At 36.7% G+C, this 129,155-nt stretch overlaps 7 protein-coding genes, 1 long non-coding RNA gene and 1 pseudogene across 14 annotated transcripts; 4 read left to right on the forward strand and 5 right to left on the reverse strand.

Moving 5' to 3' along the window:
• The first annotated feature begins 1,208 nt into the window (after positions 1 to 1,208).
• Positions 1,209 to 1,854, forward strand: LOC126611888 (N-acylphosphatidylethanolamine synthase-like; annotated as a pseudogene).
• A 16,436-nt stretch (positions 1,855 to 18,290) lies between these two features.
• Positions 18,291 to 23,281, reverse strand: LOC126610800 (AUGMIN subunit 4-like). 2 transcript variants are annotated; one of them, XM_050278935.1, is made up of 13 exons: positions 22,941 to 23,083; positions 22,728 to 22,775; positions 22,504 to 22,614; positions 21,694 to 22,041; positions 21,373 to 21,472; positions 20,953 to 20,998; positions 20,460 to 20,553; positions 20,268 to 20,339; positions 20,054 to 20,112; positions 19,750 to 19,818; positions 19,618 to 19,669; positions 18,680 to 18,757; positions 18,291 to 18,607 (listed from the first exon to the last, which is right to left on the reverse strand). In XM_050278935.1, exons 1-13 carry the CDS (start codon positions 23,076 to 23,078, stop codon positions 18,530 to 18,532), a joined length of 1,293 nt encoding a protein of 430 aa, XP_050134892.1. In that variant the 5' UTR covers positions 23,079 to 23,083; the 3' UTR covers positions 18,291 to 18,529. The 2 variants fall into 2 exon arrangements, with proteins under 2 accessions (XP_050134892.1, XP_050134893.1); XM_050278936.1 differs by lacking the exons at positions 18,291 to 18,607; positions 18,680 to 18,757; positions 19,618 to 19,669; positions 19,750 to 19,818 and adding an exon at positions 19,825 to 19,969 and having other exon boundaries at positions 22,941 to 23,281.
• A 1,305-nt stretch (positions 23,282 to 24,586) lies between these two features.
• Positions 24,587 to 30,727, reverse strand: LOC126610799 (probable CoA ligase CCL8). Its single transcript, XM_050278934.1, has 17 exons — positions 30,470 to 30,727; positions 29,423 to 29,589; positions 29,140 to 29,328; positions 28,482 to 28,671; positions 28,296 to 28,384; positions 28,083 to 28,154; positions 27,837 to 27,887; positions 27,586 to 27,693; positions 27,176 to 27,274; positions 26,792 to 26,884; positions 26,583 to 26,660; positions 26,131 to 26,235; positions 25,816 to 25,906; positions 25,612 to 25,685; positions 25,284 to 25,463; positions 24,898 to 24,951; positions 24,587 to 24,808 (listed from the first exon to the last, which is right to left on the reverse strand). The coding sequence occupies exons 1-17, from the start codon at positions 30,612 to 30,614 to the stop codon at positions 24,758 to 24,760; spliced, it is 1,836 nt and encodes a 611-aa protein (XP_050134891.1). The 5' UTR covers positions 30,615 to 30,727; the 3' UTR covers positions 24,587 to 24,757.
• Positions 30,728 to 36,496: 5,769 nt separating this feature from the next.
• LOC126610011 (uncharacterized) lies at positions 36,497 to 40,587 on the reverse strand. 3 transcript variants are annotated; one of them, XR_007618340.1, is made up of 6 exons: positions 40,388 to 40,587; positions 40,117 to 40,243; positions 39,879 to 39,908; positions 37,880 to 38,065; positions 37,162 to 37,388; positions 36,497 to 37,088 (listed from the first exon to the last, which is right to left on the reverse strand). It is a non-coding gene; the product is annotated as an uncharacterized LOC126610011 (long non-coding RNA). The 3 variants fall into 3 exon arrangements; XR_007618341.1 differs by having other exon boundaries at positions 40,357 to 40,587; XR_007618339.1 differs by having other exon boundaries at positions 40,117 to 40,587.
• A 9,436-nt stretch (positions 40,588 to 50,023) lies between these two features.
• LOC126610948 (golgin candidate 5-like) lies at positions 50,024 to 59,729 on the forward strand. The gene is made up of 20 exons (XM_050279119.1): positions 50,024 to 50,203; positions 50,365 to 50,519; positions 50,945 to 51,927; positions 52,829 to 52,900; positions 53,602 to 53,676; positions 53,841 to 53,955; positions 55,046 to 55,107; positions 55,196 to 55,243; positions 55,552 to 55,836; positions 55,921 to 55,980; positions 56,091 to 56,174; positions 56,315 to 56,380; positions 56,459 to 56,557; positions 56,641 to 56,859; positions 57,453 to 57,567; positions 57,647 to 57,867; positions 58,114 to 58,173; positions 58,253 to 58,366; positions 59,204 to 59,278; positions 59,381 to 59,729. Exons 2-20 carry the CDS (start codon positions 50,366 to 50,368, stop codon positions 59,411 to 59,413), a joined length of 2,940 nt encoding a protein of 979 aa, XP_050135076.1. The 5' UTR covers positions 50,024 to 50,203; position 50,365; the 3' UTR covers positions 59,414 to 59,729.
• Positions 59,730 to 60,969: 1,240 nt separating this feature from the next.
• On the forward strand, positions 60,970 to 69,013 carry LOC126612448 (probable plastidic glucose transporter 3). Of its 3 annotated transcripts, none has more exons than XM_050280855.1 (15): positions 60,970 to 62,021; positions 62,600 to 62,744; positions 62,935 to 63,040; positions 63,144 to 63,211; positions 63,297 to 63,429; positions 64,040 to 64,139; positions 64,246 to 64,358; positions 64,501 to 64,594; positions 65,248 to 65,401; positions 65,494 to 65,637; positions 65,757 to 65,830; positions 66,003 to 66,091; positions 66,589 to 66,703; positions 67,580 to 67,764; positions 68,763 to 69,013. In XM_050280855.1, exons 2-14 carry the CDS (start codon positions 62,654 to 62,656, stop codon positions 67,760 to 67,762), a joined length of 1,464 nt encoding a protein of 487 aa, XP_050136812.1. In that variant the 5' UTR covers positions 60,970 to 62,021; positions 62,600 to 62,653; the 3' UTR covers positions 67,763 to 67,764; positions 68,763 to 69,013. The 3 variants fall into 3 exon arrangements, with proteins under 3 accessions (XP_050136812.1, XP_050136814.1, XP_050136813.1); XM_050280857.1 differs by having other exon boundaries at positions 62,938 to 63,040; XM_050280856.1 differs by lacking the exon at positions 60,970 to 62,021 and adding an exon at positions 62,082 to 62,495.
• A 2,277-nt stretch (positions 69,014 to 71,290) lies between these two features.
• On the forward strand, positions 71,291 to 74,111 carry LOC126609788 (cytochrome c-type biogenesis CcmH-like mitochondrial protein). 2 transcript variants are annotated; one of them, XM_050277717.1, is made up of 4 exons: positions 71,291 to 71,428; positions 71,732 to 71,905; positions 73,414 to 73,545; positions 73,639 to 74,111. In XM_050277717.1, exons 2-4 carry the CDS (start codon positions 71,762 to 71,764, stop codon positions 73,837 to 73,839), a joined length of 477 nt encoding a protein of 158 aa, XP_050133674.1. In that variant the 5' UTR covers positions 71,291 to 71,428; positions 71,732 to 71,761; the 3' UTR covers positions 73,840 to 74,111. The 2 variants fall into 2 exon arrangements, with proteins under 2 accessions (XP_050133674.1, XP_050133675.1); XM_050277718.1 differs by lacking the exon at positions 71,291 to 71,428 and adding an exon at positions 71,443 to 71,508.
• A 649-nt stretch (positions 74,112 to 74,760) lies between these two features.
• LOC126609964 (sulfite exporter TauE/SafE family protein 3-like) lies at positions 74,761 to 77,850 on the reverse strand. The gene is made up of 11 exons (XM_050277890.1): positions 77,473 to 77,850; positions 77,001 to 77,160; positions 76,671 to 76,871; positions 76,535 to 76,599; positions 76,408 to 76,444; positions 76,233 to 76,309; positions 76,079 to 76,165; positions 75,909 to 75,959; positions 75,472 to 75,787; positions 75,230 to 75,370; positions 74,761 to 75,113 (listed from the first exon to the last, which is right to left on the reverse strand). The coding sequence occupies exons 1-11, from the start codon at positions 77,653 to 77,655 to the stop codon at positions 75,028 to 75,030; spliced, it is 1,404 nt and encodes a 467-aa protein (XP_050133847.1). The 5' UTR covers positions 77,656 to 77,850; the 3' UTR covers positions 74,761 to 75,027.
• Positions 77,851 to 101,301: 23,451 nt separating this feature from the next.
• Positions 101,302 to 102,412, reverse strand: LOC126611889 (60S ribosomal protein L13-1-like). The gene is made up of 2 exons (XM_050280207.1): positions 102,336 to 102,412; positions 101,302 to 101,599 (listed from the first exon to the last, which is right to left on the reverse strand). The coding sequence occupies exons 1-2, from the start codon at positions 102,410 to 102,412 to the stop codon at positions 101,302 to 101,304; spliced, it is 375 nt and encodes a 124-aa protein (XP_050136164.1).
• Between the last annotated feature and the right edge of the window lie 26,743 nt (positions 102,413 to 129,155).

The following is a 129,155-nucleotide window of genomic DNA, read 5'->3' on the forward strand; positions in this document are numbered from 1 at the left end:
TTCTTTCTATCTTTACATATATATCTTCATCAAGGTCAAGAGTAACTCTTGACCTTGATGAAGATATAGATGTAAACACGTTGCAGGAATTGACAAGGGCATTTTAATAGAAGAAATTGAATTGAAGAGGAGTAACAACATAGATGTAATGTTCAAATTCACCCTTCTGTAGATTTCCTCATCAAGGTCAAGAGTATCTTCATCTATATCTTCACCAATGACAAAGAGCCAACATTTGCAACATTATGTATATGAAAATAGAAGGAATTGAATTGAAGATGAGTAATAACATCTAACAACATCTGAGTAACAACATATATTATTATTGATTGAAGAAGAGTTACTTCAACATACATAACGTTGTAGATGTTGGCTCTTTGTCATTGGCAGAGGGCGATTACGTGTTTGCATTGTCATATTCTTATTATGAGTAGTAAGCCTAATGGCGCGTTTACGTAACCGTCAGATTTACAGTCTTGATGTACCATATATTGGGGTGAACCACGATACATCTTGTGTTATTTACTTTCCTGCAGATTCACGGCCGGATTTACGTTGTTCCAAGACCCCTTCAGTTTTGTGCATCAACATTTGGCGCCGTCTGTGGGAATCGATACGAAAAGTTGTATCGGCTCTCTTTCATTTTTTCACCTCCACTGTGAATCTGCAAAATCCAAGAAACCAAACACCTACGGAGTGACTGAAAACTCTATCTCTCTCTCTCGTCTTCATCACTACACATTCCAATTTATGTGCTAATTTGCAGGTTGAGAAAAGGTTCTAAGAAATTGAACCTATCATTGGTATCATCCTCTCAATTCTGACCTTCCTCTTGTATGCCCCGACAAACCACGACTTCGCGTCTCTCTACCATGGATGCTCATCTTGCTGCCATTGAAGCTTCCTTGGAAGCTATTCCTCAGCTCGTCCAATCTTCCATTGTTGCGGCTAATGCTTCCATGGCTACAGCGATAGACACTAAGTTGGCTATTTGTTTCGAATAGCTTCGCGGGGAGCAATCGTACACGGGTGGTGGTGGTGGTAATTCTTCAAATCCGATAGCTCTAACGGTCAACCCGGATCAGCCACCAGCACCTACCGCACCTCTACTCTTCAAGTTTTCAACGTCATCCGGCAACCGTCCAGTTCGCCGCCGACTTGGTTCTCCTTCTCGTCGTCCGATCCTTGAACCAGTGCTGAATCAAATCATGGGTTGAAGAATCATGGAATGGGTTGCCCAGTCCGATCACATGGGTAACATTCTGAAGAAGATAACGATCACGACGGTGGGGGGTCTGGCAAAAGTCGTCGTCTCCCTCCTCAACTCCACCACCGTCCATAATTCTGACACCCTTCTCCGTCTAGTCCGGTCTCGACCTAATGGGGTCCCACTCGTCACTGTCAGCAACCACATGTCCACCATGGATAACCCATTTTTGTGAGGTTTCAAGGGGTTCCCCAGCACTAATGCGAATTTGGCGAGGTGGGTATTGGCCACTAGGGACATCTACTTCAAAAATTCAGTGTTTTCTTACTTCTTCAGACTTGGGAAGTGCATTCCAATTACGTGGGGTGGCGGCATTTATCAAGAGCACATGAACGAAGCTCTTGAGATATTAAGTGAAGGTTCATGGTTGCATAAATCTCCTGAAGGAAAACTATACCAAGAAGATGCACCTATCAGACGATTGAAGTGGAGGGGCTGCTAGTCTCATTGCTCGTGCTCCTGTAACCCCTATAGTTTTGCCGATTGTTCATATTAGGTTTGAACAGCTACTGCTGTTACCAAAAGCTCAAACTTTACACACACACAATTCTTTCTATGTGAAGTTTGTGCTGGAGATGCAGACATGAGGAAAGGAGAAGAACATAAACTTCTGAGAAAGATAAAAATTTCATCATGAGGGAGTGCATGTTATCTTCCCACTTTTCTGAAAAAGCTACAGGAAAATGAGCAATTAATGCACAGCAGCCCAACCTCTTTGTTGATTAAGGGAGCCAACTTGGCATGATGACAGAGCAGAAGATGCCATCAACTTTTGAAAAAGAAAACTTTCATCATGCATGTTCCCATTTTTCTAAAGAAGCCACTAGAATACGCACATGGAAAAAGCTCTACAACAACCCAGTACGCAATAATTGCAGTACGCACCAACAATCTGCAACTGTCAAAACCTTTATTTTTTAATGATGTAATTTATTTTTCTTATCTTTCGGAAACAGCTGTATAACCCCTTCAGAGGGTAATAAAAAAAATGGCAAGCCCAAAATAATGGGCTGGAATGTTATGTGGATGGCCAAGGCCTATATGCCCAAAAGAGCCAAGCCCTATGCTTCAAATTTATTCGGCACCCTGCCGCTATTATCACCAACCAGGTGTTCAAAAGTACGTCCAGTACTCCAAAATTATTCAGCAGCTTGCCACTTACTTACTTAGTGCTTGCGCTAAGGGCTAGGGTTGCTTTCTCTGTTGGTTGAATTGGCCACTAGGTGGAATCAGACCTTCAGCTCTCGATTGTTGCTGGATTACCTATGTCGCTTGCGTTAAGCTTTCTTCGCTTTCAGTTCTCGGAGATGCACAGGTCGTGGATTCCAAAGCCTAACAAGTCAGGCCCTATAACACCATGCAAGAAAGACTTCATTGTCATGGAAGCCATTTCCTTACTCCTCAATATCAAAAGTACACCCAGTACTGCAAAATTATTCAGCAACCTGCCGCTATTATCACCAACCAGGTGATCAAAAGTACATCCAGTACTCAAAAATTATTCGGCAGCCTGCCGCTATTATACCAACCAGGTGATCAAAAGTACGTCCAGTACTACAAAAATTATTCAGCAACCTGTCGCTATTATCACCAACCAGGTGATCAAAAGTATGTCCAGTACTCCAAAATTATACATGAGCATCACTCATGTCAATCATACATAAACGTTCATGAGCATCACTCATGTCAATCATACATAAACATTCATGAGCATCATTCATGTCAACATTCATGAGCATCACTCATGTCAACATTCATGAGCATCACTCATGTCAACATCCATAAGCATCACTCATGTTAATCAACATAAACATTCATGAACATTACTCATGTCAATCAGCTTCGAAAGCTTCATTTACAGAGTTCCAGCTTCAAAAGCTTCATTTATAAAAGCTCCAGCTTTAAAGCTTCACCTACAAAGCTTCAGTGCATGGTATACAAATACTGCCTCCGAACAACCACCACTTCGGCCCATACATGGATTCAATTTGAAGTCTCCAGTCAACAGACTCTATTGACTGAAGATTTAGGGGACTACATTATGTACCATATATTGGGCCTCATGAAAAATACTTGGGGGACTTAGCCTATCATTTATGTACTGAGGAGCGAACCCTTATTCTATAAAAGGGACTCCCTCACTTTCATTAGAGAGCACCCATTATTCATGTACTGAGGAGCGAGCCCTTATTTTATAAAAGGGACTCCCTCACCTTCATTAGAGAGCATCGCCGCCAGCTGAGCAACCGCCTCGCCACGAGCATCACTCCTAACCCATTATTCATGTACTGAGAAGCGAGCCCTTATTTTATAAAAGAGACTCTCTCACCTTCATTAGAAAGCATCATCGCCAGCTGAGCAACCGTCTCGCCGCGAGCATCACTCCTAACTCATCACTTATGTATTGAGAAGCAAGCCCTTATTCTATAAAAGGGACTCTCTCACCTTCAACGCCACAAGCCGAGCCAACCAAGGTAACATAAGCCACAAGCCAATCAGTCTCACAACATGTGCTACTTCTAGTTGAGCATCATTTCAGATTGAGCACCGCCTCATATCGAGTATCCATCCTAGACGACATCTAGTTACTTCGGCCCACACATGGACTGAGTTTCAAGTCTCTAGCCAAAAGACTATCTTGACTGATGACTTGGGGGACTACTGTTTGTACCATACTTAGGGCCTCCGTATTTAGACCTCGTATAAATACTCGGAGGACTCAAATGTAATTATGTAATAAATGAATGGGCAAATATGTAATAAGTGAGAAGCCCTTATTCTATAAAAGGGACTCTTTACCCTCACAATGAGAAGGCCTGACATCACCCTCACAAAGGTCATCCTCACATACAGAGGCTTTCTTCCTCACAATCCTCTTAGAGAAATACAATATCAGTGTGGACGTAGCCCAAACATTGGGGTGAACCACGATACATCTTGTGTTATTTACTTTCTTGCAGATTCACGGTCGGATTTACATTGTTCCAAGACCCCTCCGGTTTTGTGCATTAACAGAAGGAATTGAATTGAAGAAGAGTTGGAATGAGGAGAAGTCAGAATCAGATTCTTATTAAAGATGTTTACTTAAATGTTCTGGAATCGGAATAGAAATGACACTAATTTCATAAAGCTGTTTACTAATTCAACAGAATCAGAACATAAACCAGTATAATTACTAAAATGCCCTTGTCCCAAATCAAATATTTTATATACTTCTTTTAATAAAATTTGATATAATATATAACAGTAAGAAAAAAATTAAATTGCTTTTTTATTTCATAGATACACTAAAATGCTTTTGTATATTTTATTTTTTTTTAATTTAAGAATTTACTTTAATATTTAAATTTTCTCGCTCAAATTTTGGTTTCTTCTCTTCGACATATGCATGGAGTTGTGCATAATGTGAATGAGCGAGGAGTTATGCATAATGTGAATGAGGGCATAATAGGAAGAAAAATGCATTCCTAATTCCCTCACCCTCCTGGAATTCAAATACCTCATCTATCTAGGGAATCTCACTCCTCCAATTTCAGGAATTGCATTCCTTGTTTCTGGTGAAGTCCACCACACTATTGATTCCCCAGTATTTAGTAAATACCGAAGTAATTTGTAACCGGTATTCAATTCCCTTTTTTTATTCCCATTACCCTTACGTAAATGCACCCTAAGATTGCATGATTCATTAAATTGATAAAGGTTGGGCAGCATGCTAATCCTCCATCATCATTGCCCCATACCTACATCATGCATACATTACAGTGAAACAAAGAACAGTAAATAAGAATTTCCAAGCTCATTATAGTCAACTACAACTTCAGTTACTGGTTTTGTTACAAGAAATCATTCATTCAACATTATTGTTGTAATTGTAGATGGAACTCACAATTGGGAAGAAAATGTGTGCACAATTTGTGAAATTAAAGAATTACTAATTTGTTAATGAAATCGGCACAGCAGAAAGGATCATGGCTTGCTCTATTAATTTCACAAATTTGTCACATATTTGATTAATGACCAATCGACTTGCATTACTAACAAGATTGATGGGTCAATGAAATATATCAACACCATCACTGGGCCCACCTATTCTACTTTATACGTCTCATCTACACTAAGGGGGGTGTATTCAATTGAGAATTTGAGAGACTTTAATGGATTTTTATGGAGTTTAATTGATTCATAGAGATTCCATATAAAATTTTGATTCAATTCTCTCGAAATCTCATGGGGACATGTGAGATTTGTGGATGTTTAAAATACACTACGAAATCTCTCCAATTCCCTCTAATTCCTCAACTTTCTCAAATTCTTTAAAATCGATTTCTAATTGAATACACCTGTAATGTTATAAACTTCTTTAAAATCCTAATTGAATACACCCAGATTTCTGAGGATTTTAATAAACTATCTTAAAATTCTAATTAAATACACTTTGAATTTTAGAGAATCATTTAAAATCCTAATTGAATACCCCTAGATTCATTAAAAGAATTAAAATCCCTCAAAATCTCAATTAAATACACCCCCTAAATCTTGTTAGTAATGCTAAGGCCTCTGTACATAGCAAGTTTCTTCAACAAAATATAATGAGATGCAAACCTAATTTTCACAACTTTCAATAACTCCAACTTGAAATGACTCCTGACCACCGTCAAAGCCTAAAAATAGTTTAAATAGAATTTGACAATTGACTTTCCTTTTTTGTAAGTGCACCTAAACCAATCAAATTTTCTGCTAGATCTTTAAAGATGAGATTTAATGTATGCACAACACAAGGAGACCAAAATATATGTTTGTGTACCTTTCGAATTTCTTGTGCCGCAACACAATTCTTTGCATTATCATGACAACTTGAAGGACATTGATTCCCCCCTAATTGTTCAATTGCTTTAAGCAAATTATCAACAATCTATTTACCATTTTTTGTTACTCCAAAAAAAGCATCCACATACAAGAACATACATCTTCGACTATTTGCTGCAACAACATTAATGAATGGATTATGCTTCATGTTTGACCATCCATCTGACAGGATGGATCCCTCATGTGCGAGTCATGTCTCTCTAACAAGTTTCAACTCACTTTCAATACTAGTTTTGCATGCATCAAGTAGAGTAGTTCTAGCTCTTTCATATCTAGAAGCCTTACGTCTATTGTTTATGGCAATGACCATCTCATGGAATTGTAGATTCCTCAATACATTAAACGGTATGCCATTAGCGTAAAACGCTCTAATAACCTTCATATCAATTGTTTCTCTACCCATAGTTTGCATCGCTTCTTGAATCAGTTTTGTTGTTTCACCTTTTTCTCCTCTCGTGGTTTGTTTCTAAAGTTTTAAGGTAATTCAAAAATTTTCTCAACTACACCAAAACGAGCAATATCTGCACTTTTTCTAACTGACGGATCTAAAGTCAAAATATCAAAATTAAAAAGTAAATAACAATAAATAAATAATAATTTTTGAAATACAATATTAGTACCTATATATGTGGAGCCAAAAATAATCCAAAAAAATCATGGAGGTGACACGTGGACTTTTTGGTGAAAAAGACATGATTACCCTCGAGACACACCGGGATTACCGCGTGCATGCAACGGACAATAACGGCTCAATCAATAGAGTCAAGGGTGATCAATATGGTATTTATTCAAATCCTTCTCATCACTCCTCTTCAATCCCTTATTGATTTTATTCAAAAGGTAACTCCCAACACTTCCTATTTAATTTAGGAATAATTGTCATGTTAATTGCAAGATATTATTTCACATAATATCTTGCAATTATTCTCCAAATACCACCATATATGGCCGGCCATTCTCCACCCTAAGGGCCGGCCACCCTCCTATAAATACTCCTCTTATCCCACTAAAATGCAAAGTCATTTTGCTACCGACAAACTCCTACATACATTCTTTTCAAAATTATAACTTTGGCATCAAAGATTCTTCAGCCAAAGCCCCACCATTCATCATGCGCGAGTGAGGCTTTTGGCCTTAATCAAAAGTGTTATTATTATGCAGGTGCATTTTTGTCAAATGAAGAGATGGCGGAAATTTGCATCCATAAATTGGTGTTTTCGTTAAGAGTTTGATTCACTTGCTCAAAGAAGACTCACATTCAAAGTTTCTCATTTATCATTCATACGTAAATTTTTCATACATTCTTATTCCTAGATTTTTTTTTTTTAATTCTTTGAATAGACGTAGAAGAAAAATAAAATGGCGGGAAGTTTAGAAACCATGACAAACGAAACTTTCTATGTTCAAGGATCCAGATCAAATGATGGAGATTGCGATCTAGCCCTACCACGACGATCCATAAAGCTCAACGTGACGACAAAAGGAGTAACTTTGCCACCACGGAGTACCACCACCCCGGAAGCCACGACAACCACCGTGGCAGTGATGAGTGGGACACTTCCATGGCAGCAAGGCCACGAAGCAACAGTAACTGCCACCTTGCATTAACGAGCCCAAGGTCGTGCCATAAGGCAGCCAACCCAGCCCGAGGTAGCTTAAATCCAGCAAGCCCACGACACTGCCATAGCAATTGAGGCCCAAAGCATAGCCCAAGCAGCTACGGCTACGACAAATGGAGTAGCCTAACACTAGCAAACCCAATACTAAGCAAGCTAGACCGCACCTCGCCCACACGCCCCTTACATGGCTTGGTTCACTTCCGCGTCCTAACCTACTCTCGCGGTCCACGTAATGATCTCGACTAGTCTAAGGTCAGTTCAACCATCCCAACTACAAATTTTTGGACTGATGATTAAACTAGGAGTATTTTCACCCTGATTTTTTGCAGATTTGACATATCCAACTCAAATCGCACCTGGAGTCTATTGCACTTCCACTACTCAAGAAGACACATATCGTCTAAACTCTTCCATCCCAAATGGTGAACAATACTTGTCTCGACAAGTCATAGAGTTAACAAATGCCTTCATGTAATAGACGACCTTGGTGAATCATCTCTTGCAGCGTGCCCAAGGTAAGGTGTCCCGAAGTAGGACAAAGGCAAGCGACGAACCTCTCCAGCAGCGTCCTAGTAAGCAACCATTTGACCAACCACAAACCGAGCGTTCTGGTAGTGTACACTCCCGACTATGCCATGAGATAATATATACTCTCGTCTTAGCACGTGGATGAGCATGCACTCTCAATTAGACCCACGGACGAGCTTACATTCACGGTTAAGGCCATATTCCGATAATCAACATAAGCAACCTTCCATGTGAAGTTTTCATTTGTGGCTAGGCCCACAAGAAGCATCATCCACCTCAAATCGGAGTAGGCAGAACGACAGACGGAGAGAAGCAATCACTCAATCCAGCTCAAGTTCAACCAGAAGCCTGCAAGTAACCTGTTCGCCTGCTAGGAACGAACCATATGCACCGCAACCGCGGCATAGATGAGCCGATCACATGGAAGAGCAGCCTAGACCAACAAGTCACGACTGGGGGCAACCAGAAGCTCTACTACCCTACTAGAGGTAAATTAAAAAAGAAGTTGAGACGTTTCTGACCAAACGATTGTGCGATTTCCAGTGAAATGAAGCTATTGACGAGGTGCTCCGACAGAACTATCCCACATACACTGGCGGATACAAAAATGCTTCAACTCAACTTAATGGCGCACCAGGAGCACACAGGTACCAGAAAAACACACCAACCCAACCACCTAGAACTAGGGGTAGGTCTTGTTTTCATCACTTTAGATAATTCATTACTAGGGTAGTACATCACCAGTAGCCAAGCATTGTGCACCCAATGGTCTAATTCCACATGATGCGCATAACTTGGCCCAAACCGACTCATCTTCGCACTCATGGTTGTCCATACCTGCTCATTGGTTCCAAGCTGCCCTCGATCTATCACCATGGCTCCCAGTCGTGTCTATCTTGCACCACGACTCCCAGCTGCGTCAATTTGCACCACGGCTCCCAACCGTGGCAATCTTGTCATACTGCTTCTATCTGCACCTATTAAGCCCACAACACTTCAAACTTTAAAGCATCTAACAACAGAGTATAATACGAGGCTTTACTAGCAGCCTCTGAATAACACACGATGAAACATCTAAGAATGGCGTAATACTTGGATAAGGTCTAGAATGAGCTCACTGCGTTTCCCACTTACACCCTTACGCGGGTTCCACAAACAGTTTGAAGACTCAAACGGATCGCCGAACAAAACCTCATAGGTTAAAGATTATTTCAATTGTCTAGTAGTCTAACTTTCCTCAATTGCACTCACACAAAAACTTCCATACTCTCTAATGCGAGAGAGTAAACCAACCCCCCGACACTAATCTGGGTAAGCTCTCTAATGTGAAAGGGTAAACTAATTGCTTCCCAATGTGAGAGAGTAAACCAATCCCCCAACACCTATCTAGGTAAGCTCTCTAGTGTGAGAGGGTAAACTAATTGCTCTAAAATGCAAGAAGATAAACTAATTCCCCAACACACATCTGGGTAAGCTCTCCAGTACGAGAGAGTAAACTAATTTCTCTCCAATGCGATAGGGTAAACCAATCATCCCGGCACCCATCTGGGTAAGCTCTCCAGTGTGAGAAGGTAAACTAATTGCTTCCCAATATGAGAGAGTAAACCAATCCCCCAACACCTATCTAGGTAAGCTCTCTAGTGTGAGAGGGTAAACTAATTGCTCTAAAATGCAAGAAGATAAACTAATTCCTTAACACACATCTGGGTAAGCTCTCCAGTGCGAAAGGGTAAACCAATCCCCCGATACCCATCTGGGTAAGCTCTCCAGTGCGAAAGGATAAACTAATTCCCCGACACCCATCTGTGTATGCTCTCCAGTGCGAGAGGGTAAACTAATTGCTCTCCAATGCGAGAGGGTAAACCAATCCCCCAACACCTATATGGGTAAGCCCTCTAGTTTGAGAGGGTAAACCAATCCCCTAACACCCATTTGGGTAAGCTTTCCAGTGCGAAAGGATAAACCAATTCCCCGATACCCATTTAGGTCTGCTTTCTAGTGTGAGAGGATAAACAATTCCCCAACACCCATCTGGGTAAGCTCTCTAGTGCGATAGGATAAACCAATTCCCCGACACCCATCTAGGTCTACTCTTCAACAGAATAGGGCAAACTGCCCATGAATTTCCACACAACTACTCATTTTGATATGATTAGTTAATGATTTTCATATTCCACGGATCTTTATCATGTTGTGATGCACACCACAAGGCTCAAACAACAAATGGTCAAGGGGCAGCAGCCGATGACGAACTCAACAGGTCGATGCCCCAAGAAGCCAAAACTCATTATCATAGTGACTCCATGGGATCGTCAGCCTTTTTCGAAGCAGTGTGTCCAACCAACGGTTCTATGACTAAAAGTTTTGCAAGACACTTTAAGCAAGCAAAGTTTCAAGGCAAACAAAGATGGAGTGAAGCGAAGAAAGCAGTTTATTCAATTTCTAGCAAATTGATAAACTTATACGAAGGTCGCTAAAATCCGACACAAGCTAAATAGAGCAAACTACTCATTTAGAAGCTCGGATGACCTTGGGCTCTCCAACAGTCATCATGCGAAGAAGAATGTTACGGGAGAATGAACAAATATCCTCTAGCTTTCTCTCTTTCTTGTAGGGATAAATAATTACCTTCCAAAGTTGATTTAATCCCTTACTTAAGGTAGGCTTAAATAGGCTTTGGTGACGATTTATTTCCCTTTCCTAGAAGAATCTAATTCTAAGCCCAAGTGGGAATCTGCATCAAAGTTGGAGATCTCTACACCTATTGCCATTTCCTACAAGCAACACAGCAGGTGTGAGCGCATTTGGGGAGCCAAAAATTATCCAAAAATCATGGAGGTGACACGTGGACTTTTGGGTGAAAAAAGACAAGATTACCCTCAAGGCGCACCGGGATTCCCACACGCATGCAACAGACAATAACGGCTCAATCAAGGAAGAGTCAAATGTGGTCAATATGGTATTTATTCAAATCTCCCTTATTGATTTTATTCAAAATTAACTTCCAAAACTTCCTATTTAATTTAGGAATAATTGCCATGATAATTGCAAGATATTATTTCACATAATATCTTGCAATTATTCTCCAAATACCACCATTTATGGCCAGCCATTCTCCACCCTAAGGGTCAGCCACCCTCCTATAAATACCCATTTTATCCCACTAAAATGCGAAGCCTTTTTGCTACCCACAAACTCCTAAATACATTCTTTTCATAATTCTAACTTCGGCATCAGAATTCTTCAGCCAAAGCCCCCCCCCCCCCAATTCATCATGGGCGCGTGAGGCTTGGCCTTAATCGAAGGTGTTATTATTTTGCAAATGCATTTTCGGCAAAGAAAGAGATGACAGAAATTTGCATCCACAATATGTGCTAGATAGATTGATTTGGTTATGGAGTGTATTACCTCTGCTATTTTTTCTTAATCCTAGCTGAAAGCAAGGATAATATTTTTTTATGGATGGTGTAAAGAAAGGAAAGATTTATGAGTATGATGTATTGCCAGTTATACTTATTTTTTCTTACAAATTAATGCGTCTCATTGTCTGCCATGTTCCAATTTTGGTATGTAGTACAATATGTTGAATGATCTTTCTTTTGGGTTTACAAAGACGGGATATAATTTCTACATATTAGAATGCTTTGCAGTCTGATTCATTCGTCAGAGTTGGACAAGTTCTACATATTAGTCTGCTTTGCAAGAGGATATTACCCCTAAAAGTTATATGAAACCTATTTCATCTGTAATACTTGTTATAAATTTTTATTGCTTTGGAAATGGATTTTTGAACGATAACCATGACTAACGTGGAAACCCTAAATTCTCTGAACCAGTCAATATTTTGGACATGGAAAACATTGGAGTTGCAACACCAACCTCACGAGAATGCCATGAATAATTTGATGCTTGATCCTCTGGTAACCAGATAGGTTTGTTTCTACTTTATTGTCGCAATGATATGGTCATGTTACTCATGTATGTGTATACCTGATGTAAGAGTTGTTTTACTTTCTTTTATTTGACCACATATACGTACTGTGATATAGTATATCAACTCATATTTAGTCTGTAAAACATTTCATGTAAATATATATACAAATAAAATTTTCTTTTTCATGTTATTGATTCTCACTATATGATTTAGTAACTTTGTGCTTTGCGTGTTTGTCGGCTCCATGGCTAGTCGACCAACAACATTTTTATTCTTGCTAGCAAAAGGAAGAATTGTAAAAGCAGCTTAATCCGTCTTGCTGGTTGATTTTCATGTGAACCAAACGAGCTCGAAAGGTGGGAAAGGTTATGGGGACAGTTTAAGAATTGCATTTAGTAGTTTGTAAATGTATTGGTTACTAATGTGGCCTAAATCTCTTGGTACTTGATAATCCCTTATCCAAACATAACAAAAGTAAAGTATTCTTAATTGAAGTCCAATTACATAATATCCCAGATAAACTTACATCATTTAACATGTGCCAGTTAGTGCTTAAGACCTGGATCCTAGTTTATTGTGATCTCAACCACACTTAAGTCTTTAAGATAACCTTTAAATACCAAATTTGCACGTCATAATCCTCGGCTAAAAATATCAGTCTTTCATGTTTTGTGATTAGTGGTGGTGGGCACTGGCAGTTGGTTGTTAACCAAAAACTGAACATGCACAATTGGTATGAAATGATTATTTTGATAATCAACAAGAACAACAACAAAGTCTTATATCATGAAGTGAGGCTGGCTATAAGAATCCTAGAACGCCACTACGCTCGGTTTTATGCCATGTCTTCCGTTAGATTCAAGTAGTCCAAGTCTTTTCTTAGTGTCTATTTTCAAGATTTCCTAGGTCTTTCTCTACCCCTTTGGTCCTAAGTCTATGTCTTGTAATCACATCTTCTAACCAGAGCATCAGTAGGTCTTCGTTTCACATGTCCAAACCACCTTAACCGAGTTATCTTCAATTTCGGCTACTCGTAATTTACCTCTGATATCCTCGTTCCTAATCTTGTCATTTCTCGTATGCCCACACATCCAACAAAGCATTCTCATCTCTGCTACACTCATTAGGTGTACGTGTTGATGCTTCACTGCCCAACACTTCATGCCATAAAGCATTGTTGGCCTTATTGTCGTCCTATAAAATTTTCCCTTGAGCTTCAGTGGTGTACAATGGTCGCATAACACACCCAGTGCACTCTTCCACTTCATCCATCCAACTGATATTGTATGATTAAAACCTCCATTCAATTCTCGTTCTATTGCAAGATAGATCCAAGATAGCTAAAACGTCCGTTCTTTGGTACTTTTTTATCTCCAATCCTCACCCCTTAAATCATTTGAACCTATATTCCCACTGAACTTGCACTCCATATACTCTGTCTTTGACCTACTTATGCGAAGACCTTTAAATTCCAATACTTCCAACCAAAGGTTAAGCTTCACATTTACTCTTTCTTGAGTTTAATCTATCAACACTATATCGTCTACAAAAAGTATACGTCAAGGAATATCATCTTGGATATGTCTCATTAACTCATTCATTACCAATGAAAAAAAGTAAGGACTTAGAGATGAGCCTTGATATAACCCTACAATTGTGGGAAGACTTTCGGTTTGTCATTCATGAGTTTTTATGGCAGTTTTTCCTCTATCGTACATATCCTTTATAGCTTGGATATATGCTACTCGTAGTCCTTTCTTCTCTAAAATCCTCCAAAGAATATCTCTTGGGACCCTAGTATACGCTTTTTCCAAATCTATAAAGACCATGTGCAAATCCTTTTTCATATCTCTATATCTTTCCATCGATCTTCATAAGAGATAGATTGCCTCCATGGTTGAGCGCCTTGGTATAAACCCGAATTGATCATCTAAGACCCATGTCTCTTGCCTTAGTCTATGCTCAATTACTATCTCCCAGAGCTTCATTGTATGACTAGCTTAGTACCCCTATAGTTCATGCAATTTTGTACGTCGCCCTTAGTCTTGTAGACAGGCGCCAAAGTGCTTTTTCGCCACTCATTTGGCATTTTCTTCATTTTCAAAATCTTATTGAAAAGGTTTATGAGCCATGCTATACCCGTCTCTCCCAAGACATTTCACACTTAGATCGGTATATCATCTGGGCCCAATGTCTTTCTATTCTTCGTCTTTTTCAAAACTACAACCACACTTAACTTGTTGATTCGGCAGTAGAATGAGTAGTTTCTCACTCTTCTAAGTTACTCAACTCCCAAAGAAGTACTCATTTCATATTCTTCATTGAACATATTATGAAAATACCCTTTCCATTTATCTTTAACTGCGTTCTCTGTAGCTAGAACATTTCCATTCTCATCCTTAATGCACCTTACTTTGTTGAAGTCTCTTGTCTTCCTTTCCCTAGCTCTAACTAGTTTATAGATATCCAACTCTCCTTCTTTGGTATCCAATCGCTTATCCATATCGTCAAATGATGCTAGCTTTGTTTCTTTCACAGCTTTCTTTGCCTCCTTCTTCGCTATTTTATACTTTTCACAGTTTTTGTCGGTTCTATCCATGTATAAGGCTTTACAACATTCCTTCTTAGCCTTAACTTTTGCATGTACCTCCTCATTCCACCACCAAGATTTCTTTTGATGTAGAGCGAACCCCTTGGACTCTCTTAATACCCCTTTTGCCATTTTTCGGATACAACTAGCCATGGAATCCCACATTTAGCTAGCGTATGTATCCCAAACGCATTGGGTGGGTACTTTCTCTTTGATATCTCTTTTTAGATTCCACCGTTTAGTCCTTGGACACTTCAAGGTCTAGTTCTTTCTTCTATTTCTTTTTATATGTACATCATCACCAACAAGGGATGTTGGTTTGCCAAGCTCTCTCCCAGTATAATTTTGCAATCATTACAAGTTATACGATCACCCTTCCTCATTAAAAGGAAATCTATTTGTGTTTTTGGTGACTTGCTCTTGTAGGTGATCACATGCTCTTCTCTCTTCTTAAAGAAAGTGTTGGCTAAAAAGAGATCGTATGTCATTGCAAAATCCTAGATGACTTCCCCATCGTTATTTCTCTCACAAAAACCATGGCCACCATGAAAACCTCCATAGTTGCCTGTCTCCTTACCCCAAATGTCCATTTAAATCTCCTCCTATGAATAACTTCTCCTTGCCCACATGTCCATTTAAATGATTATTTCGAAAAAGGCTTATTAATCGAAATGCCCCCTGAAACTGCCATTTAGTCTCAGGTTACCTCCTGAAATTGGTTTTACCTCACTTTACCTCTTGAATAACATTTTTAACTCTTTTTCAGTCTCACTTCACCTCATTCCGTTAAAGAACCCTTAAATTCAATGGTATGGTAGACATTTACTTTTTATAAATCTATTTACCTCTAGCCTACACACTAAACCAATTTCAGTTCCATTTTTTGACAACTCTAATTCAAATCCATGAGTTTGGGGCCAGTGTAAAATAAATTATTCAATCAATAGAAAAATCTTATATCAACCAAAATAAGGGTTGCATTTTCTTAAAGTCATTTTCACTTGAAAGACATCCATGTATTGGCTCGAAACTTTGCACTTGAAAATTACTCCTTAAAATAGAAAGAAAACATGATCAACCTATTTCATTATATCTTTCTCATCGAAATTGGTCTAACCAAAAGTTTCACCCATAAAGAAATGATCTCAAATCAATTGCACAAAATATAATCTCACAAAAACCATTAAACTATCTAGCCTAAAATACTTCCCAAACCAAAAAAATAATCGATTGAACTCAGGAGGCAAATATAAAGAGATGTGTACTTAATAAGCTTTTACTTAACTAAACCCTAAAATCTAAAATATCAACAATACTCTTGATTTTAAGGATTCTTTAATGGAATGGGGTGAAATGAGACCAAAAATAGTTGAAAACGTCAGTTTCAGAGGGTAAAGTTAGACAAAACCAATTTTAAGGGGTAAACTGAGATCAAATGACCGTTTTAGGGGACATTTCAATTACTAATCCTTTTGATAAACGATGTTGACACATACCTTTTAGGCCTTTCAAACTTATATACAAAATAAAATATTGGGAAATACCCCAAAATGGGACAATTTCTTAATCTCGAGACAAAAATAGGACAAACGGGCCATGCACACCATGCACAAAACCGAAATTACTAAAACACCAACATATAAATACTAAAAATCAAAAGTCCATTGCATCAATTTTCTCATTTGGAAGAGAGGGATGTCAAGAGAGCTCTATGAGCTCTGGGTTTCTATGTTGAGCTCTGATTTCTAAGAAAGGGAAGTCCAAAGAGAGGTGAGAAGAGTGAGTTGGGTTTTAGGTTGACCTCATACCTCTAATTTTCAACAAATGGATGCGAGAGAAAGTGAGAAGAGTGAGCTGGGTTTTGTACCATATTTTCTCTTTTGGCCAGAAAGTTCCATTCTTTCCCACGATTGAAGCTTCGGCAGGCATAGTAAGGTAGGGTGTTTAGTTCCAAGTTCCTTCATCAATGATCTACGAAATAAATGGGTTGTTTGTAAGATGAGTTAATACTTAGAAGTTAAATTAGGGTTTGTGTTTCATGTTAGGGCCCATGGGTTGTGGAATAAATTTCATGTTTTGACGTGCTAAAAAACTAGGATGGAACAATTTCTGGTTCAAGTGTTAAATTGCAAAAATTTGTGAAATTTTTTCTGCAATGTGCATATGGTGTGTATGGCTACATCTTAATATGAGAAGCAGAAATGTTCACTAGTTATGATGCACGTATGTTGTGCCTCAAAATTTAGCGAGTATGACCACAACCTAGTTGGCCTCGGCAAAAAAAAAAAAAAATTTGAAAAAAGCTTAGAGGACGTTGAGGATCATGCATGTCCATGAAATAACGACAATGAGTATCATGTTTTTCATGTGCACAGTTAAGCAATGATTGATACACGTAGCAATTATGTTTTAATTGTATCCACTATACCAATAGGTTGCCATTAAAGTTTCTTATTAATGCGAAAAGCAACTCGTTGCTCGATCTCTAGTTATGTGCATATCAAGTGCATGTATTGTACATATGATGTGCATGTGGTGTGTATATAGCGTATATAGATAGGTGATGACGTCATTTTTCTGATTTCGAAGAGAGAGCTATGATCTCTAAGTTTTTAGGTTGGCTCAAATCTATGAGCATATCATGTGCATGTCATGTACGTAACAAATCATGAAAAATTCATCCAACAAAACACCAGCATTTAATGACTGGGCTTTGTTCCCATCCTTGATGCCAGTCCAGTTGTGGTGGTCTCGAGCCTCGATTGTTTGCTGTGTTGCCAGAAAATGTTCAAAAAAACTCACGACCTGCTTGAGTTTCGATCGCAACGATCGGGGATGAGATTCGTGACAAGGCTAGGTGTTTTTGACTCTTGAGGACAAGATGAAATTGGTGGTGGCTTCAATTTGGAAGGTGCTGGTCAGGACGACTGTGCACTATGTGTGCACAGTGAGAAGGGGAGAGAGAGTGCATGAGGGAGAAAGTGAGAGAAGAGAGGAGGGAGAGAGAGTAGAGAGAAATCAGAAAATTAGAGGAAATAACCCATTTATATACGAAGACAATTAAGTCACTTCAAGGTGTAGAAAAAATCATATTTATGTTCGATTATTGTGCATGGCGTGTGCATGTCGTGGGGAATTGTCTTATTTCTGTCCCAAGATTAAGAAATTGTCTTATTTTTGGGTATTAGGTTTTGGATCATGCTAACCCTACCGTGAATATAATGTTTGACATTATATAGTTTACCAAACAATGTTTGACATTAATTATGGAATATTTCACCAGCACGAACACGAGGTTATTTGTTCGGCTCCAAGCTTTATGTTTGTGTGAATTAAGAGAGACTTGCATGTAACGAAGTTTATGTTTATTTGTGTTCGTATGTCTTCACATTTGATACATCACGATTAAGAGAGTCGGGGACATGATATTTTAATTTGTACTCGCTTAGACAGTAGTGAAAATTGGCTTGTATGTAAACGTGATCATATCCGCAAAATCATATTGTATAGAACACATAGGTGGGGAGATGTTTACAATTCTTTTAATGCGCAGAGTTATACACACTACTCAAATGTCTTTGACCAATCTTGCTTATAACTACAATCACAAGCTAAACAATCAGCATGCCGGTGATGATTCTGATGAATCAGTTGGACGCATGGGCCCATTACAAGAAAATAGGAAACTCAGAAGACACACCAACCAGGACCAACGTGCGGTGATTCTATGCATTTGCGTGATCTGGGAGTCGTTTCAAGTCCATTTCAACTTGGTGGATTGTCCACTGCATATTTTCCAATTTCTGCAAGGGGATGTTCATATCAGCGTTGCACACGGGAAACAGGTAATGTACAACTGTACGCATTGTTGTTACCTTTATAATATCGTGGTACTGCCTTGCAATTGTATCAAAGTGAGGATCAACACCCTGATACTCCCGAAGACGTGTAACCTGGTTAAAAGAAAGATGAATCATATATTAATAAAGAAAGCCAGCAGGGGAGATGCAGGAAAAAAGTAACAAAATGATGAGGTTAAGTTGTATACATGTCAGAACACTTGGCTCGGCATATCTTAACTATATATTAGCAACTTAAGCATTTTCTATAGACGTCGTGAGCATCCCCATGTTCACAATATCTACAATGTCAAGAGCATCTCCCACCATGCTCTATATTTTCAAGGCAAATTTTAGCTAAGAAAACTAGAAAGTTATATAAGATGCTACCTAGAAAATTTCTACTCCTACCATGCTAGCTAATTTAGGGAGTCATAATGTCTGAACCAATAGATTTTGGAGCTCCTACAGGTTTTTCTATACTAGGAGCGTGATCGGGAGTGTGATTGGAGATTAATTTTTCCTTTTTCTCCTAAATTTTAGCTATGAGCTCATTTAGGGAGCCCATAGGAGTTGCTCTAAATAACCAGTAACAAGTGATATAGAAATAACGGCAGATTGAAAACTTTCTTATCGCATCAAATTCGTCAAGAAAACCCAAAAGCCTAACACTACAAAAATTTCAAGCAATTTATAGCCTGATAGATTTTGGATGTGGATTTAAAACAACGATGACTTACAGACAAGCAGGCACAATAGACATGAAACACTGCAGTAATCAAGCCAAAAGTAAAACGTTCGGGAAAATACAATATTACAATAAGCAGCCTACAGTGCTGCTAGAAGGCTTGATTGATAGTCAAAATCATTATAAATGTCTGTGCTGGGGCACATACATATAAAAGCAACTCATGAAAGCATGAGCGCAAAACCACATAGTAAATAAGAGAGGGAGATGAAGTAGAATATCATACCGCTTTATTATATGCAATAGAAGCTTCCTCTGTAGCTTCAAGGAGATACTTCCTAGAAATGAGAAATAAAATTATTAAAATAACCTCGAACCACTAAGCCACACATACTTTCAAATAATCATCGATAGGTACCTTATTTTATGTAGGGCCGGTATTGATTCCTTAGTATAAGTTTCCAGAAGGAGAACATGCTCTAGGACCCTGAAATAAAATGAAGCACTCCAGCAAATTATAGTCATGACATACAATTGATTTATTCATTTATTTGATCCAATAAACGGAAAACATAAATACAGCCAGTGGTGACTGATGAATGTTGTCTGTTTGCACGAGAAGCGTCACAAAGAGCATTCTTCATAAACATATAGAAAACGACCATTAAGCAACATTAATGACAGAAATACACAATTACAGTGCGAAAAACCACGTAACGAACCTCAATTTTGCACTCATGGTCTCACACCTTTTGCACAGCCATGTTTTTTGCAGTCCGTCCTATCAATCATTAATTGTAATAAAGGTTCAAGAATGCTCAACAACGTGGAATACAGAATCATAAGGAAAGGACACTTGGAAAAAAAAAAATGCTCAAGGCATATTGTTAAGTGTAATTAAAAACACATTAACCATCACAATTATTGGAATCTTACATATTTATGTTGATGTTGCAACTTCAAATCTCTGACCAGCTTGATAAGCACTCCCAGTATCTGCTCCAGGACCTAGGTTTTGCAGAAACACAACTTTATAAATAAATGAAAAAACTATACTGTCACAAAACAAAATGCTCTGGTATGAAACTTCAAGAACATGAAACAATGTTTTTTCATTTATATTCATACATTATAATATTCAGCAAATTTTCTATCTGCGGAATATAGATCTTCCCGCAGAGCTGTTTCTTCCCTTTCCATCTCCTCAATTATCAACTTTACCCTGATAAAGTCATTAGAAAAGAGGAACAAATTATGGGTCACACTAATAGCAGAATATTAGAACAGTGGTTCTAGAAATTTATAGATTCACCACAATCTTTGGTTTATCACTGCACTGCACTTAAGCAAAGAGCAGGAAATATGGAAGGTGATACTGATGCTGAGAATGAACTATAAATACTTTAGTAAAAGGAAAAGGCGATAATCATGTTGAGCCACTGAGTAGTTAAGCATTTTCTTTAAAATTTAAATGCAACTACTCCAGTCTTCTACTAGCTTATGTAACAGACTATTGTAAACGTCTAATAGATTTCCAAGCATGGCTAAAAAGCATCTTTCTCCATGTGAAAAGGAATTCTCATACAACCAAAACTATATCAAGAGAGAGAGTAACTCAAACCTTTCTGGAAGCCGAGAACTTGAATTTTGATGCCCAGATGACGAGTCTGCAGCAACAAAGCAGTGGCATTAATAATGCCTTTAACCATTAGCATTATGCATGGGTAAGCAAATAATAATATCACAATTAACTTTAGATATTAGTAAACTCAACCACCCCATGCCCCCTCCCGGAAAGAGAATATCATCAGACCAATTTTTGCATTTGACGCTTTAGAGCAGTCAATCTGGATATTCTCTCTCCAGAATATATAAGAAACAAAATTGAACTGCCTCTGATCAACACTTTGACACAAATGACAGTTGTTGACTTCCACAAAAGTTGATTATGGCCTCAGAGTAGATCAATGATACATTATAAGTTTGCAACGGCTATGGATTTCAGTTCATACATGAGAGAGAGAGAGAGAGAGATAGATACCAATGTCATCCATTATAAAGGCATCAGCTAGCTTATCACATTTAGCTTTTAAACGAGCTTCAATCTCTTGGGAAAGACACAACTGGTATTCTGTCATATCCTGCAGTTGAAACATTGTAGATGTATCTCAATTTCCAATAAATAAGGGACAGCTTCACTAAGACAAGGTTAGATCTTTTTGCTATGGAAGTACAAACAAGTAAAAGTAACAGATTCTATAAAGAAAAGATATGTTTGGATGGAGAAAATAAAACATAAGTAAATAAAATGGAAAATAAAAAAGAAAGTGAATCATTGCTGGAACCATAATGAGGTTTGTACCATTGACAACGGTGTTTGTAGGAGCTGTGTTTGCCATAAATATGCAGGTGTTATTCCAAGAAAGCAATTGGGAATACCACCAACCCCAGATTCCACAGTTTCAGTTGCACTAAGAGAAATATTGTTGTTTGCGCCACTAGCAGTGCTAGTCACAGCATTATAATTTGTTGAGTTGGAGCTTGAGCTGACCGTAACACTGGTACTGGTACTTTCTAGAGAACTGCGTGACATGGTACTACACTTTTCAATTTCTTCCTCGTGAATTTCACCATCTTTGGAGATAAGAGGAAGCCTCAGTCTTTGAGCTGCTTCTGAAACGATCATACGATGCTCTAATGTCTCATACAACTGATATAGACAGGTTCACCCGTTTTAGACAATTTAATAACTCAATTATAGAATAGAATACTGAGGTTGCATTTGAGCAATTAACAAAGATTGAGTTCGCTTTATGTCATTGAATGTTAATCAAATATACAAATCCATTACTTTCGATATCTTTAGAGTAATGGTTAAATAAAAGTTAATATTTTTGCACGAACATCCATATCACTATTGTAAAATCATATGGGGGCTGTGGTCTTTTGCATGGAAGCTCAATGGTATCCTTCTATAGATTCTATTTGATGCAGAAACTATAGAAAGAAGATAATTACCTAAAATGAGATTCCTATTTAACATTCAAAATACTATAAATTTGTTCGGAATTAGGATCAGAAGGTAAAATCATGACTTGACTACACTTGATGTAAAATGCATCTCAAAATCAAAAACAACAAAGCAGGATCAATGGGCGAGTCGAATTGAAACCTGAGGAGGGTTCTTCAAGCCCAATTGCAGATCCCGAATGCCTCCAAGGTTAGCCACAGAAACCGCTTGTTGATACTCCTCCACCATTGCAATTGCCTCACTATACAATGCCTACATCAAAATCCAAACCCACCATACAGACACACACACACACATTACAAAATCACTGCCAGATAAAGAACAACCAGTGCAATCAACACAAACCCAAAAAATTAAAAAAGTACCATGGCTTCCAAGTATCGCAATCTTTCCCGGGACATTTCCTCCCTTGCCTGCAGAAACAGTCCACATTTTAAAAAAATCAAATCAATTGTAAATTGTGTAAAGGGTTTGCAGTCACACAACCTGCTTGTTATGGTTTGCAGCCACATTTTCTAACCAACCAAACAAGGCAGGAAAATGTGTGCATATATAAGAGAGAGGGAGAGAGAGAGTACGAGTTGGAGGTCGAAGTAGGCAGATTTGGAGACGAGAGAACCATCGGGAGCCAAGCAGTGGCGCTCCAGCTGATCAATAACTTGGGTCAAATCCGATGGCAGGTTTTGCCCTTGTTGTTGTTGCAGTCCCTTCGCCATTTTCCTAAGCTTCTACTATTCGCCCCCACTCGATCCCCAAAACGTCGTCGTCGTCTTCTTCTTCTTCCTTGTTGAGGATTCCACTCAAGAGTCAGTCTCGCAGTAGTTTAAAATCTCAGGCCGGCCGACCTTTCTTCAACCGCCAGCAAAAGTTAATTTACCAAAAACACCCTCGCCTTCGACTCCTAACCGATGTCGTTTCTCTTCATAAATTTGACACAAAGAGGCTTAATTGTAACGCGCTTAGTTTTTGTCCTTTAACCGGCTCTAGTTCTCAATTATGTTGTGCATCCTGTTTATTAGACCCTGCGGTTTCTGACACGATACGGTAATAAGACATGAAAAAGACATGAAAATAACGGATTTTTGATCAATACGATAACTAATCGAGTCATTATCGGATGACCCGTTAATAACAAGTTCTTAACAGGTATACATGCGGGTAATACATGGATAACCCGTTAAGAAAAAAATTATTTTGATAATTTTAAAATTTAATTACTAAAAGATTTATTATAAAATACAATAGCCATATTAATATATACAATATATTCTATATTAAATATATAGTTTTGTATTATTATTCTATATAAGTTTTTTTTTTAAATAATCATTATTTATTTTTATTATGAGAGTTCATTATTATCATTACTAAGATAAATTTACTTAACATGTTTCCCATGGTGATTGAGGAAAATTGAAGGGTTTGATTGGAAGAAAATGTGCAAGGTTCCAATGTTCTAATGTTCCAATGTCTTTAATTTTGCAAATATTTTGAACATTTGATATTTTGTAATGTTCTAATGTTTGTTTTATTATGCTTTTATTTTGGGTATGTAAATATATACTTAAAAGAAAAATGCGTTTTTATGTTTTGGATGTGACAATATGATATGTATATACTTATTTAGTATTATGTTTTTCATTTGATTATTTATTGGTTTAAAATATATTTTCCTTAACAGGTAACGGGTCGGGTCATATTACCTGTTAATATTATCAGGTCGATTTCGGGTCAGATCATTTTATCCAATTATTTTAACAGGTGTTACACGACACGACCTGTTAAGATATCGAGTATGACACGAAAACTACACGAACACGAAAAACACGACACGAATGCCAGGTCTAGTCTTTATGGTTAATTTCGTCAGCTTTTTCAAATTATATTATATAGGGGTGTGATATCTACACACCATATTTTACTTCTCACACATTCTTGATAATTTCTGTCCGTTGATCTTCTTCTATTCATCTGATCTGAAGGCCGAAAATTAAAAAGATATATGAAAAGTAAAATAGAATGTGTAGATATCACACCCCATTATATATTGTCTTTATGATTAGTTTTGTTAATTTCGTCAACTTTTTAGTTATTTAAAGTTAAAGTACAGATTTTACCAAAAAATAAACGGAGAACAAAAATAGGTGCTGTTTTCTTGGGTGGTGGCGCCTCATTTTATTTTTTTAAAAATAATTTTCCTGCCCAATTTTCCGGGTTCTATAAATTTGAATGAACAAACGAATTTCAATTGTAATGGGTTTTTTCAAGGATGACATACCGTCTTTACGTTTTACTGAATCACTCGTACATTTTCATCCTTTGTTCTTTATTCAGATATATACACAAGAAGGGAATGAACAGACAGATATTCTTCCTTTCCTTTTCCGGTTTCCTATCAAGTCGATTGGTCAGGAGCCAGAGTTTTCTTCAACTCTTTCTTGTTCACCTGCGATCGGATCCTTACAAGTCCATGAGTAAATAAATACGAAAGTGCAATGCTTTTATAGAAAATATGGAAATGAAAAAGTAAATTACCTTTCCCATAGCATTCCGAGGTAGTGAATCCCACAGAATCAGTCGCGTTGGTATCTGGAAACATGTAACGTAGTTATTTGTAGTGCGAATATGGTTTCATTACTTGCAATATGTGTTTTTAAAGGATACGTTATATACTTTTTCATCAAGAATTTGACCACCTTCCATCCCCTCCCACAATCACAAAAAGGAATAAAGGTGGAGTATATATAGCTACAATGGCAAACACCGATACCAGCAAGCTATGGATGAACACGGGGAAACTTGACCTAGCAACTTCAAAAGGCATAGTAGAATTGCCGAAGGCTTCTATCGACAAAACTAGAGTGGTCTTACAGCTCTAATTGGACGAAGAAAAACAAAATGTGAATGATGATGAATAATACCTTGTATGGTGCAAGTTTGTCTTTGGCCCAAGAGGATAGTTCCTCCAAGCTTATAGCAGGTTTCAGTTCTTCCTTCTGCTTCCTCTTTGTTTCCGCCCCTGGCACAATTATTGCACAAACAACTTCTCCATAGTCTCTGTCTGGTAAACCCAACACACAACACTCCTCCACAGCTGGGTGCTACACAAAAACGGGTGGTTTTAGTTAGAAAGATTCAATACTTCATTCAGCACTTTAATTGCTGTTTTTTGTTTCTATAGATTGACTCGCAAAGAGAGAAATTGTTGCACGTCTATAACAAAACAGGAATGGAGGTACAAAAACCCACCTGTAAAAGAACTGATTCAATTTCTAACGCAGATAACTTGTATCCACCAACCTTCATGATATCAGCACTGGTACCTGATAAATGTCATAAAAAAGGAGAGAAGAAGAAAAATGAATTCATAAGCGAAAAGTCCTTTACATATCTGCATTGTTAACCACAAGCATCAAAATCACAGGAATGCGAGTTATTGATAGATATCCTTACGTCCTAATATGATGTAGTACCCATCTTCGTCCACTGTACCAGCATCTCCAGTTCTGAAGTATCCATCACTTGTAAATGATTGCTTTGTTACCTAGACAACGACCATAACGGTGAGAAATTTGTTGAGATTCTTCAAAATATAATTATGCCATATATGGATAATGTATATACTCCATTTTACATTCTTAAATCAGAAGTTAATGCTATTGGACATCTCACAAACATATACGCGCAAGGGTGTGTGCGAGTGAGTGGGCATGTGGAGTATGGGTATTTTGTCGCATGTAGCATCAACTTTATGATATCAGAAATTACCTCAGGAAGCTTCCAATATTCCTTAAATAATGACGGACTTTTGACACACAGCTCACCCACGCCTGTAGTATCACTTCCACTTTCGTCTTCAGCAACAATCTTTACCTATAACAGATGATGATTTATATTGAGAAAGTCCAACATAAATATATATGTATATAATTTGTAGTTACTTCTTATTAAGATAGTATAATCTCCAATCTCAACTGTGAGACATCACACCACATTCTATCAACAATTTACTAATTGTTTCAAAGACCACTAATTAGTCTTTGTGAATAAGCAACAAAAAGTCCACCAATTAAATGCTAATGATTTTGCTATTATCAGTGGCTCCCTTCAGTTCGAGGGCAAGCAACTAAAAATTCTGCATAAGCAAAAGCTTCCTTCACAAGGCTTTTAAAAGTTAAACTGCTACCGGAAGTATATTTTGCAACCTGTAGCTCACTCACCTCCACACCCGGAAATGGTTTTCCAACCGTGCCTGCTTTCCGCTCACCTCTTAAGGGGTTTGATATTGCCATGACAAACTAAAAACATCGGAAACCATATATGTATAAGCTTAACTCATCTTTTCAGTTTTGGAAAATATTAAACTGCATCGGCCTCTTCAAAAAGTGATAATAGTAAATTGAAAGTAATGAAACTGGATATCACTTACCTCTGTCATGCCATATCGTTCCAAAAGACGATGTCCTGTGATGGTTTCCCATTGTTGCATTACAGGAAGAGGGAGTGCAGAGGAACCACACATCTATGACAAATAAATAAGGTTCTTAGTTATGGGCATTCACCAAAGACTCGTAAACAGAGGAACGACCAAATCTGAATTTAAGGAAGCTTTTGCACAACAATAGGGTAGTTCACTGCAGGGGCTATAGCTGATATATCTAAGTTATAGACTGTCATATGCATTTCCGGTAAAGATCCAATAAAAAAAATTTTTTTTTTTTTTTTTTTTTTTTTAAAAAAAGCATCTTACTTCATACTACAAATTAAAAACAAAAATGTTACTGGGTCAAGAAACAGCTTTCAGGCTACTTACCATTAGACGCAACTGTTTTGCGGCATTGGCAGAGGCGGCTTTTAGCTCTGGATCCATTGCTTCATGAGCTTGTATCAATCGAGCATACATGGTTGGAACCTACACAAAAATAGCTATAACTTGCAGCCCAACTAAATAAAGATAATTATTTTGCAACTAAATCAGTATGCTGAGACATGCAATGCAAGGATGCATACCAAGTTTACCACTCAATTTATGCCTTGAAGATTATAAAACCAATAAACAAATGAACAGCCAGCAGATAACTGATGTTTAAAATAAGATGACATTTCCCAAAGTTTTAAATTCCAGTGAAATTATAATATGTTACACCCTGCAATAGATCTTCATGTTGCATAGATAGTGAGCTTCTTTAGCATTAAAATCCTTGACATACAAAGTGCACTTACTCCAGTAAAGACCGTTATGCCATCATCTTCATTAGATCCATTCATTGGATATGCTTCTCGCCACCTCTGCCAAATACCCCTCACGCTAAATTTTGGCATAAACTCAACCTTCAACAGCACAAACAGATATTACAACCAGAACTGTCATGAATAGCTCAGCAAGACACATGCACAAAAACATGCACGCTCCACAGAAGACAATGGCAAAAGCCTACAGTTCACAAAGCAACCAAAGAAAACAAAAATACTACCGTGGAACCTGCATAGAGAGGGGCAAGTACAGCATTGAAAAGCCCATGCACATGTATTTTATAGGTTAAGGATCCATTAAAGCATGTTTCAGACCACTTATCCAAGCCACATACCAATTAGATGCACAACTAAAATTTCGAATCGAATTTCTAACAGAAACGGAAGACACTGAAGACATTAACTAAAAGTAAGCTGCATTTGAAAACTTTACAATTTTGCAAGCGAATGCACAAAAATTGAAGGATATGATGTAGAGGTAGACAATTCAAAAATTGATCAGCAAATGTATACCCCCAAGCTTCTGCCAAGGTTTGGACCTGAAATTGAGTTAACATCAGGGAAAATTTTAGAACCTTAAGTAACACCAATCAACGTCCTACGCCTAACCAGACAACCATTCTATTGGTGAAACGAAATATAGCTCAATTTTTGCTTGCAAGGATAGATAAAGTGCATACTTGTGCACTGATGCTTTTGTGTGTGTGAACAACTCCCTTCGGTTTTCCCGTTGTGCCACTAGTGTATATGACTAATGCAGGATCCTCACCTGCACAACAAAAAATGACAGCATGACAATAAAAATGACAGCATCCCAATACAGAAGATAAATTTACGTATTCTTAAAGACAAAAGATCTCTCTTACTTGATTGTTTTATATTCCGGTGAAAAATTGCATCTGCATCTATTCCTCCTGCTTGTAAACAACCAGCTCCACTTTCTGGTGAAGAACTACTGGGAACTGGTGGAATAAGAGAAGTTTGGGCAGCACATTTAGCAGCAACATTTTCCATGAGTTGCATGTGCTCTTCAGTACTCAGTATCATTGAGACATCCTGTAAATGTAGATAATGATTAAGGGCCAGTAGATTTATGCCCATAATAAAAGACAAAAAGACAGGATGAAGATAAGGTATGGCGGCACGGATTAAGACTAGTTAGTGTATATATAGGCCTTCTCTATTTCCAACTTAGGACATGTTTTTTCAGAGATCATAACAAGTTAATCTATACAGCAAGCTTTCTGAATCTACACTTTAATGAAAATTTGGAAACAAAACATGGTAGAAACCTATGAAAACACTAGTACGGTATTGGGCTGACGTAATTCTGTTTGAATATGAACAACAACATTATTGCTCATGATCCATGTCCACTTCAACAGGTTTAAATTTTAGATTTCTAATTTAGAGATTATGAAAAATATGTTAATATTTAATAAGAAGCTAATTCAATTAGTAGTGCTGAGGAAAACAAAAGTCGTTGAGACGGAAAAGCAAAATGATGGAGATTTGGGAACTCACTGAGTCATTTATGACATGCAAGAGCTCCACTTCAGGATAGCTGAGAGCAAGTGGAACTGCAACACCTCCACTAAGCCATGTCCCAAGTATACCGGCAACAAACTCAGCTGAGGGCTTAGCCACAATTCCTATTCTAGCCCCTCCAAGGTGCCCTTGTCCTTTCCCACCATCAATCGATGCTGAAGAAGTCTGTACACCAAAGACATTAAGAATAAGCTAAAATATTGTTGGGAAGGAGAGGAGGGGGGAAATATTTAAGGGAAAAGTAAAAACTAAAACTCACATCATTCAATTCACCGGTAGATAACAATCTGGATATCCTTGATGCAGATGAGATTAGTTGGTTGTAACTGTAACTCTTGTGATCAGATCGAATAGCAATGCTATCACGCGTAGCAGACCCTTGATTAACTACCTTTGACTCCTCCATGGATGAACCAGATTGCAATGCTGTAATGGATTGCAAAATGCAAAAAAAGAAACAGTTAATTAAATAGAAATCTAACTTTTAACCAAAAAATAAATAAATAAACATCTAACTTCTAGCTTCATATAGCACAATGATTCACTTCAGCCCTTGCAAGAAAACTATCACTAGGCAAACATTGCACCTGCAACTTTGACAGAGACATATAAATAGGATTCTTTACAAATTGCTGTATAACATCTATCTCCAAACTTAATTCCGCAGACAGTACTGAATTCTACATCATATTCACAAGTAAGCTCATAGCAGAAACAAAATTTGGAGAAAGAGTGAAGGACATTTGAAGGAGCATATCGTGTTCATCCGCAAATCCAAAGACAAAATTACAGTTTCGATGGGGTCAAGTAAAAATTCCAAGTGACCGGTGCATCTGATAGAAGATATCAACAATCAAATATCCTGCTCAAAGGAATGCGGTAAATTTGATCAACTAGAAGCATCCAACTGCATTTTCATAGGAAAAACAGTGGCAAAATCTTGTTTGTGTTGCTACGAAAACATCGAAAAGAAAAGGAATTGGTCCGGCTGGAAGAGAATTAAAACACAAGTTTCCCACAAACGTTTCGTCCTAATTATCACATAGAACAAATATGAATCCTCTGTTTGATTACCCACTGAAAACATTTTTATATGAAAACCCTTCACAATGGACCACAATCCAGGAAACCCAGAAACCCCAATCTCATCCAGACCTTTCCTTCCCTCCAGTTTTTCTCAAAACCCCAAAAAAAATTACAACATTTTCCCTCTTTCTCTCATTCTCTTGCGTTCTCTCCAACTTTCTCAGCAACCAAACAAGCACATTGGAACTAATTAATCAAACAACATGAGGAACGAACTTACAGGAGAAGTGCGGAGAGTGCGACGAGCAGAGCAAAGCGTGGGTGCGTCTGAGAGAAGGTGGGTAGGAGGAGGAGCAGAGTGTGCTCAAAAATTGTTGGTTGAGGAGATTAAATGGCGCGGTCGACCGCATATTTAGGTGGAGCATATTAATGGGTGGCAATGTTGGTGCGTACGTCAGTGAAACAAGCAGTTGATGTTGGTTGTTGAAGAAGTAGCAGAAGGGAAGATTGGTTTGGTCAGCATTCAAACCTCACTCAAAAAGTTGATGGTTTGGTTTGGTTTGATCGCAAAAGACACACAACTTTACGAGGGAGTCCGTATACGGTGGCTTTGGTTTTAACTTGTAATGGTAGGCTATTTGGTATTTGATAGCTTTGTATACAACGGACTTGGTCTAAGTTGGTCAAAAATAAAGTATATTGAATGCAACTTCAGTGCAAACAGATGCTCAAATGAGTTAGGGTAAGGATTGGAGATCATAAAGTATCAAAGAGCGATCGCTTTCACTATCTAGGATTTATCTTGCAAAAGAACAGAGAGTTGAATGGAGACCTCAACCATACAAGCTAGATGGATGAAGTGGAAGAGTGCATCTAACGTGTTGTGTGACCATCGTATGCCACTAAAGCTCAAGGGAAAATTTTATAGGATGGAAATAAGGCCAACAATGTTTTATGGCACGGAATGTTGAGCGATAAAGCATCAACACGTACATAAAATGAGTGTAACGGAGATGAGAATGCTTCTTTGAATGTGTGGGCACACGAAAAAGGATAATATTAGGAATGAGGATATTCAAGGTAAAGTAGGAGTAGCCGAAATTGAAAGGAAATATGAGAGAAAATCGGTTACGGTAGTTTGGACATGTGAAGCGAAGACCTACTGATGCTTTGGTTAGAATATACAATTACGGGACAAAGGTTCAAGGCCGAAAAGGTAGAGGAAGACCTAGGAAGACTTTGGAAAAGACTCTAAGAAATCACTTAGGGTACTTAGATCTAACGGAAGGCGTGGTATATAACCAAGCGCAATAGCATTCTAGGATTTATACAGCTGACCCACTTAGTGAGAAAAGGCTTTGTTGTTGTTGTTGTTGTTGTTGCAGAAAATAATGAGTTGTAAAGTATTGTTGACCCTAAAAAACTACCAAGCCTACGTGGCGCGCAGGCCAAGTAATTTATAAGCTAAGCTAACTACGTCATTCGGTGAATGCGGGGCGTGCCAACTCGTCGGCCGAGCTCGGCCGAGGAGTAAATTTGTTGATGTTGCGTTGGGTACGCGGCTGACTTCTGCGTCTTGCGATTGCGGCCGAGAAAGGAACACGTCTCGGCCTCTTAGGTCCTCGAACCTGAAGACAAGGCTACTATTCTTACAAAGTTTACGAATCGTCGTCATCGGATTCAGTCACAATGATGGTATTCGTCAGAGTAAACTCATGCCGAATCGACATAAAAGTGTAAGGGCACAAATACTCAAAGCAAATATGAGTCTTAATAGTGAACGTGGTTCGGCCGTCTGAATGCCGAACTCTAAATCCTACTTGAAAGTATCCAATCATAAAATAACTCGGCGTGCAATGCGCTGAGCTCAGTAAGCTGTAACACCTCACTTCGCCGAGAAGGCTAATGAGATGACCTCGATCAATAAGGATTCGGAAACCCTTCTTGACCGAGACTTGGATAGGTAACCAGCCATCCTCGCCGCAGTGTTGTTGATGCCAACGGAAGATGTTGCGAGATCGGCTGATTCTACGGCGACAGAGCTATCTATGCCGACTGAAGATATCACCGGTTGCTTTCACAGTGCTGTTGATGCCAACGGAAGATGTGTCAGCAAAAAGAGAAAATAAAAGTCTCAAGTTGTTGAGAGAGTTTGTGCAGGGCAGTTGTGTGTTGAATTGGAGGGGTTTCAATGGTGTTCACAACCTTGTATTTATAGACACAGATGTGTGGTGCGGCTTCACACTAGTGTAGGATTTGATTTCAATTCACACTCATCAGCCAGAGTCTCAGTCAAACACTTCTCAAGGTAAGCAGCAGCCTATCTTCTGGATGTCATCATTATCTCCTTATTTTATGCAAATAATTAACATGCATAATGGCCTCAACGACTCTGGAACCAAAGCATGCTGATAATTAACATGCAAGCCTAGCCATTCACTTCCACAAGACTCGGTAAAAAACCCGCCAAAATCCAAGGATACATGCCATTTGGTGGTCATTTGCTTTCCACGTGGAGACCATCAAAATAAACCCTTTTTCATGCCATCTTTATCCATCCAAACCATTTCCAACTTTTGCATGGCATTTAATGAAATTATCACATGCATGCATAAAAAATCATGGCTGGTAGTTTTGTATTATCTGCAAAACCACCCTGATCCCATCACATCACTTTACTTTGACTATTCCACACATTTACACACATCTCAACTTAATTTGAAATGTACCACTTGCTTAGAGATATCATTTGCATCTGTCAAGATAATTAAAAGATAATTATTATAATAAAAACCATAATATTATCTTTTAACAACAACAAAACTATCTTCACTTTTTCATCCAACGGTTGAGAGCTATGCTCACTCAACGACCTTAATTGCACAGGCCGATGGTGTAAATTTGGGCCCAAACAAGTATACAAGTGAGTTAGACGTTTGGTAAATGATATTTGTAAAGGTGTTGGGAGTGTGGAAAGCAGTGTCATAACATTTGGTTGGAATTTGACTTGTTTTTGTGATTGCGGGGTGGGTGGTAGACGTAGTGGAAGGTATGTGGGTGGCGGTGAAAGTGACAATGGTGTAGGGGTGGCGTGGTGGCGGAAATGGTCATAGATGGTTGTTAAGGGTAATGGTGACACTTGTCGTTTATGTGGTTGTGGAAATAGTTGATTGCAGGGTGGTGGCAACAACCATGGTAAAGGTGGTGGTGGCGGCGACATTGGTGATGCAGTGCAAATAGTGGAAAATGTGGTGGTTAAAGGAAAACTATGAGATTTCTAGCTTTAGGGTTCATTAACTTAAGACTTTTTAGTTAAAATGGTCATTGAAAATTGTCTACTTAAGACTTTTTAGTTAAAATGGTCATTGAAAATTGTCTAACTCCTCACTTTGGTCTCTGAGATTTGAAATTAATAGAAGTGGTCCATGAGATTGTCCACCATCAATCATTTTGATCATTCGGTGAAAAATTATGTTAAATAAGGATCCAAATGACAAAATTACCCTCAATATAATAAACAATAGGCCAAAATGATTTGACAAAATTGAGGGTATTTTTGTCATTTTACCCTTATTTTATGGAGATTTTTCAAGAAATGGTCAAAATTATTGATTGTAGACAAACTCAAGGACCAATTATATTGATTTCAAATCTTAAAAACCAAACTGAGAAGTTATGTAAATCTCAATGACCATATTTGCTAAAAAGCCTCAACTTAACATGCATTTAACAAAATGGCAATAAAAGGTTAATAAACAAGTTAATAGAAACAAAATCTCTTTCAATATCATAGGCAAGGTTGGTTGATGCGACACCAAATATTTTCACAACAAAGTAAAAAAGAAGATGAAGAATACACACCTTTGGAGTGAATTTGAAGAATGACATCAGCTAGTCCACTTCTAAAAAAAAAAAAAATAACATGTGAAAATCTCAAGATAAAGTATATTTTTAATACTTAATTGTATATTGAGACAAGACTTTTTAAACATTTCAATGAGAGACAAAAGTTAAAACATGTGAAAAATGACATCATTGTCTTTTTTTTTTCTCTGGAGTGCAAGTTATAAAATTACCCTTTATAATGGAAAAGTTTCTTCCACAGTTCTATCTCTTCAACTGTTGCTCATTTCTCTCTCTTTCTCTATTCAAGAAATATTGGTTCAATTTAATTATTCATTGAGCTAATTTCTATTTGAACTAACATTGGATTATATTTGAAAAAAAAATCAATCTAATCGGAAATTTATATCTAAATATGTGGTCCCACATTTATCTAGTTTTTTTTTTTCAAAAATGTTTGGATTTATAAATTTTAGGATTCGAATAAGGCAATTGCATTTGCAACAATATTTATTATTATAATTGCCATTATTGCCAATCTTTTTCAGTTTGGACTTCCAACAAGGTTTATTGGTTAATTCATATCTTGATCACTATAATAATGATTCAGTGGGGCACCATTTGAATGAAGGGCGAATGCACCAAACTAGTAAATGGTTTCTTAATGAATGAATGACTTGCAGATCTACGACCTCTACCCAGCGTACCATCCCATTTTCATTCCCAGTTGGACAATTAAAGTTTCCATCTAGTTTTAACTATTTTTTAAATAGGTAAATTCCCTTCTTTTCCCCTTTTCAAGTTCAATGTGTCTTGAAATTGGATCAAAGCTTTTTGTTGCTACTTTATATTATATGATATTCAAATAAAAAACAATTCATTGAAGATAACCTTCTTCTTCACAGATTGGCAAGAAACCTTTTAGATCCAGTTCAATTTCATTCCAATTTCTCTCTTTTTTTCGTTGATTCGATGTCTGGGTCGTGTTACAAGCGCAAATTCCTAATTTTTTTTTACTTTACTTTCTTCCTCACTTTTTCGGCAACCACACAGAGCCCAAACAACAAACTGGAAAGGAAAAGCAAAAGGCACATATGGATGAGCAATGAAGAAGCCCTTGAAGGAGTACCAGTGAAAGAGGCAAACACTGAACTGAAGCATGGCAAACTTCTCGGCTGAGTCCTTGACCTTAAAGTAGCAGACGTTGACGCGGTTGAACTGATTCTACAAAAATGGTAGAAGACGGGTTGAACTGATTCTGCAAAAATGGTCAAAGACAGGTTAAACTGATTCTGCAAAAATGGTTGAGGACGGGTTGAACTAATTCTGCAAGAATGGTCGAAGACAAGTTGAACTAATTCTGTAAGAATGGTCGATGATGGATTGAACTGATTCTGCAAAAATAGTTGAAGACTGTTTGAACTGATTCTGCAAAAATTAGTGTTCTAAAAATGGGCCTAGGCGGCCTTTTAGGCGCTAGACGACAATAGACCACCACGATTAACTCATACTCAACTACAAAATTGAAAAGGACATTAGGCGGCGCACTAGACGGGATTAGGCGGGACTAGGCGAAGACATGCAAGTCTAGGCGGAGCTAGGCGAAGACTAATCGCGCATGTACGAATACGCTAGAATCTTCAAATTTTTTTGTTGCAGAGTCAGTCTCCATGAAGAGAAAGATAACTCTGTTCTCCAAACCTGACTTTAATTGCACGATTTCAGAATTAGATCCTCTCTAGATCCCCCCACTGGGGATCAATGAATACAAACTGTTCATCAAAAATCATGCGGCCACAATTTTTGTCTTTTTATATTTTTCACGTAAAATGATGCTGCTTTACTTTTGAAAATATAAAAAGCATGTAATTGTGATCGCACAATATTTGATGAACAATTGGTATTCATTGATCCCTCAGATCCCCAATGAGGAGATCCGTTAAGGATCTAATTCCCACAATTTCAATTAAGATGGTCCCATCATCTTTTCTCTATAGTAGCAACATGCACATCTTCTTTGAAATGGTCCCTACCGTTGTTTTTATTACTTTTTATACTCTTTTCTTTTTCCTCTCTTAACCCCATTATTACTTCTTCTTCTTTTTTTCATTTTTTGTAATGTTTTATTATCCTTTTTTTTTTTAAGATCACACCATTTTATTATGTACTTAAAAGGCTAAGGGGGATGTATTTAATTAGGATTTTGAGAGAGTCTCAGAGAGTTTAAATCTATGGAATTTGAGAGAGCTTGAGAGAAAAAAAAAAGAATTCCCAGAGATTTTGAGTGAATTAATTATAACTTCCAGAGAATTCACATGAATTATGAGAGAATTCTTTACATGAGGTTAGAGAATTGCAGAGAATTTGATCAACAATTTCCTTCCCTTTACAAGCCAAAATCAGTTTCATCTTACTAATACCAAATCGCAATACCAAGTTCAAATGCAATGTTTTCAAGTAGCTATCAAAGTGAAATTAAACATTGGCATCCAAAATCTTGAAAGTTAAGGCTTACAAAATAAACTAGCTATCAAAGTTTTTCAAACACAAATTGCATACTCCAATCCGTAAAAACAATTAATTCTATTTCTCATCTTTGAATGCTATCACTCATAGCATCTGTCCACATATTTGTAGCTATGCCAGCTCTCCATGCATTAGCAATCTGTCGTTGTTGCTCTTGAGTTTGATTACCTAGTTCATCATCATTTTCTTCATCTTCAGATTCATCATCTTCTTGTTTGTTGGAAATTCATCAGAACGGCACTCTTTGCGAAGAAAGTTGTGCAACCTTGCAAAAGCTAACACTAACTTTGCTTGTGTTTTAATTGGAAATGGAGGTGCGGACTTAAAAATTGTAAATCGAGATTTAAATACACCAAATATCCTCTCCATTACGTTTCTCAAGGAAGCATGTCGAAGATTGAACAACTCATTCGCATTTATGGGGTCACGATCGTTACCAGCAAAATCTTGGAGATGATATCGAATACCTCGAAACGGAGCTAAAAATTGACGACGATTTGCAAATCCACAATCCACTAGAAAAAATTTACCTAAAAATAAAACACATAAAGTTATTATTTATGGTACGTCCTAGTGTAAATAAATCAATGAATGAATACAAACCTTCTGGCACTTTAAGTCCGTTCCTCCTTGATACAGCATCATGTAACAGTTTGGAGTCATGAGCTAAACCCTCCCATCCGCTAAGAATATATATGAATTCCAAATCAAAGTTACAAGCAGCTAATACATTTTGTGATTATTTTACCATGACGATCACGATAGCTAGCTACTTCGGGTCCTGATACCATTGCTGGTATATGTGTTCCATCAATAGCTCCAACACAATCCTAAAATAATTATAAGAGTTAATACATAGCTAACAATATGTTCATGAAAGTAAAAAAGACTCTTGAGAAGGGAAAATACGAGGAGGTACCGTGGCATATTATTAACCCTAAAGCTTCTGGATAAGGGAAAGTAAAAAAGATTGGGACAACAGATTGTTATTAATAGGTTTCACGGTGAAGTTAGATTTTTCCCTTCATTTGAAAACCCTATTAAGAAGATGGCTAGTTATGCAAGGAACCCCATTAATAATATGTCAACTTCACCGTGAAGAAATCGTGGGCATCAAAGTTTGGGCCGGCAATGACGAAGAACCATTGGTTAGGTTGCAGGGTTCTGGTATGACTATAAAAAGGGTTGGGACAACAGATTGATTATATTATTAATAGGGTTATATGAATGGTAAAAGAAACAAATTAGCAGCTTTCACAACAAGGACAAAATGGAAGCAGAAGAATAATGGGAAGAAGTTGCAGAGGAAGAAAGATTGTACCTTCGCTCGGAGAGACTAGAGAAGACGCTCTTTGGAGGAGAGAGCAGCACACTCAAAATCTCTCAAAGTTTCTAGGGTTGAGATGAGATTTGCCAAGCTCTTTGGTATTTATACATATCACCTTGAAATCCTCCAAAATCCACCAAATCACAAATCCGCTCAAATCCAATTCCTTTTTCAATACACCTAAACTTTTAGAGACTTTCAAAAAGTTATGATTGAATACACCTAAATTTATAGGGAATTGTAAGAAGTCTTTAAGAATCTCAATCGAATACACCAAGATTTTTATAAAATCTTTTAAATTCCTAATTGAATACCCCTGAAATTATTAATTCCCTGAAACTCTCTGAGAATTCTAATTGAATACACCCACCTAAAACTCTCACCTAAAAAACACATATTATTTAATGTTAAATTTTGATTAATTTATAATTCTAAATGAAAATATGTATTTTTTAAATATGAGCAAACATTTATTTATACGATACTAGCATCTCCGCACGTGCTCACGCGAATGCGAGAGGCCTTTCTTTTTATCACAGACGCTACGCACCCCTATCTATCTATTGTGAAAAAATAAAGAGAAAAACTATATAAAAGATTGCAGAAAAGTCAAAAACTGCTTGACAGAAGGCAGTCTTCTATTCTTTTGAATCCAACAATAAAATGAGTAAATTAAAACATATAGCTTTACCAAAGAAAAAAAGGTAAAATAAAGAGTCATGTGCTCGTCAACTGGTCACAAATTTGCCCAGTATTTGATTGTCTCCAAGTATTTTTTGGCTCTTCCTATTATATCGCTTTCTCCATTCTCATGTAGTTTGTACTTAGTTAATTCCTAATTACATATGGTATATACAGGTTAGCAGTAGTACAAATTGGAATTTATAGACTTGCAATGCCTAGGTTCTTGATATATATATACTTGAACCTCTCTAATCTCAACCGTTGTGTCTTAAAGTCTTACAATTTAAAAGTTAAAGTTCAGTTCTAATGATTAAGTTCAAAACAAAGCAAGATGTGAAAAGCAAAATCTCCACAAACTCATTAATCTCTAAAAATATCAAAACTCGTCCCAAAGTAATATAGCAACCAATCATGTTCCATATCTCTTTGTCCAACTTATTTTTCTCTAAACAGAGATTGTCCTTAAGCCTCTCAATTTGTAGCAAATTCAAATTAGAAAGCAAAATCTGCATATTTTTGTGTACATAGACAAAAATTAACAGAATCAAAGTAAAAAGATGACTTGATGACTGGAATGAGATACTTTCTATCAACGCTTAAACCCAAATGCTATCAAACCAAGGGCAAGGGAATTATCAAAATGAGAAGCGTTAAACTAATTCGGACATTTCGATCAAAAAAAAAAAAAAAATGAAACTATATCGGACGTTGTTCTCAATTTTGTTAGCCAAGCTATGACTTGTAGGGCAAAGAAGTAATAGTAACCTGAAGAGAAAAGAACCCGAAAAGACATCAAAGAGATCTAAAGTATTTACACCAAAGATCTAAAGAGGGAGATTAACAACAAATTCGTAATTACATTAAAGATACATGCTCAAACAAATAATGGGCAGAAACACAGGAGAACAAAAATCCAAACCTCAAGAATATGATTGTATTACACCAAAGATACATACTTAATTAAAAGTCCCGCCAAGGCAAGTAAAAAATTAAAAGTCAGCAAAAATGAAACTTAACCAAAAGATTTAGTACTAAAAGCAAACCCATACAATTAATCTATCATATAATGAATCTATTCCATACAGATTCGTAGTTTAGGTGTTTCTTCCTAACAATACACCAAAAATATGAGTTTTTAATAGTTTTAATTTATTCCATATATAGTCATGCTAGGGTTATTATGTTCCCCACTTTGTGTTTTTCTTCTCCCGATAAATATGGAACCAAACCTAAGAACTCACATGTGCACATTCAATCACTCAAACACAATTATCAGGGAAAAAAATTCACGGGAAATCATGTGGCATACTTGAATAATTCTCGCCATTAACCTGGAACCCTACAAAAGATAAAAAGATAGAGAGGTCAAAACTCAAGGCATAGATAAAAACTACAATAGAACTAAATACATACATAAAACAAAGAGAAAATAATACACTCTCCAATTGTATGTCTATACACTCTTCATTAGCCAAATTGTTTGAGAAATCAGACAAAAAATAAGCCAAAAACACAAAGAATCAAATCTTAAGAGATAGAATACATACAAAACCTCAATTTGAAAAGAGCCCTCACGAACTGGCTGTAGGAAAGAGATAAAATTTCATAAGAGCGGAGAAGCCAAACGGCGAGGTTTCAATGCAACAACCCTCTGTCTGCCGATCCCAAGAGAGTCTGAAAATGAAGAAGCCTAATTTGTTATTGTTATTTGGGGGGACTGGGGAAGGGAAGTTCCTTATCAATCTCTTATTTTCATAATAACTGCGAGAAGAAATCCAAAAAATTACTCTAAAAAAGAGAAGGAAAAAACCATCCAACCCTGGAGAGTTTGATTCCATTATGCGACGTGAGGATGTCCTCAACCCATCGCAGACTTTGCAGTAGAGAAACTAAGAGATAAACTTAGACTAAAGAAAGAAAAGGCAACGAATTTACTCTCTTCTGATAACTGTAAACTAGGAATAAAAAGGTAAGCTCTCTTCCGATAACTGTCTCTATTCCACGTTCTAAACTCCATTTTCTCCAGGGATTTTTTTTTTTTTTTCTGCTTTATGTATCTGTTCAGTTATGGTTTTTTTACCTATTTATCCTTATTTTTCGATTTTTTTTGGAATTGGTTGTGAAGAAAACAAAGGAAAATTTTAGGGACTTTCGAATGTTTCACTATTTTAGTGCTCTCCGTTTATCTCTACTAATTAATGAAATCATTTTTGTTAATCAAAAGAGGGTGAAAAAATAAATTAGTCTTCTATCACAAAAAAAAAAATGATGGGCAATAATATAATTTCACAAGTCCAAATTTTATTGTTTTTTATTGAAGCCTCACCTACAGATAATGTTAAAATACATCCAATATTAAAAATAAAAAAATCAAACACTCCCCCCATGTTCTCTCTCTCTCCCCCTCTCCTTCTCATTTTCTAAAAAAATGTGTTCATACAAACAAAGTGTGTAGGCAAATGCTAGTATATATAGATTAAACATAACTTTAAAAAAAACCTAGAAGGGATGAGGAAAAAAAAAATATAATTGATGACAAACAAATTAAAGAGATTCTTACCTTTAAACAATATATGAGATGTGAGAGTTTCCCTTATTACGCTCATCCGCAAGCCATCAATACTACAATTGTATTAAAGGTGAAATGCCTTTCAATCATAAAGCGCATATCTTTGTGAAGAATTAGAACAAATTGTAAAAACATATTAGAAATCAAATATAGGATTACCAACATCTTACATGGAACTTGGAAGCGTGAATGCATGGACGGAGCTGGCAATGGGCCGGCAAGGACGGATGCCCCCACTCAATTATTTTTTGTTGGAAAAAATATACTCTTTTATTTGTTTGTGATATTAGTATTAACTTTTTTATGCACTATTGTCATCGTTGAAAGAGTATATTCAGTGACACACCCCGATCCTAGAATCAAGGCGTGCTGGCCGTTACGTGAACGTGACGTAACCAAAAGTGCGATGCGGAAGCAAAAGATATGAGAAATACGAAGAAATAAAAACTAACTACTAGCAGTAATATCCAACTAGCATGCTAGAGTGAGTTTAAGTGTGCAGTACACAATTTCAGAGCATAAATACTAGGTGCAGTCAAGTAGGACTATAATTAAATTACAACACCCGCAGGTGAGTCCTACATGCAAGAAGTCTGTCAGAACGCCGAAGAAAACCTCATGAACCACCAACTACTAACTAGAACCTGGAAGGGCGCAAAACAAAATTGAGTGGGTCAGTAAAACCAAAGTTTTCCAAAACATTTCATTTAAAACATTTCTAACCCCTCACTGTAAAACCTGTATACTTTCCAAAAAAAATAACATAATATTTGTTCATATCTCTCAAAACATCAATCTTTATCAAAATCCAGTAAGTATGCTAGGCTATATATGTCAACAACAGAATATGGATGCATCAATATAACATGTGATATAATTAAACAACCGGAGACCCCACAGTTGGTCCTGTACGGTTCATTCTATAGCTCAATATCCAACCCAGCCGGAGTCACCACGGTGACCTGTACGGCACTACTCTGCACATAAATCGGAACTACCTAAAGTAGTATGTATGATAAGAAAGGTGTAAGAATACACTCTAGTGCTTCTCTCATCAATCATTTGCGCGCATAATCTAAGGTCACCTACTAGTCGGAACCACCTCTAGTGATCTATACGACTAGCATGTCGGAACCCTCACATGGTCTGTACGATATGCACCTACTTGGATCCAAAGTGAGCGTGCGGTGCGGTGAATAATATAAGCACTAACACCAAGGGTGCATATTATGAGCTCTCAACACAATTCACATCATCAATGATTCACATGAATAACATAAAACTCACCTGATACTCACATGTGCGTCCACAACACCAATTCACATATATATATATATATATATATATATGCATCAATTATCAATTCATATATCTCATAATATGCGTGCATGACATTTTAAAACGTACTTTCATTTAAACTCAATTTCTGAGAAAAATATCAATAGTATATAGGTATAAACATAAATACTGCCCACTCACTGGTAAGTTGATAGGTCGTAACCCCCGTGACGTCCCTGGATGCGCTCGTCCTCGGGATAGATGTCACCTATATGCGAAACAATTATAAAAACGTTAATTAAAGCACATAACCGACAATTCATAATAACTTCTCATACGGTGCTCAAATTGGGTATATGAATATACCACATCGACCTACTCGACGTCACGGACGTCGAGAAATTTTTAGAAATTTTTTCTGAGGCTGCACGCGCCCCCATGCGCTTAGACAGGCACGCGTCCACGCGCGTCTCCTACCTCGGGCTCGCCGGACTAGTTTTTCCGGTGGCTGAAAACTGGAGATTTTTCAATCTCCTTGTTCTCCGTCATTTCTCAATCATTTTCTTCATATTTTATATCAAAATGAAGCCCTAAGCATGTAGTTTCACGTTACACTACTTTAAGGCTCTAAAAACTACGAAATCTCACCGGAGAAATTCCAAGAAAACCGGCCAATTTCGAACTCAAGGATCTCGACGTCCAAAACCTTCAAACGAAGCACTCCGAGCTTCCTTGGGACCTCACTAAACTCACTATAAGCTTAGAATTCCCTGAAAATCAACATATCACGAATGCATGAACAGTGACATAAAACTGGGGTTCGGGTTTCACGTGATTTCGAAGGTTTTACGTTCTAAAACTAGTACCAAACGACTCAGGAGATCGAAAGGATGAAGAACCTTACCTTTTTGGCGTCGATCCGCGATGTTTAGAGGGAATTTGGTCTCGTCCGTACGGTTTCGAGAGGGAGAGAGTGACTGAAACAGAGAGGAGAGAGAGAGAGCACGGGGTGAGAGAGGGAGAAAGGGTTGATTGAGTGTATGTGTGTGGTCCATCTCAAGCCATCACCATCCATTTCTTTTTCTAACTCCCTAACCACATAAATTACAAACCAATTTTAATCCAACTTAAATTATTTTCCAAAAGCTTATGAAATATGTGTATTTAATCCAAATAATATCACACACACACATACCTTAATACCCGTCAAGGGTAATTCTGTCATTTCACGTCCCCGATATAAAGAATCCCGGGACGGGCTGTGACATTCAGCCATAAAAATTTTGAAGATCGATTGGGAAATTGGATGAGAGATTAATGGGTGAATAATAACATAATTATTTTTTATAAAGAGAGATTTGATGGTATTAGTAATGAAGTTGTCATTCAACATTTCAAAACATGAAACACGTCAAGAGATATTGTAATAAATTGTATAGAAAAAACTTAGTTGAGTACATTCTTGAACTTTTTAATCTGTGACTTTATTATTTGAGGATGCCTCCATCCATGTAGATCTCTAGCTTCGTCCTTGGGTGAATGGGTGAACTTCTTCTTTTCCGCCTAATCTTTTCCTTCTTCAAAAAAAAAAAAAAAACAAAATTGAATGGCATGAATTTTTGACAGAATTTGGAAATTCAATTACACTATGTTTGGATGAGGGAAATAAACTTGGAATTTGTGTAAAAATCAGAATTTATAAATTGACATGCACCAGGATTCATAAACATAGAAATTTAGAATTTCCGTGTGGGAAAAAAAAGGAATTTGGGATATCCAATTCTCAAGTTTAAATTTCATGTAAATAGGTGTCATTTCCCAATTTCTATGATTGAGAGTAGCCTTGGCAATTCCTGACATGACACGAAACGAAATTAACAGGTGTTTGGGTCGACACGATAACGAATTGGGTTGTTATCAGGTAACCCGATAAGTACCTGTTAAGATAACAGGTTGGTTCGGGTATACACGTGGGTAACACGATATACGATAAACAAAATATTAATTTTATAATTTTATAACCCTGCAAAAATAATTTAACAATTTTATATCCCTAAAAACTATAAAAATTATATATATATATATATATATATATATATATATTAAATTAAATATTAAAAATTGGTGACCATTTGATCAACTTAAATATACATACCATTCAATTTCTTAAGTGTTATACGTACAAAATAAATAAATTTAAATATACTTAATATATATATATATATATATATATATATATATATATATATATATATATATATATATACACCACTGAACTTGATGGGATACAAATTTTACGAAACTAATTTCAACGATCCAACCATCAAACTTGTTTGTATATGCTTCAAGATCGCATCAGCAAAAAATCACAAAAAACAAACATTCAGAGATCAAGTAATGGGACAAAACATTTCGACGGTTATCAACAAAAAATCACGATTTAATGGTTATTTTAACTTTGATTCTGATGATTTTTTACAGCTACACTCCTTGACCCTATAGGAATACAATGAATGAACTCGATCTAAAATTTAATTTACACTAATGATTACCATAAAATCTTATGTTATACTTAATAAAAGTATGAATAAACTCTTAAGTGTTAGTGAATCTATTGTTTTGATGGGATACGCATTCTACGAAACTAGTTTCAACGAACCAACCGTCAAAGATGTTTGTATATACTTTGAGATCGCATGCTCCAAAAATTGCAAAAAACAAACATTCAAATATCAAGTAACGAGACAAAACTTTTCAACAGTTATCAACGAAAAATCACAATTTAATGGTTATTTTAACTCTGATTTTGATGATTTTTTACAGCTACACTGGTTGACCCTATATGAATACAATGAATGAACTCGATCTTCAATTTAAAATATTTACACTAGTGGATACCACAAAATCTTATGTTATACTTTATTAAAGTATGAATAAACTTTTAAGTATTAGTGAATCTATCGTTTTGATGGGATATACATTCTACGAAACTAATTTCAACGCATTCTACGAAACTAATTTCAACGATCCAATCGTCAAACTTGTTTGTATATACTTCGAGATCGCATGTGCTAAAAATCGCAAAAAACAAACATTCAGAGATCAAGTAACAGGACAAAACTTTTTTACGGTTATCAACGAAAAATCACGATTTAACGGTTATTTTAACTCCGATTTTGATGATTTTTTTACAGCTACACTCCTTGACCCTATATGAATACAATGAATGAACTCAATCTTCAATTTAAAATATTTACAATAGTGGATACCACAAAATCTTATGTTATACTTAATGAAAGTATAAATAAACTCTAAGTGTTAGTGAATCTATCGTTTTGATATGATACGCATTATACGAAACTAATTTCAACGATCAAACCGTCAAACTTGTTGGTATATGCTTCAAGATCGCATACACCCAAAAAAAAAAAAAACATTTAGAGATCAAATAATGGGACAAAACCTTTCGACGGTTATCAACGAAAAATCACTATTTAACGATTATTTTAACTCTGATTTTGATGATTTTTTACAGCTACACTCCTTGACCCTATATGAATACAAGGAATGAATTCTATCTTTAATTTAAAATATTTACACCAGTGGATAACATAAAATCTTATGTCATGATGATCGATGAAAATTGAGGATTTTGTAAAAGGAATAACATGCAAGCTTTGAGTTCCATGGGGAAGGTTTAAACTTTTGAGAAAGGCTTCACAACCTTGAAAACAAAAACTCTTTCATTTTGCATATCCTTGCACATTTAATATTTTGTAATAGATTAGTAGTGTATGAATGTTTGTTTATTAGGCTCTTATTTTCGAGTGTAGATGTAGTATTTAAACGACAAATGTGCTTTAATGTTTTGAAGTAATATGTATGTGGAAATGTGTGGTATGTGCAAATTTAAGAAAAAAAATATTTTTTTTCTTAACGAGTCATAACGGGTCGAGTCACTTTACCCTTGTTAAGGACCTGTTAAGATAACGGGTGTGACACGACACAACCCGTTAAGATAACAGGTGTTACACAAAAACAACACGAACACGAAAACACGACTCGTTTGCTAGGCCTAATTGAGAGTTTAAAAATAACAAATTCCATATTCAATTCCATTTTTCTTTTGGGTTAACCAAATAAGAAAATTCACAAATTCTAGAAAATAAAATCCCGTCATTTTAAAATTCCTTAGTAATCTTAAATTTCTTCATTCAAACATAATGTTAAAGAATAGCAAAGCACCCATGAATGCTTGGCGTTGGATTTCCATGGAAAAAAAAGTTGAGAAAGTAAAAGAAATAATTTAAATTGAAACGATATGAAGAATTTACAAACTGAATTTAAAGAAAAAAAGTGAATAAAACAAAAAACCTTTTGATCAGACCATTAGAGACTTCATGTTTTTGGCAGCAATCATGGAGAAACAATTTTGAAGCGTAATCCATAACCATGGAGAACAATGAAAGCACCTGTAATTATATTAAAAAAAAAATTTATAATTGAAAACTCAAAAAATAAAATATAGCTTGAAACGTAAATTTAAAGACCTGCACCGCAACATTTCTGCATTTGAACGAAAAATTAACTTCATACCGAAATCAAACTCCAAGAAAATAGAAGAAAAAAATATATAAAAAACTTGATACTGAAAGACTTAGATGATCTACAAGGGCGAAGCCAGAATTTTTTCCTTGTGTGAGCTAATCGAAAATAGTACTATAAAATCATATGTTTATTTTTTACTTATATAAACTTATATAATAATCAATATAAAAGAACAACAATATAAATAAACTATTCTCAAAATCATAACCCTAACTGATAAATTCATTGACCATATAAATAATTAACCAACTAATTAAATCAAGAATAAGTAAATATAGAGATTAAGAAAGTACCAAATGTGACATTTATTGGAAAATCGAAACGAAAACTATATTTGGATAAAGAAATTTAAGATTGCTGAGAAATTTTAAAATGATGGAAATTGAAATGAAGGGATTTTATTTTCTACAATTTGTAAATTTTGTTGTTTGGTTAACTTAAAAGAACAATGGAATTGAAAACTGAATTTGTTAATTTTAAACTCTCAATTATAGAAATTCTATAATTGGGAAATGACACATATTTACATGAAATTTAAACTTAGAAATTGGAGGCCCCAAATTCCAATTTTTTTTTCCACGCGAAAATTCTAAATTTCTATATTATAAATCCAAACAAGAGAATTGGTGCATGTCAATTTATAAATTCTGACTTTTATCCAAATTCCAAGTTTATTTCCCACATCCAAACATAGTGTTAAGGAATTGCGGACATAAGGATTTAATTGTGGATTTAAAGAAATTATTTTTCTTTTCTTGAGTAAGAAACATATGGTCTAAATTACATAGGGTAAATGGTCCCTTTCTTTAAAGAATATGATAAAAAAAAAAAAACTGGAGATAGAACTAATTTATAGTTTTTAGCATAAAACGTATTATTTATTACCTACCCTTTATAAAATATACATTAAATAATAATCTCTATTGAAATTGAGTAAGCTATAAACATGATTTTACAAAAAAAAAAAATTCTATTCACAAACCCATTTTTACTTCCAAGAGCCTTATTAATTTTCGGTTAGTGATCATCTCCAACTCTTTCGATTCGAACAATCGAAAATTGAGAGGGGTGTGTGAGAAGTAAAAATGAGTGCATAGATATCAGTCTTCCAGAAAACCTCCCTGGGCTACAGCCCACCTTAGCCTTGTAGGTGGATACGCCATTGATGATCTAGATTTTGCATGATAGAGAAAAATATAAACCCAACAGTAACTGCTGAGAGCAGTTTAAAAAATGACATCCACGTTTATCCTCTTATCTTCTGAACGATTTTACCATTTGGTTTGAATTATCTCTTTTTATTTTTGTTTGTTTTGGTTGTGAAGAAAACAAAGGGGTATTTTCAAGTTTCTGAATGTTTCACCATTTTGGCCTTCTCCCTTTATATATATATATATATATATATATATATATATAATAAATTTACTTAAATTCTTCTAGTCCACCTAGATCCTAGGAGCCTAGCCGCTTAGGCGCTAGGTCCCAGCCTATCACCTGACTAGCGCCTAGCGTCTTTTAGAACTTTGGCAAAAATGGTTGAGGACGGATTGAACTGATTCTACAAAAATGGTAGAAAACTAGTTGAACTGATTCTGCAAAAATGGTCGATGACGGATTGAACTGATTCTAATAATAAAATATACAAACTAATTCTACATATAGTTTCAAAACTGATTATGTATAAATAGTCGATGATGGGTTGAGCATGTGGCACATATTAATTTTGTTGGAGTTGTGGGAGCTGGGTTCTATTAACAGCCCTAAAGTCGTAGGGGTATGATTGGTATTTTAAAACATTTTTTTCATTTTTTTGGGCTGGGCTGAATTATTTTTATGTTTTTGTTTCTCCATGACATGTTTAAAAACTAGTGGAGTTTTTCGTCATATAGTGAAATTTTTTGTCTCTAAATATAAAGCTCCATTTCTTTGAAGTATAAAGTTAAAGAATGAGGATCCTCTCCGATCTTCTTTGTGAGCATTCAGAAGATTCTTTAATCGTATATGTTCATTGTAAATCGTGCGGCTAATTTTCGTCAGGTACTATTTGTGTTCAATTTTAAATAAAATTTTTAAAATGATTTCTGACCGTATGATATACGATGAATGTACACGATTAAAAGATTTTCGAGATCCTCACAAAGAGGATCCTCATTCAAGGTTAAAAAATGTGGGTTTTTGCACTCTTTTTATTTCTATGCACATTCATATTTATTTTTTTATCTTTATATTGAACAAAATTAAAGAAAACAACAGACATGAATACACAAAGGGTACTCCTATTTATATACTTATTTTTATTTCTCAACCCCTTTTCAATTTTTATTTGTCTAATCAAATGAATTGAAAAAAATTAATAAACAAAATTAATAAGGTTGTGGTACAAGTCAGATCCCAATATTTTAAAATATATTTTTTCCTTCAAAAGGAATTATTTTTACTTTTATGATTCGTAATCGAAATGAGAATGTGGAATTGAATTTCGATTACGGAATACTCCGGTGTTTACTAAACATGGATGAATAAAAAAAGTAATGGGGTCCATACAAATTTTGGAATTCAATTCCTTGTATTGGTGGAATTGGATTCCCCAGATATAGGTGGTAATCCAATTCCTGATTGTTTGGGTAATTGGAATGGCACTTTTGTTCCCTTTATGCCCTCATTTACTTTTTTTATTTCCAAGATTATTCTTTATAAACTCATTAAAGTATATAAAATATTTGATTTGGGACAAGGGCATTTTAGTAATCATACTAGTTTATATTCCGATTCTGCTGAATTAGTAAACAGCTTTATGGAATTCTATTCCGATTCCAGAACATTTAAGTAAACATCTTCAACAGGAATCCGATTCTGACTTTGCATCATTCCAATTCCTCCTCAATTCAATTTATTCTCAATTCAATTCCTCGTATTTTCATTATTGTTACCTAACGCGCCATTAGTTTAACGAAAAACGGCGCCGTGTACCTTGTCAAACTCAGTACTTCGAATTTCTAGTTTTTACGAGCAATCAGAATTCGGATTAACTCTCTCTCTCTCTCTCTCTCTCTCTCTCATTTCACCTGTCCGGAAACTAGACGCGAATCACGGAGAAGCTTCTTCCTTCAGCTCAACGAAGCATACCGCCATGATTTGATCCCCAAATCCGCCGGCATTAATCGGACCCCCAGAACCAGGTTCATTTCTCTTCCGCTCCTCTCCGATTCCACCCTTTTCGAATCGGATCCTGATCATTCTTTATATTTTGTTTCCATTCCGATCGGTTTTTGTTTGTTTGGTTTTTCGAAATTGAATGTGAATTGAATCTGAATCTGATTCGGTTCGTTTTTGTTTACAGAATGGCGTGGTTCAGTGGGAAAGTGTCTTTGGGGAACTTTCCCGATCTCGCCGGGGCCGTGAACAAGCTCCAGGAGAGCGTTAAGAACATCGAGAAGAATTTCGATAGCGCCCTTGGGTTCGAAGACAGAGAGAAAGCCGAATCCGGCAATGAAGGTACTTCTCAATCTCACACATTGTTCATATTTGTCTCACTTTATCTATTTTTCTGTATCTTGTTACATGAGTTTTATGATATTGCTTATCGGGTTCAAAAATGAGCTACATTCTATGCTTCACTAAGTAAAATGGTGTCATGGTTCGTGTTACGCAACTTAAAACTGCTTTGCTCAATCAAACCACAAGGAAAGAATGCCGTCTTTAGGGCTTATATAGATTGCATTTTCGGTTAATGGTAAATTGTGATTTCTCCCAGTGTGTTTCTAGGAGATGGGTTTTTTTTTTGGTTGGAAGTCGTGTACACTATAAGCGGCTAAAAGAGATTTTAAATACTTGAAAATTATTCGGTAGCTATTTATGTTCTCTGAGTCTCTATTTTGGACGGAAATTGAAATGTGATATCCTCTCTATATGTATGACAGCTTCAGGATTGTGGCCTTCATCTACTGAAAGGATTATGTCCTTTATGGGGCAACAAGATGAGGAAAGTAATGTTGAATCATCAGAGAAAGCCCGGTCTTCTGAGTTTCCACCTAAGGTTGACAAATCACCTGGGGAAACTGAATCTCTACAGATAACATCTACGGTTGAGGAGAAAGAAGGGGCCAAAGCTGAAACTTTGCAACAATCTACAACTGAACAGATGGCTGCTAAAGAGGAAAATGAAGTTGTCAAGGAAGAAAAAGATGATAACCCTGCTACGGTTGTGGGGGAAACAAAGACTGTTATAGCAGAGTCTGAAAAATCTGAATCTGAGTCTTCTTCAGTGCCAGTTGAACAACCTGAATCGACTGTTAAGAATGCTGGCCCATCAGATTCTGTTGATTCTCAAGAACACAACACGATTTCTATGGTGGGACCCTCAGAAAATTCAGAATCATCGCAGGAAAAGTCAGGATCTGTTGATGCGGATCAAGTTGAGGAAGCTAGTACTGCTCTGCTTGGTGGGGCACATGGTATAGTCGATGTGCATGAGAATTTGGATGAACATAGACCACAAGTAGAGAAGGATGGACATATGACGCAGGTTGAAGAGAATGTTGATATGATTTCTCCAGTTGAAGCTGAGTCATCGACTGATAGTCAGCCTGGAGGTTTGGATGAGCCCTCCGTCTCAACGGAGGAGATTCACAATGTTGGTAGATCTTCTACTAATCAACTACCCAATGTGCATCCTTCTGATGATGCAGTTTCTGAATTGGCTTTGAAAGAGCAAAATGCTGTTGTTGAGGAACCTGAAGTTGATCAACGAGCTGATGATAATGAAGCTGACGTTAAAGAGCAGCATTTGAGCTCAGGAGAAAATGCATCTGGCTCTTCAGATGCTTTGATTGAATTGGAGAAGGCAAAGATGGAGACGAAAATGATGGAAGCTGCATTGCTAGGAGCTGCAAGACAAGCTCAGGTACACAATGAAATGAATACGTAGCAGCTTATTTGAGAGCTTTTAATACTTTAACCATTTGTTTATTGTTACAGTCAGTTTAGTGGATAGACACTTCAGACACCGCTGCTGAACTTCTTGACTGAATCTATTTTAATATATTAGTGGTGTGTAGTGTCAATATATATATATAGGGTGGTGCTATCCACACACCCCTTTTTTCCATCCACACACCCCCTGCTTAGTTCTTTCCCTTGATCCTCTTCATTTCATTCGATCCGGTGACACACGCTTTTGACACACATTCTGGCACACAGGGCCCACTCCGTAATGTATTTCAATTATTCGAACCGTCTATCTTTTAGGTCTTCCCTCAAAGATCACGTCTACCAAAAATTACCCAAATCCGAAACCATATGACCGTTGGATTAAATTTAGCGTTTGTTTGTAGAACCGTATTCGGCCATTTTCTTCATTACAAATGAATGTGTTACTGTTTTGGATTTGTCCAATTTTTTGCAAGGATGATCTATGATGATGTACTAAAATATAGACAGTTCAGGTCGTTGAAATACATTATGAAGTGGGCCCTACAAAATGGGTGTTAAAAGCCTATGTCCCAGGATCCTAACCCTATATATATGTGTGTGTGTGTGTGTGTGTGTGTATGAAAGTTGGATAGTTAACCTGAAAACCTGGCATTTTCAGGTTACGTGTCTGTGTTGATATAGGAAAAAGAAACATTATCCATTTGTGTATATGGGAACTAGATAAGGTACCTAAAAATACAAAAAACAATAATAAAATTTCTTATGCTGTCTATCCATTGTGGTTCTCTTGGCGCATTTATGTTTCATTGTTCATGTTCATTTCATTATTTGTCTTCTGTTCTGACATCTAATATATTTGATTCCTTTTCCAGGCAAAAGCTGATGAGATTGCAAAGTTTATGAACGAAAATGAGCAATTAAAAACTGTGATTGAGGATTTGAAAGTAGGTGTATTTGTACATTTTTTATTCTTAGTTATTTTGGGTACATTTGATAATGACTTGTTCATGTATGTTTTTGCTTTGATTTGTTCACACTTGGTGTATGATGCACTTGTATTCACTACCATCTTCCATATATGGCCTTCTCTTCACATTTGTTTGTCCGCAAATAAGGCCAATCAGGGAAATTCTCAGACAGAGGCAGTTTTCCCATTGGCTTGTCACTGAAGCATTTATTAAAAAAATATGGGTGAAATTATATCAGCCACATTATGCTAATTCTTCGTATCATTACTTATGTTGATTTATTATTTTAAAATTTAAATGCATTAATCTATCATTTGTGATTTATTTATTTTTATGTAAATCAAACTTGAATGCATATATTTTATTTTGATTATTCATTTTGTGTAGTGGGAATCATTCATGATGCTTTATCATTTTCAGTGTAATTTATCATGTTATGGAATTATAAGTTACCAGTTTGCACATACAATCTGATGGTTGTCCTTATTTATACATTTGATGTTTAGACAAACTTCTGGTCTTTCTTGAAACCAACCATGGCTGACTGGTTCACCTTGTCATTATTAATTTATTATTTTTCCCCCTTGAATTGCTTTATCAGTCATGCAGTATTGCATTGTAATAAAGTACTTTTATTTTAGATTTTCACATTTTAACTGGTGAAAGTAATTGGACAGAGAAAATCCAGTGATGCAGAAGTTGAGTCTCTGCGAGAGGAATATCATCAAAGGGTTGCAACACTTGAAAGGAAGGTAGTTCTTCTAAAAAATTCTTGTTTAAAGTTGTGCTGGGATTGATCTAACTGTTAACTGTGCGCACTATGTTTTCGATCATATGCTAACTTGGATTTTGTATTGTTTGTTTAAATCCTTACTGCTATTGTATTGATATTTTATATTCCTTTGTATGATTTCAGGTTTATGCTCTTACTAAGGAAAGGGACACACTTAGGCGGGAACAGAATAAGAAAAGTGACGCAGCTGCTCTTCTGAAGGAAAAAGATGAAATAATTAATCAAGTTATGGCTGAAGGTAAAAATATTATTTTCCCTCCATATTTGGTTCAGTTTACTACATATTCTATATATGTATTGACAAAAATGTATTGGATTTTTTTTTAATATATATGAAGCTAGTCTGCTTATGTTTAGGTACAAATGTTTTCTTGCTAGTTCCCAGATTTGTCAATGACTTATAGCAGTTCTATTAAGTTTTCTTGTACAAGATGGAAATTTATGGAAGGAGTCTTTGTCAAAGAAAAAAATTATTGTTAAGTATTCTGGGAAACTGATAATAATCCGGTTCGGATACTTGGGGAAAGTGATTTGGTTAAGGTTGCTGCATTGGTCATTATGAAAATTTTGAGTTGTTCCAATGATCTACAGTTGCTTTCATGATATTTCTTGAGTAAGATTGGTAAAGTACAGCTTTCAATAATTTTTTTCTTTCTCTCCATAAATGGGGGTAAGGCTAGCCGACATTCACCTCTCCCAGACCCTGCGTAAAGCGGGAGCCTTGTGCACTGGGTACGACCTTTTTTTTAGTTAGATATTGCTTCATGGATGACTCGATCCGTGTCAATGGAGCAAACAAACTACAAAGTTGTAAGGATGAGAAGGGCTACTTGGCGTTAGTGTAGGGTAGGAATCATAATACAGCAGTTTACAGTTGCTTTCATGACATTGGCTCAAGTAAGTTTGGTTATCATTTTTCTTAGCTAAATATGGCTCCATTCTGTGTTGATGGAGCAAGCAAATAACAAAGTTGTGAAGGATGAGAGGGGCTACTTCGCTTTAGGGTAGGGAGGAAATGATTGCATAAAATGTAGATAGACAGCAAATGACAAATCAGACAAAAGGTAGGCTTGGGATGGATTGTGAAAATCATTGATTTGAAAGGCTAAAATGAATTTGGCCCTTAAGCATTAAGAATTTTTAGTGAGCTGACTTTTTCTGGAGTCTTTAAGAACATCTCTCTCTCTCTCTCTCTCTCTCTCTCTTTCTGTGACATTATGTGTAATTCATTGAAATTGTGTGTTATCTGCTAAACCAGAGGACTTCTGACTAGATTTCATATTTCAATCATTATGAAAATTCCTTCATATATTCAATTTTTGTACCAGGCGAAGAGCTTTCAAAAAAGCAGGCTGCTCAAGAAGCTCAGATTAGGAAATTAAGGGCTCAGGTATGCCAGCAGGTCTACTTATTGTCTGATTTTTCATTCTTTAATCCTTCCCTGCTAGCTATTCTTATCTTTTTCTACTGAATACTAGATCAGAGAGTTGGAAGAAGAGAAGAAAGGGTTGAGTACTAAACTTCAGGTAATTCAAGTTAGAATCCTTAAAATTGTGGTTCTCTGATTTAATTTTTCAAAGTAAACTCTTTCAGTCATCATAGAATTTGAAATGACATTGATGCTATGACACTTAAATTGGTCAGCCCTCGTTTTTCTTTCAAAGCTGCAAGGTTGAAACAATCAACTATTTAACCAAAGGAACATTATTTTTCTCACTCTTATGTTTATATGGTAATATACATATGGATAATGAGTTTGCATCTAGTGAATGGTCTTCGTTCTTTGGTGCAAAAATGGCTGTCATTAGTACTATGTCTGTGGTTCTTCCTTCAGGTAGAAGAGAATAAAGTAGAGAGCATTAAGAAGGACAAGACAGCAACAGAAAAGTTGCTGCAGGAAAGCATTGAAAAGCACCAAACAGAACTCGCATTACAGAAAGAGTATTATACTAATGCTTTGGCTGCTGCCAAGGAGGCAGAAGCTATGGCCGAGGCACGAGCCAACGATGAAGCCAGATCTGAACTAGAGAAGCGTCTAAAAGAGGCCGAGGAACGTGAGGCTTTGCTAGTTCAGGCACTTGAAGAGTTGCGGCAGACTCTAACTAGAAAGGAACAGCAGGTTTTTTACTTGTCTATTGTCATTGGTTGTTTAAGCTGACCTGCCAAAAGTTGTGGCCTAAGTTACCTGTTCATTTAATTTCAGGCAGTATTTAGAGAAGACATGCTTCGCCGGGACATTGAGGATCTTCAAAAACGTTATCAAGTCCGTAAAGCTTCCTTTGATTGTCATTTACTTTTCTTCTTATATATTTTTTTGGCTCCAAGTGTTGCAAATGTATTGCAATTTATTTGATTAATGTTGTTTTTTTCTAGGCAAGTGAGCGCCGATGTGAGGAGTTGATTACCCAAGTACCAGAATCTACTAGGCCTCTTCTTAGGCAGATTGAAGCTATGCAGGTGAATGCAGAGTTGAATGCTTTTTTAGGGCATACTTTGAGGATTTTAATGCACCTTGGATGCTGGTCTTTAATTTGCTTAGAGTCAGGCTCATGGAGTTTGATTACAGTCTTGACTCTTTATTGTTTCCTTGGTAACAGGAAACAACTTCAAGAAGAGCAGAAGCTTGGGCAGCTGTTGAGAGGTCTCTTAACTCTCGACTCCAGGTTTGTGGAATGTCTTGGCAAGTTATGATTTAGAATTTGAAATATGTATAGGGTCATTTATCTTTAATGCTTCTACAGGAAGCAGAGGCCAAAGCTGCAGCTGCTGAGGAAAGAGAGCGATCTGTTAATGAGCGCTTGTCTCAAACCTTATCTAGAATTAATGTTCTTGAGGCTCAGGTTGGATTTCTATGGGCTGTATCAGTGGGAATTATCAAATTTTTGTTATTATTTCATTAACTTATACCAGATATATATCTCAGATTTCATGTCTTAGAGCTGAGCAATCCCAGTTAAGTAAGTCTGTTGAAAAGGAGAGACAAAGAGCCGCTGAAAATAGGCAGGAGTACCTTGCAGCAAAGGAGGAAGCTGACACTCAAGAAGGCCGTGCAAGCCAGCTTGAAGAAGAAATTAGGGAACTCAGGCGAAAACATAAGCAAGATTTACAAGATGCATTGATGCACAGGGAACTGCTACAGCAGGTGATGCTTCTTGGTTCATTGATAAATATATTGTATTTCAATTCTATGAAAGTGGCCTCTCTCCTCATATTTATTTGTCTGATTGTTAAGTGAAATTGCTCCTTTTAATATTTGTAATAGCAAGAGTTGATTTGATGTATCTACATTCTGAAGTGACTTTGGCAAAAAAAAAAAAAAAAAAAATCGGAAGTGACGAGCAAGGCAACTGAAAAGAAATTGTTGAACCATATATGCTTAAATTGTTTAGAGAACTCCCATTGTTTCGGTTCGATTTATTCCTCTCCTCGGTCGCAATCTTTTAATCTTGATAGTAAGAAACAGAATCCATTAAAATAAATAGGCAGTAAGACATAGGAACTTCTCCTGATAGTGTTAGAAATAGTTTATTATTATTAGTATTTTATTTCGGTTACAAATTATGATTTGTATTTCATATTTGATGCAACAAAAATGTTATTCATACCAAAAAGAATGTGTAAAAGGCAGAAGCAGTTGATCTGAAACTAATCTGAGCATACAAAGTTGAGTTCCTTGTTCAGTATATAACATTAGTGATCATTAGCTTTCCTGACTTAGGCTTTTGATTTTGACAGGAGGTAGAAAGGGAGAAAGCTGCTAGGTTAGAGTTGGAAAAGACGTCTCGTGTCCGTTCTGCTACTGTATCTGATCAGACTACTATAACAAGGCACAATTCGGCTGTAGAGAATGGTTTGATGCTTTGGCTTATGTAAATTATGTTACATCAGTTGTCTGTCGGCTATGCTATAATTTTGTTTACTTTTGACAGGAAGCTTGAGCCGAAAACTCTCAAGTGCTAGCAGCCTAGGGAGCATGGAGGAAAGCTATTTTCTGCAAGCATCTTTAGACTCATCCGATGGTTTCTCTGAGAGGAGAAATGCTGGAGAGGCAACCATGAGTCCGTACTATATGAAGAGCATGACACCTAGTGCTTTTGAAGCTTCTCTTCGTCAGAAGGAGGGTGAACTAGCATCTTACATGTCTCGTTTGGTGCGTGTTAATTTTCAAGCTCCTCATATACAGAAATGTCACTGAGAACCATATCGCATGTTATAGTATTGTTTGCTTTGATAATTAATATTCTGAATTAATATTCCAGATTAATTTAGGCGTTACACCTTGAAAAAAACAAAACACTAAAAGAACTAGCATAGAACCAACATGGACTCTTAAGTCCCCTAGAAAATGTTTGTTACTGTGTTTTGTCTGATACGTTTTTCATCAATTTTACTTCAGGCATCCATGGAATCTATTCGTGATTCTCTTGCTGAGGAGTTGGTCAAAATGACAGAACAGGTGAGTTTGAATCTGAATTAATTATTGTATGGAGGTATCTTGCTTATAACTGAGCTAGAGATTGATCATGTTGCTGCAGTGTGAAAAGTTAAGGACAGAGGCTGTCATGTTGCCTGGTATGCGAGCAGAGCTAGATGCACTAAGGAGACGGCACTCTGCTGCACTGGAGCTAATGGGCGAACGCGATGAGGAGGTACATTTAAGTTTCAATTTTTTACCTATAAATTGTCTAAATGATTCATGTGTATGACATGTAAAGCTCAGCCTTTAGAGATCTTGAAAAAGTCGTTTAAAACTTAAAGTGTAGCTACTGTGTGCATGGACGGGTTAATAAGTTTTCTTCAGGTGTCAAGTTTATCAAACATAGCAGCAGTTAAATTCACAGCTAATAACATTAATTCAATTGACATTAACATAATAGGAATATTATGTTTATTGAGGATTCCCCAAATACCTAAAATAGACACAGAGATCGACCGCTTATTACTATATACGATTTTATTTACTTGTTTTGGCAAACAAATGCTATGGTAGATTAGATAAAGCCTCCATCTATCCAATCTAAACTAATTTTTTTCCTTCTCCAAGTTATACAGCACGAGTCTCGACTCAATTAAGTTTGTCTAAGGAGGCTACCATCACTTCTCTGTTTAATAAAATGTTAAAAGAGAAAAACAGAAGCAGCATTAGTAGGAATAGATTAAAAGTGCATAAAAAAAACTGATTTAGAGTTAAATTTTAGCACTCTCTCAGACTCACGCTCCGTCTCCTAATTTCCATCCGATTTATAGACATTGAAAACGAGAGAGAGAGAGAGAGAGAGAGAGAGAGAGAGAGAGAGAGAGAGAGAGAGAGAGATGAACCATCTTAGTATAGCACATATGACTAGTTGCACTGATGGGAAGATTCCCTATTCCCTTTCCTTAGTTGTCATTTTCCAATTATTCTGTTTATCTACTTTTAATTTGGGAAGCATGAAAATTGATATTCTACGGCTAGTCCTGATTTTAAAGTGGCTGTGTCTGTCTAGCTGGAGGAACTTCGTGCGGATATTGTGGACTTGAAGGAGATGTACAGAGAGCAAGTAAACTTGCTTGTCAACAAGGTAAATATTGTGCTGATTAAAGTCCGATTTTTCTCCCCCTAAAAACTCATGATGTTTGTTTTCTAATGTTATACAATTATATATGCCCACGTATATCTACAGATCCAGATAATGAGCTCATCCGTTGGAGCCTAAAAGGTACGTTATAGCGCGTCTACTAATTCATGATCTTCATGGTCATATATAATGTATACTGGGTAAATGGGAATTGTTTGTTCAAAGATGTTGTACTCTCTGGTTCCGGGTGTCCTAAAACTTTGTTTTGGCCGAAGAGTTCGGTAGCAACTACCGAAAGCGTAATACGCGCCCGCGCTTGTTAAACATGTATGTAATTTGGGGGAATTGTTGTATAGCATGAATCCTGGTGTCAGATTTTGCCAGGTTATAAGGTCTCAAGTTTTGTGTTACTATATTTACCTTCAAATAATATGAATTCAGATTTATTTTTTCCCCCTTTGCCCTACGGGTGTATATTCCCACCCAGCTTTCATGCTTTTCCTCCCCAACCAGAAGTTTGAGCTCCCATGTCCTTATGAATTTGGGCCCTTTGAAAAATTATGACTTCTCAAGTTTGGGCCACTATGTGTCCATGTAAAATCTCTCAACACAATCAGTTTTAATATTGTTTGATAACTATTTTATTTTTAATTTTTCGATTTTCGTTTTTTTTAAAACTGAAAATTTGTTTATTATTAACTTTCAGTTTTCAGTTTAAAAAAATAGTGAAAACTGAAAGCTAAATTTAGAAAACTCAAAAAGTGGTTTGGAGTTTTTTTTTTTGAAAATTAAAAACTCAAAATAACTACGAAACAAGTTTTTAGTTTTCAACTTAACAACAAAGTGAAAAAGTGAAAACGAAATGGTTATCAAATGACCTCTTTAATTTTATAATAAGCAAATTTGCTTCTATTGTCAATTTTGAAAAGAAAAAAAAAATGAAAGGGCTGTTTGGTATTTTTCTGGATCAAATTTTTAATTTTTAAAAGTGATAAATATAGCTCAATTACTGGGTACTTATTAATTTTTGAAAACAAAAAATTAGATTAAAAAAAACCAGCCCCGAAATTTCTTATCCTATTAGAATATACAATAGTTTCCGTGAACATTTCGCAATCTTGATCCAACACGTGTTACTCACAAGTCACAGCTCATAAGTTGTGATCTTGACCAACCACATTTCGCAATCTAGATCAAACACATAATAATAATAATAATTGTTAATTTCAAAAACACTCTTTAGAAAGCAAACAAACACCAACCACCGAACGTTTTTGTCCATTACTAAGAGATTTTTTTAATGTGCCCGAAATACCAAGTGATATATTATTTGTCAAGTTTTATTTCATATATATATGAATAAGATGTATGTATTTGTGTTCTGAATATATTAAAAAACCTCTCCATCACTAGAGTGAGTTTAAAAATATTCCCATATAGTTATTTCAATGATGGCACCAAGGTTTTCTAACTACGGCAATCGACATCTCGACAGAGATGTGGTACCGAATGAAAAAGCAAAAACCCCAAGGAAAATGTCTTGTTTTCTTTTCTTTACAAAGTCTTTTAATTTTTCTGTTGTTTTCGTTTGTTTTATTCGATTCGATGGTTAAAAGTAAAAAATAAATATGTGAGGTGTAAAAAAAGTGAAAATTAACTCTTAAAGCATAAAATGCAAACTAATTTTGGTTTTTGCTAGTCTTGAACATGCTGTTAAAAAATGTTAGTCGCGATTAAGTTGTTTCAAAAAACGTATTTACAAATTTAATTTAAGAATTTGGTCTTTTAAACATTATCCTTCGGTAAATGGAGAATCGGCACTTTAGTTGTTGGTTGTGTGTGAAGTGTCGCCATGCTATTGGTGGAACTAGATTAGGTTGTGACCTGCAAAGGGTGCATTTTGGCTCACCACCATAAACTATGTTATGTTCATCATATACCTCATTATCTTACATGTGCCATTTCACCTAACCATAATTAGTGTTTTTTTTTTTCAAAATTTGAAAACAAACATTTAATATTAAAGTTAACTAGAGTTAGTTAAAAAGATAGGCGTATGATGAGCATACACCATAGTTATGATGATGAGCAAAAATGTTCCTGACCTGCAAAGCAAAAGATCCACCCTCGCCCAACACGAGAATATTTTTGCTCACCACTCTATTTATTATAGTTGGATAAGTTTAAATTTCGAGATTTGTGTAAAGATAGATCAAATCTCAAAATTTAAATTCATTTAAAGATGATAAATAAAATGATGAGCATTTACCACGATTTGAGGGTGATGACCAAAAATACACCCGCCCAACATAGGTGCGGTGCCGGTCTGGTATCACGAGAAGGTGCTTTCATTGCTAAATCACAAATCAAAATGTTTACATAATAAGGTAAATCTCAACCAGTGAGGACGATTTATTTGAAATTTAAAATTTATTAAATTAATCAAAGAACACTTGACACGGACACCCCCAAGCGTACGTTAGAACGGACCCCGTGTCCCCTCGCTTTTTTATTTCTCTCCCTCTCTCTCCGGATACAGGGGACGGTTTCGAAATGTTCGCTTAGATTTCCGTCGCAGAGCTGACACTGAGGCATAAACAGTCCCTCTGCTTCTCCTTTCACCTCCCCCACCCCCGGTGCAGTTTCGCCTCCTCCACCACCTCCTCCTCCGTCTTCTTCAATCTCTCTCTCCTCTCGCTTTCAGATCGTTTTTCAGATCGTTATCCACACTCCGCATTTTACACAGGTGCTCAATTTCTCTCTGTTTCTCTGTTTCTCTCTCTTATGTAAATGCATGTGTATATGTATACGTATATGTGTATGTATATGTATATGTGCATTTTGTAGCTCACAGATGGATTCACCAGAATCCTGGAAAATTCTGTCTGCAATAGAGAGCTGAAAGTTCTCTCTGTCTCTACTTTTCTTAATTATTTATTTATTTAAAAGTTGGTGAGTTTTCTGCTTTCCGTTGCTGGCCTTCAAAACGCCACCGTTTTTTGCGTTTGAAGCTCATTTTCTTCGCCTGTAGCAGAGGATCTCTCTGCATTTGATCCTGCATTCTCACATTTCCGCCGAATTTTTGAATATTTTATGTGCATGCATGAATGTTGTTTGTATGATGAATCGATGGTGCAAACTTGACTTTATAGTCCGTGATCTACCCGGATCGGATATGACAACATTCTATCACTCAAGTTTGTAATTTGTACTGTGATTTGTGAGTTAATCTGGCAATGCAGCTCTTGGTTTTCCAGATTAGCAATATATGATATAATGAATTGGTTAGAAATTTGATTGGTCAGTGTTGTCTGGTGTTTGCAGTCGGCGGCACAATTTTCTGTGTCAAATTTTGGACAAGGTTTCTATAATTTTGCTATGCGGGGTCGTCATCTTGATGCCTACTCGGCATACAAGCGTGTGGCGTCCAAGGACCCTATCAATGCTTATGATAGAGAAGAAAGTGCAGGTACTCAAGGATTGCTCTGTCACCAGTTTTATTTTCTGTTTTTTTCTATGTCCGGGGTGCTACTTGCTTTAGCTTTTACATGGTTTGTACATTATTATTTAGAAGTTCCGTTCCAGTGGGTTTTTAAATAAATTTAGAATGCAGTCTTAGATAATTTGGTACTGTAAGTACTTGCGCTTGTGGGTTTTAGTAGGTTTAGTGAATGGAAAGGGTATTGGAAACCCTTCATGGAAGCGCTCCTTGCCGCATATGCTTGTTGCAGCTCTTTCTTCGTTCCTATATGGCTACCATCTTGGGTGACATCACTACTCCTGAAAACTCAGAATTTTTTTTTTTGCCTTTCTGATTTATGTTTCTTTAACTTCAATGGTATACTCTTTGTTGGTTTTGCTACTGCAGGGTGGTTAACGAGACACTAGATAGCATTTCTTTGGACCTTGGCTTCAGTGGGAATCCTTTGGCGAAGGGTAAAAAGTGGTATTGGATTTTAGATCTTTCCTCAGCTAAATGCATTTCATAATTTTACCTGATGTTGTTTCTATTTCAATGAAGGTCTAGTAGTGAGTACCTGTTTAGGTGGTGCTTTTGTTGGATCTATATTTAGTGGTTGGATTCTAGATGGAGTTGGGCATCGAAGAGCATTCCAGATGTGTGCATTGCCGATGATAATCGGTGCATCAATGAGGTAACATTGTTATCACCATTTCAATCATGCGTAACCCCTTTTTTAAAATTAAGTGTGCCCAACTGGGTAATGTGAAAACTTAATTGGATGATTCACACTGAAATTGTGCAAAGAGAAAATAGAACATAGATGAATTAAAGAATCAAGTGTTATATAACCAATTTGGATTTGTGCCAGATAGGTTCACTAGGGGGTAGCGAGAGTACTTATGATCACCAGAAAGAAATCATTAGGGTTTATGACCACCCCAAAACCCTATAGCCCTAACAAAGTACTGAGTATAACACCATGAATTACTAATGACCCCATTTTCATGATCCGACATTGTCATGCTTTTCCCTGTTATTCCTTGCAGTCAAAGGTTTCCAGATCAACAATTGCTTCAACTGTTCTTATGCTCACATTTTACATGATCCAAACTCGCATGTTTTTCCTTCTTATACCTCTCACTCAAAGTTTTCCTGATAAAAAAAGTATCCCCTTACAAAAATAAGAAATTTGTTTTACTGTTTTTACAACCGATACAATTATAGAAAAGATCGATATCACAAACTCCTCATATAGCAATCCATATGAGTCATTTTAAATAATTTTGTATGTGAATTTGCAGTGCAACAACCAAAAGTCTATGGGGCATGCTTCTAGGGAGGATATTTGTTGGTACTGGGATGGGAATTGGCCCACCTGTTGCTGCTATCTATGTGTCAGAGGTATAATGAATTATATTTGTTGTTTTCTCTGCAACTGTTAATTGACATTGCTTAGTTTGCATCTAATCTTATTAAGTATTTAAGTATGCTCTGTTCACATGAGCAGATTTCACCAGCTTTTGTACGGGGTACTTTTGGGAGCTTCACACAAATTTCTACATGTCTTGGACTTATGGGGTCTCTCTTTATTGGACTCCCGGCCAAGGATATAGTGGGTTGGTAAGATAATCTTTTGGGGTTATGGAGATCCTGAAAACTTTTTCTCAAATTTTTATCCATTTTTTCTTATGTTAGCATCTTATTGTATTTCCCAACAGTTATCTAAAGAATACTGTTTTCTATCAACACCATTGATGCACAGGTGGCGGGTTTGTTTTTGGGTATCTACTGTTCCTGCTGCAGTGTTAGCTGTTTGCATGGAGTTCTGTGCAGAGAGTCCTCAGTGGCTTTTCAAGGTTATACGCTCTCATTTCTTAATCGCCAACCTTTGAAACATTTGGTCAAGTTTGTATCTCGTGTTTGGACTCAATATAAATTGTCCTATATGTGGTCTTGATTGCTGAATTGGTTGAGCTCTATGCAGGTTTAGGGAAATTGGGTTCTTGTTATTTTCTGATATCTAAGAAGTTAACATATTATTACGTGCATATAGTAATATCTATATATATATATATATATATTTATATATAGATTTTGCACTGCAGTGATCTGGATTAATAATTGTGCTTCATGATCCAGTTCTGGATCAAAGGGGGATTTGAAATATGTTTTTTACTTTTCTTCTTTTGTCTTTCTTTCTTTTTCTCTGTTGTTGCAAGTACAGAAAAGGTTCATTTTCTCTTTGTATTGGAAGTGTTTGATGTTAGTGCTCCAAATTATTTCTTGGTGCAGCAGGCCTCTGTATCTTTGTTTTTTTTGTGTATTTTTTCCCTCCCAAGTATACACGCCTTTTGGGTGATATTATCCAAAGGATTTAAGAGCTTTCATCATTTACTTACCTTACAATATTTGGTATGAGATAGATATGAATGTACTTCATTTATTTTTGACCCATTTAAGGCTACTTATAAATATATTGATGCTAAAAGTTGTTTTTAAATTGGTTCAGAGAGGACGAGGTACTGAAGCCGAAGCTGAATTTGAGAAACTTTTAGGAGCAGCACATGTTAAATTTGCAATGGCAGAATTGTCAAAGTCTGACAGAGGGGATGAACTAGAGACAGTAGAGTTCTCTGAGCTACTGTATGGCCGACATTTCAAAAGTATATTTTCAACTCATTAGTATGTGAGTTGTTCAGAAGTGACATACGTGCTTCCTTCTGCATGATTACCTTATCGCTTCCATATTTTGCAGTGGTTTTCATTGGGTCTACCATTTTTGCTTTACAACAGCTGACAGGAATAAATGCTGTGTTCTATTTCTCTTCAACTGTTTTTAAAAGCTTTGGGGTGCCTTCAGCTCTGGCTAACGTATGTGTTGGAATCGCAAATCTATCGGGTATGATTGGGTTTACTCTCAAGCATCTTATTTGTCCATATTTGAGATTTGCATATATGTTTCCTTATGTATTCATCATACTGTTCTTATCTTTTGGTCAATTTCTTATACTGTTCTAGGGTCAATTCTTGCAATGATATTGATGGATAAGCTTGGAAGAAAGGTGCTTCTTCTTGGAAGTTTTTCTGGCATGGTAGGCTCCTAAAAATACTCCGAATGTTTGATGCAAACTTTTGAGCTAAAATATATGTCTGTTTTGTGGAATCTGTGGTACCAATGTTGCATGTTCTCCTACTGAGGTTCTCTCCTTGATTTCATCAAGTAGACTAAATATTTTCTAACCCTTTGTGCATTTCTTGGTTTAGGCAGTGGCAATGGGTCTTCAAGTAACTGGAGCAAGTTCTTATACATCAGGGTCTGGAGCATTGAGTCTATCTGTTGGCGGCATGCTGCTGTGAGTAGTCAGTGATCCTTAATCTTGTTTGTAGAGTAGAGGAAAAGCTATGTTATAAGATCACAACAAAAAAGACATATTGCGACAACTGTCTATTTTCTTCCTAACATTATCAATGCAATTCCCAAACTCTCTTAACAACTAACCTCTAATTAATAAGTATGGAATTTAAAATGGGTCTTTCACTGGGATGATCAAACTGGTACAAGTGAATTCATTTTAGTAAGCCATTCTGGTTTTCTTCTTTTTCTATTCAAACTTAATTCCTGCCTTACGATATTATAAAAAATTGACACGATTGAGTGAATATAACATATTATAATGTTATGCTCCATTTCTCCATAGATTTTTTATTTTAATGCATTATGCATGCATATCTAATTATCTATACTTCCATATACCACATTTACATGACTTTGAGACTATAAAGCAAATCTGCACAGAAGCTTTTGGGTATGATTGTTATGATATTCTAGATTATGTAATGGTTTTTGCAGGTTTGTGTTCATGTTTGCTACTGGTGCTGGTCCAGTGCCTGGTCTCCTCCTATCAGAAATTCTTCCTGGCCGTATTAGGGCAAAAGCAATGGCAGTTTGCATGGCCGTGCATTGGGTAATTGTCATTTATAGTTCTTCCAGATATGGTTCATTTGCACCTTTTATTTTTGTGATGGTGGAGCTGACAGATAACTTGTCCTACACACATATCAAACATATTTTTATGAACAGTGATATCTGACAAAACTTTGCTACTTGATGATCACTTTTAATCTACGAAAGCAAGAATCTGGTGTTAGTACTTTGTCATGGCTGCAGGGCCACTCAGTCTAAAACAGCCCACGATCTTTGTGTATACAGCTCATCCACAGCACATTGAATTTGACGATCAAATGATATTTTTTTCCCTTAATGATAAAGTGGAGGATGCTTTTTCATCTACAATGACAATAGAATTCATGCATAATATTCCTTCTCAAGTTCTCATCCTTAATTAATTAACTTGAACAGGTATTGAACAGGGGTGAAGGTCTTGGTATCCTAGCTTAATTTTTTGGATTTATGTAAGAACAGGTTTAGCTTTAGAAAATGCGAATTAAGGGGATTCTACTGAAATCTGACAGTTTATTGAATAAGATCAATTATTTTTTCTTTGGAAGTTCAGTCCAGGACAATAACTATCATGGCTGGGCCACTGCGTGGATGATAAAGTAGTATGCTAATGGTCTAATATAATTATGGTTTGCTGCAAATATATTGGTTGATTCGGATATTATACATTGTTCATAATTAATTTAATATACTTTTCTGCATGGTTACTGTTGTTCTTGTAAGAATCCATTCTTGAGAGTTGCATGTCGAGGTCTCAATGAAATTGCTTCTTGTGTTTGCTCCTAGTGCATATGCGACTTTCTATAAACGTAAATTTCATTCTCTAAATTTCTAATTTTTAATGCCATCTCGCACTAATGAACTTTGGTGCCTTCAACAGGTGATAAATTTCTTTGTTGGCCTGTTGTTTTTACCGTTGCTGGAGCAAATCGGGCCACAAATTCTGTATACAATCTTTGCTACATTTTGTCTACTGGCCGTTCTTTTTGTGAAGAGAAACGTAATAGAAACAAAAGGAAAGTCCCTCCAAGAAATTGAAATTGCACTTGTTCCACCACAATGAAGGTATCAATTTTGTTATTTTATGAGGCAGTCTTTATTTTAATGACATCAACCTGTTACATGTCTTGGTTTTAGTTTACCTCATAATAGGTAGTCGCAATTTGATAGTTGGTATTCCCTCATATTACCTGAATTATAATTATATAATTGTTTTCTCAGTATCATACACCATTACTTTTTAGCAGTTATCATATAAGCATTACATTTTGAGGAATTCTTGGATCTAAAGGGACGTAGTTACTGGTTGCTTCTTTGGCAGAGCTATGAGACGGAGTTCGGTTTTTTGTCTGCTCATTGAGCTTCCATTTCCCCTGAGTTGGGGGCTAATTTGTTCAGTAACCTTATCTAATATCTTTTTATTTGATTATCTTGGGAACACTAATTAGAGATCATTTATGTTACACAAAGCTGAAGTCCCTTTTTACTAATGAAGTAACTCATGACTCACTTTTGCCCATAGTGTATTGCCATGCTCAGTTGAGTGTCCAGTTACCGTTTTTCCTTAACATCCTCGGTTACCTGAATAATTTTTTAGACTCTCAGAAAACATGACATTCTAGAAAAGAAAGTGTCTGGGTAACAGCTCTGAGAGGGTACAGTGAAGGGGATACTTTAGTTTATGTCTCTTCGAATTTTGTCTCGTCAGTCTCCTTCGCAATTTTAACTTTCAGAATAGGCGTCTTGAATCTCCAATTACTCCCCATTCTTTTGCCAACTAGATGATTGATCACAAAAAGTTCGTCAAGTTCTACTAAATGTCTAGGTTGCCAATATCTGCTGTCAAATTATTGGAGTTGGTTTCACGACCTTGAAGTTGATTCTCTAGTTCAAGCTCTGCTACCTCCGAATGATCTCTGTACTTTAGGTTTAGCTGAAATTTCTTGTTAAACTTACTAAATTACAGACGAAAAGAAAACTTGCCGGATGGTTGAAACAGAGTTTATTTATTGATTGGTGTGTGGTTATATTCTTCAGAATTCATGTACTGTGTTGATTTGCAGGGAGATAGTGAACAATAAGCTAGTATGGATACGTCTGCCTGAATTCCCTTTGGAAGTTATCGTCGCGTTGTAACCTGTAGCTGGGGAGTTTGGGAACTAATTATCAGGTGCTCACCCTGCAAGGCCTATGTAAATTACGAGAGCTGTTTTCTTCCTTGAATATTTGTGGGCCTACTGAAACTTACAGTGCAATGTAATACATGAAGGACCCGACTTCCTCAATAATTTATAATACACCTGTTCCATCAAAATTATGACATGATTCTTCGAAATAGTTGACCTGATTTCCGGAAGCGTACGAATCAACCAGATTCGAATTTGTCTAACAACGAGAGTCGAATTTAAGACCTACTTAAGAGTGATAATGAACCGTATACACGTTCTACGAATGTAATCCTAAGACGCTTTTTTATAGTATTTAAGGCTTTAAATCACAAATGATCTTTTGATTCTATTTTAAGATTATGTGTTCTGATGGATATAGCGGATGTTTCTTTTGGTTAAGGGTTTACGTGCACTTTCTTTGGTTTGAGATCTTCAACAGTTGGTGCATTTTTTTTGGAAAGGGATCTTCCACAAAGTCCACCAAGGCTACAAATCCGAGCCTTTGAAATTTGATCAAACGGTTACAAATATGGATTTACTTTAAAAATTATAATAACTTTAGTCGTTGAATCAAATTTCAAATACCCAAATTTATGGCATTGGTGGAAGGGATCTGGAGAGGATCCCTTTCCCATTTTTTTTTCCCCTTTTTTCCAAGTTGCTTTGGCATGAAACCGGCTTTTTTTTTTTTTAAATTTCTTTTTACTATTATAAGGGGGAGAGTTTGAAGCTATTACAATAATTTAGGAAATGAGAGTTTTGAACTCGGAATGCATAGATAAAAATCTAACACCTTAACACTACTTACTAGGATATTGGTTTACATGCTGAAACTAATTAAACCCTATATATAGAAGGCTGGATCTTGTGCTACGAGACATGAAATAGCTGGTTGACGAGCCTAATATTTAGCAAAACGAGATTATGATCAAGAAAATTTGTGTCAGGTCAACCAATAAGATGATGTCACATGTTAGTTACTTGCTAGGTACACTTAAATAGACAAGTATATCAACAACTATGTAATCAAAATATTAATAATGTCAAATAATATAATATGAATTGACATATTGACAACTATGTTTCATACAACATAACGTAAATTTTCTTTATAGATAATTGATTATTAGAGCAAGCATATTAACGTTAATCGGCTTACCTTTTGTTTGTCTGAAAAAAAAACAAAGAGGAATAGAATAGGTATCCCCTTAGATGTCGTTTATGCATCCTAGAGCAGATGGATCATCGTATCTCCTGTATTGAACACTAAATCTTATCTATTGATAGAAAGATCTTCGTCGTATATCGTTATATGTGCCCCCTCCCTATTTTGAGAGAGAGAGAGAGAGAGAGAGAGAGAGAGAGAGAGAGAGAGCAGATGGATCCTATCCCCTATATCGAACACTAAATCCTATCTATTGATAGAAAGATCTTCGTCAAATACCTTTTTTTAGGAATTCCTCATATCCAAGGTAAGCAAGAGCACCTCTTCTCAAAATCTCAAAAGGAAATATGTTGAGTCAGAATCCCATTCTAAGATTCTTGTGGTTCCGAAGGATATAACTACAGAAGAACTAGAAACAGAGAGCTTTCTAACTGTTTTCATGCGACTGTTTAATCTTAAGAATGTTAATTTTAAGAATAAATGATTGCCCTGACCTTTACTGCCCACCTCCCTCTCATATGTGATCCAATTGCGCACCCACTATTCCCAAGCGACATGCATAAGTGGGTGACGTGGTTGCTTTTTCCCGTACAACATGCATTGAATAGGTAGCGTGATTACTCAACACACATTGAATGTTTAAGGACTCTCAAAGTAGAATTCTTCATGAATTTTCTGTCAATATTATAAGTATTGTGTTAAAAACATGATATAAGAGTCTGACTTTTGAAATAGTCTCATTAGCATTTATCATTATTTACCACATCATTACTACACATCAAATATTTGAGGTCCCACAACTATGTAATAAGAGTATTAATTTTGTCAATAATATGAAATAAATGTCCATAGTTGATGGTGTTGATATGCTTATCATGTAATAAGAGTATTAATTTTGTCAATTAAAAAACGTCAACATCTTATATTGATTTTTTTTTTTTAGAAGCAATAAGACAAAAAGTAAAGTTTGAGAAGAGGGGAGGGAAGTGGATGAGAGTAGGAGATGAGAGAATCCTATTCCAATTCTCATGACACCCCTCCGATTGAACTCAGGACTGCAGACTTGACCGGAGTGCATAGTACAAAAAGCCTCAGCCCTTTCAATAAGGTTTGTGTTATCTACATACTTATTTTTTACTTCTCACATACACACCTCTTAATTTTCAACATTCGGATTGAATGAATAAGAAAATCAACGGTGAAAATTTTTAAAAGGTATGTGAAACGTAAAAATAAGTGTATGAATAACATTATTTCGTTCAATAAAAGTGGAGCGCTAAAAGTTTTCAAACGAGGATAGCATACATTTGATACGACTGTCGTTTTACATTCAAATCAAAGCAAAATCAAAGCACGACAGAATTTTTGAGAGCGTATCATCTCAGTTTCAGCTCAGGTACGCCGTATGCGCCGGTTCTCTCTTCTTCATTTCTTATCACCTGTTTGTTTGCCAAGAAAATGCCGAGAGAAAACTACGTAACAATTTCACTTGTCTTTCATAACTCAGTCAATTCTCAAAAGTTATCAACAACATATAGCGGTTTTGATCGATTGTTGGATGTGTTGTTTTTGAAAAAATAAAATGCACGGCAACTGTTTGATGAAATGTCTCAGTGAGAGCACAACCGTTTGAACTTTGTTTAATTGCCTATTTAATTAGTTTTTATTTTTTAATTTTTTTGGGGCTGATCGTTGGTAGGTTTGAGATCTTGAGGCCCGATACAGAACAATGGGTAGCGAAGAGGACCCGGTGAAGAAGTCTCAGGTGGTGGATGCCCGGGCTCGGAACATTAGTCATAATGTTCGATGCACTGAGTGTGGGAGTCAGTCCATTGAAGATTCACAAGCGGATATTGCCATTTTGCTTAGAAAGGTACATTTACCATTATGTTGAATTTGAGATACATTATTGATACAATCCATGAAAAACCTTTTGACATCCAATCTATGAAGCAGTAGTGAGCCTTAGAGAGAGAGAGAACAGTAAAGAATCATTACATATTATGAACTGGTTTTAGACCAGATATATGATATACAACTCTAATTATTATTATTAACAAGCTTGTTGATGCACAAAATCAGTGATACTTTGGAAGTGTCAAGTTTGTGACCTTTGCTCGGTTGCTCCGGTCATCTAGTGAGGATAATATATAAAGAGATAGGGGTAGGGAAGCAAACACAAACACAAGATGTACGTGGTTCACTCTAAGTTTGGCTACATCCACGGAATAGAGGAGTTCTCATTAATAGTGAAGGGTTTACACAAATACAGAAGTTCAAGCATAATCATCATTAGTGGGTTCTAATGATTATTTTAAGTACAATAATGACATTATGGATTAATTGTAGTAGAATGGTCTCCTTTTATAGTTGAGGAGAGTCTCCGACTTTCGACCGCGGTTGATGTGGGACTCTAGGAGTTTTATTCTGACATTGACATGTGTTGTGCTATGATTGGCCTACTGGTTGGAGGGAAACTTTTGTGCTTCTGCAGGGGTGCCTAAGCATGAACCCTTTAGTGGGTCCTTAAGGGTATGAAGTTGACCGGTGCTTGGTCGTTTAGGGATTGGTCAAGTATGGTACAAACAAATCTAAACACAATAGATTAGTTGGAAATCTAACTAATCATGTTTTGCACTAATTGACTTGTTGAGCTTTCACTTTGGTTTCAATCTGGGTGCTTGATGATGCATGCTAACAATTATTAGGTATATCATTAGTCAATTTGCGTATGGTTCAATTACACCAAAGTTGAGATACCTATCAAAACTTTTGAGAAACATCATGTAAGTAAGTAGCAAGTAGCAGCTACTAATCACTTAGATGTCCAAGTTAGCAATATAAGAGGTTTTTTATTTGTTTCTTTATATACTTATAAGTTATCCGTGAATGATAGTCTTCAACTATTCATGTCTGAAATAATTGCTTCATCGTTCATAGAGAAGATGGAGATATTTGCGACGAGTGACACTAATTAATGGCCAAAATTAGGCTAGTTTGGTTTAACCCAGATGTACTAAGTGGCGGGATATTTGTAACAACACTACATTTTAGGTGCATGTTTGTCAATTTCATTTGTGAACTTATTCTAGCATGGTATTTCTCTATGTCAGGCATGTTACTTTCCATCTTGATTGTATGAAAAGGAATTTTTTTATTTTTTAAGTTGATTAACTTCCCGTACTGTAACATAATGATTATTTACAAACTGTCAAATACCGTTTGAACTTATGCTAGTATTGCTTTTCTCTAACCATCTTGATTGCTGTTTGTGAGAAGGAGTTTGGGAAGTCCATAAACTTTTTGTTACATAACTGAGTATGCACCTTCTGTATCATAAAGGCTTACCTAATAACGTTAATGTATATGATATTTGTGTAGTTAATTCGGGATGAAATTCATGCTGGGAAGAGCGATAAAGAGATATATAAGAAGCTTGAAGAGGACTTTGGGGAGACAGTACTTTATGCCCCAAAATTTGATCTGCAGACTGCAGGCTTGTGGTTATCACCGGTCAATTGGAAAACCTTAAACACTTGAACTTTTCTGCTGGAATCTTAATTTTTTATTTATGCTCATTTGATTGTTATTGGGTTTTGGAAACAGCTTGTCGTTGCTGGTGCTGCTGCAGGAATATGGGCATTTAACAGGCACAGGCAAAAGACTAATGTCCACATCATGGCCTTGAACCTTGTTAGAGGTGTTCCATTGACCCCGAATGAGAAGCAAACCATATTAGACCTCCTCACGCCTCCGCCTTCACGAGGAACTCCTTCCTCATTGTGGAGGAGGTGGAGAGAACAGTGATGCGCCCTCTTCCACAAGCCCTAGTTTTCTATTTTATACCTGAAACTGCGTGGTAGAAATTAATGAACTATAGCTGAACAAGGATAGGGTCCGAAGATGTAAATCAACTTGTTAAGTAGTTTGTTTTCTTTGAGTACGCTCTGTCAACGCAAAATAAATCTGATTTTCATACAGTCGCACATAGCCGGTGATCACGTTGATTGTTTTGTTTACTAGTTGATGTCTTGTTATTTGACTATCATTTAAAATTCTTGTCCATGTTTTGGTTGGAAGTTTTCCTCCGAGATGCTTGTACTTATTTGTCTAATTCTTCCTTGGCCAAAATATCTAAACGTTTCTTTCAAGTTTCAGCTATCTACTGGTTGCAATGAAGCTCCTCTTAACATTTAGTAGATTTGTGGAAGGGTTCACTTGAGTTCACACAATTAGGTGGTTAACTCGATCAGTCTTTGTGAATGCGTATGCAATTACAAAGCCTCGTAGATAAGGGTTTAGTTACTCTTGTGAGTGACTATTAGCCGTTGATGTATTAGATCTGGTAATGCACCTATGGCTCATTAGTCATCCACACGTGTGTGGATGGGGTGACCGAGCTCAGGATATCTGTAAACCTAATTAAGAGATCGGTCTCAAAACCATTGTATGGTGACCAAGTTGCAATACTTTGGTCAACAATTAACAGGATATCTGTTAACCTAATTAAAATGCTAACCAATCAGGCTCTCAAAAGATCGCACACATTCATGTTTTCTTAAATTGGAACTATGGAAAGAAGCCACTACAAAAATTTGACGATTCTTTTATTTTCCCTATCAACGCAAGCAATACCAGGGAAGACCGGAGTGCTGTTTAAAGCCCCGGACCAAACACACTAATTTCGTGCATAAGGGTGAACGTTCTTAGAGCATCTCCAACAGCCTCTACAAATACAAATTTATTAACCAACGCGGTAATTTGAAGAGTAAATTTGCTACTTCACAATTTTTCTCCAAACTATAAAATTTAATATTATAATTAGGGGCACGCATTCAAAAGAAACTAAATAATGATATAGAAACAGCTTAAACTTTTGGTTTTGAGTACATGTTTTTGGTTTCTAGTATAAGGAGGTATAATTAGGTCAAAAATCTGTCATGCTAATTCCCCAGATGCTTCTCTCTGCTGCCAAACTTTTCGTCTTCGGAAAAGCTAGGGTTTTTGAGTGCAGATGTTCTGAAATCCCAAGGGCTTCTTCTGCTCGATATTTTTAACCATGTTTCCTACGCCAATCCCACCTGTTAAGTTGCAAAAAAAGTATTCACTTTGTCAACAGAAATACATATCTTCGCCGCCCGGAATATGACAGGTTCAACTCACTAAGAGAAATAGAGTACAAGGGGATGGTGCATACCTAACGTTACTGAACTCACAAGTATCGTGGAAGCGAGAACGAAGATAATCAACGATGCTCTTCCTAGTTTCTTGATCACCTTTCCTGCCACATGCTGCCCTATGACTGCGGAAATAGTAGTCACAGCAGCAAAGTAGAGAGCTGCAAGAGAATTACAAAGAAAAAAGCCAACGTTTTATTTGAAAGTATAACCAAATTGTCTTTTAAACAATCACAGAAACTTGTATGGCTAAGAAAGTTACCGTAGGGAACGGGAAAGCGTTTTAGGAGGTAGTACTCTACAACGGACATGGACGAAGAGAATGTCATGGCAAAGGTGGCTGTGGCACTTGATACCTGAGGAGGGATTCCCATCTCCAAAAAAAGGGGACCTAACATGAATGCTCCGCCGAGGCCAAGCAATCCACCAAGGATACCAGCTGCTATGCCACCAGCGCAATAAGCAATAAGCTTGTAAACTGGCCACTTTGTGCTTGCTTCTCCCTTCGATGCAATTACTCTGCGCCCTTTGTACAGATTAACTGCCTGATATGAAGTAACTCCAACAGCCACCGGAATCTAATTTATACAAGAAAAAATTCCATCAATGGGAGTCTCATTTTGGTCATATTTCTGGCTATCTGCAGGCACAAAGAAGTTTTTCTTTTCTTGGTACAAGAAGCATGGAAGATGTACGTACCTGCAAGAGTTCTATCAACCAATATGTTCCAGAACATTTCTTCACATAAGTCTGCACCGACAAGTAAGATTCACGTTAATCTAATTTCTTAATGCAAAGAAGTGAAGGAGACTCCAAATGGAAAGAATCAATGTAAGGAAAACCGACAACGTATGACACTAGATATAAACCTTAGCAATCTGCAATGCAAGTATTACAAGCCAGACTGCTACAAGAGCTCCGAGTTCCTTCCAGCGAACATTATCAACAGCAGAAACCTGGGAATATCACAGAAGTTAGTGCCTAAAATATTGCAGAGAAAAGTTTAAGCTTCAAAATTTTTACCTTCGTTCTTTTAGTTTCATTCTTTTCTGTTAGAGCTCCATTGGTTGCGCCTCCAGGAATATATTTGTCTTCAACATCTTCATGAGTAAAGAGAAAATTAGCCTTCCAAGTAATACTAAAAAGATAAATATCAGAGCTTGAACAGGCGACAAGAACAAATTGTAGACCAACTCACCATTTGATTGCAAGCCTTCGGAAGCAACACGTTTAATCTAAAAATAATTAAACAAGTTGCAGAGTTAGATGGATCAGTTGTGCAGAATATAAGATGAATTCGGTAGAAATCAAAGTTTAAAGCCTGCCTTTTTAGTTACAGTTTCTGCTTTCCATGCCTTGACACCCTTGAAGAATGACTTAGTTGATACCGCTGCAGATCATGAACACTCAATGAAGCTTGTCCAAGATGTGAATGAAGAAGAATTGTTAAGAAATTGTTACCTAAGAGGACGACAAATAGTAGGATTGTGATCATCCAGTCAGAAAGAACCACATTCAGAGAAACGCCAATGCTGATCCCTAGAACCAACACTGGTTGGAAAAGAAGTGCGAGATCATAGTCGATGATGGGCAACTCAAGTGTAGGATGCCTTCGCCTTAAATTGTACACGACCGTTGAAGTTGCTGTACCCGTGATCATACCTGACTAAGCGCAAAGAAGCGACATTCAGATTTTTCAATGGAAAACATAAAAAGCAAAAGGTAAAATAGCATCGGGAGCGAGATGAATTAAATAAAGCCCCTCTGTGCTATATGAAACTATGTACTTACATTTGGATACTGCTATAGCTGATTTCTGATCAAAGCCAATGATGAGGGTGAGCATTGGGATGAAAAAGCCACCCCCACCAACACCTCCCACACTCCCAAACGCTGCCCCAACAAATGCAATCATCGTACCAACAGCAATTTTCCAGCTGAATCTGATTTCCTACACGTAAAAACTACAATTCAACTTTGAACTATTTCGACACTCGAAGTACCACTTAAGCTTGAAAAAGTGAGCTTTGCTTATGAGAGAACAAAAAGGTATGTAGTACATTGTTAATTGATTGTGTTGGCTGGGAAGTACAACTTCAACACACACAAATTCGGAAGTTTCATGCCTAATCGATCACCCTTGTGGCGACGTGCATTTTCTCAGAAGCCAAACAGTTCATGTATATCACAATCAACTTAGAACAACATGCATTGACTTAGACAACATTAATCCCAATAAATTTTATTCGAAAATTGGACATACCGGCCACACATGCTTATATCCCAAGTTTGATTCAACCTCTTTCCCAGTATTATTTTCATGCCTTGAAGGTTGTGACTCCACCAGTTCTTCATGCGCTGAAACTGCTGCTGATGATAATGCTAACAAAACCAGCAAACCCAGCAAACCAAACCGAACAGTTCCAATCATAATCATACTTGACATCTTTCTTTTTTTCAGAACTTGCTCCTCCAAAGCAGCAAACGAAACCGAAAATTATAGCAAAAGAATGTATCTGAATGCATGTACTTGTATAGAGATACAATCTTGTTATAGCAGGATCTCCAAAACGGGTAATTTTTTTATTGCCTTTATTTTTTGAAGATTCAGTACTGGACACTGAATGATGATTGATTCTTATAAGATTCACAAGGCACGATCGAGTTGATTATTTTCCAACTTTGAACCTCCCTAATTATTCCTCACCAACAGTCACCCATATATTTATTGCTTGTTGGAGCAGCAGGCGTGTATTTATTACAGAACAAGGAACTAAAAATTTCACACCGATATATTTGTTACTGTTTTCTAACCAAAACAAATAAACTCAATTTGGAGGGTTCGGATCCCCCTCTCCTGTTGGACAAAGGCACGATTTCGAAATTTCACAAATAAGGGAATGTCAACTTGCTATTTATTTGAACTCAAAAAAAAAAACTTGCTACTCCTTTGAAGGGTTAATCTCAATTTACCACCTTGAAGTTTCTTGGTTTTTAACATTTGATACATGAAGTTTTTTTTTTATCCTAGAGTGATACCTAAAGTCATAATTTTGGAACCGTTTCATATATCCGTTAAGGTTACTGTTAAGTCAACCGTTAACTGGTGACATGACACTCGAGTAGACAATAACTGGATACCATGTGTCATTATGAGCCCACATGAAAATTAAAAAATTAAAAATTAAAAAATAAAAAAAAGAGAAAACCTAAATCTTCCACCGCCATTTTCACCCCCAAACTGCTGCAAATGCAGAGTCCCCACCCCATGGCCGCCCTTCCATCCTTCTTCTCCAACATCTTCGCTTCCAAAAACCTTAGCCTTTTCCTTTTGCCCTGTGCTTGAAGCAATACAGGTACTTTATTGGCTTTATTTGTCTCTACCACTGCAATCGTAGCGGACATTCCAATCTTACCCTCTTTCTGATTTCCCTTTTTTTTTTCCTCAAAATCCAAATGGGTTTTTGACAAATTCGTCAACAAGAATCTGTCTCTCTGGAATGCAATCCTTGTTGTCAATTTAAGGGTCGGTCAATTTGACAAAGTTCTTCGACGTTACATAGATTTGAGGCAGTGGAATGTCGTGTTGGATAGCGGTGCCATTACGTTTGGTTTGAAAAATTGTATTGAGCTGGGTATTTGTGGGTTCTTCGCTTAGAGGAAGAAGAGCAGAGAGTTATGGAGGTTTGGAGAGAGAAGAAGAGGAGAGAGAGAGAGGAAGAAGAAGGAGGAGGAAAAGGAAGATACTTTCATGGTTTAGGGAGTGTGCGGACGCCTGAGAAGGTGCTGGGTGAGAATGAGAGGGAGAGAGTATTGTGGCGGTTATGGGTGGAAGGGTAGCCATGGGTAGGGGCTCTGCATTTGCAGCAGTTTGGGGTGAAAATGGTGGTGGAAGATTTAGGTTTTCTCTTTTTTTAATTTTTAATTTTTAATATCTACATGGACCTATAATGAAACGTGATGTTCACTTGGATGCTACATCACTAGTTAACGGTTGACTTAATAACGACTGTTCTAAAATTATGACTTTGAATACCACTCTGGGATGAAAAAAACTTTATATACCAAATGTTGAAAATCAAGAAACTTTATGGTAGTAAACTGAGATTAAGCCTTATTTGAAAGTACACACCAAACATTATAAAATATATAAAAAAGGAAATACAAATCAAACTAGGTTCTTAGCCAATGTCGATCGATGACCACATAAATAATAACACAAATAAGTCGGAAGGTTTTACAAATTTACATCACGTTGAATTGAGATTTAGAGGGATTTTAATTCTGTTAATAAATTTAGAAGTATTCAATCAAGATTTTAAAATATTTTATTAAAATTCTTAAAAATCCGGTGTATTCAATTAGAATTTTAAACAAGTTTATAATATTCCAAGTATATCCAATTGGAAATTTATTTTAAAGAATTTTAAAAAGTTGAGAAATTTGAGAAATTTCGTAGTGTATTTTAAACATTCACAAATCTTACCTCCCCTGAGTTTTCAAGGGAATTGAATCAATATTTTATAGGGTGTGATATCCACACACCCCATTTTACTTCTCACACACCTTTTTAATTTTCGGCCGTCGGATCGGATGAATTGAAGAATATCAACGGATAGAAATTATCAAGGAGTGTGTGAGAAGTAAAATGGATTGTGTAGATAGCACACCCCTATTTTATATGGAATCTTTACAAATCAATTAAACTTCATAAATCTATTAAAATCCTTTAAAATCTCAATTAAATACATCTCTATTATTCTCTCCCGTGCTGCTCACCTAAGGTCTTCAAAATGAGAACCTGTGAGGTCCTATTGAATATTTAATACACACAATTAATTTCAAGCAAATTTTAAGGGGGAATTAATAAAACCTTAATGTTATAAATTCATTGCCTAATATATAATAATAACAAACCATGCCTAAAAAACTTTACAGATATAAATTCATTGCCTAATATATAATAACAACAAAACATGCCTAATATATGTAATAATACATGCTTAATTAAGTGAAATTATATTTATAGAAAACTTCATTCTAATCCTTGGCAAAGATGACTTTTAGACTAAAACCATGACTAAGATCAAAGTACAATTGTCGCAGCCCGTCCCGAAATAAATTATCGATGACGTGAATTGACTATTTTACCCTTGGATGTGAGCATTGTGGTGTGTTATGCATGTAAATGGGGGTCCAAACTTGCATTTTTTCCCTAATTTTTGGAACAAATTGGAAATGAGTTTTTGTGGTTTTGGTTGGTGACCCACGTGGACCACTCACACACACACACACACACAAACCCTTCCTCTTTCTTCTCTCATGTGCTCTCTCCCTCGGACTCACTCTCTCTCCTTTCTCCCGTACGGACGAACATCAAATCTAGAAGAAAGTTTGCAGATCGAAGGTTTAAAGGAGACTATCGTGTCCTTGAGGTTCATATAAATTGAATGGTACCATTTTTAGGTAAGAACTCCTTTGAAAACCCTAGTTTCTCTCGAACTCTGATTTAGGTACTATTCATGCAAACGTAAAATCTCATGTTTTGGGGGATTTCAAGCTTATAGGTAGCTTAAGGAGGTCCTCACAAGGCTAGGAGTGGTTCGTTGGAAGATTTTGGACGTCGGAATAGCGAGAACGACGAGTTTTAAGAATTACCGGAATATCGAGGCTTTTTCCGGCGGGTTTCTGGCGGTTTCAGAGCTCGACTCAGGTATGGTTTGGTTCGCCTTGGTGAGATCTTTAAAATGGTTCAAGTTTCATGAAGTTTGGTGTTAAAACGAGAGAGATATAAGGTTTTGAATTTAACCCAAAAACTGGAGAAGTCACCGGCGTTCGGCGACTCGTCAGAGAAGATGAAGGTATATTCCGTCAAAACTGACGGACTATGCTAACGACGTTGGATGACGCCGTTAATAATTAATGGTATATGCTACCTTTCTAACGGAATATTCCTTAACGCTGTTAGGGTTACTGTTAGTGTGCCTGGCACGTGCCCGCACGTGGGCGGCGCGTCTGGCCGTGCCTTGGCCAGCGAGTGGCGGTGCGTGGGTGGTCCGAAAATTATTCTAAAAATATGGGGATGTTCGTGGAGTTGTGTAGATCATGTTGGTATATTCAAACATCCCATTTGAGCAATGTATGAGAAATTATTAGCTAGTATTGGTTAGGTGCTTTAAATTAACGTTTATTCAGTTAATTCGCATATAGGTGAGACTTATCCCGAGGACGAGCGCAGTCAAGGGCGACTCGGGGGCTACGACCCTTCGACATACCAGTGAGTGGGCTTTTGGTTTTTAGTATATACTTATATACTTGATATTTTCCCAGAAAAATGCGTTTAAATGAAGTATGCCTTGAATGCCATGCATATAAATTTATATTCTGTATATGAATTGGTATATGATGCATAATATATAATTGTGGTGCTATGGATGCTCAGGTAAGCCCAGTGAGTTATGCATTGTGATGTGATTTAATGTTGTGATTAATTGAGAAACATAGAGCTCATAAACCTGCACATAGGGTGATTGTGATTTAGCCAGAGATATGGCACATGCCTATTATTGATGTCACCTCCCGCACCATATGCTCATATTGGATCCAATTTAGGTGCATAGTCTTGTTGTACAGACCATCATAGGTGGTTCCGACTTGTAGGTGACTAGCGATTTATCGCCCAGCCATCATGAGAGAGTAGTATTGAGCATAATTATATTATACCCAGTCTTGGCGTATAGACCTTTTCATTGGTTCTGACTCTTGTGCAGTATAGTGCCGTATAGGTCATTGTAGTGACTCTGGCTAGATTGACTATTGAGCTATGAATTCAGCCGTACAGACTTATGCAGGAGTTCCGACTAATATGTTATATTTCCATGAATTTATTCTCACCTGAATTACTTACTCTGTTATATCTTGGCATGGCATACTTTTGATTATGAATATGTGAAGCATGATTTGAATTGATATATTTACATATATATTTATGCATATGTATATATATTCTATTTCTGGGAAAATTATACATGTTTTATGGTGAAGGGTTAGAACTGTTGAGAAATGAAATGATTTTGTAAAACATTTGTTTTTGCCCACTCACGTTTTCTGTTTTGCGCCCCTCCAAGTTTTAGGTAGACTGCTGTTGGTGGCGTACGAGGATTCCGGCGGTTTTGACATATTAAAATAATTGTAGGACATCTTATGGTACTGTTTAACTAGTACTTGTCCTATTGGACTGCACTTAGACTTTCCATGCTCTGATTATGAATAATTGCTTTTGTATCTCACTCCTAACACTTCCTATTTGTTAGTGGACATTAGTAGCTTTTGGTTTTTATTTATACATACATTTCTTATCTTATTTGCTTCCGCACTGTGCACATGGCTATGTCACCCTACGTGACGGCTAGCATGCCTCGATCTCGGTCGGGGTGTGTCAACAATTTTAGTCCCTTGATACATTAATAACCTCATTTATTAATTGCATTTTGAATTTTGAATTATTTATCTTTTTCTTCCTAATTTTAATGTATTAATTTTATTTCATTATAATTATAATTCTCATTCCATTTATCGAATGTATTTTGTTGTAAACATTTAGATAAACTAATTTTTGTTATACAATATATTTCGATGTACTTTGTCTTTTTCATTTAGATACATTAAATTCATTATCATACATTTCGGTGCATACATTTAGGTACATACATTTTGGTACATACATTTAGGTACAAACATTTAGGTACATTAATTCAATATAATACATTTCGGTACACACATTTAGATACATTAATTTAATATAATACATTTTTGTGCATATATTTCAGTACATACATTTCAGTATTAACATTTAAATACATTAGTTCAATATAATACATTTCGGTACATTAATTTAGTCTTTCAAGTTCGAAGAATGTTAAATAAAATTAATAAATTAAAAAAAAATTGGTTAAAAAATAAATTAAAACTTGTATATTAATAAATTTAAATATTTAATGACATTAAATAAAATGCACATTAATTAGTTGAATTAAGGACACATCAAGGGACTATAATCAATATGTAATCTAACACTAGGTTTATTTTAAATTTCAACTTTCCTGAAGGATTAAAGTAAAAACACCCCTTATATTTACATATAATGTAGGTAATTATTTTACACACACTGGAGACTTACATGCTCCAAACCATATTGATTTGGAGATAGGTGGTTTGGATGTGGAAAAGTGAGTCAAATATTTCTCTCCGGACCTATTCTCAAAACCATATTGATTTGGAGATAGGTGGTTTGGGGGATGCACTCCACTGGAGACTTACATGCTTTTATGGTTACCCATGGGAGACCGAAAGACATAAATCATGGAGACTACTCGAACAACTCAATGAAAATGCAAGCTTGCCATGGTGTTATATTGGGGATTTCAACGAGACCTTGAAAGCTGACGAGCAAGGAAAGGATTTAAGCAGCAAGCGACATATGTTAGTTACCTTGTTCGTCTAGATCGAGCTCTCGCAACTCAGGAGTGGATAAATTTATTTCCCAAAGCCAATGTTAGTTACCTTAAGCCAACTTCCTCGGATCACCTACCGATTTTTCTTGATTGGGAGGCAAAAAGCACAATGAAGTTTAAAAAGGCTTTTAGGTATGAATAAGCTTGGACAGAGAAAGAGGGTTGTATAGAGCAAGGTATAAAATATCGATGATATCGGAAATATCGGTAGTCCAAAAACACGGAAATTTCAATGGAAATATCAGGATATTATCGATATTGATAAGAATTGAATAAAAACCACGGAAATTGTAAGAAAAACTTGGAAATTTTTATTGAAACTTTGCAGGATGTTTATTTAGTTAATTATCTATTAGTTTATCACAAAAAAAAAATTGGAAGGAAATGCATTACATGATGGATTTAACTGATTTAAGTTCATTATATAGCGAGCTGACAAATATTGTGAGTGTAGAAAATATGTACGTAATTAATGAAAGAAGTTTAAACCAAGGTCTAATATATCAATATTATCCTGATATTTCCATCGAAATTTCCGTGTTTTTGGACTACCGTCATTTCCGATATCATCGATATTTTAGATCTTGATAGGAACTCTATGTGGTACTAAGTCACTCATGTATCTAACCATGCAATGTATAAAGTGTAAAATATTGTACTAATTCATTATATATAAATGATTATGGTGTGTTTAAACTTCATTCATTAATTACTACATATTTTCTACACTCATAATGTTTGCTAGCTCGCTATATAATCAACTTAAATCAGTTAAATCCATCATGCAATGGATTTCCTTCCAATTTTTTTTGTGATAAACTAATAGATAATTGACTAAATAAACATCATGCAAAGTTTCAATAAAAATTTCCAAGTTTTTCTTACAATTTCCATGGTTTTTATTCAATTTTTATCGATATCGATAATATCCCGATATTTCCATCGAAATTTCCATGTTTTTGGACTACCGATATTTTCGATATCATCGATATTTAAACCTTGGTTTAAACACACCATAATCATTTATATATAATGAATTAGTACAATATTTTACACTTCATACATTGCATGATAAGATACATGAGTGACTTAGTACCACATAGAGTTCCTATCAAGATCTAAAATATCGATGATATCGGAAATATCGGTAGTCCAAAAACACCGAAATTTCGATGAAAATATCGGGATAATATCGATATTTTAGACCTTGGTACAGAGGCGGTAAAGGTGGGGTGGGCTGCGGAATGCAATGGTTCTCCAATGTACTTAGTCACGGAAAAAATCAAGGCAACTCGAATTCAATTGCTCAAATGGGCAAGTAGAGAAACGCGGAAAATTCCTGGGGAAATCGCAGCGACTGAAGACAAGTTGAATAGCTTATTTGGTCAACCATTTAATGACACCACCATTGCCCAACGGAAAGAACTACAATTACAACTCCATTCCTTACTAGCTCAGGAAGAGGCTTTTTGGAAACAGAGATCCCGAGAAAATTGGTTACGTCTAGGTGACCAAAATACAAAGTATTTCCATCAGAGAGTGAATCGTCAGCAACAAAGCAATGGTTTACATGGGCTATATGATGAAAACAGAGACTGGCATGATGAAAAACCAGGTATGGAATGTATTTCACAAAACTCTTTGATTCTTAGGGAGTGACGAATGCTATGGAAGTTCTTAATACCGTAACTCCAAGGGTGGGGCCGGAAATAAATGAGGAGCTTTCTTTGCCATTTCTGGATGAGGAAATAAAGCACACTCTCTTTCAAATGCATCATTCTACGGCTCTAAGACCGGATGACATGTCCCCAGGTTTTTACCAAAAACACTGGGATACAGTTGTCCAAGATGTTTGTAATGTCGTAAGGTCTGCACTTTCTTCCGGAATCATGCTTCAGAAAATTAACTACACCCATGTGACGTTGATCCCTAAGAATAAAGATCCATCCATAATACTCATCTCAGGCCGATTAGTTTGTGCAATGTCATTTACAAGATTTGTTCAAAGGTTCTTACCAATAGATAAAAACATGTGTTGTCAAAGGGTGAAGCTGTTGTTAAAAGTTTATGAACAAGCTTCAGGTCAAGCGATAAATTATGACAAGAGTTGTGTGGCTTTTAATGAAAATCTCACAACCGTGGATAGGCAACTCCTTTCGACTGTTTGGGTATTGCTTGAGTCGATTACCATGACCGTTATTTGGCTTTACCAGTGTTTGTGGGGAAGACCAAGAAAGCCACATTCTCCTATGTAAAAGATCATTTATGGAAAAAATTGAATGGGTGGCGTGGAAATTTGTTGAGTAGTGTGGGTAAGTGTTAATCGTTATGCAGGAAGAAGAGAACATATAGATTATAGAAGAAGGAGGAAACATAGGAAACGTAGAGAGAGAAAGAGAATGATTTTTCACTTGTATTTTCTTGATTGATTCAATGGTTCCAATGATACAGTTATATAGAAGAGTACTGAGCTAACTGCCTTACCTGAATCTCACACTTAGCAATAATCCTAACTACCTTATCGTATTTGGCTAATCCTAATGACCTTATCTTATTTGGCTATATGCCCTAACATCCCCCTGCAAGCTCATGGTGGTTCAAGCATGAGATTGTTGCAATTGGATAGTAGAGTATCTATTCACTGCTGATAGTTGTGGCTGATCCCATTGTCTCACAAGCGGCCAAATGCCTGACTAGGGCCTTATCGTTCATCATCTTCTTAATGGCAAAAGCAAGACTCAATGTCACAGCCAAAAGCAAACCTTCTGGAACAACAATAACTACAATTGTAATAGCTATAGCAAAATATTCCAAGATTTCCCATGTGTCATCTCCGGACCAGATCAAGTGGGATCCTTCTTGAAGCTTGTGGCTGAACAATCCTTGTATTTTACCATTATACCGTGTATACCATAGTAACCAAATCAGTGTAGACTTGGTGCCCCCACCCTTATCAGAAATTCTCATATGGTATCCTAACTGAATATCAAATATACTTCCACCATTGCATAACCGAAGTACATAAAATCCTCAGAACTCATGTACAAAAGTTTGAGCAAGAACACCAATTTTTGCCTTGTTGTCAGAGTTAAGAGTTGGAAATGTCACTTGAATACACGATCCTATGAAATCAATTGAGAGTCTGCACTTTCCTTGTCAATACATTCCAAAACTTGTTTTTCTGCATCATCTAAAAACATTTCATCTTCTGAAACAATGAAGTGAGAGAGAAAACCAGATTGGCGATCATAAGCTGTATGAATTTCAACATTAGAATCGCTCTGTAAAGGTGTTTCATGATTTTCCAGGATGACTGGACACACTATTTTCAATTGTTGATCCAATGTGCTTTGACATAATTCAGGGGTTGAAATTGAAGATTGAGCATTATGTATGTGATAACAATCATCATCAAAATGATCTTTCTGTGAACATATTTGATGTACTCTGCAAGTTTGTGAACTTTCTGCACCAACAGAACTAGGTGGCTGCTCTTCGATTTTCATTATAATTGTTGTATCACAATCATTCTGCTTTGAAGCACTAATAGAATTTCCCTTTGGGGAATTAAATGGCAGGGAAGATTCAAGGTAATGAGAGAAAGAATTGACCATAACTGAGTTTGTCTTAATTGACTCCATTGAATCAGAAAATCGAACCTGATCCTGCAAGTTTGGATCTTGTGTAATAGATGAGTTGGTAGTTTGAGCAGAACAATGGGCGGCAAGATGATCCTTATGTGAATAAATTTGACATGTAGTAATTTCAGGTGGCAGAGAACTAGGATATGTAAATGGAGATGAGCCAAGAATTCCATTATAATTATCAACATTACTGCCATAGCTTGACTGGTATGAACTTAAATTGAATTGATCATGATCCACACCATTGAAGCCAGCATGAAATTGAGAGCTAAAGAGAGGAAAGAAAGAACCCTTTGTCTCACATTCAGCAAGAGCACAATCCACAATGGCTTCCTTAGTGAGCAATTGTGCGCGAAAGTCCTTGATTGAAATGATACTATCACGCCCCCGAATTACAGACTTAAATGTGTTGTATTTTGCAGGTAGTCCATTCAATGCAATGATCACAAAGTCTTCATCATCAAATGTGACACCAAGAACAGAAAGTCCATCCCTTGCTTCTTTAAGCCTTTGAAGATATTGGGAAACTGAATCGGATCCTTTCTTTATGTTGTAAAGATCACTCTGTAGCTTGATTATACTACTTTTAAAAAGTGGTTTTGAAGACAAACCCACATCTCTCGAGAACTCTTGCTACCAATTACACAGGAAATAGCGGATGAAGAGAGAGTTGCAGTAAGTAGCAACATTAAAGCATAATCATGCGATTTCCATGCTTTAAACTCATCTGATTCATGGCTAGCAGATGGCCCATTTGTGAGTATAGAATGTGCAGAGGTTGCTGCAGACTGAGGATGACACAAATTTGATCCGTCAACGAATCCCATAATGCCATGGCCCTCAAGCATCAACTGCAACAAAAAGTGCCATTGAAGGTAGTTGGTCTCATCTAACTTGACAATAAACGGATGTAGAGATCAAAGAAATCAAGCTAGTAGTTGGTGATTGCAAGATTTGTAACTGATTTGCAGCGACCATGTTGAGAAATTGCAGAAAAAATTTAAGTGAGACAAAAAATCAAACACCTAGTGTGCCAAACTTTGTTGAATGGAGAATGCAGAAATGGGCAATCGGAGATGCCCAGAAAAACAGAGAAGAGACAACCAAAGAACAAAGAAGAAAGAATCAAAGATTGCCTTCACATAGCAGTAGGAAGACGTTCGAGTGGACGCTCGAGAAGATCGTGCACTCCAACACCAGTGGCTTTAAGCTCCAATTCTTGCACACCCAAGTCCCCAACGAAGATGTTTATAGAAGAAGAAAGAATTTCGTGTAGCGAAAGGAAAAGAAAGGATCAAAGAAGCTGATCAAGCTTTAATATCTCTTGATACCATGTTAAACATTATGCAGGAAGAAGAAAATAGAGAGATTATAGAAGAAGAATGAGGAAATAGAGGAAACGTAGAGAGAGAAAGAGAATGATTTTTCACTTGTATTTTCTTGATTGATTCAACGGTTCCAATGATACAGTTATATAAAAGAGTATTGAGCTAACTGCCTTACCTGAATCTCACACTTAGCAACAATCCTAACTACCTTATCTTATTTGGCTATATACTCTAACAGTAAGGAGCTGTTGATTAAGACAGTGGCGCAAGCAATCCCACTCTACACTATGCATACCTTTCTTTTGCTTAGAACATTGTGTAATGAGTTGAACCAAATGGTAGTCCAATTTTGATGGGGACAAAAACAGGGACAATGAAAGATACACTGGATTAGTTGGAGAAAATTGTGTAAGCCAAAAGGTGAGGGATGATTGGGATTCAAAGACTTATACATGTTTAATTTGGCTTTGCTTGCAAAGCAAGGATGAAGATTAATTCAGAAACCGGATTCTCTCGTGGCTCATTTATTTAAAGCCAAGTATTATCCAACTGTGGACTTTATGATGACTCCTATTAAGAAGAATGCTTCAGTTTGCTGGAGGAGTATCTCGGAGGCTCGAAAGGTTATAAGAAAGAGGGCGATTTGGCGTGGTGGGGATGGAATGAATATACAAGTATGGGGTGATAGTTGGATTTCGAGAAAAAACTTTTTCAAGGTTACTAGTCTCATTCTTCTGGGGTTAGATACTTCTTTTACTGTGGGACATTTGTTTGATGAAAGAGGTCTTTCATGGAACAAAAAGTTTGTAAATGCGATTTTTTTTTTGTGCTAAGGAAGCACAACTAATCCTTAGTATTCCTATAAGCCGTCTTAAACCACCGGATCTTCATATTTGGCATGTTGAAAAAAATGGTAAAAATTTGCTTGTGGAGAAGTTGTTTGAATGTGTTGCCAACAAAAGAAAATCTGCTTAAAAGAAGAATCATTCAGGAAAACTTTTGTGCGTTTTGCAGTGGAGGTGTGGAAATGGTCGAGCACATCTTGAGAGACTGCTCGAAGTCGGCCAGGATATGGTTCTCCAGCCTGCTGGGTTTTAGAGTTTATGACGCAAGGAATATTGGCGGGGTGGAGTGGATTGCCAATTTAGCAAAGTCTTTGGAAAAAGAAAGTTTCGATCTTGTGCTGCTTCTTATATGGAATATTTGGAAGGACCGTAATGAGCTTATTTTGCAAGGCTCATCAAGACATCTAACTGATATCCATTACAAGTCATAAGCATGGCTGTCAGAATATAAAAAGTGGCATGAAAGATAGATAAAGCATAACCAACAGTTTGAGGCAGTGGACCGATTGAAAAAACCAGCAGTAAGGTGGTTAAAATGCAACTTTGATGGGTCTTGGAAGGAACAAGAAAAAAAAAGGGGGGGGGGGTTGGGGTGGTGGTGATTAGAGATGAAACCGGGTGTTTTGTGGTGGTAATGGCAATGAAATTGGAAGAAGTTGCAGCTCCATTGGTAGCAGAACTGGAGGCAGCATGTGCTGCAGTTATGTTAGCCCGACAGTTGGGCATAAATCAGCTCGAATTGGAGGGAGATGCAGCCCTATTTATTGATGCGCTTTCTCTTCAAAAGGATGATGATATATCTTTGTGGGGAACTATAATTCAGGAGACCCGCTATTACCTTCACTCCATTCCACAAACCACAATCTAGCATACGCGGAGAGGGTCGAACAAGGTTGCTCATAGATCGACGTAGTTGGGATCTACTCTCGTTCAAAGACGAGTTTGGTTTGAAGAACCGCCTGATGTAATTTATGATCTCCTAATAGAGGATAGTTAATTGACTTTATTGGCTCGGGACGCTCTTTTTCCCTTTGACCGGTTGAAATCTCGGAAGATTTTATCGATGCCCATTAAATATGCACCCTATCCTACTATCTGTACGACTTCTATATTATATCAATGAATATCGTATTCTTTTTATATAAAAAAAATGTTATAAATAGTCAAAAGTATAGAAATAACCTTTGCTAAGAGCGAGGACGAAGTGGTGCAAAATATCACACTGACAAAAGTATTTCAGATATTAGAAAATGAGGGATACTGAGAGTATTATATTTCTTCTTTTTCTCTTCTTGATATTTTCTAACTTTGAACAATTAAAGTGCTCTATTTATAGAGCCACTTCAATGGAAAATTACAAAAGGATTACTATTTAGCTTCTGAGTTTATACTATACACATGTGGGCAAACATACCCACTATTTACAATAGTCCCCCTTGGATGCCCACATATCAGTATCAATTGCCTCGTAAAACCTTGCTTGGAAAAACCCAGTGGGAAAAAAAACCATAGCAAAGGAAAAAGAGTACACCTTTACCTGGATAGTGTTGAGCATGCTTATGTTGCCTCGTTAAAACCTTGATATGAAAAACCCAATGGGAAAAAATCCTAATCGAAGGAAAAAGAGTACAACATGCATGTATCATGGATGCTCCATCTGAATTGTATCTCCTCCTGATTCCGTATTCTTCAAATTTGTAAGCCGACGTAATCCAATTCCTTGCACTAACTTCTGAAATGTGCACTTTGGTAGAGATTTGGTGAACAAGTCTGCTAAATTTTCATTGGAACGGATTTGTCTGACTTCATTAACTTTACCCTTCTGAAGCTCATGTGCACTGAAAAATCTTGGAGATATGTGTTTAGTCTTATCATCTTTGATGAATCTTTCCTTCATTTGGGCGACACAGGCTGCATTATCTTCATGGATGACAGTTTGAGTGTCTGTCTTTGAAGGTAGACCACATGAATTCCGGATGTGATGGATCATTGATCTTAACCAAGAACATTCACGACTTGCTTTATGTAAAGTAATTATTTCCGAGTGATTGGAAGATGTAGTAACTAGCGTTTGCTTCGTTGATCACCGTGAAATTGCAGTATCTCCATAAGTGAACACATATCCATTTTGTGAGCGGGTTTTATGTGGATTAGAGAGAAAACTAGCATCTGCATATCTAATAAGGATCTGTTCATTTGTGGGCTTTTCTGAGTAGAAGAGACCCATATCTGTTGTCCCACGAAGGTATCGTAGAACATCTTTGACTCCCTTTCAATGATGAATTGTTGGAACAGAGCTGTACCTAGCTAACAAGTTAACTGAAAAAGCTATATCTGGTCTAGTACATTGTGCTAAATACAATAAAGCACATATTGTGCTCAAATATGGTACTTCTGGACCAAGGACCAGTTCATCATCTTCTTTTGGACAGAATGGATCTTTCTTAATGTCCAAAGAACGAATGACCATTGGGGTGCTAAGTGGATAAGCCTTGTCCATGCCAAATCGCTTCAGTATTTTTTCAATGTAAACTGATTGATGGACCAAAATTCCATTAACATAATGCTCGATCTGCAGGCCGAGACAATATTTGGTTTTTCCAAGGTCTTTCATTTCAAATTCGCTTTTCAGATAGTCAGCAGTTTTGTTAAGCTCTTCAGGGGTTTCAACTAGGTTCATATCATCGACGTATACTGCCACTATAGCAAATCCAGTATTTGATTTCTTAATGAACACACAAGGGCATATGACATTGTTGGCATATCCTTCTTTAATCAAATACTCACTGAGACGATTATACCACATTCGCCCAGATTGTTTCAGCCCATATAGTGATCGCCTTAATTTGATTGAGAACATACCTCGTGGTTTGTTTTTTGCTTCAGGCAACTTAAGTTCTTTTGGGACTTTCATATATATATATATATATATATATATATATGTCTGTATCTAATTCTCCATATAGATACATGGTGATGACATCCATAAGTTGCATGTCAAGTTTTTCTGAAATCACCAAACTTATTAAGTAACGGAACGTAATTGCGTCCATTACAGGAGATTATGTCTCTTCATAATAAATTCCAGGTCTTTGTGAAAAACTTTGTGCAACGAGTCATGCTTTATATCTTGCAATCTTGTTTTTCTCGTTGCGTTTCCTTGTGAATACCCATTTGTAACCTACGGGGTTCACACCAGGCGGGGTTTGGACTACTGGTCCAAAAACACTTCGTCTTTCCAAGGAATTTAATTATGCTTGGATTGTATCTTTCCACTTAGGCCAATCTTGACTTTATCTGCATTATCAACAGAGAGAGGCTCATCGTCGATGATTATTTCATTTTGATCCCACAATTCATTAGTACATTCATAATTTATGGATATTTCTTTGCTTTCATGTACTTCTGTCTCTTCAGGAACATGTGTCTCATCAAGGACATTTTCTTTTTCTGGAAGTACAGAATCATGAATTGTGGATTTATCATTCAATTTCTTTTCTTGAATGATATCATTTGGGTTCAATTGTGCCCTCATCTTTCTATTTCGAGGGGCTGAATCTTTTGAACCTGGGGGTCTACCACGCTTCAGGCGTGCACTGGATGAATCATTCGCTGCTATTTTATTTTGTCGAACAGGGATATCAATTCTTGCAGGTGCGTTTGCAGCTGGTATATGTGACTTTGTCACTTTCGAAGCATCATTAAATGCATCTGGCATTTGATTAGCAATACCTTGAAGATGAACGATCATTTTCACTTCATTTCCACATTAAGTGCTTCATGGATCAAAATGAGATAAGGTGGGAACAACCCATGTTAGCTCTTGCTGTTCTTTTGGAACGGTTTTTTCTCCTCCTAACGACGGGAAAACTGTCTCATCAAAATGACAATCAGCAAAACGAGATGTAAACATATCACCAGTCAAAGGCTCCAAATATCTAATGATAGATGGTGAATCAAAACCCACATAAATTCCCAGTCTGCGCTGAGGTCCCATTTTAGTTCGTTGTGGCGGTGCAATAGGCACATAAACAGCACTACCAAAAACTCGTAAATGTGAAATATTTGGATGATGTCCAAACACGAGTTGTATTGATGAGTATTGGTGGTTGGCTATGGGTCTCAGTCGAACCAATGATGCTGCATGTAAGATGGCATGTCCCCATGTAGAGACATGCAATTTCGTTTTCATGAGCAGAGTGCGGGCTATTAATTGAAGTCGCTTGATAAATGCCTCTGCTAAACCATTTTGGGTATAGACATGAGGAACAAGATGTTCAACATCAATGCCCAGTGCCATACAGTAATCATCAAAGGTTTGAAACGTAAATTCACCAGCGCTATCAAGTCGAATGGACTTAATGGGATGATCTGGAAACTGTGCTCGCAACTTAATTATCTGAGCAAGAAGTCTCGCAAAAGATACATTTCTAGTAGACAATAGGCAAACATGTGACCATTGGATAGATGCATCAACCAAAACCATAAAATATCGAAATGGTCCACAAGGTGGTTGAATAGGTCCACAAATATCCCCTTGAATTCTTTGTAAAAATGATGGGGATTCATCATCAACCTTTAGTTGTGATGGTCTAATTACCAACTTCCCTTGGGAACAAGCCTTGCAAAGGTTATCATTTGAGACATCAATGTGTCTGCTTAATAATGGATGTCCATTAGAGTTGGTAATGATTCTACGCATCATGGTAGATCGTGGATGACCTAGACGGTCATGCCAAAGCATGTAAACCTTTGAATCAATGAACTTCTGGTTCATGACAGTATATGCCTCAACTGTCCTTATGTATATATAATACAATCCACTCGATAAACCATGCAACTTCTCCAATATATGCTTCTGGGTATGATTGGAGGTAATGCATAAATATTCCACATTTTCTACACTTTTCGTTTCAATGTGGTATCCATTTAGACGTATGTCTTTAAAACTCAACCAATTTCGAATGGATTGAGTAGCATATAATGCATTCTTTATGGACAATATTGTTCCATTTGGAAACATAATCTGGGCTTTTCCTGAGCCTTCAATTACATTTGATTGCCCTGATATTGTTGTTACCTTTACTTTTGCAAGTACCGAATTCGAGAAATACTTTCGATCTCGAAGTATTGAATGCGTGGTTGCGTTGTCTGCAAGACAAAAGTCTCCGCCATTGCTCTTGTTTTTAGAATAACCATAATTTTTATCCATGTTCTCTGAGTAAAGAAAAACAGTTTATTCATACTGGAATACTACTTTTATTGAATTAAAAATGCGAGCATTAAACCACAAGTACAAATAACAAGAGTACATTAAACATAAATAATTCAATCGGACCCATAAACTTCATTCCCTCTTTCATTAATAAAGTCTGTAGCATCCAGGTGGGTTGTGTTTAACTATCCTGATAAATTGGTCACTGGATTAGGGGTTTCCATTGGTTAAGCCTGGTCGAAGAAATTGATCTCGATATCCTTCTCCTTGAAGGAGGCTTGATACAGATCCACTAAATGCTTTGAGGTGCGACAATTACGCGCCCAATGTCCGTTGCCACCACACCTATGGCAAACTCCTTTAGGATTTCTAGGAGTGTTCATATGAGTTTTTCCTTTCTGGCGATTTGCATTTTTAAAGCTCGGGCCTGGATTATGCCTTGGAACCTGGTTGTGAAACTGGACACCATGGTTTTTGGCTTTCCCGTTTCATCGGCCTCGCTTGTGGCCACATCATCGTTTGTAATTATTGCCACGGGAGGTAATGGTATTCCTTTCAAAGGAAGTAGCATTCACTTCTGGGAAAGGTGCTAATCCAATAAGTCAGGAATTATGGTTTTTCATCAGGAGCTCATTGTTCTGTTCAGCTACCAGGAGCACAGATATCAGCTGGTTGTATTCAGTGAAGCCTCGCGCTCTATACTGCTGCTGCAGGAGCATGTTAGAGGCATGAAATGTGCTGAAAGTCTTTTCCAATAACATCTCTTCAGTAATAGTATCCCCACAAAGCTTCATCTGAGAGGTAATTCTGAACAACGTAGAATTGTACTCAGCCACTGACTTGAAATCCTGGATCCTTAGGTGAGTCCAATCATAACGAGCTCTTGGAACAATCATTGTTTTCTAGTGATTGTATCTGTTTCTCAAGGCATTCCAAAGGGTTAATGGATCTTCAACCGTTAAGTACTTGCTCTTTAGTGCCTCATCAAGATGGCGACGAATAAAAATATGGCCTTTGCCCGATCTTGAGAGGATGAGTTGCTCTCTTCCCTGATGGTATCTCCAAGATTTGTTGCTTCCATATGGATATTGGTATCCAGTACCCAGGTAAGTTAATTATTTCCAGTAATGTCCAGAGCAGCAAAATCAAGCTTTGCCAAGTTTGCCATTTTTTTTTCTGAAAGAAAAATGAGGTATGTAAGAACTTACAATAATATGTGTTCTAGAGGAATATATTATTAGAACTTCTGGTTCTTACAAATTTTTGATCTTCAGGCCAAAATGTTAAGTACTCGAAACTTCAGGCTCGAGATTTACATGATTAATGAGAAGGACAATTGTACCGCACCATTCTCATCGAAACAAGTATAGGATGAGCGATTATTCCGCACCACTTTAAACAGCAAGAAAATTTAAATATGTAGAGCAAGGTGGACGATTATATCGCACCACCTAAAATTGCGATAAATTAAATATGCAAAGCATGGTGAACGATTATACAACACCACCTAAAATTGTGATAAAATTTAAATATGCAAAGCAGGGTGGACGATTATACCGCACCACCTAAAATTGCGATAAAGTTTTAAAATTTAAATATGTAAAGCAAGGTGGATGATTATACCGCACCACCTAAAATTGCGATAAAATTTAAATATGCAAAGCAGGGTGGGTGATTATTTCACACCACCTAAAATTGCGATAAAATTTAAATATGCAGAGCAGAGTGGGTGATTATTCCACACCACCTAAAATTGTGATAAAATTAAATAGCAAGTAAATTTAAATATGTAGGATATGATGGGTGATTATACTGCTCCGCTTAAAATTTGCAGTAAAATTAGATCTGTAGTCCAAGATAGGCGATGATACCGCACCATCTTGGATTGCATAAATAAACACTGAGTTAGTAGTCAAGAGTTACACCAAACAAAAAATCAAAGATATAAGTAACTGTTAGGTTGAGAACTAGAAGTAAACATGGTCCAAACAGTTCTTCGCGAGGGTATATCCAGCAATTGAGGCAGAGGAAGAAGAAGAACAGTAAAAACCTTAGAGGAAACATTTTTTTTTTTCTTTCGGTGAAGGGAAATGAGAAATGATTAGAGAGTCATGCTGATAACGTGTTATAAATAGGCAAAAGTAGAGAAATAACCTTTGCTAAGAGCGAGGACGAAGTGGTGCAAAATATCATACTGACAAAAGTATTGCAGATATTAGAAAGTGAGGGATACTGAGAGTATTATATTTCTTCCTTTTCTCTTCTTGATATTTTCTAACTTTGAACAATCAAAGTGCTCTATTTATAGAGCCACTTCAATGGAAAATTACAAAAGGATTACTATTTAGCTTCTGAGTTTATACTATACACATGTGGGCAAACATACCCACTATTTACAACAAAAAATTATTTTACACACACATATATATAATAAAAATGCCTAACATATGTAAAAATTCATGAAAAATAATTTACCTACAAAACAAAGAAATGTTATTTTATTCAAAATTAATTTACCTATATTTTACATAAAAACATTGGTCAATCATTTGCAAATTATAAGTACAATCCAAAAATAAATATCGTGCTAATAATAAATAAATTTATTTATAGGTAAATTAACTTTTAACTAATTTACCTACAATTTACATAAAAATATAAGTAAATAATTTGCACATCATAAATTTATAATTGTGTAGTCAACTCTTGAAAGAATAAAGTTTTTCACTCCCACATAGAGTTCACCTACTATTTGAACTTTAAAATATTATTAGAATGCTTCAAAAAAAGCAAAACAATTTACCCAACATACGTAAAATACTTTACCTACATAATAAAACAATATTATTTTATCCAATAATAATTTACCTTTTATTTATTTGTACATATATAATAAAATATGCTCAATATATGTGATGATACATATAAAATAAATTACATACCTAATAAAAGAATGTTATTTGATTCAAAATTAATTTACCTATTATTTTCACATATATCTTATAATAATAAAATATGCTCAATATGTGTAATAATACATGAAAAATAAATTACCTACAAAATAAAGAAATGTTACTATATTCAAAATTACCTACAAAATATATGTTATTTGCTTATCATAAATTTGCATATAGGTAAATTTTGAATGTATTTGTAGTACTATATATGTTCAAATAAATAAATAAATAAATAAATAAATATATATCTATATATATATATATATCTATATTTTGGCAAAAGCCGGTTGAGAAAGACCAAGTGTGGATTGGCATCCAGGACAATGATCCACGATCTTCACTCTAAGGTACCGTTTGGTACATAGACGGGATGGAACAAGATGGGATTGGACGGAACGAAACAGAGGTTCGGTGTTATGTTTGGTACGCGCAGGACGGAACGGAACCAAAAGATTAAATGACTAACTATTACTCATGTTCCGTCTGTTGTTTGGTACAATGTTTATGTGTGGGACAGGACGAGACTTTATTTATTTATTTATTTATTTTGTTTTCTTAACTTGTTCATATTTGAACACATATATGCTTATCTATGATATATTTTTTACACTAGCACATGACTGAAGATATGTTATGCCATGAATTATGTTTGTACCATACTTAGGACCTCCATATTTTAGACCTCGTATAAATACTCGGGGGACTCAAATGTAATTATGTAATAAATGAAGGGGCAAATATGTAATAAGTGAGGAGCCCTTATTCTATAAAAGGGTCTCCTCACCCTCACAAACCTCAAGCCTCACTCTCACATTACAGAGCTCTCACCCTCAAAGAAGCTCTCATCCTCTCACCAACAGAGAAATACAATATCAATGTGGATGTAGCCCAAACATTAGGGTGAACCACGATACATCTTGTGTTCTTTACTTTCTTGCAGATTCACGGTCGGGTTTACGTTGTTCCAAGATCTCCCGGTTTTGTGCATCAACAAATTCCATCTCGCATTACCTTAGGATCATGGATAATTGCTTGAAGGTTACTAAGAATGTTGAACCATTTGATCTTGATGTGAATAAACAATTCAAGGGGACTTGGATCCAAATCATATGCTTTTAATCCACATCATTCGAAATCAATTGCAAGCACAAATAACAAAACCCCAATATGGTATCAGAAATAAACAGCAATGGAAGCATCTCTTTAACTTGGATTACTTAAGTTTACGAACTCTAAAATTGATGGGTTCAGGAAATAAATCCCGCAGTTAGCATGGGGATGGACAAATACCCATCGGTTATGGATAACCGCGGTTATCCACCCATTTAAATTTTGCGGTTTTATGGGTAACCGTTTAGATAATTAAATGGTTATGGGTATAACCATTTATCCGGAAAATTTAAATGGGCGGTTATGAGCATTAACTGCGGTTATAACGGTTACCCGTTTACCCGTTTATGAATAATCAGTAATTTTGATTTTTAATTAAAATTAGGGAAGTCGTGGAAGAAGAAGTCTGAATTCATATTTTTAGATGTTGTAACTATTTCTAACAAAATGGGTTTCTTTCCTTTCTCCTGATATACTGTCCTATTTTTTTTACATGTTTTGTATACACTTATGTAGTTGTGGAAGTTAGTCCTTTATATCTTAGAAAAGTTTGAATTCATGTTTTGCTTGTAAAACTAGGTTGTTATTTGTAAAACTAGTTTGAATTCACAATGGATACAAATGTTTTGCTTGATATTTTAGAATTAAGCATCACATATATCTATATTTTTATATTTTTAGAACTCTGAAGTCTAAATTCATGTTTTGGGTGCTGCAGATTGATATTTTAGAATTATTGGAGGTGTATACGCTTACGGTTAAAAAATAATGTAAATAGGCGCAAAAAGGGTAAATGGGTTAAAAAATGGATAAACGGGTATACGGTTACGGTTAAATGGGTACACAGTTATGAGTATGGTTAACCATTTATAAACGATTATGTGTATAGGTATAACCATTTAGGTAATTACCCAACGGGTAACGGTTATGCGGGTATGAGTATAAATGGCTATGGGTAAATAACCGCGGTTACCCGCCCGCCATAACCATTGCCCATTCCTAAGTTAGCACATTATACCTATACTAAAACCCCAAAACCGCGCTACTATTCACGGACAGTGCGCGGACGAAAATGTCCTTCGTTTTGATGTTGCTGTTCCGTTTGGTTGAGCTTTTTGTACAGTAAAACTACACCAGTGCCCTTTGTTTGGTTGTCTTTGACAGAATTGGACTTTGTTTCACATTTTTTTGTGGTTGTATTTGTTTTTGCTACAGTTGCAGCACAGTTTTGTCAGGCTCACGTGTTGGTCATCGCATAGTACTTTGTTTGGGTTTTATTTTGTTCCGTTTTGTTTCCTCTCATTTTCAACTTTGCTTCACTGTCGCTTTCACCCGTTTTGTTTCCTCTCATTTCCATCTTTGTTTCGCGGTTGTTCTCACAGCTTAAATCCTTTTTGCCTAAAAAATTCCTGTTTCAGGTCGTCGTAAATTTTCGTGTTGTTGCTTCCAGTCGGTGTTTTGTGCAATTCTACAACCTGCGGTTGCTCGGAAAATACGAAATCAATGTAAGGTTTTTATTTGCACCATGCGAAGACATCTATGTTTGAGGTGAAAAGTTTTGAAATTATGTGGTTTTAATTTGAAGGATAGTGTGCTTGCTTATTGTTAATTATTTTTATTTCGTTTTGAATTTGTTAGTTTATCTTTTGTGCATCTAAGTATTTGATCATTGTTTTAGACTGGATTTTTGTGGTTTTGAGCTTATGGGTTTTTTTGGTGCATGAGAAAATGTTATCCAATTGTTTGATTCAACATTTTTCCTTAATATGTTGTAACATTGCTGTCGCTGTGCCCCTTTGTCAAACTTTGTTTTCATTTTTTATTTTTTCTGTGTTGCTTTTGTAAAATTGAAGTAGGAGTTTGACGGATGTTGATGAATCCCGCAGTTTATTGGCGAAGAGAACAACACCTTTTGTAATGTTTGTAGTCATTTACCCACAGATTCATAAAGTGGTGTTATTTTTATGGAGGATGGTTGTTAATCTTTTGTATTGTTAATTTCACAGCGTGTGGGTTGCTCGGAGACCACCGGGTTATGCTTTTGTTCACTTGGATCACAGTAGAGATGCACATGATGCATTGGTGAACTAGATGGCTGGAAATTTCGTACAAAAGAAAGAAGGAAGAAAAGATGATCTGTAATGCAATTGAGGACTCTAGTTATATAGGCTATTTCATACCTCTTCAAATACCTTTTGGATGTATCTGAAGTTTAATTAAAAACTCAATTCGAAAATTAAAACTAATTGGTCAGTCTAATTTTAATTATTAGGCCCCAAGACCCTTGTCTTGATTAATTAATATTAATTTATTAATTTATATTAATATTATGGTATAATCATCAAGCCCAATCAACACAAATGGTGGCCCAAGCCTCAATCCCCATTCCAAATGGTCCAACACCTAACTAATATTGTAGATGACAAAACATATATAAAGGTCATTGGGAATCTTGTTTTCTCCAATGTGGGACAAGAGTCTCAAAACTCTAACACCTTTTTGAGCATGGCACCAATATGGCGTGTGTTCATCCTCTCCACGTGAAGTTTGTCATATGCCTTGAATGATTTCAACTCATCGGTAACCTTCACAAGCTCAACTGTGGGCTTCTCTCGTGCAATTGGAAGGTAAGGGCCTTGGAGCTGGGTGTCATTGGCAATTTCCTTTGCAGGAGAATCATCAACATGTAGCTTGAAGACCCTCGCGAGAACGATTCTTCTTACGATGATCAACATAAATTCCAATGGCTGGTGTAAGTTTCTTTGGAATCCCAGCAGACTGGTAAGCAAACAAGGTAAACAACTTGTTAAAATCATCACATAAAAGCTCATGTGTTAAACCAGACGCAAAATAAAACACAAAAACTGATCTAAGAATTTCAAATTTAGGATCATGTTTATATTTTTATGGAATCTGGTGATCTGCAAATGTTTCGAAACTGAAAAGCAATCTGTATTTTATTTATTCTTATAACACTTCATCCTGTAATCAACTTTAATAAACTCGTAAAACCTAGATCAATTCCAACATAAACAGACCACTTATCAAATACAATTCCCAAGCACAAGTTAAACTAGTGAAACCAAGAAAACTAACTTAACGTAACTACTTACACATTTAAAGTTCATCCAACCAAAATTTAATAAAAATCCTTAAAACCAAGTCCCCAAATCTCCCAAACCAAATAAAGCATAAACATTGTTTGAAAAAAGGCTAGCATTTGTTACACCAGTTTACAGAATAAAGGCATGCATGGCTGTACCCCTCAACCATCATGCCATGAAGTGAGTAACTAGCTCGCCTAACCACCAAGTCACCCCTGCACAAATTCTTAATAAAAGGGGAGCCCTACGAAGGGTAGAGATTAATCTTAAGACCGACACTAGATTGCTGGAGGGGTGTAGAGATGGGAGAATAGTTAATATAGAGATGAAAAAGAGCCAGCTTTCAAACTTGTATGGATAAAGGTGGCTTAACTTATGACGAGAAAGCATAATCAAAGCTAAACTCAAACCTTTTCATTGCTACCTCAGGAAAGGCAGAAGTTAAACCAGAGAAACCAAACCACAAACACACCATTACTCTGGTCATCTATTCTGTGTAGATTTACAACCAAAACACAAATATACCACTAATCAAATACAATTCCCAAGCACAAGTTAAACCAGAGAAACCAAGAAAACTAACTTATTTTCTCATAATCATCCTATTTTCCTAAAAAATATAAATTTTCCATGGAAAAATCAAGAAAACAAAAAAGTAAAACCCAATAAAAAAAGCAAAATTAAAGATCTATAGAAGCTAGAATTTTAGTGTTTGTTGATGGTGTAAATATTGAAAAAGATAAGGGGCATTTTTGTCTTAAAATGTTATAATTTTGTGTTCCACAGATGTGGAACTAGTTGTTCCAAAGGGGTGAGGTGGAACGAAAAATCAGCCAAAACTCGTTCCGTGGGACAGCGTGTTCTACGGTTTTTGGTGCACTAAACGTGGGAAGGAATGCATCGTCCCACTGCTTTTCGTCATGTCCCACGTACCAAACGGTATCTAATTGTTGAGTTGGTCATAGATGTAGAACTGGGTTTTGAGATCCAGAATCGTTTGGTATACAGACGGGACGGGACGAAACGGAGAGGGAGCAAAGATGCCCTCAGATGGAAACAAGGAGGAAGAAGAAGGAGACGGAGAGATTATAATTTTGTGTTCCACAGATGTGGAATGAGTCATTCCAGGGGGTGAGGCGGAACAAAAATTCACCCAAAATTCGTCTCGTGGAACAGCGCGTTCCACCCGTTTTAGGCGCACCAAACGTGGGACGGAACGCCTCGTTCCACTCCGTTTCGTCTCGTCCCACGTACCAAACGGTACCTTAACATTGTAAAACTTTCCATATGCAACACTGTTGATGCACAAAATCAGTGGGGACTTTGGTACAACAGAAAGTGTCAAGTTTGTGACCTTCGCTAGATTGCTTCGGTCACTAGTGTGGATAAGTATGTAAATGGATAGAGACAGGGAAGCAAACACAAGATGTACGTGGTTCACCCAGATTGGCTACGTCCACGAAGTAGAGGAGTTCTAATTAATTGTGAAGGGTTTACACAAGTACATAGGTTCAAGCTCTCCTTTAGTGAGTACTAGTGAATGATTTAGTACAAATGACATTAGGAAATATTGTGAGAGAATGATCTCTATTTATAGAAGAGAGTTTCTAGTTTCATTCTGACATTGACAAGTGTCGTGTTGTGATTGGCTTCTGATGTTGACACGTGTCACGCTATGATTGGCTCCTGATGTCGACACGTGTCGCGATGTGATTGGCCTCCTGGTTGGAGGGAAACTTTTCTAGGTCTTTGACGGTATAGCGTTGACCGGTGCTCAGTAGTTTCGGGATTGGTCAAGTATGGTACAAACAGTGCTCCCCTAAGTTCTAAGTGAGGGAATCTCCTCGGTTGGGGACTTGCAATATTCAAGCCATTGAGTAATCACAAAACTTTTAAGTACCGAAATGTGGTGTCATTTTCACTTGCCTTATCTGTCTCATATGTAGATGTGGCATTTTCTCTGGAAGTACTTTTCCTCTATCCAGGGGTGGTATCTTTAACCGATGAAGATGCATAAGGTAATGTATCAATTTCACTTGAAGCTTACTTGTAGTTTCGGGCTTGGTCAAGTGCGATACAAACCCTATAGTAGGAGTCCCCCTAGTCGCCGAGCTAGGAGATTTGCCGAATGAGGTAACAGACAAGGTAAGAAATCAGACTTCCAAGCAAGCAACCTGGATCGGAGGTTCGACTCCGTCTTTCGGTTGCTTATTCTCATTCTCATTGTGTCGTAAACAACAACAAAGATAAGGAGAAGTAAATGGAGAAGAGATGATATGAGATACTTTTGCTTTTGAAGAAGTAACTTTCCACAAGCTTATTCTTGAACTGGGCTGGAGGGTTTTCTGGTTTCCTCCAGAGTATAAGGCCGACTCAAGAATTTGAGGGTCAAAACAAGTCCATTAAATCTAGAGTACGTTCGACCCTGATGATATGTGATACTTTTACTGTTGAAAAAGTAGTGGATGTATAGCACGTGTTCTGTTACACTTGTCTCCACATGCTTCCTTGTATCCTTCTCACTTGCCCTATCTGTTCCTCAGGCAGATGTGGTATCTTTTCTGGAAGCATAAGATGTTGAAGATGAGTACTCGAGAGCAATGCCAGGTAAGTAATTAGGCAAAGGGTTTCAGGCAGTCAGTTCCTGACTGGAAGCTTGATTCCAAATGCTGATTGATTGCTCTCTTTCTCCTTGTCTTGCAGGTAAGAACAAGGCCAAAGGAAGAGACAGAGAAAAAGCATGATATGGGATACTCTTGCTTTTAACCTTGATGATATGAGATACTCTTACTCTGGTGTAGCTTGTTTGCAGAGGTATTGTCGGGGGGAAAAAAAGCTGAGTATTTCGAAAGACTTTGCTAAGAATGCCCTCTCGGATGTGAAGAAAAGTTGAGCATTTTTTTTTATTTGCAGGTCTGCCTGGCTGTGGAGGATGGAGGTTGACATATATAGGAGTCTCTCTAATAACAAGTAGTAGTGCTATTCCTTTACCCTTCTTGGTCATAGCAATGTAGTGGGAGCTACAAGCTTTACGTGTTTTAACTTTGTCAGAGCACTTTGAAAAAGTGGTCTATGGTATCTGGAAAACTGATGTTGCGTGTGAAGATTGCAGACAATCTTTATCCAAGGAAATCTGTCTCTCGAAGTTTGGAGAGCGGTGCCTTTTCGGTTTTTGAACAAGCAATTCTGTCGGGGATCTGGCTCTCGAGATTGAGAGAACGGTGTTCTTCAATTTTTTAGAAAGCAATCCTGTTGGGAGTCTGACTCTTGAGATTTGGAAAGCAGTGTTTCTTCGATTTTTGAGAAAGTAATCTTGTTGGGAGTCTGACTCTCGAGATGCAGAGGACGGTGCTTCTTCGATTTTTAGCACGTAATGCTGTTGGGAGTCTAGCTCTCGAGATTCGAATAGCTGTGCCTTTTCTATTTTTAAGCAAGCAATCTTGTTGGGAGTGTTTTCTCGAATGTGAGTAAAGGTTGGGCATTTTTGCCAGTTTGCCTTGCCACGGAGCACAGAGGTTGACACAGATTGGGACTTTCTAGTTATTAAGTAGTGGTGCTGTTCCTTTACCCTTGTGGGTAATAGTAGGGTAACTGGACCTTCAAAATTTATGTGTCTAAACTTTGTCAGAGATCTTTGGCAAAGTTATTTGTGATACCCGAGGAGCTGATGTTGCGTGTGGAAAGTGGTGCCTCTTTGATTTTTGAACCAACAGCCATGTTGCCCTTTCTTTTATAAGGGCACCAATTGTGTGCAAGAATTACATTCAGAGAGTTATTGCTTGTAGGAATTTTCCCCTTACTTCAGAGATTTATTGCACCTCATTTCTCCTTCATCATTTCTGAGAATGTCTGGCCCATTCGACCGTCGTTTTGACTTGAACTTTGGTGAAGAGGCAGCCATGCCTTCTCAAGACAACATATGGCGCTCATCCTTCTTATCCTCTTACCGATGGGGACTCTGTGATGAAGAATGATATGACCGCTACGGTGGTGGCCAGGAACCTTCTCACTCCCAAAGATAACAGACTAATTTTCAAACGGTTTGATGAGTTGGCTGTTAAGGATTCTCTGGCTCTTAGTGTTCAGTGTGCAGGTTCTATGTCTAATATGGCCCAACGCCTATTTGCTCGAACCCGCCAAGTTGAATCATTGGCGGCTGAAGTGATAAGTCTCAAACAAGAGATCAGAGGGCTCAAGCATGAGAATAAACAGTTGCACAAGCTCGCACATGACTATGCTACAAACATGAAGAGGAAGCTCGACCAGCTGCAAGAATCTGATGGTCAGATTTTACTTGATCATCAGAGGTTTGTGGGTTTGTTCCAAAGGCATTTATTGCCTTGGTCTTCTAGGGCTGTACTGCGTAATGAAGCTCCAAATGATCAACCTTCGGTGCCTCCTTCTTCTGGTGTTCTGCCTAGTACTGAGGCTCCGAATAATCACCCTCTGGTGCCTCCTCTTTCTAGGGCTCTACCGACTGCTGAGACTTCTCCTGAGCAACCTTTGTGAAGGCTCCCTCTTGTTTGTTTATTTTGATTCATGTATATGTAAATATTTGTAACTTATCGGAGATATCAATAAACAAGCTTTGCTTCATTTCAACGTATTGTGTTAAATACATCAAGGCCTTCTTCACTAAGTTCTTTGAATTTTTCCTTTTGTTGAAGCTTGTATGTTGAATCTTTGTGAGTGAAGCATGTAGGTTAAGGTAGTGTTCCCTTAATTTCCCGAGTGAGGAAAATTTCTCGGTTGGAGACTTGAAAAAATCCAAGTCACTGAGTGGTCGTGAGACTTCCAAGTATCAAGGTGCAGTAGCATATGGTAGGAGTCCCCCAAGTCTCCGATCGAGGGAGTTGACAAAGGAGGTCTCTTGCTAGTAGCCAAGTTTCCAAAGTAACAAAACTTCACCATTTTCCTTTCTAAGTGGTAGCCCAAAACTCCTCCTTCATATATATTTGTTATGAAAGTTGTTAGGCCCAAAGAAAATGAGGCCTAGGCAATTTTTTTAATTTTTATTTTTTTTGAAAATTTTCAAATTTCCGAATATATATATATATATATATATATATATATATATATTAAGCTTTATAGGTGAAGCTTTGTAGGTGAAGTTTTGAGGTTGAAGCTTTGTTGGGTACCATGAATTGATTTTGCTTCACACTATCTTGATCAAGATAGTGTGAAGCTTTTGTAGGTGAAGCTTTTGTGTTGAAGTTTTGTAGGTGAAGCTTTTGTAGGTAAAACTTTTGTGGGTGAAGCTTTTGTGGTGGGTGAAGTTTTTGTTGGTGAAGTTTTTGTGGGTGAAGCTTTTGTGGTGGGGGAAGCTTTTATGGTGGGGGAAGTTTTTGTGGGTGAAGCTTGTTGTCCTCCATTGATGAAGCTTTTGTTGGTGAAGCTTTGTTGGGTACCACGAATTGATTTTGCTTCACACTATCTTGATCAAGATAATGTGAAGCTTTTGAGAATTTGTAGTTGTCCTCCATTGATGAAGCTTTGTTGAATTTCCTTTTTTTTTTTTTTTTTTTTGGGAAATTAGAAATTTGAAAATGTGGGAGAGACAACATATACAAATTTTGCTTCCACACTGTTGAGCAAGAGATTGTGATGTAAGCCACACCTTGCAGTAGTCGAATGTTTGAATAAACCATATAAATTGAATTTGCTTCGAACAGTCTTGAATTTGCTTCGAAGGTTTGAGAATTGTAGTTGCCCTCTATTGATGAAGCTTTTGTTGGCACCATAAATTGGTTTGCTTCACACTGTCTCGATCAAGAGTGTGTGAAGCTTTTGAGAATTGTGGTTGCCCTCCATTGATGAAGCTCTTGTTGGAACCATAAATTGGTTTTGCTTCACACTATCTTGATCAAATGTGTGTGAAGCTTTTGAGAATTGTGGTTGAACTCCTTTGATGAAGCTTTTGTTGGCACCATAAATTGGTTTTGCTTCACACTGTCTTGATCAATAGTGTGTGAAGCGTTTGAGAATTGTGGTTGCCCTCCATTGATGAAGCTTTTGTTGGCACCATAAATTGGTTTTGCTTTACACTGTCTTGATCAAGAGTGTGTGAAGTTTTTGAGAATTACGATTGCCCTCCATTGATGAAGCACTTGTTGGCACCATAAATTGGTTTTGCTTCACACTGTCTTGATCAAGAGTGTGTGAAGCTTTTGAGAATTGTGGTTGCCCTCCATTGATGAAGCTCTTATTGGCATGATAAACTGGTTTTGCTTCACACTGTCTTGATCAGGAGTGTGTGAAGCTTTTGAGAATTGTGGTTGAACTCCTTTAATGAAGCTCTTGTTGGCACCATAAATTGGTTTTGCTTCACACTGTCTTGATCAAGAGTGTGTGAAGCTTTTGAGAATTGTGGTTACCCTTCATTGATGAAGCTCTTGTTGGCACCATAAATTGGTTTTGCTTCACACTGTCTTGATCAATAGTGTGTGAAGCTTTTGAGAATTGTGGTTGAACTCCTTTAATGAAGCTCTTGTTGGCACCATAAATTGGTTTTGCTTCACACTGTCTTGATCAAGAGTGTGTGAAGCTTTTGAGAATTGTGGTTACCCTTCATTGATAAAGCTCTTGTTGGCACCATAAATTGGTTTTGCTTCACACTGTCTTGATCAAGAGTGTGTGAAGCTTTTGAGAATTGTGGTTACCCTTCATTGATGAAGCTCTTGTTGGCACCATAAATTAGTTTTGCTTCACATTGTCTTGATCAAGAGTGTGTGAAGTTTTCTACGAGTTGTAGTGTTTTCATTGTTACAAAAGAGAAATGTCTGAAGCAAATGCAAGAAGGCTGAATAGCTTGATCTTTGTATGCCATGCACTGAAGTTGTTGTTGGCTTGCAATAAGACTTTGTTGGTGACTATAACTCTTGTTGGGCATAAGTGCTCCCCTAGTTGAGTTGTAAAACTTGAGGGTTTTTTATTATTTATGAATGCTAGGAGTTCACATGTACAAGTTGTACCACTCGTTTTCTAGTTGGTGGAATGAATAGTGAGTTTCTTTCATCACTTAGTTGGTGGTACGAATGTGAGTTCCTTCATCACCTTTCATCACATTTCATCACCTGGTTGGTGGCACGTAGATAAGTTCCTTTTTCACCTGGTTGATGGCATGAGTGGCAAGTTGCCAAATGATATTAAAGTACGGGTTGCACATTTCATCACCTAGTTGGTGGCATGAAGGAGAGTACGGGTTGTACATTTCATCACCTGGTTGGTGGCATGAAGATGAGTTTCTTCTTCACCTGGTTGGTGGTATGAGTGGCAAGTTGCCAAATGATATTATAGTACAGATTGTACATTTCATCACCTGGTTGGTGAGAATAAGGGCAAGTTATCGAGGCACATTGTAGCAAGTATCGAAGACACAAAGTATGTTGAACCCTTTCGAAGTACACTTGGCTTATGTATGGATGTGTTTGAATGTATGATGTTTATGTATGAATGTGTTGGAATGTATGATGTTTATGTTGATTGATATGAGTGATACTTATGAATGTTTTGCCATGCATGAAAGGATCCATGCTTTTGATATGTGAACCATGTTGGTTGCAACACTTAATATCACATACTTTTTGTCAAAGTACGCATGTTGAAGCTCTGAGTTGGAGTATAAGGGTAGGTCAGCGTAGACCAAGTGTTCCAGTGCTAGGAACGCAAAAGACTCAGAAGAAATTGTCTGAATTCCCTCTTCTTTATGAAGGATTATTTTGTGAAAACAAGTTCATTTAAGCAACATCTATAAGCATGCAATTAACAATTAAAGGCGGAATCATGCTTGCATGCACTTAAAAACAAAACATTAAGCATGAAATTCAAAGCCTAGTAGATTGGTGAACCAAAAACTCAACTCAAAACAAAGTGAGTTGAAATTTATACCTTTGTAGATTCCTCTTTGCATAAGCAAAGGCTAATCACCCAAAGAGAGGGCCTTCATTCCTTGCATCTTAAATCTATGGATTTGGATGGAAGAATAGGTTTCTCCAAGTTCCCAAAATTGAGAACCTCTAAGTCTCTTCACCAAGGAGAGATTGGAGAAGAAATGAGTGACCTTGGAGTAGTGGGATTGCAAGATGCACCCCCTAAGGTGGCCGGCCTCTTTAGAGAGAAATGGAGAGACAAGTTCTCACCAATTTTCTCCAAAACAAACCCTTAATGAATTTTAGCTATAAAGTCATATTTATACCTTTATTCATTTGAGTGGCAAACTTGTAAATAAGTCCAAGTTCACTACCCTAAACAATATGGCCGGCCATTAGGATATTTTGGACTAATTGGGCCTTTGTGAATCATTATTCATTAAGTTGTCATACAACTTAAGTTAATGGGCTTGACGTTCGAAGCCCATTGGGCCTTAAGGTCCAAAACTATCCCGAGGTATTTAACGAACTTATTCGTTTGATTAATTAACATATTAATTAATCCTTACCATAAATAAATGATTAAACCATTTAATCATTCTTACTCATCTCCATTGTTTCTTCAATCTCCACCTTACACGGTGTACGATCCATTAGGTTCCTTTTAGCGAGGCAGTGGGCGATTAAAACCATTTTACATCGATTGTGAATTGAAACTTACTTTCAATTCTCCCTTTAGTGATTACACACGTTTAGGGCTTCCACAAACCATGAGTGACACCTTGCAGCATATCATGGTTACCCAAGCTAATCAGAAGAGGTAGAGAAAACCTATTCAGTTTGGGATTACAAATGCAATACGGTCTTTCTCTAATACAATACTCTTGACCACATTGTTTGGTTTGATAGTTTATTTATTCATGTCTACTATCCAATGTGATTCGTGTGCTTATATGATTACCTTGAATGTGATTTGGAACGCATTCCTAAATCTCATTCATACTCTGGCCAGAGATTCTAAATCATATCATAGAGTATTCTCCCCCAACGGTTTGAAGGTTAGAGATCCCTTGTTGCGCATTCACTTGCCTCCATGGCTAAGTGGCTTAACCCCAACGATGCCGTGGACACTCCAATGGAATGACGTTTGACATAATCAAAGATCAAGGACTTAACCACAAGACAACTGCGATGCCTCAGGTCAAAGGACTACTTTGCATTATCCCAACCATGAGTTCTCATGAGACATGAGTATGAGAACTCTTCGTTGATCGCGTTCAGTGAACTCATTCTCTACTGAGCACCTACGTACTTGTCTTGATGTCACATACACCAATGACTCGAGACTAGTCACTCTCCCTGAGAGAAGACATAACACGTACCGATCTTGACGGACTGTCAATGCCCAATTGACAATCCTATGATCAGGAACATTTAGGATGTGTCTACGAAAGAATGGTCTCATGAATCTAACTTCATTAGATTGCATTCTCCCAATCACATATTCCTTGGACTTTATCGTTTAAGCATATAACATTTATATGAGACGGCTCAAACAATAATATTTGCCCTTTATATTTAAACTAGATTAGTTTAACATGTGAAATGTCCGTAAAGTATCATCATATGATTGGCTTTAGGGCACATTTCCAACAATCTCCCACTTGTACTAGAGCTGTGATGATACCTCTTCTGTGGTCATTTCATAAATGGCTGAATAGTAGGCCTAGACAATGGATATCTATATGTTATCCATAGAAGCAACCTTGAGAATAACGACGTCACCATTATACATGATTCTTAATCATGTGGTTCAGTCTTTCATATGAGTTCGGACCTTGATGAGACCTTGATTCCCTGGCTTGAGCTATCGCCCCATTAGTGTCATAGTGTCGATACACTAGATACACTTTCTGGTTGGAACCGAATAGAGAGTTCATGAATGAACTTTCACATCCAAACAACATTGTTATAAGCTTCTTTATGGCAATATATTTTGCATTCATAATGGAACACACTAAAGTCATTACTTTAATGTTTCCATCCAAATATCTCTTTAGTCATAATAAAGAGATATCCGTTTATCTCTTCATTCATAATGAAGAAACATCCAATGATGGATTAGATTCATAATCTAATACATTTACGCTTCCTTTACGTTACTCTAATTCTTCCTCGTTCTTTGAGGAATCTATCCTTTAGTATTTCTTAAATACTTAAGGATTCACTTGACAGTTGCCATGGTTCTGATCCTGGGCTTGCACTGATATCGTCTTGTACCTGTTCTAGGTACAACTCATATCAATGTTTTTCATACAATATGAAATACATAAATCACCTTTATGCGTATGCATAAAGGATTCTATTTACGCATTATTTCTTTGGGAGTCAAAGAGTACGTTCTCTTTGAGAAGAGCAACTTCTTAGTCTCACTAGAGTTGTCCTTCTAATTGAAGTTTATCATCATATGAGAAACTTCCTAGCATCCATTGTCTATTATTAGGGATTGATATAATCCAATTATATCATGAAATATATCATTATAGATTTCCATCCCATGTATATAGACTATATCTCCCATATACATTCTATCTTCATATAATGTTTAAAGTCATAACTTTAACGAAGAAATATTCTTTTCATTTCCAAAATTAATATATCATATATACATTCATATATATCACATATATATTTATATATATATATATATATACAAATTTAGGAATATGATTAACTCCCACTAATCTTTTGTAAACCTAGTAAACAAAAGATTCATTTACATCTTTATGAGAAATCAAACGATTTGACCTTTCTCTCATAAGACGCTTATAGCTCCCACTAGCTTGCTAAGATCCATGATGGATGGATCTCTACAACTTACATGTCTTGTGATTCATAGTTTTAGACATATATTATCAAGACTATCTTAATAATGGTTTCGGAAACCTATATTATGTCCAAACATTGAATCACCATTTAGTTGTAGCTAGCAATCTTCGAATTAATTGAAACTAAGACTACGTCAAAAATGGTTCCTTCAAAGTCAACCATTCTCTTTGATTGTAGTCACCTTAAGCTACCAATTAGCTTATGAAGGTTTCATTATTTCGGGTTAAATGGTACTTTACCATTTCCTTGAGTATATATCGTATATGCACTCAATGTAGTCATAATGATTTTCATTCTTATTTCTTTCGAATTAAGAGGTGTAACTCTATGACATAGTCATAAAGTTCAAATCATTCAACTGAGACGGTTTATAAATCCTTCTTGACTACCTTGAAGCTTTTGGTATAGGAACTAGGTTGTTATATTTGTTGATTACTATCTTGTCTCTCAAAGAACCCATTCTTTGAGTTCTATCTCTCGTTCATTTGCTTTTAGGCAAATCACATTGTAGGATTACAATGAACTATCCAACAAAACAACATTTGTTAATTGGTTTATAGAAGCGATATCCAAAAGTTAATTTAAGGATATCCTACAAGATTGTTATCAAACAAATATAGCTAATTTGCTCACAACCCCAAATCTTAACATGCTTAAGATTTGTCTTTCTTTCCAACTACATCTTATGGAGTCATGAAAAATTTGGAAGATCTTCTAATTGACAATCATATTGTTTTAGAAGTATATATCCTATATATGTGGGTAATAGATAACATCCAACGAACTAAATCTTATTTAAGTTCGTTCTTCTCCTTATGTAGAAATCTATTATCTTATGATGCTTATTTCCTTAATATCTTTCAAGGAAACTGTTCTAAAGTGTTACCTTATCTTGGATCAAATCTAAGGAGGTAAATACTTTAGACGTCTTACTCATCAACTTACATTACTTGAATTCTTTGAAACCTTTTGCAAAGTATTCGGACTTGTGTTTATTCAAAATAAACTATAGTCCAACCGAGAGTGATCTTCGGTGAATGTCATCCAACATGAGTAGTATTATGTTGTGGACAAGTGCCACTAACATCTAAGTGAATTAACCTCAACAACTTTGTGATTCTTTCTTCTTTCCAAAAGAATACAGATTCAAACATTTCGTCTCTATACAATTTTAACAAGAAGGTATTGGATCTGGATCTAACGATCCAAAGTATCCATCTATCACCAACTCGTAACTTATGTTTTAGAGGTATCACAACTTAGTTGGGATTAGTCACTACCTTGCAACCTTTTGGGTTTTAAGCATCATTGTATTCTAAACAGTTAACACTACCATATCATCTCTACTATAGAGATAATTAATTAGATTACAATAATCTAATCAATCATTAATAAAGAACAATGTTTTGTCAAACAAAACATTTATCCATTTCACATAGTGACGGAATTTAGTTCCTTAAAATTGGAATATGAAGACAATCTATGTTTTTCCAATTTCTGTGGTAGTTCATATGAGGAAGTAAGTACCATCTGCTTTCGCAGAGATCTATATTTGATTCACGTTCCGAATGTGAAGCACTTTTTCCTTCTCTCATATATCTTCTACTTCTTATTAGTCACACTTTTACAACGATTGTAAAACATAGTTACTAATACGGAATCAAGCATTCAAGTAAAAGAACCAACTGTTTTGAACTATTCAAGAACAATTTACAACACCTTCGAAAGGTGTGTTCTTGACACTTGCAAGACATTTCTTGCAAATTCCCCTTCCAATGTCCATCCTTTCATAAAGAAAGTTTGTTCCCTTGGAGTTAATTTTATCTTCTTCATTTGACTTCTCCTTTGACTACAATAGTCATGGTCCCTAACCTCCCACTATCTCTCTTGAAACTTATTTCAATTGTGTTATACACATCAAACATTTTGGAGAGCATGTGGTTATTGTTCACTATATAGTTTACAATAAACTTAGTGAACCATAAGGATAGGGACACAAAGGTGAAGTCCTTGCCTAGTTTCCATCTCGTTAAGTGGTTTATCACTTCAACACTCAATGATTCAAAATCATCATAAGTCCATGTTAATGGACTATTTTTGTCAACCAACCATTATGTTCTAAACATAATTACAAACCTTCAAGAGTTGTACAAGGCAACTCTCATTTCTTCATACAACAATTTGTAAGTGAAGAATCATGGCACATAAAGTGTCCATGCCTTTGTGCTTTCTTCTCAAGTTCTTTGTTCATTTAACAAAGAAACAAGCACTAGTGTTTGCATTGACTAAGGGTTGTTCAAAGCAACTATTATTTCTTCATACAACGATTTGTAAGTGAAGAACTAATAACACTAAAAGTGTCCTTGTCATTATGCTAATCTTCGTAAGTTCCTTTGTTCATTTAACAAAGGATTAAGCATTGGTTGTTTGTGTTGTCCTCTTCATGGTAGACTTATCTAACATGTTCTTTCAATGATACATTACCAATAGAACGATTTTGAGGATGAGACTACTTAGGTACATATACAATCCATTTAAGACAATCTTTGGGATTGTGTTACCAAGTCCGGAAACTAAAGCATTCGGCTTTTCTTTGTCAAGTTTTGGATAGCGTTTGCAAATATATTGGTAAACAAATACATAACGAATATAAATTGATTGATTTTAAGCCATTTGATTCGGGTCTTTAAATCAAATAGCACCACCCACTATTTTTGGCAAATTCCATATCCCTTATTGGAATTCGAGAGTTTTGGATGAAACTCCTAGTAGGGTATGGGAGGCTCACTATTACCAAGCCCACCTCAAAAGAAAATCATATTGGCTAGCGTTAATAATAATGAAAGAGTACGCTTACTCATTTGCAACAACCTCTTGCAAGTACCCATCTAGTTTGGCCTCTAGAGAATGATGCCTTAGAAGAATATCATATTGGCACCATTGCACTTAGTTAAGTCATTCCCACCATGCTAGTTCAAGTAGGGGTTCAAGAATGGCCTCAGAAGAATATCATATTGACCACACTCGTTGCCTACCTTTCACTTCATCATATGTTTATAGGCTTCTCCTGAATGTAAGCACATACTTTGCAACCCCAGAACTGGACGAATACGGTGTATGAGTCACAAACGATTGAAGCCCACCACGGTGGAAGGCCACGAAAGAGTGTTCAAAGCACTCTCACGCTTATCAACTTAATAAGGGTTTGGTTGAGGGTTTTAGGTCTCATCACGTATAAACATACATTTTAATCTCTATTAAAACTATTTTGGTCCTATTACAACTATTGGTCCATATGATTGTTTTTAGTTGTATATAATACTCCCACTATGCTTATAAAACGGTTTTTAAAGCAAGAGTATATGATACTACTAACATAACCTTTGCATTCATTTGATGGACTATATAGTTGCCTTAGGGCCTTAGGATGACTATGAACCTTTGTTTAGATTCAACACGAGCCTTGTGTTGAATCTCGGTCTAGGAATGGTGATTGATTTTAGTTACGCGTTTAATCACATTAAGGCGTGTTGTCTTAGGGGCGTTGGACCCAACTACTTCATTTTCATGCATATCAAATAAAGCAAGAAAGAAGTACTTCAAAGTAAAGGTGAGCTTATGCTCATTACAACATTTGCATAAAACAAATTACTTTAAAGTAAAGAAGAGCTTATGCCCTTTTACAACATTTGATCAAATCAAATTACAACCAAAGTCTAATCTACACATTCCCATGGTTCAAACAAATTTGAAACGGCCTATCACATAGCTCAATTATATTAGGCTTAGGTTCATAATCACCCTTTAATTAATTAACACTTTAACTAATTAAATTGAATGCAACATTTTCATTTGGTTTTTGTATCCATAAAATTGATTTAAATGGAGCTAAACAAAATGAAAATCCAATTCTCATTTAAAGAGACAAAACAATTTTGTTCTCTACCTAATTTGGGCCAATATGCAATAACCACAACTTTTGGGCCATAAAGCAATTAACCTCAACTTTTGGGCTATATTGCAAAACTTTTGGGGTCACTTTGTAAAGACACAAAAGTCCACTACTTCATGTAATTACACTAGAACCCAAAATTTAATCAATGCAAAAACTTCATTAAAGGAGCAAAACAATTTGTCCTTTAGCGTTTTTGGACCTAAACGTAAAAACGTAAACTTTTGGGCCAAAGTGCAAATACACAAAAGTATCAAAACTTTATGTAATTGCATAAAAGGCCCCAAAAGTACCCCACTTGATAAGGTGGCCGGTTTTGGAGACCAAAGAGAGTGATGTGTGTGTTGATTTGTAGTTTGACATAAAGCATGCAAGTGGTGTGTGTGAAAGGAAATTAATCCTTTCACACCCACCAATATCTCTTACACCTTTCAAATAAAAATCTAATGCATTTAAACATTTGAAAATTATAAAACATAAACTTTATGAAATAAATCAAAACTTTGAATCAAAACACAAACCTTTTTGTTCTTGGCAAAAATGTCAAGAACAATGAAGAACATTCATGAAAAACCCAAAATTTTTCCATGAACTTTTTCCACCCAAAAACATTCCAAAACCATTCAAACTTTAGGGAAATAACATCTAACCAAACTAGGGTACATAGGGGTTCCAAAAGTCACTTGAAAACACTTTTAACAAGTCAAACAAGAACCCAAAAATCCACCCTATGGATTTGGCCGAAAATCCCCAAAGTCATGGCACCAAATTTTAGCTCCAATATTCATGCTCATATGAACTACATCTACAACATTTGAGATGGCAAATTTTCTAACAAAATTTACATTCAAAGAAACAAGAATAAAGCTTGTAACATATTACAACTTTTAAATCACAAACTATGAACTACAAAACCCAAAAGGATTCACCAACTACTAGACCTAGGCTCTGATACCACTTGAAGGATTATTTTGTGAAAAAAGTTCATTTAAGCAACATCTATAAGCATGCAATTAACAATTAAAGGCGGAATCATGCTTGCATGCACTTAAAAACAAAACATTAACCATGAAATTCAAAGCCTAGTAGATTGGTGAACCAAAAACTCAACTCAAAACAAAGTGAGTTGAAATTTATACCTTTGTAGATTCCTCTTTGCATAAGAAAAGGCTAATCACCCAAAGAGAGGGCCTTCATTCCTTGCATCTTAAATCTATGGATTTGGATGGAAGAATAGGTTTCTCCAAGTTCCCAAAATTGAGAACCTCTAAGTCTCTTCACCAAGGAGAGATTGGAGAAGAAATGAGTGACCTTGGAGTAGTGGGATTGCAAGATGCACCCCCCAAGGTGGCCGGCCTCTTTAGAGAGAAATGGAGAGACAAGTTCTCACCAATTTTCTCCAAAACAAACCCTTAATGAATTTTAGCTATAAAGTCATATTTATACCTTTATTCATTTGAGTGGCAAACTTGTAAATAAGTCCAAGTTCACTACCCTAAACAATATGGCCGGCCATTAGGATATTTTGGACTAATTGGGCCTTTGTGAATCATTATTCAGAATCATTATTCATTAAGTTGTCATACAACTTAAGTTAATGGGCTTGACGTTCGAAGCCCATTGGGCCTTAAGGTCCAAAACTATCCCGAGGTCTTTAACGAACATATTCGTTTGATTAATTAACATATTAATTAATCCTTACCATAAATAAATGATTAAACCATTTAATCATTCTTACTCATCTCCATTGTTTCTTCAATCTCCACCTTACACGGTGTGCGATCCATCCTTTTAGCGAGGCAGTGGGCGATTAAAACCATTTTACATCGATTGTGAATTGAAACTTACTTTCAATTCTCCCTTTAGTGATTACACACGTTTAGGGCTTCCACAAACCATGAGTGACACCTTGCAGCATATCATGGTTACCCAAGCTAATCAGAAGAGGTAGAGAAAACCTATTCAGTTTGGGATTACAAATGCAATACGGTCTTTCTCTAATACAATACTCTTGACCACATTGTTTGGTTTGATAGTTTATTTATTCATGTCTACTATCCAATGTGATTCGTGTGCTTATATGATTACCTTGAATGTGATTTGGAACGCATTCCTAAATCTCATTCATACTCTGGCCAGAGATTCTAAATCATTTCATAGAGTATTCTCCCCCAACGGTTTGAGGTTAGAGATCCCTTGTTGCGCATTCACTTGCCTCCATGGCTAAGTGGCTTAACCCCAACAATGCCGTGGACACTCCAATGGAATGACGTTTGACATAATCAAAGATCAAGGACTTAACCACAAGACAACTGTGATGCCTCAGGTCAAAGGACTACTTTGCATTATCCCAACCATGAGTTCTCATGTGACATGAGTATGAGAACTCTTCGTTGATCGCATTCAGTGAACTCATTCTCTACTGAGCACCTACGTACTTGTCTTGATGTCACACACACCAATGACTCGAGACTAGTCACTCTCCCTGAGAGAAGACATAGCACGTACCGATCTTGACGGACTGTCAATGCCCAATTGACAATCCTATGATCAGGAACATTTAGGATGTGTCTACGAAAGAATGGTCTCATGAATCTAATTTCATTAGATTGCATTCTCCCAATCACATATTCCTTGGACTTTATCGTTTAAGCATATAACATTTATATGAGACGGCTCAAACAATAATATTTGCCCTTTATATTTAAACTAGATTAGTTTAACATGTGAAATGTCCGTAAAGTATCATCATATGATTGGCTTTAGGGCACATTTCCAACACTTTAAATATTTGCCGAATGGCTTGTGTGACAAAAGATCTCAAGTGGTTGAGAGTCAAAACATTTGTAATGTGTATTCCTTCTTATAATAGTATTTCCTTCAGTACCTAGTCCTCCACTTTGAAAGAGTGAGGTTTGGCCCCATAGTCATAATAGTCGACGGTACGTTCACCCCTGGTTGTCTTGATACGAACTTTTATCCCTCTTGTTGTAATGGGCTTGCTAAGAGTAAAAATCATTTCTCTTACCAAGAGACAGATACGTTTGGTGACTTAGCGAGTAGCTAAATGAAGCAGGAGATGATGCAATGGGTGTCTGAATGGCCAAGATCTCCTCACTTGGTAGAACTTGACTTCCACTTTCCACTTGTTGATAGAGGTTAACCATATGGGGTTCCCTTGGTATGTCCTTACTTCGGCGGAGGTGTGGTTGTAAGTCTGTGTCATCACCTCAGAGTAAGTCTTCCAAGTGTTGGCATTGATCATGTACTTGAAAAAACAATCACATGGGCCTGCTGTGAAAGCTTTGAGGGCAGTCTTGTCGTTTGTCTCGGCACAACGGGAATACTCATGGCTGAAGCGGCCAGCATACATATGTAATGACTCGTCTGGCTTCTGGCGAATAATGTACAAGTCATCCGCAGAGTGCAAGCAATCAGTCTGGAAAATGTGTTGAGAAACAAACAATTTCCTCAATTCCTCAAATGAGTCTACCGTCTCAGGTGAAGCCGGCAATACCAGTTTAGAGCTCCACCACAGAGGGTAGAGGGGAAGAGAAGACATCGCTCTTCGTCGGTGTGCATCCGGTATGCCATGGTGGACTAAAAAAGGTTAATGTGTTTAATCGGGTCCTCATTTTCAGTATAAAGTTGCAAACCAAGCTTCTGCTTTGTCTTTGCTTGGAAGGGGTGTCGAGGATCCTCCTTGTAAGAGGGCTAGGCCTAGGTTGGTTCCAATCAGGTATCTCAGCTTGTCGTTCAGCCTTTAACTTGTTTACTTCCTTAAGAAGTTGTAAGACAAGAGGGTCCTGAGTGGAGTCATGTACCACTGGAGCTTTCTTTCGTAAATTTCCATCTCCTCTTGGAAGTATGAAGGTTTGATCAATAGCGTGTGATTTTTCCCTGGACTCGCCGTACTGACTTCCAAGGTATGTCTGTCGGAACATCTCTGAGTCCCCTATACCTTCGTGTTTCTCTAGGACTTGTTGGCCCTTCCTCAAATTGGTACCCGGCCTGGGACATGGGAGGAGACCGAGTCTTTCAGAGACCTTTGGGTCATTGATCTTCGAGCTTACATGGATGCGATTGTCTCGACGTTGCTTTAAGAAATCTCAACAGTCGCGAAAGACGGTTTTCGATCCTTCCACTCCTTCTGTAAGGAGGTGTTTTCCTCCACTTCTTTTACTTCGGGTCGAATCAGTTGGGTTGAGAGAAGTCTCATGTTGATTAATGTTCTGATGATTAGCTCGCTCTTCATCAGGGATACCCATGTTGAAGGAAGGTAACCCTCCGTGTTGGGGGGCACCTAGATGATGGTTGATGTCCACAGGGGTAACGAGCTCACGTGCTTGAGTATGCCTAGTTTTGTGGAACATCTCAAAGGGCTTCTCATACTGCTCTTGGAGGACCTCATTCTTCATTGCTATCTTGTTGTTCTGAGCTTCTAGCTCATTGACTTTAGCTTGAAGAGCAACCCTCTTTCCTTCCTTCTTTCGTTGCCTCGCAGTGCAAGAGGGGTGTCATTCTGCGTGCTGTGGCTTCCTTCGCTCCCCATGTTGGAGAATGATGCCTGGTCAAAATACAGTGTACGAATGATGGAAACCATCTTAACAAAGCTGAAGAGAGTGGGAATAAATGTCGTTCCCACAGGCGGTGCCAAATGTTGATGCACAAAATCAATGGGGACTTTGGTACAACAGAAAGTGTCAAGTTTGTGACCTTCGCTAGATTGCTCCGGTCACTAGTGTGGATAAGTATGTAAATGGATTGAGACAGGGAAGCAAACACAAGATGTACGTAGTTCACCCAGATTGGCTACGTCCACGGAGTAGAGGAGTTTTCATTAATTGTGAAGGGTTTACACAAGTACATAGGTTCAAGCTCTCCTTTAGTGAGTACTAGTGAATGATTTAGTACAAATGACATTAGGAAATATTGTGAGAGAATGATCTCTATTTATAGAAGAGAGTTTCTAATTTCATTCTGACATTGACACGTGTTGTGTTATGATTGGCTTCTGATGTTGACACGTGTCGCGCTATGATTGGCTCCTGATGTCGACACGTGTCGCGCTGTGATTGGCCTCCTGGTTGGAGGGAAACTTTTCTGGGTCCTTGACAGTATAACATTGACCGGTGCTCAGTAGTTTCGAGATTGGTCAAGTATGGTACAAACAAACACCATTGGTCCATATGGCATCGCCTGCAGTAGCAAATCCAAATGCCTTACAGTGAATTAAGGATCTCCACCTTTGATAGATTTTTCTTAAAAAGGTCAAATTTTGGTTGGTTACAACTAAATACAATTTATGAAAAAAACATTAACAATATTTAGTTATGTTGATGCACAAAATCAGCGAGGACTTTGGTACAACAGAAAGTGTCAGGTTTGTGACCTTCGCTTGGTTGCTTCGATCACTAGTGAAGATAAGTACGTAAATGAATAAGGACAGGGAAGCAAACACAAGATGTACGTGGTTCACCCAGATCGGCTACGTCCACGGAGTAGAGGAGTTCTCATTAATTGTGAAGGGTTTACACAAATACATAGGTTCAAGCTCTCATTTTGTGAGTTCTAGTGAATAGTTTAGTACAAAAATGACATTAGAGATTATTGTGGGAGAATGATCCCTATTTATAGAAGAGAGTTTCTAGTTTTGTTCTAACATTGACACGTGTCGTGTTGTGATTGGCTTCTGATGTTGACACGTGTCGAGCTGTGATTGGCTTCTGATGTCGACACGTGTCGCATTGTGATTGGCCTCCTGGTTGAAGGGAAGCTCTTCTGGGTCCTTGACGGTATAACGTTGACCGGTACTCAGTAGTTTCGGGATTGGTCAAGTATGGTACAAACAAGTTATAACAACAAAATTAGTGGAAAAAAGGAGCAATAGTATTCAATTTGTGTTATATCATAATTTAAATACAATATTTTCTTCATCTCCAGAAACTATTGTTTTTTAGTACATCAATATTTTTACACTAAGGGGAGGGGGAGTTCGGCTAAGACACACAATGGGCAGCCTAATTTGGTATCAAATTCGACATCCACGAGATTTGAACTTAAGACCTCTCATTTCTAAATGAAGATGAATACCATTAGATCGTAGTGCTGAGTGGCTCATCTCCAGAAACTTAATATAGTGCTTTAACGACAAAAGAAAGGTAAAGAGGAAATCAAACTTACGAATATAGCTTGTGTAGTCAGTAGCAATTCCTGGTGTGGCTATTGATGCCCAGACAAGGGTTGCATAATGCAAATCACAATTAGAATGTTCTTCGCCATTTGTTCTTTTTTCTTGTGTTGTCAAACTCCGAAAAATAATACAAACCTATTATTTTCAAAAGAGTTCAGGGTTATAAAGTGGTATGGTCACGTCCCTTTATATAGCAGACTGTAAATTAATACAGTACATGAATGATAGGCATTTCTTCAATAGGACAATGTATTTACCAGAATTTTTATTGTAGGAGATGTATAGGCACCGCAACTTTTGGAAGGACACAATTTTAAGTTAATTCAAAATTAGTGTTGTTAAGTACGTACTAGGTTTTTGTTTGGCTTCCCTTGTCAAAATTTGTAAATATTGCCACACATGTTCATAATTTAGAGTTAGGGTACAATGTTTGTAATGCCCCGGTCCCGAAATATTTATTTTATTTCGAGAAATAATAATAATAGTGATAGGCCCAAAATAAAAATCTTCTTTAAGTTTATTATCCTTAGCTAACAACTCCAATTCAATTCCTTCATCCCACAAGCAATTTATAAGCATTAATCATTTTTCCAAAACATCCAATTTAAATTCCAATTTAGTACCATTTCTTTGTAGGGACCAATTTCCATTATGTAACCTTTATTCTTGAATTAATTTAACTTCACAAATTTTATGGCTGCATCTAACGTCTTGTTAGACTGCCTACGTACCCTCAACAGGGATCAAGCCTTTCGTAGTTCAAAAGTTCAAAGTTTCGAACCAAAAACAAACTATTCATTTAATCTCACATACACCACAATCATATTAATATTTAAACCATAACAATTAGATCAAAAACATCCTACTTAAAATAACGAAATTCATATAACAATGAAAATGTCAGCTCCCTGGCTGTGCACCGTCGCCGCCACCGCCGCAGGTGGCAGTCGGCCGCCCGACTCGCCAGAAAATTCAACTATTTCTAAAAATCTTCAAAAATTACAGAAATGAAGATCTTAATGAGTAGAACATCTTTCATACCTGTGGCCAAAGCCAATTTGGCCGAGAAAAGCTCTAATTTAACTAAAACCCGCCGGAACCCTAGAAATGGGTGGCCACGAATTCTTAACTCCGATGCTCCGCCGCCTCTACCATTGTTTGGGCTTTGTTCTAGGCCTCAAGAGGAGTCTAGCAATGATGATAATTGGAGGTAAACCTTTCACAATTGTTTAAAATCGAGTAAGGCTGCCGCGGCACCCGTGAGGTGTTTTCCCCCATTCTAAGACCAATTTAACCCCAATTTGTGGTGGAATAGGTAAAAGAGATGATTAGGGATAATTTTCAGGTGATGGGGGACCTTAATTTTGTCGGAATTTGGCCGGGATACAACAATTCCCCCAGTTATGCCCCACGGGTCAAAAGACCCATTCTTCCCCCCTTCTTCCTCTTGTTCTCTCCTTTCCCTCCTTTCTTCCTTTTGTGATTGGGATGTGCCCATTTCCACCACTCACCAACCGCCACATGGCTACACACCCATGCTCCAAAAGATCTGGAGCTCTCCAGAAAATGGTCGAATGACCATTTCATCCCTGACTTTGTTTGTTTATATCTTCTTCGTTATAACCCCATTTCACGAACGGTTTAAGCCCACATGTTTGTGGGGTCGAGCTCTATTCACACATATAAATTGTGACCCAAAAAGGTTGACGGATTTTAAATAATTAATTTCCAACTTTAAACTTCGTAACTATTTTAATTTAAAACTAGATTCAAATAAATTAATATAATTTCCCAATGAATAACATAAAATCTCGATAACACTTTACGTAACTTAAAAATATTCAATAACAAAACTATAAAATTCTCCAATTCTATTTCTATAATCATAAATCAATTTATTTTCGATTTTTCCCCACATTATGAATGTTTATCTCATATATTTAAATTTTTCAGGGTATTACAATGTTGATCTAGAATTACTACTGGGATTGAACTTGTCAAAGCACCATCTTCACTACAAAAGGTTTGAATCATACATTTGCATAAGCATGTCAAGCTTATTTTTTTCAGATTCTTTTTTATTAGTGTAGTTGTTTAGTCAAAAATTCCTTCTGTTGTCCAACTGTCTAGACACGCAAATTAAGACATCCTACATGAGATAACTGACACATTTTCCCCGTGCGTGGACCTATTACCATTGATCTGGAAATGTCTCTTTGGCTTGTGACACGTGTCTCCTTATTCCCCTTGTCTGAAACATCCATCTCTTCCATTACAAAGGTTTTCAAGGTTTCATTTGTGTTGGGCTAGGTTATTCACATTTCAAGAGAAAGAGTGCATTTAGCCTAGAGATACCTCTTAAGCTTCCAAACCAAAACCCTAGCCACAAAACCATCTCATGCACAAACACCCAATCACTGCATATTAGGGTTGCATTGTTTTTATGGTTTTACATTAAGTTGTTGGTCTATACTTTAAGTTTCATATCCTTCATAGACCAAGCTTTTGGATTCAAGTTAGATTCTTCAACAGTTTAACTGAAGAATTTGACTGGTCATTTAAATCCAGATTTCATAAACATATCATAACATTGTATCATTGATTGTGTTGATCTCGGTGCCACAAGGTGAAGAACTCAAGAGGAGTTGCCACTTCGTGAAGATCGAAGGAGTTCATCTTGTGTAAGACAAGGTTATACAAGGGTAAAGTTGCTCCGTAGATAGGGATCTAGGAATTGAGCTTGTGTGATCATTGTATGAACTTTGTTTACACTAGTGGATTGGACTCAGTGGAGAGTCCCCAGTTTTTTAACCCAGAGGTGGTTTTTCCGGCCAAAAACTTCATTGTGTTCAATACTTTACAAAACATCCTATATGACCAAATAACCATTGTTAGAGGTAAACATTTTAGGATTTGCTAGTATTGACACTTTGTTAACCAAGCAAACATAACTCAAGAATTAAGGCTAGAACATAACTGACGATTACATTGCCTTGTTTTAGCTTTGTAAATTTGCTTGGTTTATATAATTGTGAGCACCTAACACTTGACTAGTATGTTTGACTAGTCAGTATAGTTGGTTTCAAAGTTTTTATTGTAGGGTAATCCACTTGGTACCAATTTCAAGTGTTATTATATATTGGAAAGACACAATTTTAAGTTAATTCAAAGAGTTTCCTACCGTGACCATCCCCACCTCCGATGAAATGCTAGAATGGACTGTCCAAGACCTCCTTATTGATTCTGGTTAGAATATGGGTTTGTTTAAGACTTCCTATTGATTTTGCTTGAAATGTCTCGCTTACCATTTCCTTCTTCTGTTAATAGAGCTAGTGAGCCCTTTCATAAGGTGCACTCTGATGTATGGTGGCCTAGTCAACATGTTGCCATTTCTGGTTATCATTATTATGTAGTTTTCATTGATGACTTCACAAGATGTACATAGATTTATCCCCTTGTTAATAAATTTGATATACGTACTATATATTTTGATAAGTTTCATTCTTATATTACTACCTTATTTGCCAAGCCAAGCTGCCAAAAGCATACAACATTATAAATCATGCCGATACACTTCGCAACAGAATGGGATAGCTGAAAGGAAATATCACCATCTTATCGAAACTATAATTGCTTGTTGTCTACAGCTTCTTACCACTCAAATTCTGGTACCAGACTTGTTAATTTGGAAAGTGCAAAGGTATACGTATCTCGACATGTGATTTTTTATGAGGACATCTTTCCATTTGAACATGTTAAGGCACAAGATAGGCATCCAGTCACAGGTTTCATTTGAATATTTTAATGTGACTCCTCTTACTACATTTAGAGTTTCTTGTATTTCGCCAAAATTTGAGGCACAAGCAACCAATCAACCATATGCCTCTACTTAAGCAAATTATAGTGCTTTTGGCAGTGATTCATTTCCTATTGCAGCCAATGCAATAACTACGGGAGTGGATGTAACTGACAATGAGATTTAGCTAGAGACTCACCTATTCAACAGCTGCCTGCATTCTAGAATCCCAATCTAGTTGCAGCAGCTCCTATTAATACAACCTCATGGTGACATAAGAGAAGTTACCCCTAGTCAGAGGGAGATATAAACCTTACCCCTCGTAAAATAAGAAACAAAATACAAGAAAAGAGGTGGGGTGGGGGGGGGGAGACATACATCTTATCATTTTTGTAAAAGAAAATACAAGCAAACGAGGGTGAGACATAAACCGTACCCCTCTTCAAAAAGAAAATACAAGAAAATGAGAGGGAGGGGGGAACACAGAATCAAACCCTTCTAAATAAAATCTAAAAGGTAAGAGCCCTATAAGACAAGCTACAAAACAAAAAGGAAACTCAAAAAGATTAGGTATAAAAAGAAAATCACACATCAAGAAGGGGAAATAAACATGTAGGCTGGCATGCCCAATAAATCTGAATGCAGAATCTCTATAAGAGGAGCGACATGCCAAACAAGTGAAGATGAGTGAAGCCTTAGCTAATTTGTCAGCAACTACATTCACTTTTCGAAATGTATGAGATCAACGGAATACCATGTACTGCAACCGGGAATAAATTTTTTCCAACAAGTATGGAGCAACCAAGGAGGAGAAAAAGAACCAGAAACAAAGCAAGTTAACAAGCTAGACGAGTCACTTTCAAGCCATAAATTTTGTCAACCCTAGGAATGGGCAAACTCCAAAGTAAGGATGATAGCATGAAGCTCTGCATAGAAAGAAGTATGATATCCCAAGCTCAAGGAGAGATCACCACGAAAATACTTGTAGAATCTCGGAAAACCCTACCACAAGCCATAGGACCCCGTTTTCCTAGCAAGGTTATCTATATTCACTTTGACCCAAGGAAATGGAGGGGGATGCCAAAAAAAAAGGAACTATGGGACTAGCTTTACAAGACTCATTCAAGATTCCAAGAAAGACTAAAAATTGCTTATCCAAAATACCACACTTATGACCAAGAGTGAAAACTCCAACCTGCCTAATCCAGGCTAAAGTAGAATGACAAAGACGTGGAAAAGGATGAGGCTTACTTTCAAACTTCACTTTATTACGCATCTTCCAAATAGCTATTAATAAGAATAAACCTGATACTAGCCATATATTGTAAAGTGTTGGAGAAAATTGTTTTGACACAAAGTGAGTAGAATAGTGGAAGAATAGAGCCAAAGTAGTAGAAAGCCAAAGCCAATCATGTTGTGTAAATTCACAACTACAAACAAGTGCTCAATAGATTCAAAATTACTATAACATAGTTGGCATATTGAAACCGAGGAACGCATCGTCGTTAAAGTTGATTCTCCATTGGGAGCTTATTGAAAAGAATCCTCCAAACTTAATAGAGTAGTGAGGTGGAATGAAAGGACGCCAAATAATGTAAGCCTAACTCTTAATAGGAAATCGATGACAAATAATTTCATAACCATTAGAAAATAAACAAAATCCAAATGGAGACGTTTCCCAAATGAACACGTCCTTGTCCTCATCAATTGGAAGAGGCATCTCTAAGAACTCTTTAGCCATGTTATGACTTGTACCTTAAATAGATTTCCTTGGAAATGGTCGCCTCTTCTTCCTCGGCAAATAATGCTAATATATCTATCACAACTTTACGTTTGATCGCTTTTAGCTTTACACACATAATATCAAATTCGGAAAGTTGGAGTAATCAACAAGCTAAACGGCCAGAAAATGTAGGTCTAGTGAGTAAGTACCTTAAAAAAGTCAGATTTCACCATGAGGTGCAACTTGTGAGTAAGAAAGTAGTGGTGCAATCATTGTGATGCACAGACAAAGGCAAGGCAGAGGCACTCTGTTTTCTGATAACGGGTTTTCTCTCCTCTTAGTTGTTTGTTAACATAGTAGATTGGTGTTTCTTCTCCACCGGGTTTGTTTTAGGCAAGCAAAGCCCCTACTCCGGTGTTTGTCGTGGCTAAGTAGGGCTTGAGCATGATTCCTGGGTTTGGTGCCTTCATAGTAGGAAGGTTCATGATCAACTACTACACTCATTGTAGGCCTCAGAACACTATTTGCTCCATTCGAACTTCTTCCCCTTTCCTATGTAGTGGAGCGAATGCTCCTGTTACTGCTGCCAATCTCGGAATGAGCAAACTTCTTCTCCTTCCTCAAATATTATTAAGAAATATTCTTATATGTACTCTTTTGAGACATCATTATGATGTTTCAGACTAATAATGTAATATATGATATTTTATTATTGCACCGAGGTACAATGGTAACATTATGAAAATATGTAAGCCCTTCCTCAAACGTTAGGGTTGGACTTTGTAATTATTAGCTTTATCTAAACTACA

This window comes from Malus sylvestris, chromosome 17, assembly GCF_916048215.2.
Source record: "Malus sylvestris chromosome 17, drMalSylv7.2, whole genome shotgun sequence".
In the NCBI taxonomy this organism is placed as follows: domain Eukaryota; kingdom Viridiplantae; phylum Streptophyta; class Magnoliopsida; order Rosales; family Rosaceae; genus Malus; species Malus sylvestris.

Excerpts from the sequence above, each read along its gene's own strand:
- LOC126610800 (XM_050278935.1), bottom strand. The coding sequence starts at position 23,078 with ATGGCGAAGGGACTGCAACAACAACAAGGGCAAAACCTGCCATCGGAT. Across the intron at positions 22,042-22,503 it reads GCTTGAAGAACCCTCCTCAG|TTGTATGAGACATTAGAGCA; the intron begins GTTTCAATTCGA and ends TGTCTATATCAG. Across the intron at positions 18,758-19,617 it reads CTATTGCATATAATAAAGCG|GTTACACGTCTTCGGGAGTA; the intron begins GTATGATATTCT and ends TCTTTTAACCAG.
- LOC126610799 (XM_050278934.1), bottom strand. The coding sequence starts at position 30,614 with ATGCTCCACCTAAATATGCGGTCGACCGCGCCATTTAATCTCCTCAAC. Across the intron at positions 27,888-28,082 it reads ATTGTCTACCTCTACATCAT|GTGCATGGGCTTTTCAATGC; the intron begins ATCCTTCAATTT and ends TATAAAATACAT. Across the intron at positions 25,464-25,611 it reads TTGAATCAGTTCTTTTACAG|CACCCAGCTGTGGAGGAGTG; the intron begins GTGGGTTTTTGT and ends GTTTTTGTGTAG.
- LOC126610948 (XM_050279119.1), top strand. The coding sequence starts at position 50,366 with ATGGCGTGGTTCAGTGGGAAAGTGTCTTTGGGGAACTTTCCCGATCTC. Across the intron at positions 51,928-52,828 it reads GAGCTGCAAGACAAGCTCAG|GCAAAAGCTGATGAGATTGC; the intron begins GTACACAATGAA and ends TTCCTTTTCCAG. Across the intron at positions 55,108-55,195 it reads TTAGGAAATTAAGGGCTCAG|ATCAGAGAGTTGGAAGAAGA; the intron begins GTATGCCAGCAG and ends ACTGAATACTAG.
- LOC126612448 (XM_050280855.1), top strand. The coding sequence starts at position 62,654 with ATGCGGGGTCGTCATCTTGATGCCTACTCGGCATACAAGCGTGTGGCG. Across the intron at positions 62,745-62,934 it reads TGATAGAGAAGAAAGTGCAG|TAGGTTTAGTGAATGGAAAG; the intron begins GTACTCAAGGAT and ends TGTGGGTTTTAG. Across the intron at positions 64,359-64,500 it reads GCCAAGGATATAGTGGGTTG|GTGGCGGGTTTGTTTTTGGG; the intron begins GTAAGATAATCT and ends ATTGATGCACAG.
- LOC126609788 (XM_050277717.1), top strand. The coding sequence starts at position 71,762 with ATGGGTAGCGAAGAGGACCCGGTGAAGAAGTCTCAGGTGGTGGATGCC. Across the intron at positions 71,906-73,413 it reads TTGCCATTTTGCTTAGAAAG|TTAATTCGGGATGAAATTCA; the intron begins GTACATTTACCA and ends ATATTTGTGTAG. Across the intron at positions 73,546-73,638 it reads CAGGCTTGTGGTTATCACCG|CTTGTCGTTGCTGGTGCTGC; the intron begins GTCAATTGGAAA and ends TTTTGGAAACAG.
- LOC126609964 (XM_050277890.1), bottom strand. The coding sequence starts at position 77,655 with ATGTCAAGTATGATTATGATTGGAACTGTTCGGTTTGGTTTGCTGGGT. Across the intron at positions 77,161-77,472 it reads GATATAAGCATGTGTGGCCG|GAAATCAGATTCAGCTGGAA; the intron begins GTATGTCCAATT and ends TTTTACGTGTAG. Across the intron at positions 75,114-75,229 it reads TGTGAGTTCAGTAACGTTAG|GTGGGATTGGCGTAGGAAAC; the intron begins GTATGCACCATC and ends GCAACTTAACAG.
- LOC126611889 (XM_050280207.1), bottom strand. The coding sequence starts at position 102,412 with ATGACCAGAGTAATGGTGTGTTTGTGGTTTGGTTTCTCTGGTTTAACT. Across the intron at positions 101,600-102,335 it reads CCTGAGGTAGCAATGAAAAG|TCTGCTGGGATTCCAAAGAA; the intron begins GTTTGAGTTTAG and ends TTTGCTTACCAG.